The 144179-nt window shown below is 36.5% G+C and overlaps 1 protein-coding gene, 1 long non-coding RNA gene, 1 other non-coding gene and 4 pseudogenes across 11 annotated transcripts; 4 read left to right on the forward strand and 3 right to left on the reverse strand.

Annotated features, from left to right (window-relative positions):
* Nucleotides 1-19975: 19975 nt before the first annotated feature.
* Nucleotides 19976-103388, forward strand: LOC143638457 (uncharacterized). 9 transcript variants are annotated; one of them, XR_013154619.1, is made up of 10 exons: nucleotides 19976-20115; nucleotides 20478-20646; nucleotides 21529-21657; nucleotides 22291-22396; nucleotides 46429-46501; nucleotides 51070-51146; nucleotides 51631-51748; nucleotides 53955-54029; nucleotides 103104-103157; nucleotides 103309-103388. It is a non-coding gene; the product is annotated as an uncharacterized LOC143638457 (long non-coding RNA). The 9 variants fall into 9 exon arrangements; XR_013154618.1 differs by lacking the exons at nucleotides 103104-103157; nucleotides 103309-103388 and adding an exon at nucleotides 61172-63312; XR_013154616.1 differs by lacking the exons at nucleotides 103104-103157; nucleotides 103309-103388 and adding an exon at nucleotides 57401-57986.
* Trnaa-cgc (transfer RNA alanine (anticodon CGC)) lies at nucleotides 43304-43376 on the reverse strand. Its single transcript has one exon. It is a non-coding gene; the product is annotated as a tRNA-Ala (tRNA).
* LOC143639284 (large ribosomal subunit protein eL30 pseudogene) lies at nucleotides 69786-70117 on the reverse strand (annotated as a pseudogene).
* On the forward strand, nucleotides 79676-80476 carry LOC143639238 (serine palmitoyltransferase small subunit A pseudogene; annotated as a pseudogene).
* Nucleotides 103389-105535: 2147 nt separating the features above from the next.
* LOC143638526 (cell division control protein 42 homolog pseudogene) lies at nucleotides 105536-106196 on the reverse strand (annotated as a pseudogene).
* A 31841-nt stretch (nucleotides 106197-138037) lies between these two features.
* Nucleotides 138038-139356, forward strand: LOC143638527 (eukaryotic initiation factor 4A-II pseudogene; annotated as a pseudogene).
* A 3045-nt stretch (nucleotides 139357-142401) lies between these two features.
* On the forward strand, nucleotides 142402-143973 carry Magee2 (MAGE family member E2). The gene has a single exon (XM_077107667.1). The coding sequence runs from the start codon at nucleotides 142402-142404 to the stop codon at nucleotides 143971-143973; it is 1572 nt and encodes a 523-aa protein (XP_076963782.1).
* The last annotated feature ends 206 nt before the right edge of the window (nucleotides 143974-144179 follow it).

Below are 144179 nucleotides of genomic sequence, written 5' to 3' on the forward strand. Positions count from 1 at the left end.
CCCCATATAGACCAGATCAAAGATAACTGCTCCAAGATACATAATCCAAATGTCTAACATGGAATATTAGGATAGAATATTAAAGGGTGGAAGAGGAACATGTCAGATTACATTCAGAGGTAGACAAACCAGATTCGCTTCAGACTTCTCAAATCAAACTCTAAAAACCAGGAGGGCTTGGAATGAGATAATACAAGTTCTGAAAGAAAACAATTGCCAGCTAAGATTGCTATATCCAGGAAAACATTCATTCAGACTAGTGAAGAAGAAAAAAACTTTCCACAATAAGGATAAATTAAAAGAATTCAGGACCACCAAATCTGCAGTACAGAATATAATTAAAGAAATGCAACACAGAGAGATCTCAAATAGATGAAGCTCTCCAGAAGAGCAATTAAGCAAATGAAAATTAAGAATGAATTAGGGCTGGGGATGTGGCTCAAGCGGTGGCACACTCGCCTGGCATGCGTGCGGCCCGGGTTCGATCCTCAGCACCACATACAAACAAAGATGTTGTGTCCGCCGAAAACTAAAAAATAAATATTAAAAAAATTCTCTCTCTCCCCCCCTCTCTCTCACGCTCTTTTTTTTTTAAAAGAATGAATTAAATCCATGCAACAAACCAAATGACAGAAAATAACAAATATCTCTCCACCATAAGTCTGAATGAAAATGGTCTCAACTCTCCAATTAACAGAATAGATTCAAAAACAAAATCCAATAATATTCTGCTTGCAAAAGGATTTTTTTTTTTTTTTTTTTTTTTTTTTTTTTTGGTATATGTGTGGCGCTAAGGATTGAACCCAGTGCCTATGTACATGCAAGGCAAGCAAGCTACCAATTGAGCTATATCCCCAGCAACCCTGCTTATAAGAGACTCATCTTATAGGCAAAGATATCCACAAATTGAAAGAGACAGGTACTTCCTGTAAATGGAGTTGAAAACCAAACAGGAGTAGCTATTCTTATATTTGACAAAGCAGATTTCAAACAAAAATTAATCAGAAGAGATGAGGAAGGGCACTACATCCTGTTAAAGGGACAAAAAACAACAAGAAGATATAATAGATTTATGCCCTGTGAATTGTTGCACCTTATTACATAAAACAAACAGTTCTTAAATTCAAGTCCTAGATAAACCTCAATAACATAATACCTGGTGTTTTCCACAGACCTCACTCAAGACGAGACAGTTCATCCATATATAAAATTAAAAAACACACTTGTAATATAAATTGTATACAAATAAAGAAAATTAACCTAACAGACATCTATAAATATTTCACCCCAAAATAGCTGAACACTCTTTTTTCTTAGTAGCTCATAGAACCTAATACTTATGTATATAATATATTAATAATATAATAATATATATTATATATCATATAATAATTATATATTATATACATATTATATATATATATATATATTATATATAATTTATTTGTTTTGTTACTGGGGTTTTGAACCCCAGGTCTCTTAACCACTGAGCCACATCTCCAGCCTTTGTATTTATCTATTTATTTATTTTATTTAAAGACAGGGTCTTCCTTAGTTGCTTAGGGCCTCTTGATAAGTTGCTGAGGCTGATTTTGAACTCATGATCCTCCTGCCTCAATCTCCTGAGGCACTGGAATTACAAGCATCCACCACTGTGCCCAGCTAGATCATATTTTTTTTGCCACAAACAAGTCTTAGAAAATACAAAAATATACAGGTTATTTCTTATATTTTGTCAGATCCCAATGGAATGGAATTTGAGGTTAATAACAATATAGACATGGGCTGGGGTTGTGGCTCAGCGGTAGAGTGATCGCCTTGCACATGTGAGACCCTGGATTCGATCCTTAGCACCACATACAAAAATAAGTGAAATAAAGGTGTTGGTTCCAACTACAACTAAAAAATATTTTTTTTTTAAAAAAAGAACAATATAAACAAGAAAACCATTTTAAGACTTCTAGATTAAATAATCTTTTCCTTTTTTAACCAGGAATTGATCCCAGAGACACTTAACCATTGAGCCACATCTCCAGCCTTATTTCATTTTATTTTAGGTACTGGAGATTGAACTCTGGGGCACTCACCACTGAGCTACATCCCCAAACCCATTTTGCATTTTATTTAGAGACAGGGTCTCACTGAGTTGCTTAGTGCCTGGCTTTTGCTGAGGCTGGCTTTGAACTCGTGATCCTCCTGCCTCAAACCGTTAGGCTTACAGGCATGCGCCACCACGCCCTGCTATAATTCACTTCTGAATGAGGAATAGATCCTATAATAAGTCTGAGAAGAAACTAAGAAAAATAAAACAACTTTTAGATGCCAGGTGTGGTGGTATAAAAACTTTTTTATGCCTGGGAAACTGAGGCAGGATGATCACAAATTTAAGGCCAGCTTCATCAATTTATCAAGATTCTAAGCAAATTAGTGAGACCCTGGTTCAAAATAAATAAAAATATAAAAATAAAAGGGATGGGGATTTAGCTCAGTGGTAATGCGCCCCTGAATTCAAGCTCCAGTACAAAACAAAATGAAATAAAACAAAAAGCTCTTAGAAACAAATGGAAATGGAGATACACCATATCAAAATCTCCTATACAGTATCAAGGCAATTCTAAGAGTGCCGCAGTCTGGCTGGGCACAAATCACGAGCCACTCCAGCAGGAACAAACTTTATTTCCGAACTCCCGCTAATGCCACGCACGTGGCCTTCTCCGGGGAAACACCACACACCAACAGGAAATCCCTCCTCCGGAAATCCCTCCTCGGGCACTTCCCCAACCAACAGGAACTCCCCAGGAATCCCAGAGAGAACTCCAAAGTAGCAGGCAGAGGCGGTCAGCAGGGGTCTAATATACAATTGAATACACAGCTTAACATAACCATCATCATCTCAATGGCTTGCTAGTGTCACCTCTCAACCACTCCCTTCTGGCAAAAATGCCATGCATCATCCCAACTCAGCTGTGGCCCTCAACATAAGAGGACAGACTATAACCTGGTGTACCTACATTAAAAGGAAAAGAAAAGAAAAACCCCAAATAAACAATCTAATGGTCCATAACAAGTCCCTAGACAATCAGGAACAAACTAATTCCCAAACCAGTAGAAGATAGGAAACAATTACAATCAGAGTCAAAATAAATGAAATAGAGATTAAAAAAATACTAAGGGTCAATGCAACAAAGAGTTGAGTTGGCTTTTTGAAAAGAGAAACATGATTGATAAAACCGCAGCCAAACAAACCGAAAGAATGAGAGAAGACCTACATCATCAAAATTAGAGATGAAAAAGAAGATACCACCACTAACATTTCTGAAATTGAGAGGATCATTAGGAAATATTTTGAAAACCTTTATTCTAATAAATTTAAAAATCTAGATGATATTGACAAATTTCTAGACATATGTCGCTTGCCCAAATTGAAATAAGAGTTACAGAAAACCTAAACAGACCAATAGTGACCAATGAGATTGAGGCAGTAACAAAAAGCCTTCCAACAAAAAGCCCAGGACCAGTTGGATTCTCAGTTGAGTTCTTTGAGTCCTTTAAAGAACTAATACCAAGCCTACCCAAATTGTTCCATGAAATAGAAAACGAGGGAACAATTCCAAATTCATTCTATGAAGCCAGTATCACCCTGATACCAAAACCAGAAGAAGCCAAAGCAAGGAAAGAAAACCACATATAAATATCCCGGTTGCACATAGATTTTAAAGTCCTTAATAAAATATTAGCAAAATACATTAAGAAGAGATTGTATACCATGATGAAGTTGGATTCATCCCAGGCTTGCAAGGGTGGTTTAATATACATAAATCAATGTTTAATTCATCACATAAATAGAATCAAGGATGAAAGTCACAAGGTCATCTCAACAGATACAGAAAAAGCCATTAACAAAATTAAGCATCCATTCATGTTTAAAAACATAGAAAAGAGATATGAAAAATTGTGCTCTATATGTGTAATAAGAATTGTAATGCATTCCGTGGTCATATATAAATAAAAAAATTAATTAAAAAAAAACCACAAAAGAAACAAGGGATAGAAGGGACTTACCGCAACATCATAAAGGCTATGATGAGCCACTGGGATTACAGGCATGCACCACTACACCAGGCAAGACTTTAGAAGATGGAAGGACCTAATGTTATGGACCCGGGGCCTTCCAGGAAACTGAGGCAATGCAAAGAACACCTTCAAACCCCATACCTTGCAATCAAGTCAGAAAGATTTCAGACATGTCACACAGTAACAGGAATGAGTTTATTATAAGGGATAGGAAAAAGGAAAGGAGGCACTCTCAAGGGAGAAAGTGGGTTCTTTCAGGAGAGGACAATGGGTCTACCCACTGAGAACCTGGTGAGGAGGGCTGCCCCTCCACCTGTAGAGCCAGGCACCTGGCTTCAGTTTAGGTTAGTGGTGGAGGCAGTTGATAGGCTGCTTTGCAGTCAGACTTTGAGTTCCTTGGGAAAACTGGGCAGGCAGTGAATCAAATAGCCTTCTTTCTTCCCTTGTGTTCTTGTTTCTTTGTTTGATACCCTGTGTGTGGGGTTTGTTCATAAGCCCAAGTTGAAGTATATTTCAACCAGTACCTCCACCTTCCACTGTGTTTAATTTGCTAACAGTGAATCATAAGTGAGAAGACTTGAGGGAAGTCCAACAGGGAAGAGAAATCCATACATACTTATACGAGTATCTGTATGTGTGTGTGTGTGTGTGTGTGTGTGTGTGTGTGTGTAGGTAGGTACATAAGACATAGATGATATACATACCCCAAGAAATTTTTTTTATCATTTGAGAAGAACTTCCAGTTTATGGAAAGGATCAAATTTCCTAAGGTCAGACATATTTATACTTGAAATAGTCATAGATTTCTTGTGTGTTCTAGAAGTGGCATTGCTTTGTTCCTTTGTTCTAGACAAAGTATTTTATAGGAGCTGTATGTACCCATATGATAGTTTGGACAAAACAGGCCTAGAAGGACTTTGATATTGTTTGTGAGTAAACTCCTGCTTATCCTTCATCAGATATAAGAGAGTAGGGATTGCTGGTTTAGCTTTTCCTCCTCTGAATGCCCTTTTGGGCCTCTCTTGAGGTTTCTTATGCCACATCCAAAGAGGATGGTGTCCATAGCCTAATCTGTTCCTCAGTTACATGGCCCAGGAGGTAAGTGTAAACACAGGTCACTGATTTCCTCTCTCAGACCTGTACATACCACTTTCTCTAGCAAGAGCTAACCTGTATCCTGAGGCTTGAGGTGCAGGAAAAGTGACAGTTTTCTTACTTGTTCATAAAGACCGAATGTTGCCTGATCTTAGAAAAATCAGTCTCTTTAAACTAAAATGTGTTTCCACAAAGTTTTGAGTCTAAATGTTCAAACTACAGATTTCCCTAACATCTCTCTTCCTACTCAGCCTTCTGTTTTTCAACTTATTTTCTCCATTCAAACATCCAACACTGCCTCTTCTCACTTCTGGAGGATAACCTTCTTTTCTATTCATTGAGAAAATTTTGGAGGACTCAACTAAGATTTACAAGCCCCAAACTGAATGCTCCCATCTTCTCCCATAAACCTTTTTCACCTGTAGTTTCCAAGCAGGAAAGGGCATCTCTTATGTCTCCAGTTCTTCCTGCCATAGATTTCAGGATGGCCCTCCACTTTGCTCCTTCCCTCATCCTTTGTTTTCCATTTGTCAGGAAATCCAGCGAGCTCTCTTCTCAGAATGGATCCAGAATCTGAGATCTGACCACTTTTTGCTGCCTCTTCTGGTACCACCCTGTTCCCCGCCACTCTTAAGTTTGCTCATAGGGTATGGGAGTGTTTTGCTGACTCTCTCCTTGCTTCACCCTCCCCTCACCCACTCTGGTGATCAATTCAGCAGCCAGAGTACCTCTATGAATACATACTCAGATCTTAGGAATGCCTCTGCTCAAAACCTACACCCCATGTCAGTCAGGGTAATCAAGTGTCCTTACAGTCCTCTACAAGGCTATATGTGGTGTGGATACCAGTTACTTCTCTCACCCTGTCTTCTTGTACTGTCCTCCTTATTCCTGCTCTGTCTGTGGTCACGTCCTTGTTGCCCCAGAGGTAGAGGCTTTTGCTCTCTTCTTTCTGCATGGGACATTCTTGTCCTAGATGTGTGCCCTACATATGTCATCCTCATTTCATTCATAATTCTGATTAATGTTATTATTCAATGTGACCTCCCATTAAAATGTCTTATTTCAAATGCCACACCCCTCTCTCATCAAACACAGGATTCCCTCTTACTTGGCTTTCTTGGGACTCTTTTTTGGGGGTGCTGGATACTGGGGATTGAACTCAGAGGCACTTGACTACTGAGCCATATCCCCAGCCCTATTTTGTATTTTTTTTAGAGACAGGGTCTCCCTGAGTTGCTCAGCACCTCATCATTGCTGAGGCTTGCTTTGAAGTCATGATCCTTCTGTCTCACCCTCTCGAGCCGCTGGGATTATAGGTGTGTGCCACTGTGCCCAGCAAGAAGCTGGCTTTTCTTGTTGATTTTAGTTTGGGTGTCTGATTGTTCACTAATTTATCCCATTAGAGGCTGACTTGTAGTAGTTGCTCTGTAAATATCTATTGAATGTATAATACATTCATTCAACAAAAATCCAGTATATTCATCTCTACATATGTATTCATTTCTACTGGATTTTTTTTTTTTTGGTCTTTTCTGTTTGTTTGTTTGTTTTGGTACTGGGGATTGTACCCAGGGACGCTTAACCAGTGAGCCACATACCCAGCCCTTTTTAAAATATTTTATTTAGAGACTAGGTCTTTCTAAGTTGCTTTACAGCCTCACTAGATTGCTGAGGCTGGCTTTGAACTTGTGATCCTCCTGCCTCAATCTCCTGAGATACTGAATTACAGGCGTGCACCATTGTACCCAGCCTGGCTGGTTTTTTGATCCAGTGAAGAATGAGAGTGAGTTATGAGTTTTCCTCACAAAATTATGTTCTTTTCAATTTCTCCTTGTTGTTGTAGGATCATTGACAATGTCCCAGAACAAGGAAAATTATTTCTTATGCATATGACTGTCAACAGGTGAATAACCCTTAAAAGACAGCATAGACAGTAACACGTCACATAGCTATTCACAGAAATGAAGAAAACACCTTAATGCATAAATAAATGCATATTGTTGACAGGCTTTAGTACACTTACACTAAAGTTTTTATTAAAAAGACCTCATGCATTTCCTTGTTGCATTTAGGGTCAGGACAGAGTTGAAGAGGAATTTTACTCAGGACAGGGTTCCCTCTCTAGGATGAGTCATGGTAGATGTTTATTTCAGGGAAAAGCACAGTTGTTCTTCCTTAGTTAGTAATTTGGCGGCGGGGGGGGGGGGTGGCGGTGCTTGTGATTGAACCCAGGGCGTTATGCATGCCAAGCAAAAAGTGTACCAACTGAGCAATATCCCCAGCCTTAGTTAGTCATCTTTGGTCTCAGGGGTGCTGAGTTCTGCCAGGGTCACTTTTCCCTCTTTACATCTTGGCAGCTAAGAAACTTAGCTCCACCTCTGTGACCAGCTAGTGGTCAATGTGTAGAACCCTCTGGCCAGCACTCTGTTCAAATCAGTCCTCTGATTAGAAGTCCCTTGAGTTGACTTGCTTTTCTCTCCCAATATCTATTTTAAACTTTGAAATCTTCATCCTTATGTATTTTATGAACTGCTTCAGATCTCGCTGAAGTAAAAGGCCAGCCCTTGGCCAGTAAGGCCCTATAGGGTTTAACACCTAACTTACTCCCTGGCTGCCCTACTCACAACTGGCTTTTTCCCTTTACTGCCCTAGTCAAAATGAAATTGGCTCCTACTTTGAACAAAATCTTTTGTTCCCAGGGTAGTAAAGGTTTGTGGCATTTGACCACAGATACAAAATTTTCATTTTTATCTAGCTTTTTTTTGTACTAGTGAATGAATCCAAGGGTGCTTAACCACTGAGCCACATCCCCAGCCCTTGTTTGTATTTTATTTAAAGATAGGGTCTCACTGAGTTTCTGAGGACCTCACTAAGTTGCTGAGGCTGGCTATGAACTTGTGATTCTCCTTCCTCAGCCTCCCAAGCTCCTGGGTTTACAGTTTAGTGCTACCATGCTCATCCTTTATCTACTTTTGATGGGAAGATAGATATGGTTATGTAAGTTCAGTCATCCCTTGTGCATGCCATCCTTTGTTAAAGCACATCTATGAATAAATCCTAAATATCTATCAGTGGGTGAATTGATAAGGAAATATATGCCACGAATAATTGTTGACCTTAAAATAGGAGGAAATTCTGTCATTTGTGAATACATGGATGAAACTTGTGAATATTATTCTAAGTGAAGTAAGCCAGGCACAGAAAGACAAGAATTGTTTGATTTCCCTTATATGTGGAACTCATAGAAGTCGGGAATAGGGAGATGGTTACCAGAAGCTGGAGTGTCGGGCAAATGGTGAGGAATGAGGAGGTGTTGGTCAAATGATACAGTTTCAGTTTGACAAGAGGACTGAATTTTAGTGACATATTGTGGAGAATGCTGACTATAGTTAGTGGCAATTTGTTGTCTATTTTAGGTTTTCCATGAGTCTTATTTTCACTATTCTTACCACAAAAATTATGAGTCATGATATACATTCGCTTGTTAGCTTCATTTAAGCATTCCACATGTGTATGTATTTGAAAACATTACATCATGCTCCAGAAATATATAACATTATTATTTTTCACAGTTCTAGAACCTCTCCAGACTCTTTGTATCCCTCCTAAAAACTGAAGCTCAGCTCTGAGTACCACATTCCTTTTCTATGACAAGGTACAAGCAGAATAGGGCTATTGCCATCTTCCTGGAATCCTATCCTTGCAGGCCCATCACAAGGCTGACTCACACCTGCTCTGTTAATTAGTAACCACACTGGGAATTATGTGCTTAATTAGAAGAAAATTTTTGTGTCCCTTAAGAAGGTCACACTTACCTATTCCATTAATTTCTCTTCTTAAACCACTATCACTCTGAGTTGGACAATTCTCAGAACTTTTATTTCTTTTTTATTATTATTTATTTAGGTACTTGGGATGAACCTTGCAAAGTTGCTGAGGCTGCCCTTGAACTTGCAATCCTCCTGTTTCAACCTTTCAGGTCACTGAGATTAAAGGCATTTGCCACCATGCTTGGCTCTCAGTAATTTTAAACTTTCACAAATCATAGGGTATTTTACTTGGAAGTGAATATTGGAAAGTGAGTGGCTCAGGCAGGTGAAGTTTTTTGCTTAATATCATGAATATATTTAGTGGCTGAGCATGGATTAGGGGCAAATTTCCTAAAGCCCAGGCCAGACTCCTTAAGTCCTCAAAAGGGTCAACTGCAGTGGACTATTCTCTAGCCCTTGTCTCTCAGGCCAGATCTTTCTAGAAGAAACACATATCCTCAAAGCCAAAGCTGCCAAATATTTCCTTCCTAACCCCACAGCATCCCGATATTTTTCACATGACTGCTTGGCTTCCTGACAAATCAAATGTGGAAGAATTTCAGAGTGCATTAGTAAAGGCCTAATGTCTCATAGGAAATATAAGTCTGTGGTATGAACCCTGCCACCAGACAATTAAAAACTGTGAAACATATGGTACTTGATTGGCTTCATATCTGTAGGTTGACACTAGGTCCAAGGTCTAAAGTAAGTATTTCTTGAGGAAGTTCAACTGGACACTAGCGTATGATATAAGTACATTTGAGCCCTAGAACCTTGATGGTAAACATAACTTTACCAGACTACAATTTCCTTGAAACAGCCTCTGGCAGTCCTGGATGTTTCTCCCCAACTCTTACACTGACAGTTAGCTGGAACCCAAAAGAACTTAGATTGTAATCCGCAAAAGTTGCAACCCCTTGCATTTTCCCATTGTGTTAAGTTCCTTTGGGACTTATAATTTGAATATTCCACAGGGTAAAGGAAGAGAGTTAGTGCCATTAACAGAATAAGTACAAATGATTGATGCAGAGCAATGACATATGGTGGTGCAGCTGATGCTAATGTCTAGTCCTGTTCATACTGGACTGTCCCCCTGAATTAAAAATTCTACTCCCATTGACCTCAGATTCTCAGAAGTCATAGAAGGAAACAATTTGCAAAGTGGAACAGTGAAGCAGGGAAAGGACCAGTGACATACAAAACCATAAAGTAAACTAGTACCAGTGTAACACAAGTCTCCTGACTTCCAGCCAAAGATCATTTTACAAAACATCCCAGCTCCACCTATTTTTAGCGGATCTGGACAAGTAATTTAACCATTCAATCTTCAGTTTCCTCATCTATAATGAGAGGATAACAGTTCCTGCACCATCATACTGTTGCAGTGAACTATTGCCTGGGAAACATTTAGCAAATTCTCTGAATATTGTAAAAGCTTAATGAATATTAACCATCAGTATTATATTGGATCAGTTTTTTCCTTATACCAGAATAAATTGGCCACTAGATGCATCCCTGTTTTTACTTCTTCATCCTGTTTTCCATGGAAAACATATCCTTTGAGTTTCCATTTTCCAGTTTCCATTGATATAGAAAGGAAGTTACTGTAGGTGGGAAGGAATAGAAGAAGAGACAGCATTTTGTACTACCTCAGAAATCAGTACTCTTGAAAACAGAGTAAAGGAATGGGATTAAGAGGGAGGAAGCTAGACAGGGAAAAGAAAAAGAAAGGTAGAAGGGTAGTGATCTTATGAAAATCAAAGGGATATCGATCAGTAGAGGAAAGGGACTAGGGCATGGGAGGAGGGGAGGGAGGGGGAACTGCTGGGGAGTGATGTTGGCCAAATTATATTGCTATATTGTGTGCATATTCAAATATATAATAGCAAATGTTATCAATATGTACAACTATAATACACCAATAAAAATGTGGAAAGAGAATAAAAGAGTCAGGAGGGGAGAGCATGGGTAAGTACTGGGGAATGGAATCTATCAAATTATGCTACAATGAATCCTGATTGTGCGTGTGTGTGTGTGTGTGTGTGTGTGTGTGTGTGTGTGTGATTATAATGTGCTAATTAATATAATCATAAAAAAATAGAAGGGAGAGCAATAGAATAGAGCAAGCAGATGGAGGAAGTAGGAGGGAGCAAAAGGGAGAATGAGGTTGATCAAATTGTTATATGCATGTATAAATATGGTATAATAAATTCCACTGTTATATATAAAATATGTCAGTGCTCATAAACTTCAAGGGAGTTGGCAAATTTTCTGGCTGTTATGATTCTTCTATTTCTGAGCTGGGAATCAAAGCATGAGACAGGGCTAAATTCTATAGTAGGTATATTGAAGAAAGGAGTTCTAGTTTCGGATCAGGTAGGTGTGTGTTTGCACCTCAGCTGTGCTTCCTTTTTATAGTGTTATGGTTTAGATATGTGCCTCTCCCCTCAAATCTCATGTGTAAGATAATGCAAGAAGTTTTGGAGAGGAAACGCTTGGGTTATGAGAGCCATAACCCAATCAGTGAATTAATCCCCTGTTAGGGATTAACTGAATGGTAACTGTAGGTTACCATTAGATGTAGCTATTAGAGGTGGGTCCCTGGAGGTGTGCCTTTGGAGTAGATATTTTGTCCTTGTTGGGGCTGGGGATGTGGCTCAAGTGGTAGGGCGCTAGCCTAGCATGCATGAGGCACTGGGTTCAATTTTCAGCACCACATAAAAGTAAAATAAAGATGTTGTGTCCACCAAAAAAAAAAAAAAAAAAAAAAAAAAGATATTTTGTCCTTGTTGAGTAGAGCTTTCTCTCTCTCTGCTTCCTAGTGTGATGTCTTGAGCCATGTTCTTCTGGTATGATGTTTATTCTTGCCTCAAGTTCTAAGGAATGGAGCTTGAAACTGAAGAATGGACTGAGACTTTTGAAAACATGAGCCACTAAATAAACTTTTCCTCTTCTAAAATTGTTCCTGTAAGGTCTTTTGGTCACTGAAGCAAAGAAGTGGTCATAGGTAACTAAGTGATTCAACTTTCAGAGCCAAACTCTTCAGTTGTCAAATATGGCTCATAATACCACATACAGAATCACAGGGAAGAGTCCTGAGGGAGAAGGGTATGTGAGTGTGTGTGTGTGTGTGTGTGTGAGAGAGAGAGAGAGAGAGAGAGAGAGAGAGAGAGAGAGAGAGACTGATTTTCCCACATATACAGGGAGTATTCAATAATTGGAAACTTCTCATTTTAGAGTTAGTGGAAATGTTTCACATGTTCTGACTGTTGGTTCCTTGTCAGTCTTACTTTTCAAGGTTGCTGCAACTTTTCAAGGTTGCCCCCTGTGGGTCATCTTAGGTATTTAGTCAGAAGCTGGAAGAGGCAGAATCAAGGACTATTCACCAATGGCCATTATAAACTTTAAACCCTTAAATAAAAATAAAATCTGTAATTTTTAAAAACAATTATAATTAAACCCTCCCCAAAAAGTTTGATAAAATACTGTTAGCAAGACAGTGGGTAACTGTTAGATATTGTTGGTGACAGTATAATTTGACACACCAGTTGAAGGCAATTTAAGAAGTCTATCAAATTTTGAGTGCATATAGCCTCTACCCAGCAATTTATTTTTTTAATATTTATTTTTTAGTTGTAGTTGGACACAATACTTTTATTTTATTATGATGCTGAGGATCGAACCCAGGGCCTTGCACATGCTAGGCGAGCACTCTACCACTGAGCCACAACCCCAGCCAATTTCACCTCTGGAAATTCATCCCACAGACATACCACTATTTATACATGTTTGAGAAAAACACGTTCCAGGTTGTTCACTGAACCATTGCTTGTAATAGTGAAACCCTTGCCCATTGTTAGAGTATTTATTAAGTAAATTATTATACAATGAAACTATAAAAAAAGAATGAGAATTGTTCCATATAATGTCATGGAGAGCCCAATAGGACTAAAACATATTCATAGAAGTGCATATTGTGTACAAAAACAGATGGGAGGTTAGCTCCTTATTCAAATATGCACAAATGTACTTGAAGTTTTCAGAAGAAATGAATAAGAGTGGTTAACTGTGCATGTGTGGGGGTGAGTGGGAACTGCTAGATGGAAGATTAAGTTGAGAAGGATGCTTTTCATTGTATAACTATTCTTATTTTTTGTTTTTGATAATTGTAAATATATTAAGTAAAATCTGATTTTAAAAAATTAAAAAACTTGAAAAATGTTTGCTATGTACATGATATAGGGTGAATATTCTTATTGTGCATCTAATTTTACAAAGTAAAGCACATTCACAAAGAATTATGTGAAAAAATAGTTATTGTACTTTATTAATAATAGTGACATATAAAGAGTCAAATGTATAAGAGAATGAGTAAATAAAGAATAGTTATGTGGATCTCTGGTAAATGGATTATTTGTCAACCACTAGAAATATTGTTCCAGAAGAATTTTATGACATGGAAAAATGCTCATTAATTCAACATTACATAGAAATCTATGGTATGAGCACCATTTTATTATGTTGTGTGAGTTCATGTGTGTGTCATTATCTGACCAACCTGTAAATAGAGAAAAAGATTTTGGAGTAGCACCATAAAAGTCCACCAAAATAATAACAGTGATTGATCAACAACTACTGTTTCTGTAGCTTCTGCATTTGTGAATTGTTCGAATTTTCACAAAGTACGACATACTGTAACAGAGCCCCTTGAGAATTAAAAAACCTCAGCCTCCCCAGTTTCCTGATAAATTCTTTTTCTGCAACTGAGTTTCCTGAGGTTGAGAATGGAAACTGAGGAACTGGCCCCAAAGTCTGTCTAGATGCCAGCAAGGGTTGGAAATCTAATTGTAACATCTCTGGCTAGCACAGCCTGACTAAATCTACATATGTATATTTCCTGACTTTTGTTCCTATAAATTGAAAAGTTCCTGAGGGAGACAGATTAACTACCTTCCCAGTTTGGGCCAAACTGTGATTAAATTCATTTTCCCTTTTTATATTTTTTTCTCTTATTTCTGATGTGGGCGGGTGACTGAGTCTAGTCTGTTGGCATCCTGGTAGGACCTCTGGACTGGGATGCCGATGATAGTACTAATTTGATGATTATATTTAAACCACAGTAGGAAAATAAAGGACACAAATAGAAGTTTCAGTGAAAAACACAGAGACAAACTGGGAGCAAATGTTTAATCTCCAAAGTAATTTTTAAAAAGACTAATTAAATAGTAATAGAATCATACTACAAAGGCAATAGTTTACCCTGGCCAAGACAAAGAATAGGCCCTTCACTTCTAGAATATTTCAGCCATCTGCGGAAAACAGTTTAAAAATTTTTTAAAGGCTAAGAAACTGATTTCTTCTCTCTCCTAACATGAGTCCCTCAACCTTCAGGACATGGGTAAAGGGCAAAGTTAAGATGAATAAGGGGGCAGGGGCTTTAATCCCTGCACATATTCAGGAAGTAATGTTGCCTACCTAGATCTTCCAAAAAAGAGTCCGACATAAAACACAGGAACTTTTCCCAGTTTTATTCCTGAAACCACCTGATAATTTAATTATATCTCCCAAGAGGGTGACGTTCATGGTTGCCTAGGAGATCAGGAGCATGAGGAAAAGTTTTAAAGCTGTAGAATTCATTTCTGCTGGGCTTTCCTAAATCCCCAATTTCCTCTCTGCTTCAGAAACCTATTTTATAGACCATCTGAGTTATCTTTTTTTTTTTTTTCCCGTGGTGCTTGCAAGTTAAACACTCTACCAACTGATTTATATCCCTAGCCCTTGAGCTATTTTTCTTCTTATCTGTATATTTGTTGAACTGGAGCTAGATTCCTTGCTCCAGGAATCTGTGGAGCAAGATTTTCTTTCTCCTGTTAATGCAATATGCATTATAACCCCCATTAAAACAGTCCTCAAAGCAGGAAATAGAAATGAAAGGGCATAGCTGGATGTAGTGGCACACGCCTGTAATCCCAGCAGCTGCAGAGGCTGAAGCAGGAGGATTGCAAGTCCAAAGCCAGCCTCATCAATTTGGGCCCTAAGAAACTTAGTGAGACACTGTCTCAAATAAAAAGGGCTGGGAATGTGACTCAGTTGCTAAGCATTCCTGGGTTCAATCCCCGGTACAAAAAAGAAAAGGTATCAGTTAAATAGGCAATAAGACAGGGCTGGGGATATAGCTCAGTTGCTAGAGTGCTTTCCTGGCATGTAGGAGACCCTGGGTTCAATCCCCATCACAAAAAAAATAAAAAAAATAAAAATAAAAAAAAAATAGACAATCAGACAAAGAGAAGTAACCAAGAAGTACTTTATCCTAGGGATTTCTTCTCCCTAATGATATTTTTTTTCATTACAGACCTACAAGGTATGACAGTAAACTAAAGGAGAAGAGACTTGATACAAAGAGACTGAGTAATAAATTCATTTTAATAGTTTAGATGGATATATTGACAACCAGTATTAACCCTTACTTAATTCTTTGAGCCAAGCACAATTCTAAATATGTTATAGGTATTAAGTCTCAGAACAACCCTGTGAGATGGGTACTGCTATTGACCCATTTTCCACGTAAGGGAGAGGTTAAGTATCTAGCCCAGGGTCATACTCCTATAGTAAGTGAATTATCCCAGTTGCTATGGTTTGGCTCTTAAAGATTCCTCACAGACACATATGTTAATGCTTATTCCCCTCCCTGAGGTGATGGAACTTTTAATTGGTGGAAAGGAAGTTAGGCCCTTGAGGGCATGTACTTGAAGGGGATTTGGGGACCTGGCCCTTTCCTGTATGTTTTCTTCCTGGTTACAATGAGGTGAACAGGCCTTCTCCACCACAAGCTCCAGTCATGAGGAACTGTGCCAGTCCAAGCCCAAAGCAATGGAACAAATCAACCATGGACTGAAACCTCTGAAACCATGAGCCAAAGTAAAATTTTCCTCCTTTTAAGTTGATTCCCTCAGGTGTCTTGTTACAGTGACAAGACCTCAAGATATTACACAGGAGGTCCAACATCAGCAGAATAGCATATCTTATAAAAAATATATTACTAGAGTATGAGGATCATTTTCTAGGAGATTAGGAATATGATCATATGCTGCTAAACCAAGTGTAAACCAGACCTGTCTTATACACAAATATTCCCATTTGGTCTATGAGTCAAGAGATTACAAATATTTTATACTGTTGTTCCTGTCTTTAGGAAATCCCAAATAACCAATGTTACAACCTGGACTGTACCTGCAACTTGCTTTGCTCTCTTGATTCTCCAAATTAAGTGCTCACCTTTGGTTGTTGTTATTCTTATTTAGTTTTGTTCTTCTTCCTCCTCTCCCCCCTCCTCCTATTTCTCTTTCTCCTTCTCTTCCTCCTCCTCCTCCTCCTCCTCCTCCTCCTCCTCCTCCTCCTCCTTTGTACTGGCATACTGGGTATCAAAACCAGGGTCTCACACATGCTAGGCAAATGTTCCTCTGCTGAATCCCCAGCCCATGCTCATTCTTGTGTGTATATGTATGTGTGTATTTTACTGGGGATTGATCCCAGGGTCTAGCATAGGCTAAATAAGCACTGTACCACTGAGCTACATCCCTAGTTCTTTTTACTTTTTATTTTTCATTTTTTAAAATTTTGAGACAACTTATTACTAAGTTGCTAAGGCTGTCCTCAAACATATGATCCTTTTATCTCAGCCTCTCAAGTTACTGGGATTGCAGGCATGTGCCACCATGCCCATCTATGCTAATTTTGCCATCTATAGTTATTACTAATTTCATGTAGTTGAATTGTGACTTGATCCCTTGATTTGGTTGAGTCTCTTCAAACCTTAAGTTATACATAATTTTCATACATTTTGTCTAAGTTGTTTTAATTTAAAAAGTTAAATTTTGAGATAATTGTAGATTCTCATGCAGTTGTATAAGCACATGATTCTTTATCTGATTTTGCCAAATGATAACGTCTTCCAAATGTATATAGTCCAATATTATAAGAAGAAAATTGATATTCATTTATAAATATGATTCATATTTCCCTAGTTACATGTGTACTCATTTGTGTATGTGTGTGTGTGTTTAGTTCTATGTAATTTTATCACATGTGTAGGTTTGCTAGTCCACCAACACCACAGTAGGTGTACAAAACAGTTACATCACCACAAAGTTTACTTGAATGTTGTTCTTTCATTACCATATTCACCTCAACCTTCTTCTACCCCAAGACCCTGTCCATAACACCTGGCAATCACAAATATCTTCCACATCTCCATCATAATTTTGTCATTTCAAAAATGTTATGTAAAACAACAATAAGTATTTGAGAGCCCTCTGTTTTCCCTGATGGGAAGAACCACAGCCTCTGGGACTAGATTCCCCTGTGTTTTTCGTTTGCTAGCAAAGCAATAAGCCTTCTTTTTCCTTTTTCTCAAAACTGTATCCTCATTATTAAATTGGCATGAATTGGCATCGGGGAGAAGGAGCGAGCTTTTGGTATCAAACATAAACCAAACACATTTGTGTCTTTACAAAATGCCAGAATTTATTGAAATTGACAAGCTACACCACTTTCACTGGTACCAAAAAATTCATCGATTACTTCTGGTTCACCTGATAGTCATAAGCCGAGCAATCAAAAGTTCTTTTATTTCATTCCAATCTTACTATAACTCTCAATTCACACATCATACTTCACACAAGTATACACACACATACAAATATGTCACAAAGGGACAAAAAAGGGGTTAAGGAGGCTACAGGTTACAGGATGTTTTGCTAAGGATACAAGCAGAGAGCACATGGGAAAGTGAAAAGTCAAAGAGTTATGGTAGGTGCTCAGATAAAATTTTTTTTTTTTGGTACAGAGATTGAACTCAGGGGCACTGGACCACTGAGCCACATCACCAGCCAATTTTTGTATTTTATTTAGAGACAGGGTCTCACTGAGTTGCCTAGCACCTTGCTAAATTACTGAGGCTGGCTTTGAACTCCTGATTCTCCTGCTTCAGCCTCCCAAGGGGGTGGGATTATAGATGTGCGCCACCATATCCAGTTCAGATAAAGATTTTTTAAAAAATATTTTTAAATTGTAGTTGGACACAATACCTTTACTTTTTTTAAAAATTAATTTTTATGTTGTGCTGAGGATCGAACCCATCCTGGCACTGCTAGGTGAGCGCTCTACTGCTGAGCCACAGCCCCAGCCCCAGCCCCTCAGATAAAGATTTTAAGGAACCAGTTTCACAGAGTTGTGAAGGCAGAGGACGTTGAAAAAGGCAGCTTTGGAGTGTCAGCTTGAGGAATCAATTTGAAGTGGGCTGTGGGTTCTCTTCATGGACAGGAGAAACTGCATTATGCTGAAGCTGGTGGGAGAGAAGTAGAGGTTCTTCACTGTACTAATTTTCCTGGATAAGTCCTCTGAGAGTGACCAGGTCACAGGGTCAGAGTGTTGCCAAGTCCAGTCTTTGAGGAATTCCTCCTATTTATGAGTCTTCGCAAAGGGAGTTGTATCTGATTAGGTTGATGAGCCTCCGTGTCTGGTGTTTCTCAGATCATTTGGGAGGTTCAGGTATCAAAATGTTCCTGATTTAGTTTGATGAATTAGCATGAATAAGTGCCTTATGGTTGTGCCAGGCAAATGGTGGTTGTTTACTTGTACAAACAATAGAGTCATTTTACCTTGGCATTTGGGCTCAGATAAAGATTTGTGTGATTTGTGGTAAAATACTCCTTCACAAAAGGGTATTCAGGGTTAAGCAGAGCCTGAAAACTACTTTTCTATACATCATGGAGTAACTGGCAAGGTATAGATTGCTCTCCTGCAGGGTGATTTTCTCAAAACTTATTACTTTGATTTATGCAAAAGGCAGACCAAGTTGCAGGCCTAATATAGAAGCACTCAGGGAACCTGGAGCAAAGTGTGGTCAAGGAGTCATTGTCAGCAAACCTCATGATATATGCATCTTATTGTATCCTGTCAACGTGGACGTAAACCAGATATTGGCCAATTTTCCCATTTCAAAGCATTTTCTTATAGTTCTCCATTTTAAGAAAGGGGATAATAAAAAGATCCATGAGCATAAGGCTTTGTTTTTCTGTTTCATTATTTCACAACCTATTTTCAACAAGTCTTACTCCCTTGCCAGTACCCCAAACTATTAATAAATTTTTAAGGCAAGCCCCTAAGAGCTGTGACTCTAAGTAGAATGTACCTCAAGAAACACCTGGAGATCTGGGCAAGAATTCCAACTTCGAATGTAAATAATACTCAATGGTTATGCTACCAGTTTGTGAAAGGCAATATCTACACGGAAGTAGGATTGGTACTTTTTGCTGAAGGGTGTTGGGGCGAAATTTCCCTTCTTATTCATATTTTCTGAGTGCTGAATGAACACTTAAACGTTCAGCATCATGAGATTCACTTAATGAATAACAAAACGAATTAAAATAAACTTTAGAGGAGACTTGGCGTTTGGCTTAAAAAAAATTGCACATGCGACAAAGTACAAGCAGGTTTGTAATTAAAGATACTTACATGGAGAATTTTTTTTAATGTCCCCTTTGTGTCCATTGGATTGGCCTAGAGATTGGAGTTAAAAGTGGGAATCAGAAATCTGTGATGGAAAAACTGAGCCTCTTTAAATAAAGAACTTTGTGCAAAGAATCCCTTTTTTTTGAAACACGAAGGGCGGGGTAGGAACGGAGCGGCGCTAGTCATTGGTCTCTTACTGCCACCTAACGGTCAACGTTTAACTGAACGACGACAAAAGTCCGTGATTATGTACCCTTTCCACACGATTTCTGCTCTTTAGAGCCAAAGTAACCCAATGAAGTACTGCGGCAAGATAAATGGTAAGGATCAAGCAATTGCGGTCTGACCAGTTGCCCCTTCACATAGCCAGTAGCGGTTCCCGGAAGTCTATTTGCTATTGAGGGAGCGCTCTCCTAAAGTCCGACCCGGAAGCCATAATAACAGCGGCAGGAAGTTCCGGCTGTTCAAAGGCAGCGGTTCCGGTCTCAGGAGGTCCCAGGCTGCTGGGCAGTGTGGATGTGTTTTGTTAGTGTTGTGCGGTATTCGGCGTGGTCCTTTGAACTCGCCGCCTGAGCTTATTTCGTGAACGGCTTCTTCTGTTCCTCGGGGTACCGGAATTACTGTGAGGAATGAGAGCGAACGGGGCCGGAGGTGGGGGGTGTTGGACCTTAGACCTATGCCCCAAGGGTCATATTGTGGAGTAGTGCAGAGATGGACGCTTTCGTTCTAGTTGAGCATGCGCATTAGCTCTCCAGGGATAATAAAAAGGGGTGACATGACAAAGAAATGTGGTGAATGTATGTCCGTTTAGACTAAGTGGTAAGGTTGGACTTCCAGAAATGATTGTTGAAGACTTTAGGAATGATCCAGCCTGGCTTTGATGAGTGGAAAGGCTTTTTCTGTTTTCCTTTTTGTTTGTTTTGTGTTTTACCAACAGAAACTTACCGCAAAATATAGATATGCTTGTTGCTTTATTCCATCCAGGTGCTCCTAGCTTCACCCAGTTTCCCGATGGTGCTTTGAGCTGAGCAACTTTCCTCCACTGGGCCCTTACCCCCAATATGCTGCCTCACCTGAGGTTCAGAGCAATGGATTTGGCTGTTTATGGACTGCGAGCTCTTAAAACATGATCGCTGTATAAACTTTCCCTGCTGTAAGTTGTTTTTGTTGGGTATTTTGGTCACAATCACACAAAAACTAACTAATACATTTCCCTTCTGGACTCCTTTCCCTATGAGCCCTGGGATTTTCTCCTTCCATATTAAGTTAGTATGGAACTTTGCGTGGCTGTCATGGGAGAAGTAGTGTGTCACATATTCCCCAATGGTATTAGGGGAAAGCCAGTGGAATTTTAATTCTGTATGAGTTTGGAATGGGCCCACCATATAGTACATCTTCACCTATTAGGTAGCAGACAGACATGAGTAATAGGAAAAAGGAGGGGAATACTGTTACCCCCCCCCCCCATATGCTGTCTTTGGGGCGGGGGGGGGGGGGGGGGGAAGCAATTTACCTAACTTAGCTTATTGGCTTTAATCAGTAGGCTATGCTGCATTTCTCACCCAGTAACCTGCAGAGCTATTGTCAGGGCCTCCCTGCCAATAAGAACAACACAAGTTACTGTAAAGCTGGGACTTTACAGCTATACACTGATCAGAGATTCCAGGACTCAGGAAGACAGGATAATTAAAAGCAAAGACCACCAACTGTAAAATAGCAGTAGGGAATTAATCTAATGTGATCGTATTGTCAGTTGCAAATTGAGAGGTGGTTCCTGGGGGTACACTTTAGAAACTTCCCTAAGGCCCCCAATAAAACTAGGAAAGTGGCATGTAATCACTGTCTTCTTTGAGAGAACCCACTTTCACCCTTGAGAGTGTCTGTTTTTTTCCTTTCTAATGATCTTTGGTATACTTTTATTATGTCTTATGTGTTGCCTGAAAGTTTTTTATGCAATAGCACCAGAGCCAAAATTACAACACAGTTTCCTTTACCATTTTGGTGCTGTGACTCAGATTGATATTTACTTTTCTAGATCTTTATTGTAGGCCTTGGATTCGTGGTGACTGGAAGGATATTTTAAGACAACTGAAAGTCTCTGGCTGGAGATACTCTGCTGGGACTGAAACTCTTGATTGAGACTCAGATACTCCAGACCCTAGAGGTAAGAAACTGAGGCTTTCTTTTCAGTCTTTTTGGCAGATAGGTCTTGCCCACTGACAATTGAAAGTCTCCTGGCTAGGGCAATACTGTAATGGAATCTGAAGTTCAATGACTACAGGATTTTTGAACCCCAGAGACTATTAGGGGAAAAAGACCTCTTTCCCTTCCTCATACCCTTTTCATCTTGAGATGGGTGTTTGAGAATAAAGGGAGAAATGCTGAATTTAAAAGGAAGTACCCTTGACCCTGCCTTTGTATCATAAAGGCAGTGGGCAGGTGCAGGTGCAGGGAAAACTGGCATGGAATTATGTAACTCCATCCTAGCTCTACCTCTAGTTCAGTCCCTAGCATCTGTCCCTCTATTAATATTAATTCCCTACACCAATGGGTTGCTGTCTCTCCCATTGGAGATAGCCAGCATTCTCACTTGAATGTGTATTCCTTGCTTTACTCCAAAGGTAGCATTATCTTGAGACTGTCCCCATTCTCCATTGAATATATATCTACTTTCCTAAATAATTCTCTATCTATGCCTTAGACTGGTGTGTGCTGAAATTTTTTTTCTGTCTCATATGCCAAGAACCTTGGTGGTCCTGCGTCAGGTTACCCCTTCTCTCTGGGAACCCTTTTTCAGAGACATCCCTTCTTCTGCGATGACCTCTATCTCTGGACCAACCAAATGTTGTGGGACCTCACTCAAGTCTCAAATCAGTGGGAACTTGAATGAATTCACATTTAAGGTAAGAAGACACTTTTCATGCCTTTATGTCAAAATGCACATTTTAAGCTCTGCCTCTTATATTCAAAAGGCAAGTTTCTTAGTTCTTCTGTTACTTTTTTTTTTTTCCTTCAAATTTGTGTTCTAGTTAGCTTTTTCATTGCTGTGAACAAAAGTCCTGACAAGAACGATTTTAGAGGAGGGAAAAGTTTATTTGGGGTTCAAGGTTTCAGAGGTCTCAGTCCATTCATGGCTGAATTCATTGAATCCATTGTGCTGGCCCCAAGGTGAGACAGAACAACATGGTGGAAAGGTGTGGCAGAGGAAAGCAGCCTAGGCCCTAGCCACCTGTAAACAGCACTTCTCTCACCAGGAACAAAATGTGTACCCTAAAGGCATGCCCTCAGTAACCTACCTCCTCCACTGACACCTTATGTATTTATAGACACCACCCAGTTAATCAATTTAAATGGGTTAATACACTAATTAGGTTAAGGTTCTCCTCACCCAATCATTTCACCTCTAAACTTTCTTGTATTATCTCACACATGAGCTTTTGGGGGACATCTCTTTTTTAAACCATAACAATTTTTTTTTTTTTTAAAAGAGAGAGAGAGAGAATTTTATTTTTTTATTATTTAGTTATCGGCGGACACAACATCTTTGTTGTATGTGGTGCTGAGGATCGAACCCAGGCGAGCGTGCTACCGCTTGAGCCACATCCCCAGCCCCGTAAACCATAACAATTTGAAGCCAGGTCTCACTAAGTTGTAGAGGCTGGCCTTGGAACTTGGATCTTCCTGCCTCAGACTCCTGAGTAGCTGGGATTACAGGTGTATGTCATTATATGCAGGTAATAAATGAAACTTTATAATACGTGAACTTTTGTTTGGCTTCTTTCACTTAGCATAAGGGTTTCAAGATACATCCACATTATAGTTGTTTGAGTCAGCTGTAGAGCTCCTCTAGTGTATTTTTCATTTCGTTTACTGTACTTTAAATTATAGAAAATTTTCTCTATTTAATTACACATGGTTTTCATACTTTCCTTTAGTTCATTAAACATGGTTTCCCTTACTTCTTTTTTTTTTTTTTTTTGAGTATTGGGGATTTAACCCAGAGGGCTTTGCCACTGAGCTACATCCCTAGCTCTTTTTACATTTTATTTTGAGACAAGGTTTACTATGTTGCACAGGACCTCACTAAGTTGCTGAGGCTGACTTTGTACTCGAAATATCCCTGCCTTAGTCTCCCGAGTCTCTAGGATTGCGGGCACGTACCACTGCACCTGGTTTACCTTAGCTCTTTGAACTGATCAAGTTTGATAGTATATCAAATTTTAAATTATCAAATTTTGAATGTATAATTATTCATAAAATAATTCTCTTTGAAAGCCAGGCACGGTGGCACACACCTGTAATCCTAGTGGCTCGGGAGGCTGAGGCAGGAGGATCATGAGTTCAAAGCCAGCCTCAGCAACTGTGAGGTGCTAAGCAACTTAGTGAGATCCTGTCTCTAAATAAAATACAAAATAGGGTGGGATGTGGCTCAGTGGTAGAGTGCCCCTGAGTTCAATTCCTGGTATCGCCTCTGCCCCCCGAAAAAAAGAATATATGTTATAGATGAGAGAGCATGGCTGGTAGCTGTGGTAGCCACTGAGGCAAGGGGAGAAGCACAGGCAGAGAATTTATAAACAATTTTTTTTTTTTTTTTTAACTTCGGGGAACTTGTGGATTAGAGAGAGAGGCTGATTTTTCATACACATAAATATATATATTTTTAGTTGTAGACGGATACAATACCTTAAATATAATAAATTAAATAAATAAAATTATGTGGTGCTGAGGATCCAACCCAGTACCTCACACATGCTAGGCAAGTGCTCTACCACTGAGGTACAACCTCAGCCCGGGAGGCTGATTTTAATGAACACAGAGTCAGTGGGGAAACGAGTTGAATGAAACCGACCCCAAATTGCTCAGATTCCTGGAGCAGGGATTTTGAACTGAGATTCCTGGCAGGTGCAGCCTGGGAACTATCTGTAAACACTGGGGCAGCCAGCAGAGACAAATCAGGATGATTGACATAAAGGAAGTTGCCAGCAGTAGCATTTTACCACCTGCAGAGGGTGCCTGATTCAGAGTGACTGAAATAGCCACAAAACATTATACAAGCTCCAAATACAAAAAGGAGAACACTAAATCTTTGTGGCAGGCACTCCATAAGAGCTATTGGGAATCCACCTTATAGCAGTCACCCAGGAGTGTTTGCATTCCAGGGCATATATGCGGTAATTCACATTCAGAGTGGCCAAGGTAAAACCTGTGGAAAGCTAGTCCCTGTACCGGAAAAGTGGATTTTACCAGAGGCCTCAGTGATCTAGACATCCAGCAGAGTCTGGCATTTCTCTAGTAATAGGGGGTGTGAACCAAATCCCAAATATCTACTAACAGAGTTCCAAAATTCACCCAACATTAAACCCCAAATACTGCAATGTCATATTTAGAACTCTGCTTTACCCCCACTACGGTATTACACAATTCACCAATATTACACAGTCTATCCTATTCTGTACTGGGAGATTGGAAGCTGAGTGCTACTACACTTGGCTAGCAGCTAGGTGAGGAACACAAAGACATGTGATTTAATAACCCCCAGCTCTTGATCCAATGGTTACAAAGCCAAAAATAAACATAGAGAATGAAAATCCACTCCTGCCAATAATTTTGACCACCAAAACAGAAACAGGCCCTTTATTTCTTACCAAGATATTTCTGTTTTTTCTTTTATCTTTCTTTCTTATCTATATTCACATTTTTAAATTTTTAATTCTCTTTTTAAATTTTAACCTAAATTTTTTCAAGCATAATTTCATCAGTGTATTATTTTTTACTTTTTTTGATCATACATGATTTTTTGTATGTGTATATGTGTGTTCTCACTGAAAAATACTGAGAAAATAGGCTTGAAAAAATAAGTATATATTCATATAATTTTTACCTTCACATTAATAGCATTTGTATATAATTTAGTCTTATTTGAATCAATGGGGTATAATTATATGAGAGTTTGAGTTGTTTTGATCTTACATTTGTAGGTTCATACCTTGGTTCCTATCCCTCCTATCTCCCATTTTTTTACTTTTTTCTCTAATAGGCAGATTTTCTTGTTCCTTCTTGCTTTCTTTCCTTCATTCTTTAGTTGTAGTTAATTTTTATCCCTCTTTACAGTTGACATCTGGTATCTCCTGCCTCTCCTATGAACAATTTCTTAAGTATCTCAAACTTTCTTTCATCTTCCTGATTTTCTCTTACTTAAAAAGTAGAAATCACTGGGTGTGGTGGTGCACGCCTGTAATCCCAGCAGCTCAGGAGGCTGAGGCAGCTGAGGCAGCTGAGGCAGCTGAGGCAGCTGAGGCAGCTGAGGCAGCTGAGGCAGCTGAGGCAGCTGAGGCAGCTGAGGCAGCTGAGGCAGCTGAGGCAGCTGAGGCAGCTGAGGCAGCTGAGGCAGCTGAGGCAGCTGAGGCAGCTGAGGCAGCTGAGGCAGGAGGATCACCAGTTCAAAGCCAGTCTTAGCAACTTAGTGAGGCCCTAAGTAGGGCTGGGGATATAGTTCAGTTGGTAGAGTGCTTGCCTTGCATGCATAAGGCCCTGGGTTCAATCCCCAGCACCAAAAAAAAAAAAAAAAAAAAAAGGAGGCCCTAAGCAACTCACTGAGACCCTGCCTCTAAATAAAGGACAAAATAGGGCTGGGGATGTGTCTCAGTGGTTGGGTGCCCCTGAGTTCAACCCCTCATACCAAAAAAGAAAAAAACAGAGCCGAAATCCCACTAAATAACAGAATTATGCAGTTTATGTATTTCCTACTCCATTTATGTTGTGATTATAAATACAGTGGATGACATAGTAGACACCTACTGTTAAATGTCCAATCTAATTCACAGTTATTTATAGTTGGTACTGATGTTAAATGCTAATCCCATCATTCCTATATAGATGGCAATTAGTATTATAGATTTCAAAGTAGACACTGAATATTTATATTAGTGCTGTACATCTGTTGCTGACATTAGGCCTGTCCCTGGCTCCCCCTTTCCCCTAAAAGGGGCTTGAAAGTGATTGGGACACTTTGAGATCACAGAGTTGTGATCCTGATGCCGAGAAATCCTCACAACTCAGCCAAGCAAAAGTGATTCTCACTGCACACATGATCTAGACCCACCTGAGCCCTGACATTACTTCAACTCAAAGAATTGGGGAGATAAAACTCCCAAACTAATAACCAGGCCCCAAGGAGGAACAACCAGAGGGAGACTCGCGTTCCACCCCTTTACATCTACTCATATATCAAAAATTGAAAGAGATCCCAGAAGAGACTGTAACTACACACAAAAGGACATACATATAAAAGAGAAAGGGGAATCCATTTCAATTGATGCACAAGTTCAGGACTTGAGAAAACAGGCAAACAAATTTCACCCCACTCCCAAATTTATAATCCCCTAACAAAGGATCCCAGATATGAAAGGGATAAAATTCCAGAGAGAGGTTATTTAAAAACGGATTTTTTGTTGTTGTTGGTACCAGGGATTGATCCCAGTGATCCCTGGATACAACCCTAGCCCTTTTTTACTTTTCATTTTGAGACATGGTCTTACTAAATTGCTTAGGACTTTGCTAAGTTGCTGAGTCTGGCTTTGAACTTATGTCCATCCTGCCTCAGTTTCCTGAGCCAATTGGATTATAGGCATGCTCTATTGTGCCCAGCAAAAACTGATTATTAAAATGTTCAGTGAAATTGGGCTGGGGCTGGGGCTCAGTGGTAGAGTGCTTGCGCAGCAAGGCGCTGGGTTCGATCCCCCACACCATATAAAAATAAAACATAAAATTAACTTTAAAAAAACTTCAAAAATGTTTAGTGAAATAAAAGAAGAGCTAATGAATTAATTAAGAAAGCAATGCAGGAAATGAAAGACCATTTCAGTAAAGAAATAGAAATATTAAAGAGAAACCAATCAGAATTCCTGGAAATGAAAAACACAATCAAATTAAAAACTCACTTGTAATCATCACCAACAGATTACACTGCATAGAATATAGAACTTCAGGCCTTGAAGTCAGGGTACACGAAGTTGAACACATAGTATGCAATAAAGGGAAAAATTAATAGAAACTGACCAAAATATACAAGAATTCTGTGATAACATCAAGAGACCCAACTTGAGAATAATTTGGATGTAAGCTAAAATCAATAACAACATCAAGAACATTTTTAATGTTAGAGTAAAAGAAAACTTTTCCAGTATCAGAAATGAGATAGACATCAATGTACTGGAGGTATACAAGATCCTAAATAGACCAAATCAGACGAGAAGCTCTCCAAGACACATCATAATCAAAATGCCAAACATAGAAAGTTAGGAAAAACTATTAAAAGGGACAGGAGGGAAATATCAGGTCACATTTAAAAGCAACCAGTGAATCTCACTTACGACTTCCCAATTCAGACGCTAAAATGAAGGAGAGCCTGGGATGAGATATTGCAAGCTCTAAAAGAAAGTAATTGCCAACTAAGATTGCTGTACTCACCAAAGCTTTCTTTCAAATTTCAGGGGGAAATAAAAACTTCCCATGACAACAATAAGCTGAAATTTCAAATTTATGACCACCAAGCTAGCAGTATAAAGAATATTTAAATATAAACAGCTCACAGGACTGGGGATATAGCTCAGTTGGTAGAGCACTTGCCTTGCATGTACAAGGCCGTGAGTTCAATCCCCAGCACCACAAAAGAGAGAAAAAAAAAACTGCTCCCAGAGGAACCCAAAAACAAATCTTAAAGTTCCCAAAGAAGATTAGTAGAAGAGTAATCATCTCAATGAGAATCAAGACAATTAAATATAGCAAAGAATCAGAATGGCAGAAAACCACTAACATCCAGACTAACACTGAATGTAAATGGTCTCAACTCCCCAATTAAAAGACATAGATTAGCAGAATGGATCAAAAACAAGATACAACTATATGCTGTTTGCAAGAGACTCGTTTCTTTCTTTTCTTTAAATATATGTGTGTGTGTGTGTGTGTGTGTGTGTGTGTGTATTTGTTGTTGTTGTTGTTGATGGACTTTTATTTATATGTGATGCTGAGAATCAAACCCAGTGCTTCACACATTCTAGGCAAGTGCTCTACTATTGAGCTACAACCTCAGCCAAGAGACTCATTTCATAGGCAAAGACACAGCTGAAGGTAAACGAATGGAAAAAAATATTCTATACAAAAAGAGTCTGCAAACATGCAGGCATCTGAAAACCAGATATTCTCATATCTGACAAAGCAGATATCAAGCAAAAATTATTTGGAAGGTACAAAGAAGGCCACTACATCCTGGTAAATGGAAAATTCCAACAAGAAGATATAATGAGAGCTGGGGTTGTGGCTCAGCAGTAGAGTGCTTGCCCAGCACGTTCGAGGCACTGATTTCAATCCTCAGCACCACATACAAATAAATAAAATAAAGGTATAAAAATTAGTTTCTAGGGCTGGGGTTGTAGCTCAGTGTTAGAGTGCCTGCCTAGCATGTGCAAGGCACTGGGTTCGATTCTCAGCACCACATATAAATAAATGAACAAAATAAAGATCCATCAACATTAAAAAAAATAGTTTTTAAAAAAAGAAGATATAATGATAGTAAATATATATGCCCTAAATGTCAGCACTCCCAATATATATAAAAAATACTCCTTGTCATTAAATCTGAAATAGACCAATAGACAGGTTATCAAAACAAAATCAATAAAGATATTTCCAACCTAAGTAATACTATAAATCAAATGGACCTTGTTTTCGCTTTTTCACTGCTGTGAGTAAATGACCTGACCAGAACAATCATAGAGTGGGAGGAATTTATTTGAGGGCTCACAGTTTCAGAGATCTTGGTCCATAGATGGCCAGCTCCATTCCTCTCAGGGCTCGAGGTGAGGCTGAACTTTATGGTGGGAGAGTGTGGCAGAGGGAAGCAGCTCACATCACGATGATCTGGAAGCAGAGAGAGAGCACTCTCCAAATACAAATCTATATTCCAGAGCCACGCCCTAATTCCCACCTCCTCCAGCCATACCTTACCACTTCAATTACCACTCAGTTAATCCCTATCAAGAGGGATTCACTCTCAACTCAATCATTTTTCCTCTGAACTGTTTTTCATTGTCTCATAATGAGCTTTTGGGGGACACCACACATACAAATTATAACAGACCTAATACACATCTATAGAATATTTAACCCTCAAACAGCTAAATTTACCTTCTCAGCAGCTCACGGAAACTTTTCCAAAAAAGACTATATTCTAGGTAGAAATGTAAGTTATAGCAAATACAAAAGAGTCTATATAATCCTGTTCATCTTACTGAATTTTAATGGAATAAACTAGGAATGAATAGCAAGAAAAATGCAGCACTCATTTATGTTAAATATACCACCAAAGTCACCAATACAAGGAACTTACTTCAACATTGTAAAGGCTATATGTACAAACTCAAAGCCAACATTATACTGAACAGAGAAAAAGTGAATGCATTTCCTCTAAAAACAGGAACAAGAAAAGCACTCCTTGGCATTAAATCTGAAATAGACCCCAATACAATACTGGGTGATTTCAACACACCCTTATCACCAATAGACAGGCCATCAAAACAAAATCAATTAAGATATTTTATGTAGATCCCTTAAAAAAACAAACAAACAAACAAAACTAGGAATGGAAACCAGTGTATAATCCACCTGTCCCACTCCATGTTCTTTTTCCAAAAGAACTAATAAAAGCACACTAAAGTGGTACAGCCACCTCAATGTTTATAGCAGCACAGTTCATAATTGCCAAAGTATGGAATCATCCCAGATGCCCCTCAGTAGATGAATGGATTAAGAAATTGTGGCATGTATGTATAATGGAGTTTTACTTAGCCAATTAAAATAATGAAATTACGACGTTTTCTGGTAAATGAATGAAAATGGAAAACATCCTACTAAGTGGAATAAGTGAATCTCAGAAAATCAAAGGTCAAATATTTTGTCTTATATGTGGAAGCTAGAGCAAAATAAAGGAAAGTTGGAGGGCAGGATCAGGTATCAATGATATAGGGAAGATCAGTAAAGTATAAGAAGGAGATGGAGAGGGAAAGGAGGGGATGGGAAACTGGAGAAAACACAAAATGGATTTTAAAAAATCATGCTATGTGCACATACCACAGGTAATTTCACCTTTATGTATAAGTGGAGAGAACCAATAAAAAAGAAATAAATAGATGATCTAAAGGAAGATCAGTAGAGAAAGGTGAATGGAGGGAGGAAGGATGAGAAGAAAAGAGGGGACATGAACTGAAATTTAATTCCAAGAATGTATGAATTTGTCAAGATGAACCCAACTACTGTGTGTAACTATAATGCTCTAATAAAAAATAAAATAATTCTTTTTATAATGATTGAAGATTCCATAAGGATATCCTCTGTATTATATCTGATAAGGTAATTTGTATCTATTTTGTCAAGTCTTCCTACAAGTTTATAAATTTTAATTATCTTTTCTAAGAGGTATCTTTATATATTATTTTTTATTTGCAAAATAAAAAATGTTAACAATAAAATAAATCTGTTGCTGTGTGCCACATGATAAATGAGAGAATGAATGATCGCAAGAAAAACATTCCAACAATCTTCTCCCTGAGCCTGACAGCAGGACTTATTCAACCTATTTTACAAAATATTACATCATCAAACCTATGTGTAAAACATGTGTAAAAGGCAAACAATATATCACACTTTAAATATCAGTACACTAATAGGTTAAAAGCAAAAGAAGAGGAAAATAAGCATAAGAAGTCAGAAGTAGAACTATTAATATAAAATAAATTTCAAGAAAAAGTATCTTCAGGGGCTGGCATTGTGGCTGAGTGGTAGAGTGCTTGCCTAGCACGTGTGAGACACTGGGTTCGATCCTCAGCACCATGTAAAATAAATAAAATAAAAATATTGTGCCCAACTACAACTAAAAAAAGTATTAAAAAAAGAAAAAGTATATTCAGAGATAAGGAGGAACATTTCATAACCATAATAGGATAACTTCTTCAAGAAAGTATAACAATCCTAAGTGTGTATGTACATAATAACAAAATTTCAAAATACATGAAGTAAAAATTAATAAAACTAGAAAGACAAATCCATAATCATATTTGGAGATTTTAAGCCCTCTTACTTTGCTGGAAGAAGTAGTGATAGAGAAAGCTTAACAACACTATCAGCCCCCTTGAACTACTTGTTATTTATAGAGAACTATACACAAAAATGACAAGTAGAAAATTAATAAGGATAGAATATATTCTGTCATAAAATAAGATTTGAGAAATTTTAGAATTTTGAAATCATGCAGACTGTTGTTTCCTGCATGATTTATTACATTAGAAATCAATCACTTTAAGATATATAGAACCCCACCCCCATGTCTCAACTACTTTAAAATTAAATGGTACACTTATAAAAATCTCACAGATCAAATAAGGAAGCACAAGAAAAGCAAATAAAAAGTGCTTTGAACTAAGTGATAATTAAAGCTTAAAATATCAGAATCTCTGGAATAAAATAGTACTCAGATGAACACTTATAACAAAGTATTTGTAGATTAACAAATTATTTTCAAATTAGGTCGTAGGAAGGAAAAAATAAAGAGTAGGAGCAGAAATATGTGAAACAGAAAAGAAATAATACAACTAAAAGTTGGTAAAAATCTAACAAGTCAAATCAAGAAAAAATATTAGTGGAAAGGGAGCTATCCAAACAACCCTTCAGATGCTAAAAATGTATTAAGGCAACATTACAATTGTATAAGTACAATTGAAAAGCTTATATAAATTGTTCTATTTTAGAGGATAGAAACCCCTGAGATCCATGTAAGTGGTATGTTTTTTCCCATCCTTTCATTTTCAGTCTGTGGATGTCTTTGCCTATGAGGTGAGTCTTTTGGAGACACCATGTTGTTGGGTCTTGTTTTTTAAATCAGTCTGCCAATCTGTCTTTTGATTGATGGATTTAGGCCTTTAATATTCAAGGCTATTATTGAGATATGATTTGTATTCATGGTTATTTGGGTTTATTTCTAGTTTTTAATATTATTTAGTTTCTCCTCTGATTGACTATTCCTTTAGTGTAGTTCCTCCCTTCACTGGTTTTCACTTTTTAAAAATTTCATCTTCATGGAATATCTTGTTGGGAATATTCTGAAGAGCAGTCTTTCTGGTTGTGGATTCTTTTGTGTTTATCATGGAAGTTTTTCAAGGGCTGGGGTTGTAGCTCAGTGGCAGAGCACTTGCCTAGCATGTGTGAGACACTGTATTCGATCCTTAGCACCACATAAAAATGAAACAAAATAAAACAAGTTGTCCATCTACAACTACAAAAACAAAATTAAAAAAAAATAGTTCAGTACAGCATCAGAGATGCTGTGACCCACTGGAGCCGCACAGCTTCTCAGAGATGGGTATGGCTTGCTAAAATGCCAATCAACCTGTTTGCCACAACAAGAAGCAAGACTCCTCACTGAAACCTTATCCCTGCCTTTGATGTACTCCCCCTTAAATAAAAAACTGGAGCCATTTTTAAAAATTTTAGTTGTAGGTGTACACAATAACCTTTATTTTATTTTTATGTGGTGCTGAGGATCGAACACAGAGCCTCATGTGTACTAGGCGAGCACTTTACCACTGAGCCACAATCCCAGCCCCAAATTGGAGCCATTTTAAAAAAGAATCAAAGGAAACAAAAAAATATATATAAAACAAAAATATAAAAAACATACAAACAAAAAATGTATATAATGCAAAAGTTTAAATAAAAAATTAAAAGAATATAAAACAAAACTAAAATACACTAATCAAACATCCTAGTTCACAAAAAACTTCTAAGAACTATCTTTTAAAGTATGGCTTTCTCTATTGTTTTCTTGTTTTCAATTTTACTGTCTTCTGCGCTTTATTTGTTCCCTTCTGTTTTCTTTGTGTTTCTTTTGCTTTTGTTTTTCTGGTTTTTAGAAGTAGAAACTTAGCTTATGGATTTGAGATCCTTCTTCTTTTCTAATATAAACAATTAATGCTAAAATTTCCCTTTTCATATTCCTTTGCACCAGCCCAAACATTTTTGATTTGCTGCAATTATATTTTAATTCAGTCCCAATTATTTTAAATTTTCTTTTACTTTTTCAGTTGATCCATTGATTATTTGTAAGTTTGTATGTTTTGTAAGAATAGATTTTCTTGTCTCTCTGTTCTTTTCTAGCTCAACTCCATTATGGTCAGATAATGTACTCTATATGACTTCAATTCTTTAAAATTGTTGAAGTTTGTTTTATGGCCCGAGGATGATATATATATATATATATATATATATATATATATATATATATATATATATACATTTGCAATGTAAGGCTAGGAAATTGCTCCTCATCATCTTCATTTTACTTCTGTAGCTACAGAGAGCCAAGGTCTCAAAAAGAATATCAAGTTTCCTTGGCTCTGTTCTACAGTGGTTTTCAAGTCACAGATTAATTTCTTAGTTGCATTTCATGTAGTTGTCTTTAGGTGGCAGCAAAACATGACAAAAGGAGAACTAGCCCCTTCTTCCTCCACCCACTATGTTTAAAAAAAAAAAAATGAAAGTAAAAGAAATGGGTTTATTTCTGCTGCCTTGAAAGCTGGGATACTCCCTTGAACAATGTCTTTTTAATATATCTTCCAATTTGAGAGATGAAAAAAGATTATTATTTTTTTAAGTGGCCTTTAAAAATTGTTAGGTTGAATTTACATTTGTGTGTTTTTATTGGATGCTTTCCCCCTTTAATTTATCTTTTCATTTTAATCGTTCATTTTCCTGTTGAGAGTTTTAAAGGACAACTTAAGGCTTTTTCCTTTTTATCATTACAAAAATAATTCAACTCATTAAAGAAAGTAAGAAATGTCATAAAGGAGAAAAATGAAAGTTACATGTTACCACTAATAGCATTTTGATACACTTTGTCTGTTCCTATGTTGGTGTTTTGGTGGTGTGCTGTGGATTTAAAATTATATTCTTGTCCAGTTTTGCTTCCTAATTTTTTAAAAAATATTGTATTTAGTTGTTGATAGGCCTTTATTTTATTTATTTATATATGGTGTTGAGAATTGAACTCAGTGCCTCACACATGCCTGGGAAGTGTGCTAGCACAGAGCCACAGCCCCAACCCCACTTACTAATTTTTAAGTAAAATTAATATTGTGATCCTTTTTATCTCACTAAACTTTTTTGAATATTCTTTAAAATAATTTCATTAAAATTTAAAAGATAATATACAACTAATCTTTTTGTACATTATTGTTAATTTTTATATTTATTGCTCCTGATTAAATTTGAACATATGTCAACTCCTTCCCCAAGTAGAATTTTTGAAATTCGGGTTGATTGAAATCTATATAATAATTTGGGAATAAGAGATGAAGCAACAATTAAAGACAGACAGTCAGTGTAGATAGATAATAGGGTAGGATTTTGAAAATGAAGGCAGGTTTAGGTGTGGGAAGTTAAAGAGAACCACCTCTGGGAGATTGTTAATACCTCTAGAGCCCTCCCTCCACTCTTACCAAGATAGTCTGCTCCTGCTCCAACCTGTTGCTAAGGTAACTCATCCCAGGAATTGTTCCTCCAAAAGGTGTAAATTAATGCCTCCTGGGCTGTTGCTCTCTTCCTGCCCATCTGCTTTTCACCTTTTGGCAATCCCAAGGGCATCTCCTTGGCCTAGTGTGGTATAGGGATGGGGAAAGGAAGTAGCCAGATGAGGAGGGAAGAGGGCAGGAAAACAAAGAAAACCTAAACTGTATAAAAAGGGCAGGAGGCTCCCACTTCTTGGGATACTAGGAAACTAGCTATGGCCCCCTTCTCTCTCTGGGAGAAATCTACTTTACCATTTTTTAAATAAAACCTGCTTTCTATGCTCGCCTTGGGGTTCAAACTTAAGCATTTGAGGAAGCAGAACTTCTCACTGTTAACTGATAGCAGTATCAGTATCATCTTTAAGGTAAATAATTTTCCCATCCAGGTATATAGCTTATCCCTTTATTGACTTACCTCATTTATCTTCTGTAAAAATTTGTCACTTTCTCCATATAAGTGTAGAATATTTCTTCTTAAATACATTTCTAATATTTTCTATTTTTCCTTACAGTGACTAGAAAGTGATTTGACAATGAATGGGGAAAATGAAGGCCCACTAACTTCCTTAAATAATAAATGGAATGATTAACATTTCTTTGTATTGTAATTGTTTGTTTTGTGGTACTGGGGTTGAATCCTGGGTTTCCCACATTCTATGCAAATGTTCTATCTTTGAGCTACATCCTCAACCCTTTTCATTTTAAGACAGTGGCCTAGAACAATGATTCTCCTGCCTCAGCCTCCCAAGTAGCTGGGTTATTGCCCTGTGCCATTGCACCTGGCTTATTGAAACATCTTAAAGTAAGATGTGCTTATTGTTGAAACATTGGGCAATGTAGAAAGCAAAAAAAGAGGAAGGGAGAACAAAAATCATCTATTCATCTGTCTTCTCAAAAATCATTAGTACCAACTTGGTATATTTCCTTCTGTTTCTTTTTGGATTTCTTTATTGTGTTCATAAGTGCACAATTCTACATGGAAATGTGCTTCTAAAGTTTTTAAACAGTACAGAAACTATATATAAAGATATGAAATAAAAAGTAAAAGTGTTGACAAAAGCTTGGTCCTTGTCCCAATTCAATAATGAGGACACAGTTTTGAGAAAAAGGAAAAAGAAGGTTTAGTGCTTGGAGTTGTTTCCTGACCCTGAATGGGCTCTTTTTAGATATTTATTACCCTAGTTTTCTCTGTCAAACTGGTTGGCCTAAGAGTTAGTTTGTTACTCTCCTGAAGAAACAAGCCTCTTTGCAATTGCTAACCACTCAAATCTATATTATTTTCAAGAATACCCTTGGGCTTGAATTTCCCTCACACTCTGAAATAGTCAGGTTTTTTTTTGTTTGTTTTTGTTTTGTTTTGTTTTGTGTGTGTGGAGATCTTCAGAGTTTTCTGGTTTTATGGACTCCTTCCACTTGGAAAAATTTATGAGCCACTGCTTGGGGGCCCTGGACAAAGGAGAAGCATTCTCTATTTTCCTTTCCTTGCCTTTTACTTTGGAACCTCTGCCTTGTGAACACACTGATGTAACAGCAACTGATGCCCCAGTATTTTGTACTTCAAACCCTGGAGTAGAGTGCCTACCTTATGAGTTGGAGGCTTAGTGGAGGAAAGAAGTCTCTTGGCCACATTAATGAGGACTAACATTAGTAATTCTGAGTTAGGGGAGATGAAAAATACTGGCAGTTTGCCCCTTCCCAGTAATGTACTTTATTTATTGGGAGCCATACCTACCTGGTGCAGAGTTTTTCCCAGAGTTACCTGGGGAAAGGAGGGAACTGATCATGGCTCAGTAGCAATTAAAGTGCCACAGAATTTCATTGTTCTTGCCAACTTTTCGTAAATTTTATTGTATAAATATTTCTTCATTTGCTGTATTCTTTGGCATAGTTTTCAGACTCTAAACTGTCATTTAAAAGTAATTTCCGGTGCTGGGCATGGTGGCACATGCCTGCAATCCCAGTTACTAGGGAGTTTGAGGTAGGAGGATCATCACTTGAGGCCAGCCTAAGCAATTATAGAGACCCTGTCTCAAAAAAACAATAAAACAAACTACTAAAAAGCCAGGATGGGGGGCAGTTGGGGATTTAGCTCAGTGGTGGAGTGCTCACCTAGCATGTGTGAGGCCCTGGGTTCAATCACACAAAGGAAATTCCACCACTTATAATTGTTTTTCCGGGAAGAATGTTCAAGGTTTTTAATGACTTCATCCTTCAAGTGGAATCCTCAATCCAGTAAAATATTTTTTGCACTTAAATATCCTCATATATATATATATATATATTTTTTTTTTTTTTTTTTGTGGTGCTGGGGATTGAACCCAGGGTCTTGTGCATCGAGGTAAGCACTCTACCAACTGAGCTATATCCCCAGCCCCATAATTTCAATAATAGTGACATAATAGAATAAAACTAAATGTTTAACAGCAAGAAAATGATGAAATAAAAGATAAAATCATTCAAATAATAGTTTGGATGTAGTTATGCAAGAATACATAAAGAAGTCCATACATAAAGCCATATACAGTCATGTGCTACATAATGACAATAATGACATTTCAGTTTTAAAAATGGACCACATATATAATAGTGGTACCATAAGATTATAATGGCGCTAGTATTGCAAGAATTAACTCAGGTGTTTGTGGGATGTTGTTGTAAACACACCAAATGCTTTGACAGTCATATGAAAGTATAGCACGTGAAAGCTGGGGTTGTAGCTCAGTGGTAGAGTGCTTGACTAGCTTGTGTGAGGCACTGGGTTTGATTCTCAGCATCACATATAAATAAAGGTCCATTGGCAACTTACAAAATTAAAAAGAAAGTATAGCACATGCAATTATGTATAGTATATCACACTTGATAATAATAAATGACGTATTGGTTTATATGTTTAAAGTATACTACTATATTGTACTTTTTATTGCTATTTTGGAGTATATTCATTTTACTTATGAAAAAACCTCCAGCTTACTATAAAATAGTATGCCATGTTATGCCAGCAGCAGATTCATACATCTTAGGTTTGTTGAGTATCTTGATTTCATGAACAGGCCACATTGACTGGTTGACTTATGCTATCCAAGTTTGTGTTAAGTACATTCTACGATGTTCACCCTGGCAAAAGCACCTAATAGCACATTTCACAGAACATATCTCTATTGTTAAGCAATGCAGGACCGTATATAGTCCTAATTCTGTTAAATATATATATTTGTAAGAATATAGAATATTTGTATAGATAATATTTAGGGAAAATATATTAAATAGTTAACAATAGTTATATGTATGTTGAAAAATTATTATTTTCTTATTGCGTATATAGTGTAGATTTGCTAAGTTTTCAATAATGCTTATGCATTACTTTACAAATCACCAAAAAAAATCATCAAGGTTATCTAAGAAAAATATTTATGACAAATCATTACTCTTATTTGCCATGATCACAATTCTATGAAAATATTTGAGTACAAGTAAAAAAAGAAATACTATAAAATACAAACTATTGCGTATCAAACAAAATATTTATTGACTATCTAGGATTAGGGATGCAATATTAAGTAAAATATTTATCGAATACATAGGATTAGGGATATAATGGAAAGTAGTAGGAATGCTATCATAGGTTACAAGGTTGATTTAAAAATTTTTCCTTTTTCCAATTAAAAAAATCAACATATAGTAGTATTATAATAATCAAAATAATAATATAAGTGGGCAAATGAAATTCAGAGAAGAAACACTAGTATCTTTAAAAAGCTATGAAAAAAATTATTTGCCTTAGTAGCACTTAAGGTATGCACATTTTAAAAATATGTATCACTTTTCTCCATTTGGCCTTGCAAAGGACTTTTTAAGATTATTGTGGTAAAAAACACACAACATGAGATCTGTCTTAATTTTCTAAGTGCATTGTACAGTATTGTTAATTATAAACATAGTGTTGTATAATATCTCTAGAACTTTTTCATCTTGCATAACTGAAACTTTATACCAAATGCATAGTAACTCTTTCCACCTTTTGCTAACCCTTAGATACCATTATTCTACTTTCTAATTCTATGACTTTGACTGCTGTAGATAATTCATGTAAATGGAATCATGCTGTATTTGTCCTTCGGTGACTGCCTTATATCACTTAGAATAATGCTCTTAAGATTCATCTATGCTATGGCATACAACAGGATTTCATTCTTTTTATGGCTGAATAATATTCCATTTTATGTATATATCATATTTTCTTTAAACATTCATCCACCAATACATATTTAGGTTGTTTCCACCTTTTAGCTACTGTGAAAAATACTGCAATCACCACAGGAGTACAAATATCTCTGTAGGATTCTGATTTCAACTGTTTTGGATAAATGTCCAGAAATGGAAATTACTAAATCATATAGTGGTACTATTTTTAATTTTTTTAGAAAACTCAATACTATTTTTCATACTGGCTTCACCAACCTCACCAATACTAGTTATATTTTGTTTTATAGTGGCCATCCTGACAATTGTTAAGGTGATATCTCATTGTGATTTTGATTTGCATTTCATCCATAATTAGTGATATTGAGCATCTTTTCATATGCATGTTGACCCCTTGCTTGTCTTTGGAGAAATGTCTGTTTAAGACCTTTGCCCATTTTAAAATCTTTTTAATTCATTCTTTCCTCCTTCCTTTTCCTTTTCTTTCTTTTTAAATATTTTTTATATTTGTTTTTATATTTGTTCCTTATATATTCTGGAGAGAAATCACTCATGAGATATACAGTTTGCAAGTGTTTTCTCCTTTTCATAGGTTGCCTTTTTCATTCTTGAATGCTTTCTTTGCTGTGCAGAAGGTTTTTACTTGAATATAAGCCCATTTGTCTATTTTTGCTTCTGTTGCCTGTGCTTTTGAAGTCTTATCTAAGAATCCCTGCCTGGACCAATGTCATGAAATGTTCTTCCTATGTTTTCTTCTAATAGTTTAATACCTTACATTTAAAGTATTAATTCATTTTGAGTTGATTTTTGTTTTGATGTAAGATCAGGATCCAGTTTCATTCTTTTACATTTGGATATCCAATTTCTCCACTATTTGTTGAAGAGGCTATTTTTTTTCCCCTTTCGATTTGGCACTGTTGTCAAAGATCAGTTGACCATATATACATGGGTTTATTTCTAGGCCTTAACTCTGTTCCATAAGTCTATACATATGTCTTTATGCCCATGCTACAGTGTTTGATTACTGTAGCTTTGCAGTATATTTTGGAATCACAAATTATGAGCATCCAAATTTGTTCTTTTTCAAGACTCTCTTGGCAATTTAGGGTTCTTTGTAGCTCCACGTGAATTTAGGATTTTTAAAAAAATTTCTGTAAAAGTTGTTTTTGGGATTTTTGATAGGGATTGACAAAATTGAACATGTTTTTAAGGTTTATTTTTTAGTTATAGGTATATCTTTAGTTTATTTTTATGTGGTGCTGAAGTTCGAACCCAGTGCCTTGCACATGGTAGGCAAGCACTCTACCTCTGAGCTACAACCCCAGCCCAGAATTGAACACTTTTTAATGGTAACAACACTCAACAAACTAGAAATAGAAGGAAATTACCTCACTATCATAAAGGTCATACAGGAAAATATAGTAACCTAATAATGAATGGTAGAAAGCTGAAAGCTTTTCCTGTAAGATTAGAAGCAAGACAAGGATGCACACATCTATTCTACATAGCACTGAAAGTCCTAGCCAGAGCAAATAGCAGGGGAAAGAAACAAAAGTCATGTAAATTTTAAGGAAAGAAGTAAAATACCCCCCATCCACAGATGACACAACCATTTATATGGAAAAATCTAAAGATCACACACACACACACACACACACACACACACACACCACAACATTCCACACAATAAAAATTTGTTTGAACTAATAAATGAATTCAATAAAGTTGCAGAATACAAAACCACATGAAGTCATTTGCATTTCTAACACTAAGAATGAACAATCTGAAAAGGAATTTAAAGAAATAACTCCATTTCAAAGATAATAACATCAAATAATAAAAAAAAAAGAACAAAATACTTAGGAATAACCAAGGAGACAAAAGACTTGCACTGAAAACTACAAAACATTTATGAATGAAATTAAAGAAGATACAAATGAAAAAATACCTTATGTTCATAGACTGAAAGATATAAAATTGTTAAAATTTCCACACTACCCAAAGTGATTTTGCAAAGAATTTAAAAAGGTACATTGAAAGGAAGGTGCCTTTCAATTCCAGAGCAGCTATATAACAGGACTTCTGCTCAATTTGGGCAGTTTGTAGCACTTTAGTGGAACAGTATTGCCTCCAATTGGCAACTTTGACAATAGTTAGATAAAATCTAAAAATATTGTCTTGAAGAGGATTTTGTACCATTGAAATATATGCCAAGGAACGTAAACAAGATGAATAAAAGAGAGGAAAACTGTGGTTCTGGTGTCCATTCTGTTGGATTTCCCTGGCCTCCTAGAACCATAAGAGTAATGTATTTATTCAACTAGCAATAATTGAGCACATATTGTAATTATGTGCCAGGCATTGTTCTCAGTGCAAGACAGACAAGGTGCAATTTTCCCAGTATCTGCATTCTATTGGGGATGTGGGGCATAAAAAAATCACTCCAAATAATAATGAGTGCTTAAGGAGAAGAAAACAGGGCAATATGCTAGGTTTGATGATTCAACACTTTTACATAAGCTTCACTGAAGAGATAATATTTGAAATGAGAACTGAACATGAAGAAGGAGCAAACTATGCAAGTATCTAAGGGCAAAGGTTCAACAGTCATAAAGACCCTATGAAGGGAACAAGTTTGACATAATTCCAGGAAAGAAAAGTCATTGTAGACAAAGCATATTGATGCAAGTACCAAGTAGCAGGAAGTGAAGGGAAAGATATAGATATAGCCAGGATCCAGAATGTGTAAGCCAAACTAGTTGGTTGAGTGTTTATTTTAAAGTATTTGAAGTGTCTTAAGTAAATGAGTGTCATGGTCCAATTTGCTTGTCTTACAATATCACTTTGGCTGCAGTATGGAGAATGGAAAGGGCAGGGGAGCAGCAAAAATGGGAACATGAATCTGGTTGTGGTAATCACCTGTAATCCCAGCACATTGGGAGGCTGAGGCAGGAAGATTGCAAGTTCAAGGCCAGCCTCAGCACCTTAGCAAGACCCTGTCTCAAATTTAAGAAAAAGGGCTGGGGATGTGCTTCACGGATAGGGCACTCCTGGGTTCAATCTCCAGTATCTCCAAAAGAAAAAACATGTGGGAACATAAAGATTAGTTAAGAAGCTCTTTCTGATAGTATATCTGATATTGCTCTGGCAGCATTTGTAGAATGGTAAAAACGAAGAGCTTCAGAATATATTTTGTCAGTAAAGATGAGTAGATAGATTCAGTGCTTTGGATGGGGGAATACAAAAACTTAGGATAATTCTCAGGTGTTTTGGTTGAGTAGCTATGAGCAAGGCCAAGATACGGGGATGACTGGAGGAGTAGTGCAAATAGGATGTAAAGTTAGTTTTGGAATGCCTGACATCCATATTGAAATGTATTGGCGCTCAAGCTAGAGATGAACTCTGGAGTGTTAGTTTGGATGCCACCAGTGTATAAATGGTAGGACTAGATGAAATTACTTAGGGAAAGATTACAGATTAAATAGAGGGCTGAAAGTGGAGCTCTGGGTTACTCCAACATTTAGAGTATTAGCAAAGGAGCATTGGCAATGGAAAGTAAAGTACTAGAAAAATGTGTGGAGTTATGGAAGCCAAAAAAGAAATGAGTTCTATCAAGCACTGAGTAAGTTGAGACTAGGGAATGGACATTGGATATTACTAGAAGATAGGGGGATTGATAGTAATACATGTCTATTTGTTGCATACTTTCTCAGAGCAAGGCATTATGTTAAGAAAATTTTTATACTGGTTATTTCATTTTGTCCTCACTACAACTCCAGGAGGTTGGTACTATTAATATATCCTTTTTACACATGAGGATATTGAGGCATAGAGAGGTCAGGCTATGTGTCCAAGGTGGACATTAAGGTCTGAAATTAGGATTGGACTCAGGGAGTCTGACCTAAGCAGCCATACTGTTGCTTTTCTTTTCTTTTTTTTTTTTTTAATTTTTAGTTGTAAATGGACACAATAACTTTATTGTATTTATTCATTTTTATGCGGTGCTGAGGATTGAACTCAGTGCCTCATGCATGCGAGGCAAGCGCTCTACCACTGAGCCACACCTCCAGCCCCCATACTGTTGCTTTTCTATGATTGTTCCACTTGGGTCTGGAGAGGGCTTTATGAATGGTTTTTAAAAACTGGTAAATTTCACAATAAAATTCACTGTTTAAATCATTTAAAAATGTGTAGTTTAGGAAAATTAAGTACATTCACAATGTTATGCAATCATCATTTCTACCTGTTTCCACTCATGAACAAAGAACACAACCAGAGGTTACAGGAGGCATGCTTTGTAGTATCAAGAGTGTGGGGTGACCCTTGATACCTCTGGGAGAATGTGACTGGCTTCTTTGAAAACTTTTGAGAGTTTGCAGGAAAATGCAACCTGCTACTCAAGGATAAGAAAGAACTACACTTGGTTCTCTTGTTAAAAAGAGGGCTGTTTGCTCAGGTGTGGAGAGTGTTTGAGCCTCCATCATTGGCTGATCCCCTGGCATCGGCAAAAGCCAAGCCTGGGAAATATTCCTTGCCAAAGGTGAGGGTATTATCAGTCTTGACTCTTGGCTCCAATGCTAACAGTTATCAGATGTCCCAGGTCAATGTCTTTCCTGGGTGCAGCAGAATGTTTCTAGTACTGCAATAGCTGCAAAAAATGTCTCTAGCTCTGTAACTTTTTAGTACACAAGAAGCCTCCGACAACTCAGAAGCCTTAAACAATTTACAATGCCCCTATAGTTTAATTTCCTGATTATGAGACACTATATAATAAACTTGTGGAGGTAGTTCTGGGTCACTGTTCCTTTATCAAAGTGTAGTGTCCTACTTGGCCCCAGCTTTATGTGAAAAGGTCCCTGTGTTTTCTTTGTCTCTGTGTTTTTCTCCATCTTTAGTCACCCCTACTTGAGAATCCTTTGTTGATGCTGCGTGGGAACCTCATCCACAGGAGCAGAGAGGGAAACTTGTGATTATGCCATTTGAAGTCCTTCCTATTTCACTGGTTGTCAAAGAAGTATATAATATTAGGCCTCTATTGGGGGCTTTATGCCATCAAAGTTATAAATCAAGCAACAAAGTAGAAAGTGGAAGGAAGAGATAGAGTAACCAGGGAGAACAAAACTATCTGCCAGGGTGTGTCAGTGCCCCCTATAGGAGCTCTAGACCTCAACTCTAATGATGCAGTTCCTGTGATTAGGTTCTCCCTCAGTTTGTCTTTAGATTATAATTCCTAGAACCTTTATTCCCAATTTGTATAGAATTTAGTGTCATACTTGAAACTTAGGCAACCATTCCAAGTTTATGGATAATTTAAACTTTCATATTAGAATAGTTTTACAGAATAGTTGCATAGGTAGTACAGAGTTCCCATATATCTTATATGCAATTTCTCCTATTAACATCTTATATGAATAAGCTATATTTGTTACAGTTTATGAGTCAATACTGTTGGCTCATATTTTCCCCATAATTTTTATGGGTGCATTATAGTTGCACATGATGTTGGAATTTGTTATATATTCATACATGCACACAATATAACAATATAATTTGGACAATATAATTCCCTGGTATTTCCCCCTTTTTCTCTCCTCCTTCCTCTCCCCTGGTCCTCTTCCTCTATAATACTTATATCCCTTCAATTTTCTTTCTTTGTTTCTTTCTTTCCTTCCTCCCCTAGCCCCCCAATAACAGGGATTGAACCCCAGGGGTGCTTAACCACTGAGCCACATCCCTACCTCCTTTTTATATCTTATTTAAAGACAGGGTCTTGCTGAGTTGCTTAGGGCCTTGCTAGGTTGCCCAGACTGGCTTTGAACTTGTAGTCCTCCTGCTTTAGCCTCCTGAGTTGCTGGAATCTTTTTGGTTTTCATGAGACCCCTTCCCACACACCTTTCTTTTCCTTTTCTGAATTATTTTAAATAAAATCCATACTTCATTTTGATTTCCTCAGTTTTCACCTAAGTCTCTTTTCTGTTCTTGGACCCAGATCATCATGTTACATTTCATTGTCCCATCTTCCCTAGGTACCACTTAGCTGTGATACTTTCTTAGATTTGCCTTATTTGCAGGTTTTTTTTTTTTTTTTTTTGTGGTACCAGGAATTGAACCCAGGGGCACTAACCACTGAGCAACATCCCCAACCCTTTCTATCTTAAAATTTTGAGACATGGTCTCAAACTTTCTTAGCCTAGTGCCTCACTAAGTTGCTGAGGCCAGTTTTGAACTTGATATTCTCCTGCCGCAGCCTCCCAAGCTGCTGGGATTACAGGCCAGTAATTACAGCACCACTGCATCTGGCCATTTGCCTTGTTTTTGATGACCTTGACAGACTTGAGAAATACTGGTCAGGAATTTTGCAGAATAATCTCTACTGCCATTCTCATTATTAAACTGAGGTTATAGGTTTTGGAGACCACATGGGGAAACTGCCATATCATCACATCATATCAATATATCATATCATATCATATAACATGTAACAAGGGTACATGTTATCATTATTGTAATAGTACTTTATGCTTTGAATATAGTCCTTGTTGCTGTGCCACTGCAACTTATTTTTTAAATGGACGTGTTTCTTTCCTCTTCCTCTCTCCCTCCTCCTTAATCTCAGGGGAAGCAGGATTTTCTTTCTTTTGCATCCTAGGCAAAGTTATCTGTCCTTAAGCATACACCCACCACAGGAATGAAGTCATTCAGACTTTGGAGATGGCACCAGAAGATCTCAGAAATGACTACCTCCCAAATTAACAAGTGAATTACAATTCAGAGAACACATTGAATGTAGCCTTTGAACCACCTCTTTAAAAGCTCCTTGCTTGGCAGAATCACAATCTCTGGGACAGGAGTCCCCTGTGTTTCTCCTTTGCTAGCAAAGCAATAAACTTTTTCCTTTTTCTCAAAACCTTATCCTCATTATTGGATTCCATTGGGGACAAGGACCAAATTTTTGGTAACAATGTGACTTATCACTGATGATGTTTGGAATTCTTCTGCATAGTAGATTTGTCTTCTTCCCAGTGTATTTATTTGTTCAGTAATTTATAAAAATATGGACACACTGATATTTATTTTGCTTTTCATTATAACCAATAACACTTTAATGTTTTGTTTTTCAGCTTGCTCAAATTTGGCTATTGTGAGCTCTGGAAGTTTGTTCCTGTGTTCCTTTGATATATTTCTATCAACAAGGTGGTTTGCCTTTTTTTTTTTTAAAAGTACTTCCTTGCTTTCTGGTACTGAAAGATGTTCTAGGCTCATATTGTATATTTTACACCAGTCCTAGTCTCATCCCTTTCTCCAAGCAACTCTGGTTCCTTTAGTCAAATAATGTTAAAAGAAACCAAGTCTATGTGCTAGTCAAGCTCATAGCTACTGGAGTGTTTTTAATACCTTTAGCCAGTCTTAGAGATAGTCAGACATATGTTGTTATTTTCTTGTCCCTCCTCCCTCCCAATTTCCTTCCTCTGTTCCACTGTTCTTCCTTCTATTTTCATGGGATCCCCACCCCCAACTTCTTTTTCTTATTTTGGACTAGCTTTTGCATATGAGAGGAAATATTCAACCTTTGGCTTTCTGAGTCTGAAAAGTTCACATATTTTGATCTTAGATTCTTTTCTTGTTCTCATCTCTCTTTTTTTCCTGGAAGGTACTATCTCCAATTCCTCACTATCTGTCTACTTCACAACCTGCTATAATCTGCCTGTATACCTTAGCTTTACATTGAAACACTGTGCTAAAGGGTCTATGTTAGATGAAAGACTTAGGCCCTTTGCATGTTCATGGAAAGTTTTACTTTGCAGGGTAATTTAATTCCATCTCAAGTTTGTAAATTTAGTTAAAATAGGACTTTCCCATCTATTACCTCATTTGATCCTTACAAGTATCCATATCTTTCTCTTTATTTGAAGTAGCTATTCCTCCACTAATTTAGTCCATCATGAATTTTCCTGAAAGCTTGAGAGAGCACTTTACCCAAACTCCATCCAAACCCTAAGAATTGTTCACCAGTTTCACAAAACCCCTAGGAAATTAGCCAAACAATGTGCTATTTCAAACTCCAGATGCCTTACACATCTACTCTATTCCCACCAGACCAGAGTCATAGAAGACACTAATGCTTTGACTCTTATCTTACTACAATTACCTTTGACTCTTTAGCTTATCATGGCACCAAACATTCTTCCAAGGAAAATGTACATATTTCTCATTCTTATAATTATCAACAACTAAATGAAAGGCAAATTACATATAGTTAAAGATATATTATAAATCTTGTAAAACAATAGGAAGGCATTCTAAGAGAAGTACTGCTCTTAACCTTTGGCCCTCCCCAACAAAGTTGAAGGATGAGAATGTGATTCCTCTTCACCAGATACTGGATCCCACTTATTAATTGAATCTAATGATAAGAACAGCAAAATATTCATTAATACCTCATTTGCTGTTTGCATTGTAAAAACACACTTTTGTCCATTATGAGAAATTATGTAAATGAAGAGGCTGAGATTCTAAGTGGATAGAAATGAAGGCAATATAAGCCTTATTAAGAATTGGGATTTCTGGGGCTTGGGTTGTGGCTCAGTGGTAGAGCATGTGTGAGGCAGCACTGGATTTGATCCTCAGTACCACATAAAAATAAATAAAGGCATTCTGTCCATCTACAATTAAAAAAAGTTTAAAAAAATTGGTATTTCTACTACTTTTATGGAGTATCAGAATTTGCTATTAGACTTAATATATTATGATATATTGTATCATGTCATAACTTGGAACACTCTAAATCTTACACTCCAAAGTTCTATTTCCTGATCAATAGCTCCTCATTCCAGCACACACCCACTTCCCCCCAATATCTTTCCTCTTTCCTTTTCTGTTGTAGCAAAGTATATAGAATATTGGGCTGGGGTATAGTTCAGTAGTAGAGCACTTGCATAGCATATGAGATAACTGGGTTAAATCTTTGATACCACATGCACAATAATACAGAATATGAAATTTACTACTTTAATCATTTTAAGTGTATAATTCAGTGGCATTAAATACATTCTCAATGTTACAAAATCATTGCCACTATTCATTTCCAGAACCTGTTTATCACCCAAACAAAAACTCTGCACCCATAAACTTCCCATTTCTCTTGTTCCTGGTTGCTCCATTCTACTTTCTGTCTCAATGGCTTTTCTTATTTTAAATTCTTCATATAAGTAAAATCATATGGCATTTGTCCTTCTTTTGTCTGATTTATTTTACTGAGCATGTTTTCAAGGTTCATTCAAGTTGTAGTATGTAACAGAATTTCATTCCTTTTAAAGGCTGAATATTATTCCACAGTAAGTATACATCATATTTTGTTTATCCATCATCTGTTGGATATTTGGATCGTTTCCAACTTTTAGCTATTGTGAATAATGCCTCTATGAACATTGGTATACAAGAATTTGTTTGTATCCCTGCTTTTCATCCGTTTGAGCATATATTTGGGAGTAGAATGATCATATGGCAATTATATTTTTAACTTTTGAAGAACTGCCAAACCATTTTCCAGAGCAGCTGCACCATTCCACACATGCACCAATGATGTAAAAGTGTTTTGATTTCTCCACATCCTCACCAAGACTGGTTATTTTCCTTTTTTAATAAAAAAATATATTAAGCCAGGTGTGGTGGTACACAGCTATAATCACAGGGAGGCTGAGGCAGAAGGATTTCAAGTTCAAAGCCAGCCTCAGCAACTTAGCAAGGCCCTAAGCAACTTAGTGAGACCCTGTCTCAAAATAAAAAATAAACAGGGCTAGAGATATGGCTCAGTAGTTAAGCATCCTAGGTTCAATCCACAGTATCCTTCTCCCCAAATTGTTTTAAAATATATTTAACAAAATTCATCATTGTGTCAATATGGCTGAACCATGATGCCCAGATAATGGTGAAATGTTATTCTGCATGTTTTTGTGAAGGTGTTCTTGGATGGCATTAACATTTAAATTAGTAGGTTTTCAGTAAAGCAGATTGCTCTCCATAATGTAGGTAGGCCTCATATAATCAGGTGAAGGCCTGAACAGAACAAAAACAAACAAACAAACAAAAAAAAACTGACCTTCTCTGAACAAGAGTATATTCTGGCTGGGCGCTGTGGTGCACGCCTGTAACCCCAGTGGCTTTGGAGGCTGAGACAGGAGGATCATGAGTTCAAAGGCAGCCTCAGCAAAAGTGAGGCACTAAGCAACTCAGTGAAACCGAGTCTCAAAATGTAAAATAGGGCTAGGGATGTGGCTCAGTGGTTGAGTGCCCCTGAGTTCAATCCCTGGTACCTGCCTCCCCCACAAAAAAGTATATTCTGTAGTAGTTTTTCGTCTTGAACTGCAACAGTGGATCTCTGCTGGGACTATAGCCTGATAACCTTTAGCCTTGAAATATAACAGCTTATCCTTGGGTCTCCAGCCTACTAGCTAATACTGGAGATTCTGGAATTGCCAGTCTCCACAATTGTGTCAGCCAATTCTTTAAAACAGATCCTTTAGACTGTTTACTTTTCTCACCTTTAATTATCATTACCTTCAAGTTCACTGAAATGAACTCCAAGTTTTTCTACCTGCTTAAATTTGTTGTTGAATGTGTTTAGTAAATTTTTTATTTTAATAATCTGTATTTTTTCAGCTCCAGAATTAGCCCTTCCTTTTCCTTCTAATAATTTTTATCTCTTCACTGCTATACTCATTTTGTTCTTACATTGTTTACCTGATTTCCTCTCATTCTTTATGCATGTTTTTATTTATTTATTTATTGGTACTGGGGATTAAACTCAGGGACACTTGACCACTGAGCCACATCCCCAGCCCTATTTTGCATTTTATTTAGAGACAGAGTCTCACTGAATTGTTTAGCATCTTGCTTTTGCTGAGGCTGGCTTTGAACTTAAAATCCTCTTGCCTCTGCCTCCTGAGCTGCTGGGATTACAGGCTGTGCCATTGCACCTGGCCATTTTCCTTTATTTTTAAAGCATATTTAAGACTGTTGTTTGAACATCTTTCTCTAGTAAGTTCTATATCTGGGCTTCCTCAGGCTAATTTTTGTCAATTTATTTTGTCCTTTTGAATAGACCATTTTTTTTTTGTTTCTCTGTATAGCATTGTAATTTTCTTATTGAAAATTGAGCATTTAATTACTCAAGTTGTAAATCATATTCTCTATCTTCCCTAGGTTAATTTTTGTTATTATTCAAAGTTATAGTGATATGTGTGTTTTAGAACTTTTTTCAACTTTACAAAGATTATTCCTTGTCATGTATATCCACTGGTGTCTTTGTTCCTTTAGCTCATGTTTAGCTAATGTTTTGACAGAGATGTCCTTGAATGCTCTCCAAATCTTTGCATATTGGCTCTGTGCCTTCTAAGGTTGTTTCTGAGAATACATCCTTCCTCATCATGCTTGTGTCTTTTTTTTAAATTGTAGTTGGACACAATACCTTAATTTTATTTATTTTTATGTGGTGCTGAGGATCGAACTCAGTGCTAGGTGAGTGCTCTACTGCCGAGCCACAACCCCAGCCCCCATGCTTGTGTTTTTTTCAGCTTTTCCCAGAGGACTGAATTTCTCTAAGTTCCTTACAGCTCTACAAGTAGTACCTGCTGCCTTCCCTCTCTTAGATCACATGAGGCAAAGATGAGTGCCTTGCATCATTTAACTATCCCCCATGTAGGATAGAACAGGTGTGCACAATAATTTGCAAATAAGGTGTGTTCTGCTTCTTTTTGTTTAAGGGAAGAACTGAGAACCTGTGTTGCTTCTTCAAGACCAAATCTGCCATCCACTTCAGTGGCAAGGACATGGATCAAGGGCAAGTAAAACACCACAAAACATCCTATTATTATTATTTTTTTTTTTAGCAAAGTCTAATAAGAATTTTTATTTTTTTTATTGGTTGTTCAAAACATTACAAAGCTCTTGACATATCATATTTCATACATTAGATTCAAGTGGATTATGAACTCCCATTTTTACCCCAAATACAGATTGCAGAATCACATCGGTTACACATCCACATTTTTACATAATGCCCTATTAGTAACTATTGTATTCTGCTACCTTTCCTATCCTCTACTATCCTCCCTCCCCTCCCCTCCCCTCCCATCTTCTCTCTCTACCCCATCTACTGTAATTCATTTCCCTCCTTGTTTATTTTCCCCTTCCCCTCACAACCTCTTATATGTAATTTTGTATAACATTGAGACATCCTATTATTTTAAAGGTCACTTTTTTTAAAAAAGAGAGAGAGAAGAGAGAGAGAGAGAGAGAGAATATTTTTAATATTTATTTTTCAGTTTTTGGTGGACACAACATCTTTATTTTATTTTTATGTGGTGCTGAGGATCGAACCCAGCACCCCGCCCATGCCAAGCGAGCGCGTTACCACTTGAGCCACATCCCCAGCCCTTGAAGGTAACTTGTTTTGATTGTGTATTTGCTTGGTTGCTGTTAATCTTTGACTATTTTCCAGACTCTGGCAAAGTTGGTTCAGATAGCTCCTACTTGTTTTTTTTTTTTTTTTTTTTTTTTTGAGGGGGGGTTGTTTTGTTTTGCTTTTTATGTTTTTTTGAGGAAAGAGGGCCTAGAGCTTCCTATCATACAGTTTTGCAGCTGTTATTCAATACCTCTACTATTACAATGCATTGAACAGTTGCACTCTCTGAACTTTTCTTTCATTAGTGAAACTCCCTTTTTGCTTTACTGAGCCACTGTTGATTGTAGGGTCTTTTATATGGGTGGAGTATAAGGAAAAAAGAGTTATTGTTGGCAAATGCAACAGATTGACCCACATTGCATTAAACAAACTCTTCTACATCTTTACCTTTTATACAATAATCTTTCTCCTTCCCTTTCACTTAAAAGTCTAGCTATTTCCCAAGGATTTGTCACCTGAATTACAACTCATTCAGTTACTAGGTTCACAAAGTTTATAAAGGCTTTCATGTATATGGATAAAGTCAACCAAAAACAAAACCAGAAACGAACAAAAACCAACCAACCAACCAAACAAAAAAAAAAACCAAACCAAAAAACTGTATTATTAATCTCATTAATTTCCTGAAGGTGGCAGCCGAGTTCTACAAACTAGAACTGTAGCAGTGTCTAGGCTTCCTTCCCCTCCAGATTTGCAGAATAAATGTTTCCAAGGAGAATAGATATAAAATGCTTTTCTACAACCTTCCAGCATTGATTATGATCCTAAAATAATTGTTTATCAGTGTGATAGTTTAAAACTAGCATCTTGACAACGTTTTAGTTTTCATTTCTTTGATAATTAGGGAGGCTAAACATATTTTTGTGTTTCAAAGCATTTTTCTTCTTTAAATGATTTTCATATTCTTTACCCTGTATTTATATTGGGATTCAATTTTGTAGCCTTCACCTTTTCTCATTATGAAAATAATATGTTCACACTGTCGAAATTCAAATGAACTTAGAAGAAATTTTCAAACATTCACATTCATAATATCAGAGACAACAACTTTAATGTTTAGATACATTTTTACTAGCTCCCCCCCATCTGTTTAGTTAGTTATATTTTTCACATTTAACATAATTTTTCTCTATAACCTGCTTTTAAATATAATTGTATGGTGATATTTCCCTATGCCATTAATAATTCTTGTGTATATTTAAAAATAACTTTAGTTTTTGATTTTAAAAATTATTCATGATCACTGTTGACAATTTGGTAGGTACAGGAAAATTTAATATGGACAACAATGTATATTCCCTCAACCTATGGATAACTATTATGAAGCTTTTTTTAGTGGTATCACTAGCCCTTATGTATATTTTGAAATCACCAGGTAAAAATTAGCCCTACATTTACAGTAATTTCAAAAAATGAAGTAGCATTCATATTCCTTATTATCAAACTTTTGATATATTTTCCCAACCATTTTTCTGTGCAAGTATTGCACATTTTTATTTTATTGGCATTATACAGTAATCTATATTTTACATGTATTATTTAGTTTTATATACATGCCACTCAAACAATTTTCCAAGGGTATCTTTTGTGCTCTATAATAATTTATTGTTTAATCACATATTCCATTTCTATGAATATTGAAATTCCCCCCCCATTTCACTATTAGAAGCTATGCTGTAAAGAATTTTTGAGTATAAACATCTTCTACATTTCTGATTTTTACCTTATTAAGAGTCCCCAGTGTAGAATAACTGAGAAAAATGTTTTGACCATTTTATCAAATACCATAGCAATTTAGATTTATGTAAATGGTTCTTTCTTTGCATCCTAGATAATATTTAATAGTTTCATTCTTAGTATTTATACTTTTTAAGGTTGGAAACTATGCCCTAATATTGTATTAATTTAAAAACCTATTAATTTTTTTCAAGTTTATTAGGAACCTGATGAATTTTTTCATATCCATTTCCTATTTATTATGTTAAATAGTTCTTTAAAATCTTTTGTTTCCTTGTATTACCTTATATATATTAAGATTTAATTAGAGATAAGTTTCCTTTTGGATTGCTTTATGATGGAATGTCTTCTAAATTATGTATTTCATTTTGTTGGGTTATAAATGTAATTACTGATTATTGTTAAGTTATTAAAATATAGAATTTTTAAAAAATATTTATTTTTTAGGTGTAGATGGACACAACACAATGCCTTTATTTTTATGTGGTGCTGAGGATCGAACCCGGGTTCCGCCCATGCTAGGTGAGCGCTCTACCGCTGAGCTACAATCCCAGCCCAAAATATAGAATTTTTAAAAAGAGAAATGAAAACCAACAGACATTTGCAGATTATGCATTGATATTTAGTGTATTGTTTTACATTGTTCAGAGAGAAAGAAACATTGAAATCATGGTCTAATTCTTGGAGGTAGGAATTAAATTTAGTGTGGTCTAACCTGGGATTATAGGTTTTATAATGTGGTAAATTAAGTCCTCCTCCCAGAATCAGATATGCTTCATATAAAGATCCAAAACCATGTGTACTACTCTACTCACAGAGTTTTGCTAACAGTATAGGGGAGGCAGTAAAAACATTAGCTATAACCATCAGAGACCCTCCTAATGCTGGTAGTAAGAACAACAATATTTATTGAATTCTTGGTATATGTCAGGCACTGAAACCACAACTTTACATAAATAACTCATTTAATTCTCACAATAACTCTGTGAAGTATGTACCATTAATAGCTACATTTTATAGATGGGGAGATCAAGGCGTAGCTGGAGTAGCAAAGAGATCCCAGGAACTGAGCTGTCCAGATGCAAATCTGAGAGCAGAGAAACCTTATGTTCATCACATTTTGGAGATAATTACTCTTATCAAGATATTTCTTTTTTTAAAATCTTTATTTTTCATTTTTATGTGGTGCTGAGGATCGAACCCAGTGCCCCATGCATACAAGGCCAGTTGTCTACCACTGAGCCAACCCAAGATAGATATTTCTTTATGTCAGAAGGTACAAAGGTATATAGGGGATAGAAATAGGAAAGACAGTGGAATTAGTCTGACATAAGTTTCCTATGTACATATATAAATATACCACAGTGAATCTCACCACTGTGTACATCCACAAGACTGAAATCCTAATTAAAATAAAATATATCCCATGCTTATATAAATATATCAGAATAGATTGTACTGTCATGTATAACTAAAAAGAACTACTAAAAAATAAATAGATGCATTAATGACATTTTGGTAGGAAAAAAGAGTATTAGGAAGCCTAGGCATCTGGTGGAGAAGGGAAGAATAGAGGTAGTTGAAAGTGGGAGTTGAAAGTGATTAGAGAGGAAAAGTAGGGTATTCAAAGACAAGCTATATTTACTGTTCAAGTCATTGTTTTCTGAATGAAAATAATTATTTGCTAAAATTAAAATAATTATATTAAAAAAATTTAAATAATTTTTAAAATTAAAAAATGTGATGATGACTGAAACTGGGGGAAATGGACACTCATAGTTGATGAAAGAATATAAGTTGGACAAAATCTCTCAAGCTAATATTGGTAAGAGTCAAAAATTTAAAAAGTTTATTAAATATTTGTTGAGTAACTTCATTGTGCCAAGCAATATGCACACTGAATTCATTTAAATATTATATTATATTTAATGAATAAAATTGTCACAGGTCTAAAAGTTGGATTTGAGTGTAGTAGAAAACTTGTCATTTTCTTTCAGAATTCCAAATGTGCACATTCCCTTGGACCAACATTTCCACTAATAGAATAAATATTCTCCAGGTGTATATGCATTTTTCTAAATGACATATGTCTAAGGTTATTCTATTCAGGAATTTTGTTTACAATATAATATATTAGAGAAAAACAATTTAGATGAAGATCTTTATGTTCTACTGTTCATTTAATATTAGTAAAGCAGGGGAGGCTAAACACATGTTGTATATATTTGGATATTCATATAATATAAGTGGGAAAGAACACATAGAAACTAATACAAGTTGAATGAAGTCCATCTCCCTTTTATGTTCTTTTTAAAAAAATTTTTTTTTAGTTGTAGATGGACACAACACCTTTATTTTATTATTTTATTTATTTACATGGTGCTGAGGATCCAACCCAGTGCCTCACATGTGTAAGGAAAACATACTACCACTGAGCCACAATCCCAGCCCCTCCCTTTTATGTTCTAATTGAAGAATGATTTATGGAGCTTATGTGTACTAGATAACTGGAAGAAGACTGTTGTTCTGAGAGAGAGGCTCAGGAGAGTTTTAGCTCCAAATTGAAAAGGCATCTGGGAAGCCAGACAATAACGATCACATATTGTGTTATTACATTTAAAAATATCCAGAAGACTGTAATTCCAGCTGCTTGAGAAGCTGAGGCAGGAGGATGGCAAATTCAAAGCAAGCCTCAGCAATTTAGCAAGGCCCTGAACACCTTAGTGAGAATCTGTCTCTAAATAAATAAATAAATTAAATAAGTAAAAGGGCTGGGGATGTGGCTCAGTAATTAAGTGCCCCTGGGTTCAATCCTGGGTACCAAAACACAAAAACAAAAACCCAAACAAACAAAACAAAAAACATTCCAGAAGAGCAGGCATGGTAGCACATGCTTTAGTACCAGCTGCTTGGGAGTCTGAAGCAGGAGCATTGAGTTGGAGGCCAGCATGGGCCTCCAGGAAATCGAGAAGAGGCCAATCTATAGTCAATAGAAGCATCAAATGATTGCTCAGGGCTGGCAATGAGAATATGCAGTGGATGTAAATGAGCAGTAGGGATCTTTCTGGGATAACGGAAATATTCTAAATTTAGATAGTGTTGATGGTTGCACAAGTTCACAAGTATACTATTGAATCATACAGTTAAAGTGGGAGGATATTATGGTATATAAATTATACCTCAATAAATTTGTTAAAAACAAACAAATAAAAAACAAGCCACCATATCTAATAAAAGAATTTTAAAACAGGACTCTGGACTGTGAAAGAAGAAAGTAGACTAAAGAATCAATTGTGAGAACAGCAGCAACTCCAAGAAACCAATTATCAGTGAAAATAACCTCAGTATTCATAGAGAGGCTTTAGTTCTTGGAAAGACTTGCAAAGGTCCAGGCAGGTGCTTTAATGATCAGCCCCAAACTCCTGTTCCTCCTCGGTAATCTCCCCATCCTCAGAAGTTATACTTTTAATATAATTAGAACAGGGTGCAATATATGATAGTGGTGTCTGGTACAAAGTAAGTGTTAAGTAAATGTCACCTGTTATTATCTTTTCCATCCAGATTATTAAAACAAGCTCTTTATTCAATCTCCTTGTATTAAGTCTCTCTCATTCCTCTAGTTCATCATTTTACCAGCCACTTGATATACCTTACCTCAAAGAACATGTCACTGCAGCAGGCAATGCATGATGGGCTGGATTGCTCCCTGAACAAGCTGCTGGGTACACTGCTAAGGAAGTCTGGAGAAATGCTTGGAGACCCCGAATTACCCAGCAATGAATATCATTCATGTTGAACAAAAGCAGGGACTTACAATGTTTAATTTTACCCAAGTCCTGTGCTCCTGGAAAACAGGGCCAATTAAGAAATACTTTCACTTTTTTGTTTTCTAGGAAATATTGCAAAGAACCACCCTCTCCCTGTTACTTGGATAAGACCTCCTTGTTTACCTACGGACGCAGACCCTCCAAATTCCCATTCTTTGCCTCCCAAGGATTAGATAAACTGTACTCGCTGACAAATCAGGACAATATACCTGCTCCCTTGATTTGACTAAAGTTAGTTAAGTTTTTCTGCTTACCCCAGGCCCTTTAATATTGACCCATCCTTGGTTGAGCCAACACACAATGACTCTTTAATGGCTCATTTCTTAGGGGGAAAAATTCACTGTCCAATCCCCACACTATTTCATTCCAGTTCTCCCCTCCTAGTTCTTTCTGACCTTGTTCATTTCTCCTTATAAAAGAATAGCTAACAATTTAAATTTAATTAAAAAAGGATAGAGAACTGTGTCCTTAAAAGAACAGGAGATTAGGATACACACATGCATGTGCATAGAAGAATGACCATGTTTGAGCACAGTTGAAAACTGGACATCTGCAAGCCATGAAAAGAGGACTCAGAAAAAAACAAACCTACCAACATCTGGATCTCTGTCCTCCAGAACTGTGAGCAAATAAAATTCTGTTGTTTAAGTCACCCAGTCTCTGGTATTTTGTTGTGACAGGTCTAGCAAACTAAGACACTTCTCAAATTTGTTTGTTTTTCTTACATAGGAGCACTGTCTATTGTTTTATTATTTTAGCATATGTGCTGTCAAAGTGAAGAAATATATATGATTTTTTCATTTGAAGCTGTGCCCCTCCATGCCTACAGCTTTTCCTGCTTTATCTTCAGATCCCCTTTTTTTCCTTTTGCTTAGTGAACCTCACAGGACAACTTTGAAATAAATAGATGAGTGTAAGGAAATGTAGTAGAGTCGAGGAAGGAGAACAGGGGAGGGGAGGGAAGACGTTAGGGAAGATGGAAAGGGAAAAGGGGGGATCATGAACTGAAATCAAATTCCATGCGTGTATGAGTTTATGGGGATGAACCTAACTACTGTATATAACTGTAAAGCTCTAATAATAAAAAAACAAATGAATAAGAAAAGAAAGACAGCCTTGAAAACAGAAGACAAAAAAAATTGATGGTCAAATTGATAGAAGTCCTGTACTGTTCTCTTTTCTTCAACCCCTTAAGTGAACAATGCAGCTTGCTTCTTTTCTAACCATACTAAAAAATAATTCCTGAAAGTTGGAGATATTGGATAAGAGGACAGAGAAGGAGTTGGTCATTAAAGTAATAGCTTGGTCTACTACAAAGTCTTTCCAAGACCTAAAGCCATTCCGTGAGTCATGAGGTCATTTTCAAGGACAGTTGATATTCTTGGTGCTGCTGCTACTCTTATAAGTGCTTCCTTCTTTGACTTTTTTTCTCTAATAGACTGAATTTGTAGTTAGACTCCTCCATGCCTCACCTTCAGGGCCCTAGTCTTCCTCCTTTTTACCCAGTACACATGAAAAAATTCAAACAATGTTAAAGGGAGAGAATTTTTAGTTAGAAAAATCAGATAGAGATAAATAACTCAATAGGGCTAAAGCCTCCAATTTTTCCTGAGCTCCACCACTGCTTTTGTTTTTGTGTGTTGGGGATAGAACCCAGGGCCATATTCAGCACAGATTCTATCACTGGGCTACATTCCCAGTCACTCCACACATTTTTTTGTTTTTTAAGACAGGGTCTCACTATGTTGCTCAGGCTGATCTCAAACTCCTGGACTCAATCCATCCTCCTGCCTCAGCTTCCCAAGTAGCTGGAACTACAGGTGTGTACCACCATGACTGGCTTTTAGAATGTCTTAATTAATTAATTAGTATCCTCTAGCCTAACACCAGGAGTACATCTATAGTTGAACATGTTGAGTTTATTACTCATTGCAGCATGGGTGGTGTTATCTCATTCAGCAGATATTCATAACAGGACATGGGCTTGTTCTAGGTGATTGGGGGTGGGTTTAAGGAAGAAGCTGGTCATGGCATTGCACACCTATAATCACAGCAATTTGGGAGGCTGAGGTGGGAGGATCATGAGTTCAAAGCCAGCCTCAGCAAAAAGCGAGGCACTAAGCAACTCAGTGAGACCCTGTGTCTAAATAGAATACAAAATAGGGCTGAGGATGTGGCTCAGTGGTCAAGAGACTCTGAGTTCAATCCTCAGTATCAAAACAAAAAAAGAATTTGATGCTATTTAACTCTGGATTTGATGCTATTAAGAAATGGAGATTAGGGGCTGGGGCTATAGCTCAGTGGCAGGGTGCTTGCCTAGCATGCATGAGGCATTCATTGGGTTCAATCCTCTGCACCACATAAAAATAAACAAATAAAATAAAAGCATTCTGTCCATCTACAAATACAAAAAATTTAAAAAAAAGAAATGGAGATTATTCTGTGATTGGGTATCTCAATAACTTATCTAAAGGGAAGGACAAGTTTGTGAGGCTAATATTGTAGTTGGTTAAGAGTGGGAGTTACTTATTTTAGCTGAGAAGAAGACATTTTCATATTTTGAAGATTGTAAAATGGCATAGTTTTTGTTTGTGCTTAGAAAAATTTAAAGAGTAGTCTTGTTTAATTTTACTTTTTCATAGTCTCAGATTGACCTTGTCTGATGTTGGTATTTTATGAAATTGTTTATGTCCACCAGGAGAATAATAAGACTTTGCTGTGAATAGCAGGCAAGCTTCCAACAGTGTCAAACCAATTCTTGAAAAATCAGTGGAGGCTTTTTTCTTCCTCAAGTTCACACACACACACACACACACACACACACACACACATACACACATACATACAGACACACACGCATATGCATACACATATATATGTATAGGTATGTATATCTCAACCACTTGGTAACTTTAACATTTACTCTATGTTGTTCCCTCATTCTGTCTCTTTGCTTCATCCCTGGAGCTAACTACTGTCATGAATTTTTTGATTATTATTCTTTTTTAAAGTTTAATATCTAAGCTTAAAATTTATATTGTATAATTTTGCATTTTTTAAATTAAGTAATTCGCTTAAAAAGAATATTGTGCTATGTATTTTTCAGGGCTTAGTTTTCTCACATAGTGTTATTTTACTATTATCAATCTATGTTGCTGCATGTAGTTCTATTTCATTCCTTCACATTGTTGTATATTATTCCATTATACAAATTTACCATATTTTGTTATGAATTATTCTGTTTTGGGAATTTGTTATTTTAAAGTTTTGGTTTTTACAAATAGTAATATATATATCTCCTTATTATTGACTCCTTCCCTATATATTAAAAGGTTTCTTTTGTAAGAAGAGGAATTGCTAGTTCATATATATGTGAATGTCAATGTTCAATTCTGGAAACTAATATCAAATTGTTTTCAAAAAACTTTGTATAAACTTACAGTCCTACCAGTAATGTAGAAGAGAACCTAGTGATCCACATCCTCTCCCACATTTGGAATTACCACATTAGTTTTTGTTAAATGTATGCAAAATGGCATATCATTTTAATCATGATTTACTTTTCTCAGATCACTAAGGAGAGTTTAATTCCATATGTTTTATAGTGTTTCTTCTTGTGTGAAATGCTTTTTTTTTCAAGTTTTTCCCATTTTTCTATTGGGTTATTTGTCTTTTTATTAGTGGTTTGTAGAAGTTCTTCACATTTTCTTGATTCTGATACTTTAATATATCAGTCATTCAACTGTTGGTGGAGTATGAGGGAAAGAAAGTTAGTATTAGCAAATGCAACAGATCGACCCACTTTGCATTAAACAGACTCTTGTACTTCTTCCACAGTAACTTCCCACTTTTCTTAGAATAAAAGCAAAATCCTTACAGTGGAGTATAAACCTCTTGTTATTAAAAAAAAAATTCATTTCATGGAAATGAAGATAGCAGAGTGGATCTAGACAGCAACCCTCAAGCCATCCACAGCCCAGAAAGGAAGCAGTGAAAGAACAGATCTCCAGAGAGAGAGGTGGGTGACTCAATACTGGACAGTTTGAGACTTGATAGGACTTGGAGTTTGGTTACTGTAGCAGAAAATAAGGACAGAATTCCTTGACCTCTGTTTGGGGTTAGGGAGAGGGGTAATAAAGAGAGAATGAGGGAGAGGAAAAGCACATAAGCTCACTTCCTTAGCAACAGCTGGAAAGAAAAGCAGACCAAATCGAAATGGGACAGGAGCAGCAAAGATAGTGAAGGAGATCATGCAGTTTAACTCAAACTGTTGACTGAAAGCTGCGCCTGGCAGGGCTGTCATTTTGTAGAGTGCATAGCTAGCCAGTCTACCCAGAGATGTACAGATCCAAATTAAATCAATACAACTTTTACCCACCTACAGATAATAATGAATGAAACCAAAGGGAATGCCTCTGAAACAGGTTGTCTCAGTAATCTGTCTAGAAGGAAATTGTAGAGGGATTGCTGCTAGCTGAAGGTTACCAAAACTAGTTGACCCGAGAGCTAATCACTCCTAGGGAATGTTATCCCCAATCTGGTGCTTCACACAGTCTCAGCAGGAGCTCAGGTGATGGCAGACCAATTGACATCCTGTCTCCATCCCAGTGATGGGTAAAACCACAGTGAGCTGTACCAGCCAAGGTCTACAGATGACCCACAGAGAGTCTACACCCACAGTTCTCACAGTTTCAGCCAGCTACCAAATGCTTACATAGTGCCGCCCGCCTTGAAGAAGACCCAGCAGAGGGGAGCAGGTGCCTGCAATTCACAACCATGGGCAGTAGGAATTCAGACACAGGCAGGGCAACAGATTCTCCATTTCAGTCACAGGGACAGTACTCCAGTGATCTACATCAGACAGGTTGGAAGCTTCTGCAAAACAGAACACCCGCAGAGAGCCTGAAATCACAGGTCCCACGCTTGCAGATGGCCACCAACTCTATGCCACTTTTAAAAAGGCCCTGTGGAGGGGAGCAGGTGCACAGCTTTCCATAGCAGTCAGCATCACAGCCATGAACCCTGCATCCTGTGCCCTCGCACATAATAGAAACAGTTAGCAGATGCATCACAGCACTCTCTAAGCATGCAGGCATGGGCCCTGGGCTGACAAACAAGAAACCACGGTGAGAAATCCATAGCAACTGGGGAAGTAGCTTCTGTGCCGCAGCACCTCTAGGATGATCCACAGCTGCTAGTCTGAGAATTTCCAGTTAATTCAATTCTCATTTAGATGTACAGACCCACAGAAGGCAATTCCTGAGGATAATTCCAAGAAGCCAGTAGAGAATCTGTTGCATATACAATGACACTATATCCCACAAAGGGGCTTACAGAGGAGCAACTCACAAACACTAGCCACCAACTAGTGAGCTTAGATACAAGCCCACTGACCTGTATCCTGCGCACTCCAAGGAGGGCAGCAGCCTTACCCCACCCCCACCACAGACCATCCAATGCCATATTAAACAGACTATAATACCTCTACCTTGGACTACCATACCTTGTATACTCTGAAATATACATGGGGTAGCCCATAATGGATTTGACAGTGCTGAATGCACAAAGCTACACAAGACTACATGCCTTAACAGAGTAACTGGGCTGCTAAGTCATAATTAGAGACCATCTCCTCTGGCCCAACAGAAAGCTAGCAGGTACCTAAGCACACCAAAGATTGGAGGGGACCTAGAATTGTATTAAAGGTGAGCTGGTGTGATCACTACCTCCATACTCAACAAAATTAAAAGGGGAACAAGTAGAGTAGAGGAAGGGCATAAAGGGGGAGGAAGGAGGGACAGGAAACTGGAGGAATGATGGAATCAAATTATGCTATGTACATAGATGAATATGCCACAGTGAATTTCATTTTTATGTTTATGTATAAAGCAATAATTTTTAAAAAAGTAATGATAAATAGAAGTAAGAGTAGTAGAGTATAGATAGAGGAATGGGGGAGGGAGGAGGGGATAGAGGAAGGACTAGGGACTGACATGGAATAAATTATATTCCATGCATGTATGTTTATGTCAAAATGAACCCCAATGAAATAAACCCCAATATTATGTATAATTATAATGCACTAATAAAAACATAAAAATTCATTTCTTGTGACTCTTACTCTTTCTCTCTCCTTTCAAAAGTGGGTCCAGCCAGGCACAATGTGCACGACAATAATCCCAGCAATTCAGAAGGCTGAGGCAGGAGTATTCCAAGTTCAAGACCTGCATCGGCAACTTAGAGAGACCTTGTCTCAAAATTTAAAAAATAATTTTTTTAAAAAAGGCTGGGGATATAGTTCAGTGGCAAAATGCCCTTGGGTTCAATCCACAGTATTGGCACACAAAAAACATGAGTTTCATTCATTCATTCATTCATTGTTTTGGCCATTCAATAGAACTTTTTAGTATGGAAACTAATGCCTTTTATTTCTGGGAAATTTTGAGTTGTTTCTTTGATCATTTTTCTATTTCTTTCTGGAATCCACATTTTTCACATACTGGTTTTCTTGGATTAATTTCATTTTCTCTCTAATTATCTCTTTGCCATTTTGCTCTACTTTCTTGGAAATTTCCTCAATTTAAATATTTCTACTGTTTTTAATTTTTGCTATTACATATTTACCATTTAAAGGCTCTGACACTGTTGTCAGAATTCCTGTCATTCTCTACTATTATTTTTGTTGCATAAATCCATTTCTATCTGAGTATAGTTTTTCAAGTAGTACATACTTATACCTTATCTCTGCTATCATCTTAAATGCTTTTGGGGTGACATACTCGGAATTCTAGTGACTTGGGAAGCTGAGACATGGGGATTGCAAGTTTGAGGTCAGCCTCAGCAACTTAGCAAGACCCTCAGCAACTAGGTGAGACCCTGTCTAAAAATAAAAAAATAAGAAAGATCTGGGAATGTAGCTCAGTGGTAAAGCAACCCTAGGTTCAACACTAAAAAGAAAACACCTGCTCTTCTTTCTGGTGTTTTCTATATGTAGACTGTTTTGCTATAGTAAAAACCAATCCCCAAATTCTAGGAGGTTAAAGATAAAATTGATTATATTTATCATTCATACTTAATGTCCATTGAGGTTTGTGTGGAGGGTCTGCTCTGTGTCTTCTTCACTTCAGAATCCAGACTGATGGGGAAACCTTATTCTGGAGCCTTGACTGTTGTAAGGGAAGAAAGACAAAGAGAATGTGATGAGGTACACACTTACTCTAAGAACTTCTGCCAGTATCTGCCAGTATCAATAGCTCCAGCAGGCTATTACTGCTCAGATTGCTTTGGCCAAAGCAAGTTGCATGACCACACATAATTTCAAGGGATCGGGGTAGAATTCTAGTATACAATCCCACTATGTGCCCAGAACGAGAAAGAGGACCAGAATATTTATGAAAAGTCCTAGTATTTATTGCCATTTAATCTTACTAGGTCCTTGGATTGTTTTTGAAGTTAATTTATTATATTTGACATGTTTTTTCAAAGTGCAGGTTTTGTTTGTTTGGTGGTACTGGGGATGGAACCCAGGGCCTCAAACATGCTGGACAAGCACTTTATCACTGGAACAGACCCCTAGCCCCTAGGGTAGTTTTAAAAACATATGCTATCCTATCATCTTCACAAAGTGCACTTAAGCATTTGTTTAGCATCTGATTTTATTTGTGCTGGGGTAGTAACTAAGTCTTCATTTACTTTTATGCTTTGACATCTGTTTTTTCTCTCAATGCCTGAAAAGTAATAGTGTACTCTTTTAAATTTTTTTTTTAGTTGTAGATGGACAAGAATGCCTCTATTTTATTTCTTTATTTTTTATGTGGTGCTGAGGATCAAACCTAGTGCCTCACTCATGCTAGGCAAGCCCTCTACCACTGAGCTAAATCCCCAGCCCAATAGTGTACTCTTAAAGTCAAGTTTATTTGTGCTTTATTGTTTTATCAATAGTTAACATCTCTCTTTCTCTCTTACAACTTTTTAATGGGGATAAGCTCATTTAATTATATGTCACTTGATTACATTAATAAGACCTTGTATCAGACAATTATTTTCTAGGCTAATAAGTATTGTTGCTGTGGGGATTTCTAATTTCTATCTTTTAAGTATTTAATGGTATTTAGACTTTTGTTATCATTTTGAAGGAATTTTTACCTAATCCTTGCCTTTAGACCTTGACTTTGTTTTAATATATATATAACTTAGAGAAATGGCTTCATCAGAAGATTTACATATTTTCAGATACAGAAATTAGAGCATTCAGTATCTCATGTACAGTGGTCCAGTGGACAATTAAAAAACAATGAGATGCTATGGTCTCCTAACTAAAAAAAGAGAAGATATAATACAAATGGTACATTCACCTGTGGCTAGTGGCAGACCAAACTGGCAAAATCCTGATAAGGGTAATTTATTCACAAATGAAGAATTACAAAGCTATTCATTTCTATTGGCCCAGTAATAATATCCTTTTGAGAATTTAGGATTACTTTTAAAAACTGAAAGTTCTGAATCTCAATATTTTCCTTGAAAACTGAGAAAAAACTTAATGTATGCTATATAATGTTAAAAACTAGCAAATATTTAATTTAGTATTTAGGCACTGATGAATACTGAATGGTTTCCTATGAAATTTTAATAATTGTATTTTAGACAGATTCCAACATTTTGATTCCTGTGGCATCTAGTGCCTGGATGGATGATAGTTGGAAAAATAGATGTTTTATTTCCATTCATGTGATTGTTCATGGGTGGGTCTCTACTGAAACCTATTATAGAAGGTTTTTTTGATAAACATGAAGTACTCAGGAAATAAAGAAGCTACTTTAATCTGATTATTCATGATGAGGATTATCAACAAGCAATATGTATAGTTGTCCTTCTCTTAGGCATCTTTATTCTCTCTGGAAAACTTCAGAGCTTACTATTGTATTAGGTGGCACTTGTAGAAGTGATAGATTCACAATTTGTTTTTTCTTGGAATATTCATAGATCCTCATTTGCATGGGATTTTGTTTTTTATTTTTTGTTGTCAATTTACATTAAAAATAAGCAAAAGTCCTGAGTTCAGTGGCACACGCCTGTAATTCCAGAGGCTCAGGAGGCTGAGACAGGAGGATAGCGAGTTCAAAGCCAGCCTCAGCAAAAGTGAGGCACTAAGCAACTCAGTGAGACCTTGTCTCTAATAAGAAAGAAAGAGAGAGAGAGAGAGAGAGAGAGAGAGAGAGAAGCAAAGGTGTATAAACTACTTAAATCATAGGTCCGCAAAATAATGATGATAATTAACACTTTATTTAGCTCTCTCTGTGAGCAAACTACCATTTATGTGCTTATTTATATACATATGGTTATATATAGTAACATTTATAGATTTTTGCATATAGGGGAATTGATATACAAGTATGTACTTCCATGGTTTGGCAACTGAGAGCACCTAGAAGCAATGCTGTCCCAGTTGTAATCAGCACACCTAGCCATTAGATCTTAGTTTCTAAAACTATACTTCACTTAAAGGAACAAGAGCTCCTTGAAGAAATGGCAAATTCAACTACTGAGTTAGGAAATATATCAGATGAATGTGGACCATGCTGTTGTATGAGAAAGTAAGGAAGTACTGGGGGGGAAAAAAAAGAGCCTAACCTAACCCAAACCAAACAAAATCCTACAATGATGAGATATGTTAAAGGGACACAGCAGCCAACTTAAAGGGCTCAAAATTGACAAAGCTCCAATGATTTGAGTAAGAATATAAAGGTTATTTCCCATGAATTCATAATGGTATAAATGAATTGTTGAATGAAAAAATAAATTGATTAGAAGAGAGAAATTTACCATGCAGAAGAATTCTAAATAATTGTAAGGATACTGGGCCCTCTTAAGTAGAAAAGCATAACTCCCCAGTCCTTAAATATGGGCCATACATTGTGACTTCCTTCCAAAGAGTACAGTATAGAAAGAGGGAAGAAATTTACTTTGGAGGGAGAAATTTAAGAAGCACTGTGCTAGCCAGTTTGTTAAGGTCATCATCAAGAGTGATAAATCATATTGATAGTAAGTATCCTTGATGCGATATGAGAGTGGCACTTTCCCTCTGTGGTCCTCCATCCCCAATCTCATAATCCTCATATATTCAAGAGAAAAACAGAAAAATAGCAAATGAGAGACAGTCTGCAAAACATTTGGCCAGGAATCTTCAAAACTGCTAAAATCATCAAAGACAAGGAAAGTCTGCAAACTTTCACAGCCGAAGGAGCTTAAAGGCACATGATGTAATGGGCATCCTAGATGAGATCATGGAACAGAAAAAAGGTTACTTCATGTTATCACAAATGACAGTATTTTCTTCTTTGTTAAGGTTGAATAGTATTCCATTGTGCATATATACCACATTTCCTTTATCCATTCATTCATCAGTGAACACTTATATTGATTCCATAGTTAGTCAAAGGATATAAAATTTCAGTAAGACAGGAATAATTTCAAGAGGTCTATTGTATGTCATGGTGACTATCACTAATAATATATTATATACATAAAAATTGCTGAGAGTAGATTTAAAGTATTCTCACCATAGAAAAAATAATATGTAATGTAATACTTAATGTTAAATAGCTTGATTTAGTCATTACATCATATGTCAAAGCATTTTATCAATTAAAAATGAAATACATCAAATACAAAGAAAATCTCAAAATATGAGCTTTAATTGATAATAATATATCAATATTTCCTCATTTATTGTTAAAAAAGTATACTAATAGAAGATATTTATAACAAAAAAGTGATGTGGGCTATATGGGACCTATTATCTGGGATTTTTTTTCCATAGATCTAAAATTAGTCTACAAATGAAGTTATCAAAAATATGCAAAAGGGCCTCAAAAATACATTGGAAGGTGCTATTGAGGTCTGGATTGACCTTGACTGAAAGTAAGACCCTTATAAACAAGGATCCTGTTTTTATCCTTCTTTGTATCTTTTTCAAAGCCTTTCTCTGAGACCACCATGTATTCTAAGTATGTGAAGCCTTATCTTTACCCTGGAGTTGTCTCCATTGAAAGCCTTTTATCCTGATTAAGACTCTAATTTCATAGAGATAGAGTAGGCAATGTGAGTTTAAAATGGAATTTTAATCACCAAGAGGAATTATTAAAGTATTTTTATTTCAGCCTCACCCCTGTCCCCATGTTGTCCCCTCCCACCTCAGGTTTCCTTTTAATCTTAGTGAACAGAGCTCCTGGCTGCATCACCATAGCAACCAACAGCAAGGGCCAATTAAGTTATAGCTGTGTAATTAGACACCTAAGTTGATTATACAGCCCAGCATACTGAATGGAAGAAAGAGACTGACAGGAAAGAAAATAAGACAGATCTTAGTTGGAGAGTAGTGGGCAGCTGAATATCCAAATTGCAAACCATCCTCCACCTTGATTCCATGGGAGTCATGAGCCTGGGTGTTAATACCATATCATGTGCCCTCAAACATTAGGCCAGAGGGGGCACCAGTGTCTTTTACGAAAGTATATAGGGCATTCCTCTCTCCTACCGTATCCCCTAATACCCAGATGTGAGAATACTTTCTCAATGATTTGTTTCCCAAACTGTATTCACAGTACCTAAAGCCTTGTCAGTCTCTTACTGCTGCCTAGCACTACATGTAGACAGATACTTACATAGCCATCATGGTGTCCTAGGAACCACTCACAGCTCTAACATATTTTGTGGTCTGGGGCTGGTGTCTTCCTCAGTGTAGGACTCTATTTCCCTATTTGTATAGTGACCAAACTAGTCTAAGATTCTAAGATCCTATAAATGAAGATCTTGGCCTCCTATATCCCTTGAACCTTGCCAAAACTTACATGTTGACAAAATGAAGAGCCTTAATTAGGTGAAGAAATTTAGGGCAAATAATTGAGAGGTGATTATACAAAAACCAGGAAACCATGGAAATATGACTTTCTATAGGTAGGGTTTACTGGAATATAAATATAGGATATAGTTTTGATTTCTCTCTTCTGTGTATAGCAAGTCTGAGTTCTTTCACAGGATGGTGAGGAGAGATACAATTCATATATCATACCATCCACCCACTTGAAATGTACAACTAAATGATTTTGAGTATATTCATGGAGTTGTGCAATCATATAGCTATCAATTATAGAATTTTTATCACCCCAACAGGAAACCACATTTCTTTTAGCAGTGACTCTCTATTTTATTCACTCCACCCAGCTGTAGGCAAACCCTAATCTACATTCTCTATGAATTTGCTTATTCTAGACATTTTACATAAATTAAATGATAACATTTTTAGCCTTTTGTGACTGGCTTCTTTCACATAGTATGTAATGTTTTAAAAGTCCATCCCTGCTCATTTCTATTTGTTTTAATTATTTTCCTTCATTCTTTTTTTTAAAAAACAAGTTCTGCCAAGTTTTATTAAAGAAAAATTTTTCATGTTTTACTTTTCACCAGTCTGTTCTGGAATGCTTCTAATGATATCAGAATCAACTGGATCAATGTGCTCACTCTGTAGTATTTTCTGCATGCTGTGCCCAATTCAATATTATTGCCACTGTAGTGATGGACACCAGTTTTGGCCAACATGGCATAGAACTCAGATTTCCTCAAATTTGGGCAATTGATGGCAAGGATGACCAATTTCGCTTTGCCCTGTCTGATCATCTTCAGAGTCTGCTTGTACCCCAGTACATACTTTCCACTTTTTATAACAAGCTAGAGCCTAGAGTTGATCAACTCCAAAGACTTTTTCATCTTTTTTGAGGCCACCATCTTCCTGCCTTAGATGCAGGATGGCCCCCAACTAAGAGCAGCTGTCAAAATGGCTGGAGAGCTAGTATTTTCCTTCATTCTTGAAGGAAATCAATAGAATAAATAGAATTACATGGTATGGACATGACTCATTTAGGCATTCATCAAATGGATATTTGGGTTATTTCCAACTTTTTTGGCTATTATGAATAATGCACTTGTAAACATTTGTACAAGCATTTGTGTGGACATAATCTTTTCAAGTCTTTTGGTTAGGGTCAAAGATTGGAATTGCCACCCAAGTCTCTCAGATTACAGTCATGTGTCACCATGCCAGGCTGAATTTTTTAATCCAGTTATTAATTTTTTAGTACCAGAATTTCTGTGTGGTTCCTTTTAAAAAATGATTTCTCTTTGTTGATAATCTTGTTTTGTTCATTGTATCATTACTGATTTCCTTTAGGTGTTTGTTCTTTTTTAGTTCATTGAGCATATTTAAGATAGTGATTTTAAAGTCTTTGCTTTGTACTACATTGAAAGGCTATATCTTCCTCAGGGATGGTTTCTGCCACTTGATTTTTTTCCTGTTTTTTGTTTTGTTTTGTTCTGTGGTTTTGGGGATTGAACCCAGGGCCTGTGCATGCTAGGCAAGCACTCTACTAACTGAGCTATATCCCCAGCCCCCTTGATTTTCATTTGAATTGGGCACGTTTCCTGTTTCTATGTCTTGTATTATTGAAAATTGTATATTTGAAAAGAATGGTCACCACTTTCAGTTTTTGCAGACTGTCTCTGTGCCTGGGAAGACCCTCCCATGCCAATTAGCAGTATGTTTTCCAAGACTTGGGATCAGCCCAAGATGAAGGCTTAAAGTCTTCTAAATTATTTTCTTAGTATGCATCTTACGTGGTACTATGCACGTGTATTTTTCAATTCCCCCATATGAAAAACTGCTTTAAAATATCTTAATTTCCAAGACTCTCACCTCAGTTTCTCATGAGGGCCATAGATGTTCTATTGTACTACTCTTCCCGTAATCTCTTGCCCTGGGCATATGTGTGTCTTTAGTCCCCCGCAGCTTTCACAAGTAGTGTCCAACACATTTCATGGCTTTTTTCAGCCTGAGATTGGAATTATGCTGAGTTTCTTCATCTGAGTTCTTAGGTGAAACAGAGAGCAGTCCTCCAAGTAGTCTCCACACAGATTAGAATATTATAAATAAGGTCTGCTCTTTCCCTCTGGTTTTAAGAAGGGAATTAGGAGATGGGCCAATGTTTCCTCCAGAGTGTACCATGTCATATCAAGGAGGGGATGGGGCAATGGTGAGTAAAATGCCATAAAATTTTCTACTGCTTTTAATGTAGTTTTAAATTGATTTTTTTGGGGGGGCATTATATTGGTTATGTAGACCTTTAACTGTTTTCCAGATATACTATAAAGTTATTTTATCAAGTCTTCAGTTGTTGATTTTTAATATTTCTGTAGAGAATTGAGGCCCTTACCTTCCTAGTCTGTCATTTTGCTGTCATCACTCCTATATTATCAGTTTTTTTCTGTCATTTTGGTATCAATATTATGGTCCCTTAATAAAATGAATTGAGAGGATTTCCATCTTTTCTATGTTTGGAGGAAGTAATTGTAATCTTAGAATTAGCTGTTCCTTAGCTGTTAAAAATATACTATACTGTTAAGAATATTCACCTGTAAAATAATCTGTCCATTGAGCATTTTTTGCCAGAGCTAATCTTTGGGTAATGTTTATATTTTATTTATTTTGAATGATTCCAGCTTTCTGTTTTTTGATAATAAATTTTGATTTCATATGATATGTAGGAGATATTAATCTAAGAAGCCCATGAGGGTATAGAAGTTTATACCTCTTCCCCAACCAGAAATTCCATTTCTTTCTACCCCTTCATCCTGTTTATTTACTTCTGTATTGAAATAACATGTATGTGTGTATATGTGTATGTATATGTTAAAAGTCGAGGAGTATAAAGCATGTATCACCTATAAATTCAGAGCTACAAGTTCTAAATGAATGGAAATAATTGAAATTTATCAGTATACTAAAAATGTGGTTTAATCCAGGATAACTGGAATAGTTACATATCAGGAAATCTATAAATTCACTTGATTTATTTGAAGTCTTCCTGATAAATTTATAACTAAGAAAAGGATGGAATTATTAAAAGACTTTTATATGTTAAAAAAATCCGCACAACAATATTTCTATTATTACACAGATAAATAAGCATGCAGAGCAGAGATACACTAAACAACTTTCCTTAATCTATGCAATAAGACACAATTTTAAAAAATCATTTAGGGGCTATGGATATATATCTCAGTTGGTAGAGTGCTTGCCTCACATGCACAAGGCCCTGGGTTCAATCCTCAGCATCACAAAAAAAAAAAAAAAAATCATTTAGAGGTAAAAATTTCAGCAAGAAAAATCCATTATTTGAAGACTCCAAAACCAGTTAAATGTAAGGTGCCACTATAAAACGCAGTATGTTTAATAGAAAAAGCTCTCACCATAGTGTGAAAAGTATAATATGCCTCAGAATAAACTTAAGAAAAAATATAAAGCTGAGGTTATGGCTTAGTGGTAGAGCACTCACTGAGTACATTTGAGGCACTGGGTTCTGTCTTCAGCACCACATAAAAATAAATAAAGTTATATTAAAAAAATGTTAAAATTTTACAAAATGGCATGATATATGGGGAATAAACCATGTTCATTTTGGGAAAGTCCAATATGCTATTTTAGTCTAATAATTCAAACAACTACAATTAAGGCTTTTTGTAGATTTTGACATGTGTAATTATAAAATTTACATGGAAGTTTGTATATGTAGGAAAAACTAATAATAAAAATAAAATTATTGGAAATAAAGTGACATCAGAGCAGGAAAAGGTAATCACTGCAAGAGGACAGAGTCCATGGAAAGATTTCTATACCATATTGGTGAAATTTAAAGGGGGAAAATTGTACAATGTAACATGAAATATAAATTTTGTGTTAAAAGAAACCCTTCAATATAATAACCTATATTTTATGACTAAATATGTATATGTAAGTTCATTGAAAAAAGCCAAGAAGTAGAAACCCTCCATACAGTGATGGCAGGTTAAACACTAAGAGAATGTTGATTTGTGGGTTGGATTGTTAGCAGAAGAATTTGGCATCATTTGCAATCCTTTGGAGGAGTTTTTAAACATACATAATATATTTATGTATTTTATATAGTTAGAATTAATTTTATAACAAAGAAAAGAGACAATCTGGGAGAATATGCAGTCCCCTTCCCTGGACTCACATTTAATGAGTGCTTTTAATATGCTATGCATGATTCTGAGCAATTTACATGTACTCATGCATTTAATTTTCACAACTCTATGAAGTAAATAGTTTTATTCCCTAAATTTTGTTGATGAGAAAACTGAAGCAAAGAGACATTGAGTAACTCTCCCAATGTCACACAACTATCAAAGGGTAGAACCAAGATTAGAATCCAGGCAGTGTGTTTTCCACTTTATACATGAAAACAGATTTAGAACATTTTTATTTTTGAAAAATATCTTTATTTTATTTATTTATATGTGGTGCTGAGGATTGAACCCAGGGATTCATACATGGTAGGCGAGTGCTCTACATCTGAGCCACAACCCCAGCCCAGATTTATAACATTTTAATAAGTTTAATATCCTTAACAAAATAATGATTGATATCAGTATGGAAGATAGAAAAACACAATATAAATATGTCTAAAAGTTATAAATAGAAAATTCAGAGAAAAAAACTGAAAATGGCTGCTACTGACATGTAATCAGAGTGTATCCACAAAGGTTGAATTTTAAAAAGATCTTACTATACCCTAAAATAATCTAAAATAGTTAAATGTCATTATAAAAGATCAGCAAGCAATGTAATTTCTTTGTTGGAAACTGACAAGATTATTGCCAATTCAACTGTGGAGAAAATGTGAAATATTAAAACATGTTTTTTTAAAAAAACAGTAACATATCAAAACATTGTAAGAGACTGGTAACTAAAGCAATATGATACTGACACAGAAATAAAAGAAAAATCAAAGGAACAGAATATTTTTAGAAATCTATGTGATATAAATACTTCTATATATGCACAAAGATATAGATTTAATTATGTCAGTATTTGTAATTGTAAAATAAAATGTAAATGACTCAAATATTTATCAAAAGGGACTGGTTAAATTACAGTAAAGTAAAATGATGGCATATTATGATATATATAGAATCTCTTTATAATTACATGATGAAAGCTCCATGACATACCATTAGTCACAAAAAGTAAATTATATATATATATAAAATAAGGTCCCATTTATGTGAAATTATCACCATTTATACACACACACACACACACACACACACACCATAATCACAATATGGTTAAGAGTGCTGGTGCCAGAGTAGATTTCCTGGGTTCAAGTCAAGTTTCTTACCTTTCTAAACATCTTTCTTATAAAATAAATATATCAGTGGGAACTACTCCATTGTCTTATTATTCATTCTTTTTTTTCAATGGAGGATGGTTTTATTGAGATAAGATAATCATTTAGAATTGCTACCAATAGCACTTTGTGATAATTCTTTGTGGAAAACCTGCAGTATGAAATAAGTTTTTTAAAATTGATTTTATTTTTTAACTACATGACAGCTGAATGCATTACAGTTCTTATTATACATATAGAGCACAATTTTTCATATCTCTGTTTGTATATAAATTATGTTCACACCAATTGATGTCTTCATACATGTACTTTGGATAATGATGTCCATCACATTCCACCATCATTGCTAACCCCTGTCCCCTCTCTTCCCCTCCCACCCCTCTGCCCTATCTAGAGTTCATCTATTCCTCCTGTGTTCCCCCTCCCCCACTAAAAGGCACAATCATACATTGCTGGTGACACTGCAAATTGGTGCAGCCAATATGGAAAGCAGTATGGAGATTCCTTGGAAAATTGGGAATGGAACCACCATTTGACCCAGCTATCCCTCTCCTCGGACCATACCCAAAGGACTTAAAAACAGCATGCTACAGGGACACAGCCACATTGATGTTTATAGCAACACAATTCACAATAGCTAAACTGTGGAACCAATATAGATGCCCTTCAGTAGATGAATGGATAAAAAAAGTTGCATAAACATACAATGGAATATTACTCAGCAATAAAACAGAATAAAATCATGGCATTTGCAGGTAAATGGATGGAGTTAGAGAAGATAATGCTAAGTGAAGTTAGCTAATCCCCCCAAAACAAATGCCAAATGTTTTCTCTGATATAAGGTGACTGACTTATTGTTCACTATTAGTGAGGAAACATGAAACATACTTAGCATAGTGTGTTGCACAAAGTAGGTGCTCCATAAAAGCTATTGATATTATAGAAGGAAGGGAGAGAGATAGATAGTGGTCTTTCCTTCTCTTGCTCTCCCCATCCCTTCCCTTCCTTCCCTTCATGTCCTTTCGCCTCCTCTCTTTTCTGTTATTCTAATTATGCATACTTGTACTGGGAATTGAACCCAGGGGAGCTTTGCCACTAAGCTGTATCTCCAGCCTTTTAAAATTGTTTATTTTGAGACGGGATCTTGCTAAGTTGCCCAGGTTGGACTAGGAGTTGTACTCCTGCCTCAGCCTCCTGACAAGCTAGGATTACAGTCATGCACCACTGCTTCTGGCTGAATTAGACATAGTTCTGTCAGTATTTCCATAGAAAAGAAGGATTAAAAAAAAAAACTTCCAGCTCTACCTGGCATTTAAGAACTCTAAGATCCCTTCAAATTGGTACCTGAATTAGTCCTGAGCCCTAAGCATGTGAAAAGTTTACCTTCTTGCTTGTTTCTTGCAAAAATCATGTCTAATTAAAATTCTTTAAGGCCCAGCACTCATATTTAAGCTCTTCAGGTCAGGCTTTTAGTCACCAAGGTTCATTGGTAAAATTAAGAAATTTATATTTAAATCTCTGTGCTACCCATACGCAATGCTCCCATCTCCCTTCTCCCCTCTCAGGTTCCTTCTTATTTTCACTGTGGGAGTTTAATTCCTGTACACATCACTGTAGCAATAAGCACCTGCACAGATTAGAAATGTGAGTCACTCACTGAAACTGATTATCAGTTAAGAGCATTTAGATGGAATCGTGAGGCTTTTGAGAAAAATAAATTAGATCTCACCAGAGAAAAGACGGTAACTAAACATCTCAATACTCAAATACAGTCCTTTATTTTCAATTTCATCTAGGGGACAGGGGAAACTCAAAAGTTGAGCATCATTCTCTTTTTTCCTCTTGCCTCTTGGGTGTTGAGGGCTTAGGTTTGTACACAATAATTAGACCTTTGACCACAAGGCAATGGATAGAAACACTGGATCCCTTTGAGATGGTCCTCTTCACCTTTTACCCACCCCTACCATGTTTGTAAACATACATGTGCAATTTTACTGTCATCAAGACCCCTGAAGAGACAATCTTAAGCTAATAAGCTTAGAATAGATGCCTTTGCTAAGACCTAGTGGTCCTTCTTTAGTCAATTTATTTCTTCATCCCGTATTTATTTATTTTATTAGAGCATCACAGGTATACATAATAGCTGGGTTCATTCCAACAAAATCATACATGCATGGAATCTGACCCATTCCATTTCAGTTCTTATTTCTCCCCCACCCCATTCTACTGATCCTCTCCTTGTTCATCCATTATCCTTGATTGGTGCTTTTCACATACATAGGTGAAATTTCCTGTGGTATATTTATATGTGTACATATGTGATTTTGTAAAATCCATCCTGCTAGTCCTCTCCTTTTTCATTCCTCCTCCCTCCCTCTTGATCTCCTTCTTCTACTTCACTGTTCTTTTCTATATCTTTATGATATCTTATCCTCCCCTTCTTTTCCTTATTTTTGATCTAGTTTCCACATATGAGAGAAAACATTTGACCCTTGATTTTCTCAGTCTGGCTTATTTCACTTAATATAATGGTCTCCATTTGTATCCATTTACTGGCAAATGCCATAATTTCATTCTTCTTTATGACATTCTTCTTAATGAGCTTTATGAGTAAAGCTCCATTATGTATATATGTACCACATTTTCTTAATCCATTCATCTATTGGTGACATCTGAGCTGGTTCCATAACTTGGCTATTGTCTTTCACCCTTTTAAATGACTATTTTTATATATCGTCTTCTGTCCTCAAATCTGGAACATTTTCTCCATCTCCACTCTCAGTTGATAACCTTATTTCCTAATGACCTGAAGAAACAGTTGCATACTTCTTCCATCACATCTACAAATCTATGAGGTCTATACCTATATATTTTCCCTCCCTACATGTTACCACAGATTAACTCTCTGTGCTTCAAGCAAAAGTCAAAAACCCACTTGTGCACAAGATTCCATTCCAAATCTTGTAATTATCTCCTTTTTCTCTTGTATAATCTCAATAGCATACAAATGGGCTTATTTCTCCTTTTCAAACAAACCTTCCTCTAAATCTCTCCATCATGATATTTCTGTTTTCTTCATAACAAGGCCCTTAAAATAACTGTATAATTTCATTTTGTTGGATATGGATTTCCAGTTTGGAGGAAGATTCCTGCAGGGACAAGTAGGGATTTGATTTTTTTAAAATGATGATTCCTTTGCCCCTTCCACTATGTGAAACCTATCCCTACATGATTCAGGGCACAATGCCTTCCCTTGACTTCATTCCTGCTGCAGATGAAACCAACTCTGCTGGGTGGGTCTTCAGGCCAATTTCTCGCATGCTTTCTCTGGGAGCAGAGTCAGGGAATAAAGGTTCCTCAGGTGTGATTTCTGGCTCATTGCTCTTGTATTCATTTTCCTTTTTCTCCCATAGTATTTTTCAGGGGTTCTAGGAAGAGATGATGATGATAATGATGGTGGCGGTGGTAGTGGCTGTCATTTACTAAGCAGTTGTGTGCCAAGCACACAGTTTTGAACATCATGAAAATTATTACATTTAAGGCTCATAACAAAATTATGAGGTGTGTAGTAACATTTTCTTCTTTAATAGACAAAGATTTTAAGGCACAAAAAGGTAGTGCCATAACAAGGTCACCCACATTGGAAGCCGTGGAGACAGATTTCTAACCCAAGTAGTTCAGTTCCAGAAACGACTGCACTATACAGTAAAATAGAGAAATAATGTGTTTTAATTCTCTGGACTTAGTGGAATTAGAGCTTAATAGTTCTATCCATATCAGCAAATGGTTAAATAATCAGGAATTTTGTGAGTAGGTTGTGAGTAGGAGAGTTCCATAGACTGTTTGAGAGTGTGAAGTCCTAAATCTCATTTCCTCAGTTTTGCTTTTATTGCCCTGGAAGAGATGCAATACTGGCTTGTTTTGGGAGGGAAGTGATGACTGATATTTGTATACTAAAACAGTGTCTGGCAGTTACATAGCAACTCCCATCCTTTGCACACTTTGTTGTCAGATATTTTACTTCTACAATTCTATAATCCCCACAGTGTAGTGATTTCATCTTTGATTGTAAATGTCTGTGGTATTTAAAATATTTTAAAATAGATATAGTTTACAGATTTATATCTGAAATGATGAATCTTAAAAATGCCTTATGTATTTACTCATATATTTATCATTTCTGGTGCTTCTTTTTCTTCCTGAACGTATAGATTTCTGTCTGGGAATATTTTCCTTTATCCATCCTAACGAATTTCTTTCAATATTTAATTTAGATAGTCTTACTGGAGGAAAAAATCATATTTTATATCTGAAATATTTTTATTTTGCATATATTTGAAGAACTCTTTGTTGTATATGGAATTCTAAGTTGGCAAAGATTTGTTTTTATCAGTTTAAAGATACCACAGTATTGTGTTCCAATCCATGATTTTTGGGGGTGGGTAGGTACCAGGGTTTGAACTCGGGAGCACTCAACCACTGAACCATATCCCCAGCCTTATTTTTGTATTTTGTTTAGAGACAGGGTCTCACTGAGTTGCTTAGGATCTCACTAAGTTGCTGAGACTAGATTTGAAGTCTTGATTCTCCTGCTTTAGCCTCCCAAGACGCTGGGATTGCAGGTGTGTGCTACGTGCCCAGCTCCAATTCCATGATTTTTGATATGAAATTGGTGGACTTATTATTGTCTCCATATATATAAGATTGTACATTTAAAGTGATGAAACAGAAACATCATCCAAGAATCTTATGCCCAGCCAAACTCTACTTCAACAGTGAAGTAGAGTTCACTGAAGGAGAAGATATACTTTCCCAGACAAATAAAAGATGAGGGAGTTCATCACCAGTAGCAAGCCTCACAAGAAATTCTGATGGTAGTTTTTCTAGTTGAAGCAAAAGAATAGTAAATAGCAACGGATAGCATAAGAATGTCAAATTGGAAACTGACTTTCATAACTATAGAATATTTTATGTAAGCTCCATAGTAACCACAAAAAATACCTAAGAAGTCTCCCTCTCACACACACAAAGGAAAATTAATCAAAGAATTTTAATACAAAAGATAAAACATAAAGGAGACAACAAGAGAGGAAAAGACAGACAAAATAATAAGAAGACTAACAGAAAACAACTAATAGAATGGCAATATTAAATCCTTCCTATCGATAATTACTTTAAATGTAAATTAAACTCTCTAATCAAAAACCAAGAGTAGAAGGATGGTTTTGAAAAAGGCACAAATATATTAAATCTATGGGAAACTTAATTTATATTTAAGGACACACATATATTCCATGCAAATTTTTACCAAAAGAGAGTAAAAGTGGTTATATTTATATCAGACAAAATACACTTTAGGTCAAAAGCTGTCATATGAGAAAGACATTTTACCAATGATAAAAGGATCAATTCACCAAGAAGGTATAAAATTATAAATATATACCCATTATTGGAGGACCTAAATATATAAAGGAATCACTGACAGAAAACTTGGGATCCTAGAAAGATCCTAGAAAGACTGATGTGTGGCTACATCACAGGAGGTGCATGGCAGGATGGCCTGGCACAGGCCTGGAAACAAATGTCTGGTTCTACTACCAGTACCTGCTGGTCACTGTGTTTTACATGCTGAAGCCCTGGGAGTGGACTGTATTCAATTCTATGCTTGTTTCAAGTGTGGGGATGGCACTATGTATACCAGATATGTCTTCATGCCTCAGCACATCATGACGATATTGCACTACTTTGAAATTTTACAATGACAAAGATGTAACCAAAATGTACAGGTTTCTTGGGAGAAGATCCATTTTATAAAGTTGGAATGAGACTTCATCAGGTGTCATAAGAAACTCTACTAGATGTCAACATAACTGACCTTATAAATACAAAGACTAAAATTCATAATTAGAACAGGAAAATCATCGTGATTCATATGTTGTGTTCTTTATTTTTAATTTTAAAAGATGTTCTTGTATAGAAATTTTTGTCTATTTTAACATTGTAGTTGTTTCTGCTTTGATATTAGTATTTTCTTAACCTTTGTGACTGTTTTATTATTAACCTATGAAAGTTTTTCTTAAAGTAACTTTGAGTATATTTTAATTGCCTTCTATTTTTAAAACCCAGAGTTATTAGTTGGGCCCTCCTGTTCTTGCTATTGTATGGCATATACATCTGGCTGGATGTATTTCCACTCTTGAACAAAGTTTTGTAAGAAACAATGCAAGATTTGGGGTAGGGGGTATATTTTATTGAAAACCTCTTACAAAATACTTATCTGTAAGCTTGAACTCAGAAATACAGTTTTAGCTATCTAGATTCATAACAGCTTTTGCTTTATAACTATTAAAATATTTCTTAGCAATGAAAAAGGAAAGATCCATAGCAGGTGCAGTGGTGCATGCCTGTAATCCCACCAATTTAGGAGGCTAAGGCAGGAGGATCCCAAGTTCAAAGCCAGCATTCATAATTTAGTGAGGCCCTAAGCATCTTAGCAAGGCCCTGTATCAAAATAAAAATTAAAAAGGGCTGAGGATGTGGCTCAGTGGTAAAAAAACAAAACAAAACAAACAAACAAACAAAAAACCCTGGGTTCAATCCCTGGTACAAAAGAAAAAAAAGATAAAGAAAAGATCTTGCTAAAATTAAGGAACATTTTTATAATTTTTATTGTTTAAATATTTATTTCTTATGTGGACCTATTTCTAGAATACTTTGGTGATGATTCTTGTGGCAACAAGTAGTTAAATAACACTATTAAGTAATTTGTATTTTCTTTAATAGAAGGTAAATCACTTTCTTCCAAAGGCCACTATTAACAGTATATGTACTTCCTTAAATTTAGTTCTCCTGAATGTACTATGCATTGCAAATGCATTTGCACATTGCAATAAGATGTGATGAAATTAATTGTTAAAAACCATAGCAGCAAAAATTGGTGCAGCTAATCTGGAAAGCAGTATGGAGATTCCTTGGAAAACTGGGAATGGAACCACCATTTGACCCAGCTATCCCTCTCCTCAGTCTATCCCCAAAGGACTTAAAAACAGCATACTACAGGGGCACAGCCACATCAATATTTATAGCAGCACAATCACAATAGCTAAACTGTGGAGCCAACCTAGATGCCCTTCAGTGGATGAATGGACAAAGAAACAATGGACTATTACTCAACAATAAAAGAGAATAAAATCATGACATTTGCAGGTAAATGGATGGCATTGGAGAAGATAATGCTAAGCGAAGTTAGCGCATCCCCCCAAAAACAAATGCCAATGTTTTCTCTGATATAAGGAGGCTGACTCATAGTGGGGTAAGGAGGGGGAGCATGGGAGGAATAGATGAATTCTAGATAGGGAAGAGGGGTGGGAGGGAAAGGGAGGGAGCAGGGGATTAGCAAGGATGGAGGAATGTGATGGACATCATTATACAAAGTACATGTATGAAGACTCGAATTGGGTATCAACATATATACAAACAGAGATATGAGAAATTGTGGTATTTATGTGTAATAAGAATTGTAATGCAAAAAAATCACAAAGTATATGTATAAAGACATGAATTGGTGTGAACATACTTTATATACAAAGATATGAAAAATTGTGCTCTATATGTGTAATAAGAATTGCAATGTATTCTGCTGTCATGTATTTAAAAAAATTAAAATCAATTAAAAACATAGCAGCAAAAAGAAGTATAAACTTGGTTAAAATCATTTTGTTATGGGTCTGAGGCATTCCAGGAAACTGAGGCAGTACAAAGGCCACCCCCCCAATCAAACCCTGATTCTTGGGATCAAATCAGAAAGATTTCAGACATGTTGCTTAGAGTAACTAGCATGAGTTTATTGAAGGGATGGGAAAGGGGATACTCTCTAGGGAGGGAGTGAGTTCATTCAGAAAGGAAAGGGACAGTGTGCCTCTCCAGTTTTATTGGGGATCCCAGAGAAGTTTCCAGAGAGTCCTGCCCAGGGCCACCTCATGACTGTTGACTGATGGCAGGGTGACATCAGACTTTCAAATCCCTACTATCATGACAGCTCTAGCTCACTTTGGACCATGCTGATAGGTTCCAATTGGATTCTTAACCATATATTCTTATAGATTTTATAGTTAGGAGGAATTATCCTTATCTCCTTGAGTTCCAGGATCTGGTTTGTTAAAAGCATCACAAAAATCTTATCCTTCACGGTAACTTGAATTCCTCTTATTGAAATTATTTTGGACCTGCATTTCTCTTGTAGATAACAGGTAGTTTGCTGAGGAATGTGATATAACCTGTCCACTTAAGGCAGTCAGGGCTGCAGATAAATTGCTTCTTAGAAAAGAAAGTGTGGGGAATCAGCACACTGGGCCGATTTTATAGAATTATTCTATAAAATATTCTATTATTCTTAACTTTATGTTTCTACCACTCATGTCTCTTTGTCCCCTGTCACTTTCACTCTTTGTATTGTTTTTTAAAGGTTTTATTCCTTAAATGTAAAATGACTAGCTAATTTTTTGATGCCAACTCATTAAATCCAAAGATAAAAATATATAAATAATACAAAAGAAAAGAAGGGAGAAATAGCAGTAAAATAGCAGAAGACTTCAGTACCTAATTTCAGTAATAGGCCAAAGAAAAGACTATCTAGACAAAAGAAAATAACCAGACAGAAGAACAATAAAGAAGTGGAGCACTTGAAAAAATATAAAACAGTGGACCTAACAGCCTAACAGATAAATACAGAACATTCCACCCAACAGAAACAGAAAACACATTCTTCTCAAATACAGATGGATGTTTGTCCAGGATAGGTCAAATGTTGGGTCACACAACAAGTCTTAACAAATATAAGAAGATTGAAATTATACCAAATATCTTTTCTGATCACAAGGGAGCAAAACTAGAAACCAGCAGCTAAAGGGAAAATGGAAAATTTATAAATACATAGAAATTAAACAACATGGTCATAAACAGCCATCCAATCAAGGGAGAAATAAAAATAATATCTTACATATGTGTGCACATGGGCACGTGCATACACACACACACACACACACACACACACACACACACACACACACTGAGAGAAAATATGGTGTACCAAAATTTCTGGGCTTTATTAAAAGGAAAGTTCATAGCAATAAATGCTTTTATGAAACAAGTAGAAAGATCTCAAATAAGCAAACTAACCTTACACATCAAGGAACTAGAAGAAAAACAAATTAAGTCCAAAATTGGGAGTAGGGAGGAAATAATAAAGATTAGAAGAGAAACAAAGAAAATAGAAAAAACCATAGGAAAAAAATCAACAAAAACAAGAGTTAGTTTTTCAGAAAGATAAAGCTAAACCTTTGGCTAAACTAGGAAAAGAGAAAATGATACAAAAATACAAAGAACGGCAGCAAGAAAGGAAATGACACACAATAGAACTAGAAGACTAAGTAAATAAAATCAGAAAAAAAGACATTATGACTCATGCCACAGAAATAAAAAGGATTTTAACAGATTACAATGTAATAGGGCAATAAACTTGATAACATAGGAGAAATGGATAAACATCTAGAAGCATACTGTTTACCAAAAAGGAATTATTAAGAAATAGAAAGTCTGACCTGAACTAAAGCTAGTATGGAGATTGAAGTAACAAACATCTCCCCAAAAGACAAGCCCATTAAGAGGATGACTTTACTGATGAATTGTACTGAGCATTGATTGCCAATATTTCTTTAAATTCTTCCAAAAAATTGGAAAATAGGGAGTACTTCCACACTAATTTTATGAGGCCAGCATTACCCTGATAGAAAAGCTGGACTAGAAAATTATAAGAAGGGCTGAGGATGTGGCTCAAGGGGTAGTATGCTCGCCTGGCATGCATGGGGCACTGGGTTCGATCCTCAGCACCACATAAAAATAAAATGAAGATGTTGTGTCCACCAAAAGCTAAAAAATAAATATTAAAAAATTCTCTCTCTCTCAAAAAAAGAAAATTAAAAGGAAAGAATATTATAGGCTAATTTTATAATGAACATAGATGCAAAAATCCTCAACAAAATTTTAGCAAACCAAATCCAACAACACCTTATATGAATCAGACACCATGACCAAGTAGAATTTATTCCTGGGATATAAGGATGGTTCAACATATAAAAACAAATTAATTTCATATACCACATTAACAGAATAAAGAATAAAAAATTACATGAATTTTTAAACAGATACCTAAAAAGCATTTGAAATAATTTAAAACTCATTCATGATAAAAACATAACAAACTAGCTAGAGAATATAATAAAGTTTGTATAGGAAGGCCCACAGGTAACATCATTCTCAATGGTGCAAAATGAGTTTCTCTTCTAACATTAGGAACAAGGCAAGGATGCCTACTTTCACTTCTATACAATACAATAGTGGAAGTCCTAGCTAGAGCAATCAGGCAAGAAAAGGTATTTAAATCAGAATGGGGAAAAATAAAATTGTTCCTCTCTGCAGATAACATGATCTTGTATATAGTTAAAATGCTGAAGTATCCATTAAAAATCTGTTAGAACTAATAAATCGAATAAAGTTGAAGATAATAAAATCACACACAAAATTAGGTTGCATTACTTTCTTTCTTTTTCTTTTTTGGTACTGGGGATTGAACCCAGGGATGTTTTACCCCAGAACTTTTGATCTTTCTGCTTCTCTAATCATTGGGATTATAGTCATACACTCACCAAGATGGGCTGTGTAAGTTGCATTTCTACAGAATAACAATGAACTCCATGTAAAGAAAATTAGTAAAACAGTCCCATTTACAATAGCACCAGAAAGAATAAAACATTTTAGAATAAACTTAACCAAAAAGGTAAAAACCTGTACATAGAAAACTACAAAATATTGATCAAAGAGATTAAACAAGACACAAGCAAATGGGAGACATCCTGTGTTTATGAATCAGATGAACTAATATTGTTTAAATGTATATACTACATAAAGCAATCTATAAATTCAGTGCAAACTTTATCAAAATCCAAATAGCATTTGTTATGCAAAACAAATTTGTTATGCAAAATACAGGAAAAAATCTAAAGTTCATATGGAACCACAAAAGACCACAAATAAGCTGCATCATACCTTAGAAGAACAAAGCCAGAGACATTATACTTCTTGAAATGTATGATGGGGAAAAGATAGTCTCTTCAACAAGTTGTGTTGGAAAAACAGGATATCCATATGCAAAAGAATGAAATCAGATAATTATTTTATACTGTTCGCAAAACCCAACTAAAATGGTATTGAATACTTAAAAGTAAGACCCCAAAGTATAAAATTCCTAAAAGTAAACACAGGGGAAAAGCTTCATGTCATTGATCATGGCAAAGATTTTATTGATATGACACTGACGGCACAGGCAAGAAAAATAAAATAACTAGGACTATTTCAAACTAAAAATTTTCTGCACATCAAAGGAAATTATCTACAAAGTGAAAAGGCAATTTATGTAATAAGAGAAAATATTTGCAAACCATATATCTGATATCCAAAAAATAATATGAAGAAATTCTAAAACTCAATAGGGAAAAAAAATGAACAACTTGGTTAAAATTGGGATAAGGACTTGAATTGATATTTCTCTAAAAATATATACAGGTCACTTACAGGTATATGAAAAAAAAAGTATCAGGAGAATCCAAGTCAAAGCCACAATGAAGACTCATCTCAGACCTGTCCAGATGGATATTACCAAAAATACAAAAGACAATAAGTGTTGACAAGGATGTGGAGAAATTGGGACCCTTGTAGACAATTAGTGGGAACAGAAAATGGCTCAGTTGCTATGAAATATGGTTTGGAGGTTCCTTAAAAATTAAAAATAGAATGACCATATGATTCAGTATTCTTACTCTGGTATTTACTCAAAAGAATTGAAATCAGCAGTGTATCGTTGAAGTGAAAAGACTGAGCATTTTGCATGTTTTAATTTACTAACATTAGACCTTAGTGTGTATATTGAAGCATATGTATGCATATATCCAGGCTTAAGGATATCAGCATTTGTCAGAACTGTGCCTTATTTAGGTATAGTTCTACAGATACCAAGAAGGAAAAGATAAGGGCTGCAGCCCCAAGGGCTTTTTGGTGTATCCATTAGATTATTATTATGAAATGTATGTGAGCAATGTAATTTAGATATATCTTCTCTTAAAGAAATAATGTTTTATAAGAATGACAAAATCATTTACTTTTTAAAAGTACAGGGAATATTTTGACAATGTCAATGACTCTATTTTTCCACTAACATTTGACTTGTATACATTTGTAGAAAATAAATTTTGTGTTATCCCCCGACACAAAAGAAGAATTGAAATCAGGATTTCAAAGAGATACCAACACTTGTATAGTCAGTGCAGCATGATTTGCAGTAGCCAAGATGTGGCAATGACCTAAATGCCTATCAAAAGGTGAATTGTGTAAACCAAATGTGGAATACCATTCAACTTTTTCAAAAAAGTAAATTCTGCAATGGGGACAAACATGCAAGAACTATTAGGATGTCAAGCTAAATGAAATAAGTCAGTCAGAGAAAAATGAATACTTCAAGATTGCTCTTAAATAGTGAAGTTCCTGGTATTAAGAAATACAATGGTGGTTTCCTGGGGCTGCAGGGAGGGGAAAAGGGGTTACAAATCAATGGTCAAGGAGGATGAATGAGCACTGGAGATCTGTTGAACATTGTACCTATAGTCAACTATAATATACTTCACACTTTAAAGATTGTTTAGAAGGTGAATTTCATGGTCTTGTTCTTATCATAATAGTATATTTTCATAAATAACACAAACAAAATCAATAAGTGGATTTTTTTTTTACAAGATATCAATATTGGCAATGCTCTGGCAAGAGTGAGGAAGAAAAAGAGAAGAAAGAATTCATTAATATAAATTATAAAATGTATATCCTGGACATTAAAAAGTGATATCAGATGTTAACAGCTTGTTCTTTTGTAGATATAATTTATGAACTTGAAGGAGCTTTCCTTTATTCCTGATTATTATTATTTTTTAAAAATATATTTATTTTTTAGGTGTAGATAGACACAACACAATGCCTTTATTTTTTTTTTTATGTGGTGCTGAGGATCAAACCCGGGTCCTGCCCGTGCAAGGTGAGCACTCTACCGCTGAGCCACAATCCCAGCCCTATTCCTGATTATTTTTTGAAAATGTTTTTTAGTTGGTAGATGGACACAATCCCTTTATTTATTTATTTACTTTTATATGATGCTGAGAATCAAACCCAGGGCCTCACATATGCTAGGCAAGTGCTCTGCCACTGAGCCACAACCCCAGCCCTATTCCTAATTATTGTAAAGAGTTTTTATCATGAATGAAAGTTGGGTGCTGGATTTTGTCAAACGCTTTTTCTGCCTTGATTGATATGATCATATTGTTTTCCTCTTTAGCCTATTAATGTGCTGAATAACATTAATTGATTTTCTTAATATTTGTTTTTTAGTTATAGTTTGACACAATACCTTTATTTTATTTATTTTTATGTGGTGCTGAGGCTCAAACCCAGGGCCTTACACGTGCTAGGTGAGCGCTCTACTGCTGAGCCACAACCCCAGCCCCATTAACTGATTTTTTAAGGATGTTCTGTTTACAACAGGTCATAGCATAAAGTTCTTTGGCCATGGTGTATAATTCTTTTTATATTGTTGTGTTTGGCTTGTTAGTATTTTATTGAGCATGTTTATATCTATAATCATGGGAAAAGTTGCTCTAGATATTCATTTATTTGTAATATCCTTATATGGCTTTAATATTAGGGTATCCTGGTCTCATAGAATGAATTAGGAAGTATTCCATATCTGTCCACTTTCTGGAAATTACTGGAAAATGGATATCATTTATTCCCTAAGGGATTAATCAAATTTACCAGAGAAATAATCCAGGCTCAGAGCTTTCCTTTTTGAAAGACTTTTATTTATTAGGATTAGATATTGATAATGATTATTATTAAGAAATATGTCAGGTCCACCTCCTCCCCAAGCCTCAAGCAGTCCGGGAATGGAGCCAGATCTCTGAAGCTCCAAGGCTTGTAGGTCCTCTTGATGCACAAACAGTGCATGAACTGGAATAAGGTCCCTTTGTGCTACCAGTCTTTCTCCCAGCTGTGCTGTGCTGGGCTGTGACAGTAAGAGGCCTTGAAAAACAGGGCCAGTCCTTCCAGGTATCTCAGGGACAGCATAAACACTCCTACCTCAGGGTTCCCAGCTCTGTATAAAGTTGCATAGCTTCTTCTTGAGGTGGAGAACGGGGAAAGTCCTTCTGTAGCCAAGTTATAAATCTCCCTGCCCTGTGCCTCTGGATATCTATCTTGATGAGGATTGATTCCTCATTTAGACACACTGATTTAGCACAAGGCCACTTAGGTCCCATTGTTTCTGTCCAGTCCCAGGTCTAGGGACACATTTCCTCCAGCCCATAATCTCATAGAGACACATAAAATATTTGAAATCCCATTAATAAAATACAAAATACACAGATACAGAATATTGGTACAAGCAGAGAGGAAAAACAACTATTTCACCTCATGACCACAGATAATTAAGATATTTCCCCTTCTCCACATCATGAAACATTCCTTGAAAATATAATTGTTACTTCCACATCGTTGCCTCACTGTTTATTACTTTTACATTCCTTAATTTCTGAGATAGAACAAATTGTATTTGGCCAATTGTGTGGAAACATGCTTATCGACTCACTTAAAGCTTTCAATCTTCATGATGTATGTCGCAGAGAGGGTTTTCATTCACAGTAATGTTGTGTGGACTCCTGCTGTGGTTTTGAATGCATTTATACTTTTTAAGGTGTTAAGGTTCTGGGCTATAATTTTGTTATTTTCTTTGAATGCAGAATGTGACCTGTGCCCACTTTTGCATGTTTGGTATTACAAACATGTCGATGCCCTCAGTTAAGGTTATTGGACATTTTTAAAGAATGTGTTTCCTGTTGTGGGAAAGAGTGATCCAGTAGCATCTGTTTTGAGTAGTATGGCAGTTGTCAAACTCAGGGCAAACAAATGCTCATGCATTCAAACCCGAATTAAAAGAAAGATGAAAGGGGCTTGGGTTGTGGCTCAGCAGTAGAGCACTTGCCTTGCACGTGCAAGACCCTGGGTTCAAGTCTCAGCACCACATAAAAAGAAATAAGTGAAATAACGGTATTGTGTCCAACTACAACTAAAAAATAAACGTTTTTTTTTTTTTAAAAAAGAAAGATAAAAAGATTGAATCACCTTAGGGCCATGTTGACCATCGTTTCTCTGAATGTTCAGAAAGCAGCATGCATGGTAATCTTCTTTGAAGCAATCTCTGTCCCTGAACCATCTGAAATTACTTTTCTTTGATTACTCTATCACATACTAACATTGCCCTCTATCTCAGGATGCTGCAAGAGTTTTCCCTGACAAACTGATCACTGTATCCTATACAGACAAACCAGGGTCATGATCTCCTCACACACTCAGCTTCTCTGTAATAATGCCCACTGGTACCCTGTGAACCCACAGAAGATGTTGGCTTTCAACTGCAATTTCCCAGCAAAGGCATAGATGTAAAATAGATTTGCAGAGTTTCCTCCAGTGAGAAGGGAGGGGCTTATTTTCCTTTAAGATGATCTCCCAGCTCCTGCCTTTGTGTGGTCACCCCCCAACACCCTGCAGAATGGAAGAACTTCTGTGGGTCTCACTCTTGCAAGAGGTGGAGCAGATCCCCTGATGTGTGCAGGACAGGTTGCTCCCCAGCTCCCTCCAACCAGCCAGGAGAGAAAGGTCCAGCCTGAGGCAGGGGTCTGTTCTTCACACAGGGAGTCAAAACACTGGGGATGCCTCTAGGGGGAGCCAAAGTTCCCCCAAGCCCTGCTTAACAGAAAACTGAAGGCCCTAGGACAAGGGCAGACTGTCACACATGACAACATGGGAACAGAGAGACCTATGTCAGATGGTGGGTCAGGATTTTAAAGGGAGAGTGGCACCTTCATTCATGCGTCCACATTTAGGAACATATTATCAGTGTCCTGCACTGACCATGCGGATCTCTGCCTCACTTGTGAAATAGAGGGAAAGTATATCCTTTCCTTCAACATGGCTTTTCACAGACCATGACCCCCCAAGAGGAAGGACCCAAGTGGGAGATTCTTTCCTGCTTGTGAAGGGTGAGGTTGTTGAGCTGCACTGAGTGCAAAGAGAGGGAAGGCAGCTCCAGTACTGTTCCAGGGGACTTCCCTGACCACCCACGCCCACACACAGGGCCACTCCCTTCCTGTAGGCTCCTTGTGGATCTATAATCCTGGTTGGGCAGCCTGATCATGGGGTCTCCAGAATAGTTGCACTGTGAGCTCAAGGGGAACAGTGCTGCCCACCAGTAGGGGGAGAGCCTGGATCCTGAAAGGACTTCCAGAAGGAGGCTTTATCCTGAGCAAAAGGAGGGGGACAAGAAGGGAAGGATGGGGACTTTCCTCAAGGAGAAGCAATAGGCAGATTGTCAGTCACTTGTCCCTAAACATGTATTTTTAAAACCCACCTTGGGATAACCTGGAATAGATAAATATCTCTGTGTCCAAGTTCTTGGTCCACATGCCCTTTGCCTGGTCTATAGGAAAAGCCAGAAGAACCACTGTGTCATCCCAGAGGGGACTGTGTGTCCCTGGGCAGGCTGCTTGTCCTCCTGGCTTCATGTCTTCGTGAAATGGGGAGCTCCATCCTGGTCTCAAAGGGAGGCAGATTAAGCCAGAGAGGAAGGTCAGACAAGGTCATCAGGAGCCCTGGACTGCACAGCTCTTACCCAGCATGTGATTTAATTCCAGGCCCTCCCACTTGTCAGCCTCAGTGACTTGTCAGGATTGAAAATTGAGGAGTGTTAGACTCCTGGGAGGCTGACCTCAGTTCCCCCATCTTTGTGTCCTCAAAACCTCATAATGAGATCCTGAAGAGCAGAACTTTCTCTCTCCCCCTGGATTACTTCTTGGGAAGGTGTCTAGTACAAACCTTTCCTTTGTATAGGATGTTTTATTTTCCCAGGTAAGCTCCACCTCCCACTGCCTTGGCCCTGGGGCCAGTGTTTATGGGCTTCTAATCAGCAAAGACTATCAATTAGCTTAGTTAGAGTCTTCTCCCCTTCAATCTTGGACCTCTCCATTTGCTGTCCCCCTCCCAACTCAGCTTCCCTCATTTCAACTTAGAGAGCAGAGCTGCTGGCTTCATCGCCATAGCAACCAGCAGCTAGGGCCAATTAAGCCATGACTGAATCATTAGACACCTAAGCTGATTATAGAGTCCAAAATATTGGCTGAAAGGAGGAAAACAAGGCAGGACCGAGCTGCAGAGAAGTGGGCAGCAGAGCTGCTGAGTGCCCCAAACCAATGCCGACCTGGACTCCCCAGGAGCCACAGGCTGAGTGTCAACAGCATGGTGCCTGCCCTCAGGCCAGCAAGGGGCACTGCACCCCTTTGCACTCAGGGAGGGAATTCAGGATTTCTCCCTGCCAACGTGCTCCAGACACAAATTGAGGTCTGGATTTTTAATTAAAATTCCACATAGTAGGCAGAATGCATTCCTAAATTCCCTTGAGTCCTAATCTGGTGGCACCTTTCCTTATCTTGCAAAGTACTCTGTGGCCTTTTCTCTAATGAAGAAAGCATTTCCTACTTGTTTGAAGCCCCCTAATGTCCTGGCCTATGTTTGTGGGCTTTTAATCACAAAAGTCTCTCAATTAGTGTAATTAGCATAATCAAATTCCAGGCCCCCCTCCCCAACATGGCCAACACTCCAGGTTTCCTGCTGCCTTTTATTTCACTTAGTGATGAAAGGTCTTGGCAGGATTGCCATAGCAACCAGCCACCAGGCAGATTAGGCCAATGTGGGTCTGGACCCTGAGATGCAGAGCTGATTATGGGTCTGGAAACTGGGGTGGCCGAACAAGACTACTGGAATTAAGACAAAGAGTTTCTTAACTGGAGAGAGGGGGTGACTGAGCTTCTCAGGACTTCAGCCAACTTCCCCTAGTTTCATCTTTGTCCCCCACCCCACTGTGGGCTTCAGCAGAAGTGGAAAAAGAGAGAGCAGGAGTGAGGGGGCGTGTCCACTATTGGGGTGATCATCCTGTTTGGCCATGACCTCAAACCCATAGGGTGAGCACGGTCTTCCCCCCTGGGCATCTCCAGGTCATATGAATTTGCCTGGCACACTGTAAGTGCTCTTGAAGCTTCATGCCCAGCAGTCCTACCAGAGAGCAGTACTCCTGAAAAACACTTGCTAATGCAGTGCATCCTTCTGGGAAATGACTCTAAGGAAGACCCTCTGCTATGTGCTCTGAGGCTCCTTTCAGTCCTACCAGCCTGCTCTGGTAATGATGGTGTGATTACTTGGAGGCAGGGCCCAGGAGGTGTTAATCACTAACAGGCTCAAGTGCATAAGGCTCTTTTCACCAGCAAGAAATTGCCCCTCCCACTCAACTCCCCCCTCTATATTCACAGGCTCCCACTCATTTACACTGAGATAGCAGAGCTTCTGGCCCCTGCCCGCATCACCATAGCAACCAGAAGCCAGACAGAGTAGGAGAGTGTGGCAATCACTGGACACCCAAGCTCAGCTTACTGAGGTGTATGCTGCAGCAGATGGACTGGCTATGGGCATGAAAATACGTTATTCCCCCTGGGGAGAAGAAGCGCTTAGTGCTCCCAAAGACCCACCCTCAACCTTCATCAGGCAGGTAGTTGGAGTAGGTTTTGTCTCCTTTGGGGTGTAAGCCCTGTATTTGGACCATGATATGTGTCCTTGGGCTCCATGCTGTCAAGGCTCACCAGGCAGCAGACACCTCCACAGCAGACCTTGTTACCAAGCAAATACACAGAAGCGAACATAAGCTTGGAATGTGCGTTCCCAAGACTGTATCTCCTGCACCAAGCCATGTCAGAGAAAAGGCAGGGGGCTTTGCTGCAACCTTGTGGATTCACTGAGGTCACTCTCTCCACTGTGGATGCTGCAGTTCACACTTTATCCTCTGTTGTGATTGAGAGAGGAGGTGTGCCACAAAGGCTCATGTGTGGGATAAAGCAAGAATGTTCAGAGGTGAAAGCATGATTTGTGAAAGCTTTAACCTAATTAGTGGAAGAAAACACTAGCATGGATTAACTGGGTGGTAACTGTAGGCAGGCCGTGTGTGGCTGGAGATGTGGGTCACTGGGGTCATGCATTTGGTATGCAACTTTTGTCCCTGGTCTGCAGAGCTCTCTCTCTTCTTCCTGGATGCCATATTCTGAGCTGCTTCCCTCACAATGCCTTTCACCATGAAGTAGGTGTCACCTAGGCCCAGGTCTATGGGGTTGGCCCATTGTGTGCAGAATCACGAAACCATGAGCCAAAATATACTTTTCTTCTTCTAAGAGGTGGCTGTTTGTTCTTTTAGTCAGTGAGACCAAAAAGAAAGCTGACTCCAGCATCCTGTCTAAGCAAAACTCCCATCTAGTACTCAAAGCCCCAGTCTGAGATAATGACACATTTCAAGACAAGAAAGTTCCCAAATGTTTACAAAACTTCCCACCTACCTACAGCTGTGTGTAGATAATCTGCCTACCATCTCAATGCTGTGGATGAACTCTCAACATTCCTCTCAATACCCACCCTCAGTTTATGATGCTCCCAGTTTTCTCTCCCACATCACATCACAAAATCACCTCTACTAGGTGACTCTGGTCTGTACTGAAACATTCTGCAAATTGTCTCACCTTAGGAAAAAAGAAAGGAAATAATGAAAACCCTACCTTTCTTTCAGGTCCCCCTCCATCTAGCATATCATCCTCAAAGATCACTGTGTCTACTGGGTTTCCCCAACTTTTATTCGTATTTTTCTTTAATCCTCCCCAATTAAACTTTTCCCCCACAACTCCACTGAAATGGGGTCTGCACATAACCTGTGTGTAACTAAAGCTAGTTGTCGTTTCTGGTCAATAGGGGGCAATACTGGTCTGACTTGACTGAGGAGTGGAAATGGCCACTGGTGATCACTTCCTCCTCCTTTCAACACTTTGCTCCTGTGGTTGATAGCACATTTCTGTGTCGAGGCTCTCCCTCTGCCTCAGTGTCTGCACCTTTGCAGGGTCATGGCTCATTCCTTCTTATCTCATTGGCGTGCTCTTGTGGTTGACTCTCTGATATCTTCTCTGTACCTATGCTCACTTCTTGCTATGGTTTGGATCTTCACTGTCTCCAAAAGTCTATAAGATTAAGTACTGGTCCCCAGCTCAGTGCTATTGGGAGGAGGCAAATACTATGAGGTGTGTACTAGCAACCGGTGTTCAGAGCACTGGAGCATTCCATCAGAGACATCTGGGAGCCCAATGCTATTCTCCTTCTCTCTTTTGCTTCTGGGCCATGAGGTAAGTGGTTCTGGTCCATCACACACTCCTGATGTGTGTGTTGTGCTGCCTCAACAGAGGCCCAAACTGTGGGGCCAACTGATCATGGATAGAACTTTCCAGATTTGTAGGCAAAACAAACCCTTTCTTTTTTTCTATTCATTATGTCAGGTGTTCTTTAAAGTGATGGAGAGCTAACACTCTGCCTTAGACTATACAGAGATTTATGCCTTTGACCTTCTCTATATCAGAGAGGAATCACACATTAGTATTTCAAGCCCAATCTTTCCTTCGAGTGCAGGCTCACATGTTCAGGTGCCTACTCAGTCTAACCACTTGCACCTCCAATATTCAGGCCCAATTCAAATATATCCTTCAAAACCTGAGGCCCTGAACCCCTGTCCATCACACCTATTCCCATCACTTCACCCATCCAGGATGTCAGCTCTCATCCATTTCCTTGCTCAAGCCAAAACCTTGAGGGCATCTTTGGATCCCTCTCACCTTCACCGTTCATTCATGAGTGCTTTCAGTTATGCCTTCCTTAGAAACTCCAATACCCACAGTGCTCAATCCCATCCACAGGAATCTCTCTGGTGCGCTGTATCATCATCTGTCACTCTCTGACAGCAGTGGCCTCCTCACTGAATCCTCTGTTCTTGTGTTGCCTCCTGAGTGTCTCTTACTGAAACCACATGCTGGGCCCTTCATACAGATTCTGTCACTTCTCTGCTCAGAAACCCCCTTTTATTTCCTGCCGCACACACCCCAGGACCATCCAATACTATAAAATCCCATTCACTTCTTGATCTCATCTCCTGTTAGCCTACCATTTCTGCATAAACTCCAGCCACACTGGCGCTCTTCAAATGCCAGGAAATAAAATGTATGGTAAAGAGGGAAGACACATTGGTCTCTAAAGACCTGTGATTCTCTACAACCCATGAGCAGCCCAGGGCTTCTTGCATGCAGAGTCCATTGGAGGCTGATGTGGTGAGAAAAGGTCCCTCCAGCCAAAGGGACAGCTAATTGGGTCCCTCCACCCAAAGGACTGGATTCTAGAGACTGTACAGCCATGTACAGGAAGGTGCTTATTTTAGTCAGCTATGTCATTGGTACCATAATATCTGACAAGAACAACACAGATGAGGGAAAGTTATTTTGGTTCTGGGCCGAAGATGAGGCAGCACATCATGGCAGAAGGGCACGGTGGAGGAAAGGTGCTCAAGCCACGGCAGCCGGTAAGCAGAGAGAGGGGAGGGAAAGGGTCCTCAGGGAAGATGAACCCTTCCAGGGCACAGCCTGTCTCCCACTTCCTCCAGTTATGTCCCCTCTGCCTACAGTGATCACCTAGTCAGGCACTATAGCTGGATGGACTGATTAGGCTAGATTTCCCACATTCCAATCATTTCACTGCTGAATATTCCTGTGATAACACAGGAGCTTTTGGAGGACACCTTGCATATGAATCATAACAACCCCACCCAGAAAAGTTACTTGTATGAACAATTTTAGTTGAGTCACACATTCTCACCTATTGTGCAACCCCATCAGTGAGTTCCACACTTATATACATGTAAAGACATGGTTCTTCCTCTACTCTTCATATAGGTGATTATATGGTTTCATGTGCATGGGAGAATATTTTTCCCCAGGACCATCCCTACACTTTTGGAAGCATATTTGGTTACAGTGACCTTGCATTTGGATGAAAGGGACTAGTATGTTGTTAGGTGGCAGGGTTTATGCAGACACATGAAGACCTTCGGGTACAGATATAGAAGCACAAGCACATGCACAGCACAGCACACAGTCTTCCAATCCACACCCTGCATTGCCCTGATGTAAGATATTAGGGAGTGGTGAGGACTGCCTGCCTGTGTTCACCAACAAAGGCATTCATTTTCAAAGAATTTATGTAATGGATGAAAGTTCTCTTCAAGAGAAGTCACCCCCAATATTGTGAGTTTTCCACCATGAATGAAATCAAAGAAGACTCTGATCATACCAGAGTTGAAGCTGCACAAAAGTATTTTTACAGAAATGCCTCTGTAGCCAGTCTGCACAAATGATGCTGATCATTCTTAGCTCCATTTTCCCTATTGTTTCGAGACATGGGACCTGGTCACTTTTCCTATTCTCCATATAATGTTGGAACATCTACCAAGAGATGTAGACTGTTAGAGTCATAAGCTGTAGCATGGAAATAGCAATTGGATAGGGATAGGAGTCTTGATTTGGAGTGTTAAACCACCATAACCTTTGACCTCTGGCAGTTCCTGAAGCTTTGGTTCCCTGACTTGCAAAATGAGAGGCTCAGGTGGTGGGGAGACAGGAGCAAGCGATATGAGGTTCCAAGTATCATGCAGGTCGAACATTCTCAGAGCCAGTAAAACACTGGTTGATGGGAAACACCTTGGCAGGCCTGGAGGCATGGGAATTGCACCTCGGCTAGAATGGATCAGTCAACATTGCATTTCTGTGTAGCCAGCTGAGGGTGAGTAAGGCAGCATTGTAGCTTCCAGAGCAGAAACCATCTGGGACTTCTCATAGGTAGCTGACAAAATCTACCCAAGCAAGAGAGAGCTTCAGAATTTGGGAAATAGCTGTGTTGAGGAAGACTCCAAGTGCCAGCTCTGGTCAGGGAGGTCATTTCATGACTCACCTGCAGCAGTGCGGAGGTTAAAAGTAACAGGCTGCAATTGCTGCTGGCCACCCCATCACTGTGCACACCCCTCCCTTCTCTCTGGAGGAGCTCTATGTGTAGCGGAGGGTCATGTCAGAGATGGAGACCAGTTTGCAGTGGCTGAAAAGCTGAAGGGATCAGTTTGGGGTTGTGGGCAGGAGGGAATATGATATCTTTTTTGATAAATCCCTCAAATTCCTTCCAAGCAATTTATCTGCTAAGAATTTTTCACCCTCATGCATTGAATTTGTCGATTTGCATTTTTCCTACATAATCACTTCTTGAACAAAGCTTTTGCACAGCACTGCCTTTATTCTCTTCCTTTCTTTTTCATTGTTGTATTAAAAACAGGCAAACATCAAATCCTGGTTGTGCCTCTTTGAAAAATAATCAGTGAGGGAGGAAAAGCATCATTTTGGCAAATTAGAAATTAGCAATTTGAATTGAAACCCCAGTGGTAGGAACTCATGGACTTAACTCTCTGACCCTAATAACCTTTGGATCCTGAAGTCAGGTTGCAAAGTCACCATTATTACAAATGTGTAAAGGACCTCAGGTGTCTGGTCGTGTTCTTTCCCAAAGCCTGACCAGAAAACTGCTTTGATATGCAAGAAACAGGCAGGGATGCTTCCCTCCCACTGGCCAGAGTCACAATCCAAAATCATAAAGCCCACTACTATTTCCAGAGTCCTAGACCTCTGGTGCATTCTCACTGCCTCTTCAAGCACCTTGGAATTTCAAGGATGGACATCGGGGTCTCATTAAAATCCCAGATGAGCCCCTCTCCAATATAATTCAGGAAATGCTGTCCACTCTTGAGTCCCAGAGAGTCCAGATCCTCCATGATCTTGAAGCACCTTGTGAACTTGAACCAGTGGCCCATCTTGTCCTTAAATCCTGATAAACTGTTTCTTGCATCCAACTCCAGGACAGGGTGTCTACCATCTAACACCACAAGGGTCCTTCTCATTCATTCATTCCTTTGTGTATTCAACACACAGTTCATGAAGCATTTTGGACATGGCAGTTATTGCACAAGATACTGGGGATGAATGAGGGCCTGAACCTCCCTGTGGCTTGTCCTTCCAGTAGTCTCACCAGGTATAATACTGGTAGTCACGCTGAGCTCTGAGAGTAACATAGAAGCAACAGCATACCCAGGAGGGACCAAAAGTATTCCATCTTCATCCCTTCCTCCACCCTCCACAATCATTTGTGGGTCCTGAAGACTGAATGGTGGCTCTGGAAACCCCATATCTACATAAAGATATTCCCTGTGGCTTTGCATTTCAGCTAATTGAGTTTGGATATCTATAGCACAATAGAATGAACTCCAGAGCCCTACTGCTTACGTCTCCCACTAAACAACTGTCAAGCTTGGATCACAGAATGTGTTTGCTTTTCACCAATTCTTTAGGGAATTTTGAATTTCATCTTGAGTCTCTGTGGAATCTGATCAGGGGCTCTGGGAATAGCCACCATTCTTCTAAAAGAAGAAGATCACCTCAGGATGTTGGTTCTCTTTTTCTCTCCACCAAAGATTGCCACCCCTTCCCCATGATTTTCTGTCAGTAGCTTCCTGTATCTATGTGTGCTTATCAAAAAGAGATGGATGTGTGGGCACATGACACCACCAGGGCTAAACACAGTCCCATTAATTGAAGACATTTTGACACTCAATTTCTGGCTTCAAATTTCAGACCTCAAACTACTTTGTGATGCAATGATGATTCCGTTTACCTCCAATTTCTGTTGTGACGTTCTGAAGCCTTGAGTTGAGTCCCTCTACAACCACGGACCTGTGAGTGCTTTAAAAGCACCCAGACATACCCCTTTACATCTTTACTCTTGAATCAGTCACATTCTTTGGGTTTTCCATCCTAGGATACTGGCTGCCTCCATTTCCTTACAAGTACAATGTTCTGGAATTTAAAACCCAGTGCCAACTTCTAGATTCTATCCCTACTGGTGACTCTGAAGCCAGAGAACACTGTGGGCCTCTTTTTGATCGGTACAGTGCTGTGAGGATTCCAGAAATCATGGAGAGTATAGGTCCAGAGATCCTGTTTTATAATCTGCATTGCAATTCAAAGTCCCTTCTCTACTCTGTTTGGAGTTTACCCACTCTGCCTGCAGTCCACCTCAGCCTTTTTTCAGACAACTCTCCTGAAGTATTGGCTTAGAGCCCAGTCCATTCCTGTTGCAAGGGCAACATTTTATTTTGTTGGTGGTGTATTTTCCCCTGTGCTGTGAAATAGATTTTCTATTTGATCACTATTGTCATTTCTAGGTATGTCCATTTTACTTTTCATCTTTTATTAAACAACTAAATTATACATTCTCCCTGCTGTCAGATCCATCTCTTTGTAGTATCTTCTCAAATACTCTTGTCAGTAGCTTTTGCAGTATTATCTTTATAGATTGTTATAGTCTGTGTGTGAAAACTTATTGATGAATCCTCCTAGTTACTGCATTGACATTTGCCTCAACAGGAACCCTGTGCTCCTTTACCAAAGTCTGTTTTTTTTTCTCTTTTTCTTTTTTTGGTGGTGCTGAGGATTGAACCCAGGGCCTTATGCATGTGAGGCAGGCACTCTACCAACTGAGCTATATCCCCAGCTTATACTAATCTGGTTTCTAAGCAGAACTTTGTGTGGTCCTCTTTACCCAAATCCCCCAAAACACTAACAATTATATTTAAAAATTATAAATGCTGGTAGGAGATGTTGTCATTGTTCATCATCCTCTCATAATGACTTTAATTTCCTTATATTTTGTACCAATATATTTATTAATAAGCATATATTTTAAATAAGATTTTAAAAAGTGTTTTTGGGAACTAGGGATTGAACCCAGGGGTGCTTCACTACTGAGCCATATCCCAAGCACTTCTTATTTTTTATTTTGAGACAGGTTGCTACATTCCTTAGGGCCTCACTAAGTTAATGGGGCTGACTTTGAACTCATGCTCTTCCTGTTTCAGTCTTCTGAGTCTCTGGGATACAGGCATGCCCCATTACTATTAGCAAAATTTAAATTTTTGGTTTTGGACTGGGGATTGAACTCAGGGGCACTTAACTACTGAGCCACATCCACAGCCCATTTTTGTATTTTGTTTAGAGACAGGGTCTTGCTGAGTTGCTTAGCGCCTTGCAGTTGCTGAGCCTGGCTTTGAACTTGTGATCCTCTTGCCTCAGCCTTCAGAGCCACTGGAATTACAGGCATAAAGTATAGCATCTGGGAAAATTTAAATTTTTAGTAATAAAATTTAAAATAATATTGTTTTGTTCCAAGAAGCAATACCCATGAAAATGAATTTATTTATTGTACTACTTTGCATCGTATTGCAAACTCGCCCTCTCAAATTGTGTTTGTACAAGTAAAAACTAGTATGCATTACTCTGGAGTTGCTCTGTGAAATAGACACTATTAACCTACAACTTTTTTTTTTCTGACCCTGAAGGTATTCCCTCCTGGAATTGTTACTAAGTCAATGATCTTTCATAAGAACAAAGTTTTCACTGCTATAAAGTTTAGCACAGTCTAGACTTGTGAAATCATTTGAATAGTCCAATAGGCCAGAATTATAGCACATAGAATTTCTTCCATTGAATAGATAGCAATACCATATAAAACGATCAAACTATCTTGAGTGCTAATTAAGTAGGGTAAAAATTTATACTCAGTATGATCCCATTTTTCCTGACATTTTAATATGAAACTTATTTTGAAACCTATACTCACACACTCAGCAAGTTTAACTTGGTTGTATAGTAGAGCATTGATACAACCACCATCTAGAGACTGCACATTATCAGGTTCCTATTCTTTCTTTTTTTTATTTGTTCTTTTTAGTCATACATTACAGTAGAATGTATTTTGACATATCATACATACATGGAATATATGTATGTATGATATATATTTTTGTGGTTGTACATCATGTGGAGTTACACTGGTCATATATTCATATATTAATATGGGAAAGTTATGTCCAATTCATTCCCTGTACTTTATCACATATATATGTATCTAAGTCCATCCATTATATATTCCAAAATTCACATTAGTTTTTTGTTGCTTTTTAATGTTAGCTATAGGAAACAGTATTTTCTGACTCAGATAATTCAATATGTAAATGATTTACTAGAATTTCCTCATAGTTGCTTTTTCCTTTTGAAGTAAAATTTGCATAGAGAAAATGCCCAGATCCTAACTGTATTATCTGCTGATATTTGACAATTGTATATACATGTGTAACTGAAATCTGTTAGGAGTATGGAGAACTTTACCTTCTTGGGAAAACATTTCCTCATGTGTATTCCCAATACATTTCTTCCCCCCTTCATTTGCAGGCAAATTTTGGTTTGATTTTTGGTTTTATAAATTAGTTTTGCTATTTATAGAATTTCCTATAAATGGTGTCTTATAGCATTTCTTCTTTATGTTTGTGTTTTATATATATTGGTTTTAGATGGACACAATACCTTTATTTTATATATTTATTTCTTTGTGATGCTGAGGATCGAACCCAGTGCCTCACACAAGCTAGGCAAGCCCTCTACAACTTCAGCCTCTCTGTTTGTCTTTTCACTAAGCAAAAGATTTTTGAGATTCATAAATGCTATTGTGGGTATGCATATATTTTTCCTTTTATTACTGGGTTGTTTTACATCGTGTAGATATACCTGAGTTGAGATCTCATTGTATAACTGTAGAACAAAACAAAATTAAATGTCAAAGCAACACATTATATCTCCTAAATATGTACAAATATTATTACTTCAATTAAAAAATGAAATTAATTAATAAAAATGAAGCAGTACAAAAACAAACTTGTGGGTTTTTTAAAATATATTTTTTAGTTGTGTATGGACTCAATCCCTTTATTTGTTTTTATGTGGTGCCAGCTAGGATTGAGCTCAGTGCCTCACACTTGTGAAGTAAATGATCTACCACTGAGCCACAACTCCAGCCCAGAAACCTGTGTTTTTGAAAAGAGAAAAATATACTGTAATATGCTACACCCAAGTATTGACAACAGTAATTTGTAAATGATGCCTTTTTTGTGTCATTGATTAAACTGATCTTGAAAGGTACCTACTCCTTTAGATAGATGAACTTAACTTACTATTTGTAATAGTTTCATGTATATATGATTTTTTTGGTTAAATTCTACCAAATGATGTCATTGCTTACTTTGCATATTAAATGTATCCCAAAAGCCCATGTGTTAAAGACTTGGTTCCCACTCTATGAAGCTATTGGGTGGTGATGGAACCTGTAGAAGTTGGGGCTCGGTGAGAGGAACTTAAGTCATTGAGGGTGTGCCCTTGAAGGAAATACTGGGACCTTAGCCCCTTCTTCTTCCTCTTGTTCACTTCTCAGCTGCCTTGAGGTGAACATCATCATGATGTATTTCCTTGCCATAGGTCCAGAAGCAATGGAACTAAGTAACCATGGAACGAAACCTCCAAAACTATGAGGTAAAAGAATTCTTTCCTTTTTTGTTTTTTGCTGAAAATATTTGTTTTTATTGATGCATTATAATTATATATAATAGTGGAATTCATTGGGGCATATTTGAACACAACGAAGTTTTATTAAGTGCTTCCTTTTTAAATTTTATTATCTTAGGTATTTTGCTACAGCAACAGAAAGCTGAATAATAGTAACTGAATTGAAGTTGAAGTTAATAAAGTTAATGAGATGTGAACCAAATATTGTAATATCATTCCTTTAAACATTCTGTGCCAAGGTATGTGTCAAAAAAATCCTGTGTATAACACTCAGAGTGATAGCTTAGGTGTTTTAGTCGGGTTAGATAAAATTTATTAAAGGACACATTTGTTGAAATTAATCTGTCACAAAACTTATAACACCATTCATCAACAGTGCACTACTGATGTACTAGATGACCTACATATTAAGAAAATAGAATTGAGTGTAAAAAAGAAGCTCATATATTTATAGTCAAGTGATCTAAATTTTTTAATTGTGGTAAAATATATATAAAATTTATCATTGTAACCATTTGTATGTGTACAGTTATGTGGTATTTGGTGCATTCATATTTTTGTGTACCTATCACCATAACTCTATTAATCTTGCAAAATGGTATCTCCACATCTATGACAAAATAACTCCATATTACTCCCTCTGCCCACCCATTAAAATCCTCCATTCTATTTTCTTTCTCTATGAAGTTAACTACTCTTGGCATCTGACATCATTAGAATCATATTCCATTTGTCTTTTTATGACAGGCTTATTTCATTTAGCATAATGTCCTCAAGATTCATCCATGTTGTAACATGTGCCAGATTTTCTTCCTTATTAAGGCAACAAAACATTTTATTGTATGTATACACATATAATATGAATATCCATTCATCCATTGATTACCTCTTTATGCTATTGTGAATAATATACCTATGAACATGAGTATTCAGGTATCTATTTGAGTTCTTGCTTTCAATTTTTGGGTATAAATCCAAAAGGTGTATTACTGAATCATATGGTGATTCTACTTTTAATTTTGATGAACCACTATACTCTTTTCTTGTGACTGTACATTTTCACATTTCCTTCAGCAGTGAACATTGTTTTAGTTTTTCCACATCCTTGCCAACAGTTGTTATTTACTGTTCCTCCTCCCCAGGTGCTGAGAGTTGAACCCAGGCCCTCATGCATGCTAGGTAAGCACCCTATTGCTGAGCCACAGTCTCAACCCTATTTCCTTTTTTTTTTTTTAATAGTGGTCATCTTAATGAGTGTGTGGTGGTATCTCATTGTGGTTCGATTTGTATTTCTTTAATGATTACTGAAGTTCAGCATCTTTTCAGATACTTGTTAGTGATTTGTCTATATTAGCAGAAAAATCTATTAAAGCCATTAGTCCATTAAAAAACAGATATTTGTTCTTGAGCTGTAGACATTATTTATGTATTCTGGATATCAATCCCTGATCAGATATGTGAAAGGCAACTATTTTCTCATATTCTGTGTGTTGCCTTTTCATTCTATTCTTTGTGTCCTTTAATTCACAGATGCTTTTAATTTTTTGAAAGGTTTTTGTTTAATACATCTGAAAAGGATACATATAAAAATGAAACATGAGAAAGCACTTGTTCAATACTAATAAAACTTCAAGAAATAGGATTTGGAGAAGGTAGAAAAGATTGCATAAACGTTTTTTAAAATTGGAAACCATGACCAAAATAAACTGATAAAATCCTTAATAACACTTATTGAGTTTTCCTAAGGCTTTTCCCATGATTTTTATTAAACTTAAGAGCCGCAACTGGCTGCATTATGTCCATAATACACAAAACAGGAATAAGAGCATTTCCTCGACTAGTCATCTTGTTAAAGAACCTATCCCACTCCTAGCTCTTCAGTGATGTAGGCCTCCATCCCTCATGTTTCTTCTATATACCAGGTCTTCACCTGGGTTCTGAGAATACCATATCATACACTATTGAGTTGCAAATCTATGCTAAGCATATAAAACAATGACTGGGAAAGATTTTTAAATTACTAAGTTGATCCATTAAGTACACCTCAAAAAGTGCAATGTTCTTTTTCACTTGTAAGTGAAATAAATTAGAAATTAAGTTTTAGTCATTTTTACATCAGTGTAACCAAAAGACCCAACAAGAACAACTTAAAGGTGGAAAAGTTTATTTTGGCTCCTGGTTTCAGAGGTTCAATCCATGGTCAGCTGACTTCATAGCTCTGGGTCTAAAATGAGGCAGAGGAGGGGTAAGACAGTGGATCCTTCTGATCCACTTTCGTTTGTTTCATTCAAATCCTGTTCAGGGCATTTGTCATTATCTCAAAATAGAATTTTAATTTTTAATCTTTAGTTTGATTTAAACATTGCTTTTTGTATGATGCCAATGTCAGCTCTGCAGAAAGGGCTCTGGAGGGGCATGCAGAGCAATACATACCTATGACTCTTCTTTGGTTCTTGAGGCTCTAGAACAGCTAATATTTGTTTATCCAACACATTCTTTAGGCCTTTCTGTGTGAGTGAAGAACATTTCACATACTTGCAAGCCTTCAGATCACAGGCCAGCTTTTCATCAGTCTCTGAAGTGATAGGCTTTTGTTGGTTTTTTTTTTTTTTTTGCAAGCTTCTCAATAGTAGAGGGGTCATCTCTGAGATCAATTTTAGTCTCAACAAGCAAAAGAGAAGTCTTTAGACAATAGTGAGTTACCTTACACACCCACTTTTCTTTCACATTTTCAAAGAAGGATAGAGAGACCAAGGTAAAACAAACTAGAAACATCTGTTTGTGGATAACCCAGTGGTCATAATCTGTCATAATCATCTTTCCCTGAAGCATCAAAAAGTCCAAGAGTATATGGCTCTGCACTAATTATAACAATGACTGCATAGTTGTCAAAAACTTTTAATACATATTCTGATGGAAATTTGTATGTTGTGACAAATTCCCCTTCCTCTAACATGTCTTACCAATGGCATAATCACCCACAACAATGTACTTAATTGTTTGCATTGCTGAAACAGTTTTGTGTATACTTTATTTAAAATTTGATGTTGACCTCAGCTTCTCCACAGGGGCATTGGCAGTACTCAGATGTTTTTAATTTTGATGTAGTAATTGATTTTATTTATAATTTCTTTTTTTGTATATGGTTTCCAATAAAACATTATTGCCAAATTAAATGTCAGGAATCTTTCTACCTATTTTTGAATTATAGACTTCCTTTCAGCTCAGTATTAAAAGACAACCCAATTAAAATCTGGACAACACTTTAAATAAACATTTTCCCCAAAAGATATTCAAATTGCAAATAAGCAAATGAAGAGATGTTCATCTTAGGGTTATAAATTAGGAAATTGCCAATCCAAACCAAAGTGAGATATTCCTTCAAGCATAATAGAACAGTGATAATAAAAATGTTGGTGAAAAATGCTCTATGTCACTAATCATCAGGGAGATGCAAAACAAAACAATGACATATCATTTCACCACAGTTAGTACAGTTATAATCCAAAATATGAAAAATGATAAATCTGATAAGAATATGGAGAAATACCTTTACTTTATTCTCACTAACACTGTGTAAGAAATACTCTTACACAGTGTTAGTGAGAATATAAATTAGTAGAGTCACTGTAGAAAACAGTATGGAGTTTCCTCAAGAAATTAAAATCAAAAAGGATATATGATCATTCCTACTTCTGGATTTTTATACCTTTATTTTATTTATTTGTTTTTATGTGATGCTGAGGATCTAACCCAGTGCATCACACTCTATCAACTGAGCTACCATCCCAGCCCCTGTTACTACTGGATATTTATCCAAAGGAAATAAAATCATTATGACAAGAAATATCTTCACTACCATGTTCATTGCAACACTATTTACTATAGTCAAGATTTGGAAACAACCTTAAGTGTCCACTGATGGATGAGTGGATGAAGAAAATGTGGTATATACATACAAATGGAATATGAGTCAGGCATAAGAAAGAACAAAATTCTCTAATTCACTTGTAACATGGATTGAACTGGAGATCACAATGTTAAGTGCAATAAACCAGACCCCTGAAGACAAATACTACATGATTTCAAATTCATATGTGGAATCTAAAAAGCATAACTCAGAACCAGTGAACAGAATAGTGATTACCAGTGATTGGGAATGTAAGGGCAGATAGGAGAATGTGGAGAGATTATTCAATGAGTACAAAGTCATAGCCACCTAGGAGGAAAAAATGTTGGTGTTCTAGGTGATTATAGTTAACATTATTGTATCATATAATCCAAGTAGCTAGAAGAGAGGAATATGTTCTATCACAAAGAAATGATAAATGTTTTAGATTATGGATAACCTGAAGTATCTTGATACTTTAAGATAGTTTAAGAAACCTAAAGTATCTTGATTTAAGATACTTTAAGATTAAGATTGTATATTGACTCAATGCATAAGTGTACCAAACATTACACTGTACCACACAACATGTACAATTATTATCTGTCAATAAAAAATTCAATAAATGGGAACACACATACACAACAGCAGCTAAATTTTTCTAAAATCAGAAATATCAAGTGCTAACAAGAGTGCTGAAAACTTCCATATACAAGCATACTTCAGAGATATTACAAGTTTGGTTATATACTATCACAATATAATATTGCAAAAAAGTGAATTAGTTGAATATTTTGGTTTCTTAGTTCATGTAAAAGTCATGTTTGTTTTGTAGTTTACTCAGTGTGCAATAGCATTGTGTCCAAAAATCAATGTACACATTAGTTAAAAAAATACTTTTTTGCTAAAAATGCTAACAATCATGTGAGTTGTTGGAAAAATAACACCAACAGACTTGTTTGATGAGCAGTAGCCACAAATAATAAATAAATAAATAAATAATTGGGATATTTATGAATTGGGATCCTCACACATAGGAGATAGGAATGCAAAGTAGCATAGCCCTTTTGGAATCAGTTTGCCAATTCCTCAATAGATTAAATATAGAGTTTACATATGACACAGAGTTCCACTCTTATTTATATGCCCAAAACAGATTAAATTGTATGCTTACAGAAAACACTTGTACATGTATGGTCATAGTAGTACTATTCATAATATCTAAAACCTGGAAGCAACCCAATGTCTGCCAGTTGATGAATGGCTAACTGCAATTTTAGTATTTTAATAGATAGAGTTATTAAGGTTATCTGTTTCTTTTGAGTGATTTTTGCAAGTTTTCATCATTATAGGAATTGGTCTATGATTGGAGTATGCCCTTCCCAAAACTCAGATATTGCCAGTGTGTTAGTATTTAAGAGGAGATTATATCCATAAGGGCTACTCTCCTGTGAATGAGATTAGGTGTCCTTATAAAAGAATAAGATAAAGGTGTTCATGTCTTTTTGCCCTTCTGTCTTCCACCATGTGAGAACAGAACATTCCTTCCTTCTGTAGAACCCAGCATTCAAAGCACCCATCTTTGGAGCAGGGGCCAGACATTAACTTAGACAACAAATCATCAGGAATCTTGACCTTGGACTGCCCAGTCTCTAGAACTGTGCAAAAATAGTTGTTTATTTTTTATGAATTATCTAGTTTGTGGTATTTTGTTATAGTAAGACAAAACAGACCAAGATATATTCTATTTCGTGCATTTTATATGTATAAAATTGTTCATACTATCTCCTTATCCTTTTAAGATCAGTAGTGAGGTATCCTCTGATATGGATTTTCTCTCTCATCAACTTTATTAATCTATTCAACAAACCATGTTTAAAAAATTACCTGTTGTTTTCTTATATTAATTTATTATTTATTCTTGAATTTTTATCATTTTCTTTCTTATGCTTATACTTAGATTTTACTTTCTCTTCTTAACGTGGAAGTCTAGGGTATTGGTTTTTAGATCTTTCTTCTTTTCATATAATACATCATTTCTACTACTGGGATATTCATGAATTGGGATATATATATTTCTTTCCAAGCACTGGTTTAACTGCATATCACAAATTTTATACATTCTATTTTATTTTTCATTTAGTTGAAAATATTCTTTAATTTCCCTGAAGACTTCCTTTTTCACACGTGTTCTGTTTAACTTCCAAATGTAAGGGGTTTCCAGATGTCTCTCTGTTATTGATTCTAGTTTGATTTTATATATTTGCCTGAGACTATGCTTCATATTATTTTTGTTATTTTCTATTTATCAAAATTTCTTTTATGGTCTAGAATATGGCCTATTTTGGTGAATATTTTACATGAATTTGAGAAGAATGTGGATTTTGCTGTTGTTGGGAGGGCATTCTATAAAGGTCAGCTAGGTCACATTGGTTGATTTTTTAAAAATAACTTTATTTTGTTTGTATTTTTTGTGTGGTACCAAGGATCAAACCCAGAGTCTCATGTGCTGGGCAAGCAGTCTACCACTGAGCTACAAGTCCAGCCCCTCATTGGTTGACTTTTTTTTTTTTTGTACCAGGGATTGATCCAGAGGCACTCAACCACTGAGCCACATCACCAGCCCTATTTTGTATTTTATTTATTTGGCTATTTTTGACACAATACCTTTATTTTATATATCTGGTGCTGAGGATCAAACCCAGTGCCTCATACATGCTAGGTGAGTGCTCTACCACTGAGCCACAACCCCAACCCTCATTGGTTGACTTTTGAAAGATGTTTTCATTGGCCATAGAATGTTTCAAACCTTAAGAGATATAGTCACTTTCATGGTTTCTAAAGATAAGGCTGCTATGATTCTTATTATTCTTCCTCTGTAGGAAAGGTATTCTCACCCCTGACTAACTGCAAGATTTTCTCTTTGCCTTTGGTTTTTGGCAATGTGAATATGATATCTCTATGTTTGTGTGTGTATAATACTCTTCAACTTATAATGGGGTATGTCCCAATAAACTCATTATAAGTTGAAAATATCATAAATGGAAAATGCATTTAATACAACTAGCCTACCAAAGATCATTGCTTAGTTTAGCCAATCTTAAAGATGCTCAGAACACTTATATTAGCCTGCAGTGGGGCAAAATCGTCTCATTTTAAGCCCATTTTATAATAAAGTGATGAATATCTTGTGTAATTTGTAAAATACTGTGCCAAAAATGAAAAACAGAATGGCTATATTGGTACACTTTTGCAGCATTGTAAAGTAAAAAAAAAAATCATAAGCGGAACCACCATATATTAGGGATAATTTTTTATGTTTTTTTTTTGTTTTGTTTTGTATTGCATTTCCTGCTTAACATTCTCTAAAACTCTATTTTGATACTGGAGATTGGACCCAGGGTGCTCCATCACTGAACTACACTCCAGGATTTTTTAATTTTTATTTTGAGACAGGGTCTTATTAAGTTGCCCCGGCTGGCCTCAAAATTCTCCTGCCCCAGCCTCCAAAGTCATGTGAAAAGCTTGTCTGTAGTGTTTGGTAGTAATTTTGGAAACTTCTCAGTCATTATTTCTTCATATTCCCTCTGTTCTATTCTCTCTCTTCTACTTCTATAATTCTAATAATAGGCATGATTAGATTATTTGTTATTGTTCCATAGCACTTGCATATCCTGTCCTATTTTCCTACTTTTTTTCTCTTAATATTTCAGTTTGGGTAATTTTATTGACTCAACCTCAAGGTCAGTAATTCTTTCCCCACCTGTGGTGAGTCTACTTTTGAGCCCAATAGAGATAAAATGATTTTTGTGTGCTTTTAATTTATGACATTTCCACTTTATTCTTTTTTATTGTGTATATTTAAGTCGAACAACATGATTTTTTATATACATAGATGGCATGAAATGATTACTATAGTCATCGTAACTATTTTATTCTTACAGTTTCTGTTTTCCTGTTGAAAGTATTGATGCAATCATGCATGGCTTCTAATTTTGCCATTAGAACTTTTAACACAGCAGTTCCAGTCTTGGAAAATTGACATTTTCAGATGGCTATTTCTGTTGTAATATGCTATCCTGTACATTGTAGGATATTTAGCACCATCTCTGGCCTCTATCCACTAGATGCCAGTAGCACCTCTCCCATTAAGACACTAATAAATGCCTCCAGATGTTGCCAAATGTTCCCTGTGGACAAAATTGTCTGCTTTTGAGAACCAGTGCTTAAACATGTTAATCATAGTTGTTTTAAATTCCCTTTATGATAGTTCCAACAGCCACGTGATATACGAGACTGCTTTAGATGATTTCTTTGTCTCTTCAATCTGTGTTTTTTCATGCTTTTTGGTAAGCCATATGATTTTTTGTTGTTGAAAGATGACCATGAATACAATTATACATACTGAGATCAATTTTTTTTTACTTTGATATAAGCATGCTTATCCTTCTGCTGATCCTTTGGTGTGGGGGTTTGTGTTGATCTAGTCAGGAGTTGGACTAGGTTTGAAATTTGCTTAGTTGCTATAGTTGCTATGGTTACCAGAGTTGGAATTTGTTGCTATGGTTATCAGAGTTGGATTTTGTTGTTGCCATGGTCACCAGAGATTTCAAAATCCTCTAGTGATACCTTGTTTTTGTTTCTCCACTTGGCTCCGAATCTTGCTTTTGTTTTTCTTCCCCATAGAGTCAGTCTCTTGATATTCTCCCAGATATTCTATCTTATATTTGTTCAAGGTTTGTTAGCCTGGTTGGGGGCGGGGACAAATGTGGGCATTCTCTAATGTTCTTTTTAAGTTTCAATCTTAGGCAAGTATTTTAAACCTGGGTTTTGGGGCATGTTCTTCATGAGTATTACTACTCTTCCCCCAAATATAGATGCTTCTAGAAAAATGAGTGTGGATGCAGTTTCCATCATGATTTCCATTCACCTCACACAACTGTGATGGGATTCCATCAGTGCATTCCCTTGCACATAAAGTCTTGTTGTATAGTGAAGATGTTGTATAGTCTAACATATATGTTAGACTAGGTGGATTTTGGCAGTGGCTGTTGCTCTTTTCCTCCAACCAGAAATATGGGAGAACATTCTTACAATCTTCCTTGGTATTCTCTGTAGGATTTCTGGAGGAAAGGACTATAAAGAGGTAGAAAACCATTTGAGCTGGATTTCAAATCGGAAGCCTGGCCCATCCTCTGTCACTGAGCTACAGCCCCAGTTCTAGCTCCAATATTTCAATTTTAATCTTCCTAAAGCTTATATGGTGTTTAGTGGCATGTGTTTGGGGGTATACAATGGTTCAGTCCTATTATTCTCTGTAGGCACCTCCCTCCAGATTCATGTTAGTTGTCTGCCCTTTGACTTCAGTTCTCTGATAAGTTCAAGGAAAATTGTTAATTTATATTTCATCAACAATTTTTATTTTATATGATGTTCTTTCCACATTTCTATATCTTCCAGTGGAAATCAGAAACTGCTGTTAATAAAAATAAAAAGGATTTATTTTTTCATTTATTTGGCACTGGGGATTGAACCAAGGGGCACTCTACACTGAGCTACAGCCCCAGCCCTTTTTATTTTTATTTTTTAAAATTTTGAGATGTTCTCACTAAGTTGCTTAGGGCCTCACTAAGTTGCTGAGGCTGGTCTTGAATGGCCCTTCATTCCTTTGTGTAAATTTACATTTCTACCTGGTATCATTTTCCTTTAGCGTGAAGGATTTTATTTAACATTTTCTAGTGTACATCTGTGAATGATAAATTCTACATTTGGTGTCTGAAAAAGTCTTCATTTCACCTTCAATTTTTTGAAAGATATTTTTGCCAGGTTATACAATCTACGTTGAGAATTTTTCTGCTAGTCAGAGCTTATACTAGTCAGAGTTTTTCAGAGAAACAGAACAAATTAGATGTGTTTGTGCCTTGATGCACACACACACACCGAAATTGGCTCACATGATTATGGAGGTTGGTGAGGCTAAAATCTTCAGGATACATCAGCAGGTCAGAGCCCCAGGGAAGAGCTGATGTTGCAGTTTAAGTTTGAAGTTTTCCAGGCTGGATACCTGGGGAAAGGTCAGTGTTACAATTCAAGTCCAAACGCCATCTGCTGGCAGACTTCCTTTTCAATAGGAGAAAGTCAGTCTTTGGTCTATGAAGGCCTTCAACTGATTGGATGATGTCCACCCACATTATGGAAGTCAATCTGCTTTACTCAAAGTCTGCCAATTTAAATGTGGATCTCATTCAAAAATTGCCCTCACAGAATCTTCCATAGTGTTTGACCAAATATCTGATCATCATGGTCCAGCCTAGTTATACATAAAATTAACTATCACAGTGCTTTAAGGATAATGAAGCACAATCTTCCTATTTTCATTGTTTTCCAATGAGAAATTTACAGCTATCCCTATGCTGTTCCTTCAAATGAATCATAATTTTTTTCTCTAGGTACTTTTAATATTTTCTTTTTACTTGTTTTGAACAATGTGATTATGATATGCCTTGGCTTATTATTCTTCATGTTTCTTATATTTGGGGCTTATTGAGCTTCTTGCCTTTACTTTCATCAAATTTGGGAAATTTTGGCCATTATTCTTCAAATATTTTTCTTCCTTTCCATTCTCTATTTCATCTTGGCCTCCAATTGCATACATATTTGGCTTCTTGAAGTTATCCTTCAGCTGATTGATGCTTTGTTTTTTTAAATGATTTTTTTCTCTTTATTTCAGATATTTTTCCAGTGGCATGTCATCAACTTCTCTTATATTTTCTTTGGAAATGTCTACTCTTCTCTTAAATCCATACAGTGTGATTTTTATCTTATTAATTGAAGTGTTCTTTGATAGAAATATGAATTAGATTCTTCTTATAATTTCTTTAGCTCTACTTAACTTTTTGAACAAATAGGCTTAATCAAAATAATTGCTTCATCTCTTCTTCTTTTTATCCTTCTCCTCCTCCTTCTTGTTTTTTGCAGGACTGGGATTGAACCCAAGACTAAACAAGTTCTCTACCAGTGGGATCTTGACCCCTATACAAATTCTTAAATCTGTGTCAATTATGATAAGTTTCCACTGACTGTTTTTTCTTTATTATGGGCCATATTCTCCTTCTTATTTGCTGCTTGATAAGTTTTGATTGAATGGTTAGTATTGTACCTTTTAGATGCTGGATGTTTTTTAACATTTTACTGTAGTAAGAACAATTAACATGAGATATACTCTCTTGAAATACTGTCTTTTTTTGTGGTACTGGGGATTGAACCCAGGACCTCCATATGGTAGCAAAGTGCTCTACCACTGAGGTACAACTTTAGCCTTTTAAAAATTGAGATAGGGTCTTACCAAGTTGCCAAGGTTACCTTTGATTGAGTTTAGAAGTGTGATTTCCCCTTTCTACTGTAAGTTTTTGGCAAATTTTTTTTTCAAAATTTTTATAACAGTTTGAAAATGATTGGAATTAATTCTTTCTTAAATGTTTGATAGAATTTGCCAGTGAAGCCATCTGGTCGTGGGATTTTCTTTCTTGGAAGGTTTTTGGTAATTGATTCATTTTCTATACTAGCTATAGTTCTGTCAAGACTTTCTGTCTTCATGATTCAGTCTTTGTAGGTTATATATTTCTAGGAATTCATACATTTTTCCTTGGTTAACCAGTTTGTTGGTATGTAATTTTTAATGGTCATTTTCATTTCTGTGCTATCAGTTGTAATTATCTCCTCTTCCATTCATAATTTATTTGAATCTTGTATCCTTTCTCTTAGTATAGCTAAAGTTTTATCAATTTTATTTACCTTTTCAAAAAGCCAACATTTAGTTTCATTAATCTGAAAATTATTTTTCTATTCTGTTTTACTTCTTTTTTCTTTTTGATACTGTGTTTCATTAATTTAAAAATTATTTTTCTATTCTCCATTTTCTTTGTATCTACTCTAGTCTTTTATTCTCATCCTTCTGCTCACTTTAGGCTTACCTTGTTCTTTTTCTAATTTTCTAATTCATTGATGAATTGTTAGCTTGCTTATTTGAGATCTTTGTCCTTTTTAATGTAGATGTTCATCACTGTAAAATTTCCTCTTGGTATACTTTTGGTACATCCTGTAAATTTAAATATGTTTTATTTTTGTTTTCTTTTATCTTAAAATGTTTTTTTAAGTTTTCTTTTGAGTTTTTCTTTGACCCAGTGGTTTTCTTATGAGCGTGGTGTTTATTTTTCATATATATTTGAATTTTGCAGTTTTCTTTTTGCTACTGATTTCATTTCTTTGAGTTTGAAGAAGATATTTGGTATGATTTTAATCTTAGGTTTGTTAAGATTTGTTTTATAATCTAACATACCATCTACCCTAAAGAGTGTTCCATGTGCACTTGAGAAGGATGTATATTCTGCTGTCATTTGAATGAACATTCTGTATGTCTTTGTTGGGTCCATTTGGCTTGTAATATTGTTCAAGTTAACCATTTCTGTGCTACTTTCTGTCTGGTTGTTCCATTAATTATTGACTATGAGATTTTAAAGTTTTCTACTTATTTAATTGTTATTTCTCTCTTCATTTTGTCAATGTTTTATATATTTAGGTGCTCTAAAGTTAGAATCATATATATTTATAATTGTTATATCTTCCTGGTGGATTGACCCTTTTATCATTATATAATGTACTTCTTTGTCTCTTCTGACAATTTTTGAGTTAATGTTCATTTTGTCTGCAATAAGTATAGCCATACCTCCTCTCTTCTGTTTAACATTTGTTTGGAATATCTTTTTCTGTCTCTTCACTTTCAGACTATGTATGTCCTTAAATCTAATGTCCCTTTTACAGAATGTATATTTTGATATTGATTTTTTGTCATTCTATATATCTATTTATGTATTGGTACTGGGGATCAAACCCAGAGCTTCATATATACTACTCAAGTGCTCTACCACTGTGTCACATCTCTAGTCCATCATTCCATGTATTTTAATCTGGGAGTTTAATTCATCTACATTTATAGTAATTATTGATAGGAAAGGATTTACTATGGTCATTTTGTTGTTTTCTGCCTATTTGGTAGTTCTTTTGTTCCTCTTTCTCTATTTTACTATATTCCTTTGTGGCTTTTTAAGATTTGTATGATGCTTTGTTTTCTTTCTGTCTTTTATGAACTCTCCCCTGCTCCCAGGCAGGGGTTTAGGGTGGCAGATTAAACCCAGGGCCTCATATATGCTAGGCTCTTCCACTGAGCTACATCTCTCTTTTATATAACTTATATTGATTTTTTTTTTGGTTACCATGAACTTACTTAAAATTTCTTGTACTTATAACAGTCAATTGAAACTCTTAACAACTTAACTTGAACATGTACAAAAACTCTACACTTGTTCTTCTCTAACACTTTGCCATTAATGCCACAATTTATAACTTTTTATATTATATAACATTAATATATTTTAGTTATATTTTAATGCTTCTGTTTAACTTTTATAGAATTAAAAGTTATTGGGGTTGAGGCTGTAGTTCAGTGGTAGAGCATTTGCCTAACATGTGCAAGGGCCTGGGTTTGATCCTCAGCACCACATAAAAATAAATAAATAAATAAAGGTATTTTAAAAAGTTATTGAGGCTAAAAGTTGTTGAGGTTGGGCTTGTAGCTCAGTGGCACTTGTCTAGCACATGTAAGGCACTGGGTTCGATCCCAGCACTACATAAAAATATAAAAAAATGGCATTGTGTCCATCTCCAACTAAAAATATTTTTTTAAAAGTTATTGATGCATCATCTTTATAGTAATACAGTTTTCTGTATTTGCCACTCAATTTACTTTACCAGTGGGTTTTATAATTCTTATGTTATTGTTTTGCTGTTCAGCATTCTTTCTTTTTAAGTTGAAGAACTCCCTTTAGCATTTCCTGTAAGACAGGTCTAGCAATGATAAACTCCCTCAGCTTTTGTTTGTCTGTGAAAGTCTTTATTTTCCCTTCACTTTTGAAGGACAGTTTTTTTCAGGCATCATATTATTGTTTGGTAGCTTTTGTTTCTTTCAATACTTTGAACAAACATCTCATTCCCTTCTATTCTGAAAAGTTTCTACTGAAAAATTCATTTAAAATCTTATTGAGGTTCCCTTATACATGACAAGTCCCTTTTCTCTTGATGGTTTACAAAATTCCCGTTGTCTCTAACTTCTAACAAATTAATTATAATACATTGTGGTGTGAATTTCATTAATGCATCTTATTTTTTTTGTTTTGCTGATTCTCTCTTTTGCATGCTCTAGTCTGCTGCTAAACCCCTGTACTAAATTTTTTTAATTATTGTAAACTTCAGCTCTAAGATTTCCATTTGGTTCTTTGTAAAAATTTATATATCTTTGTTGATATTCTCCTTTTTTCATGAACTGTTCTCCTGAGCTCATTGAAAATTTTTATGAAGAGAATATTTAATTTTGTCAAATATCGCTGTTCCATTGGTGTTGGTATCTGAGTTTTATCTTTTTTGTTGTTGTTGTTGTTTAAGTTGTATTTCCCTGATTCTTATTTTTTCCTTGCCCCTTGGTATCGATATCTATGCATTTAAAAAATCCATCTTCCTGGATTAGCTTTATGCAGAAGACTTTCACCAATCAATCTAGTCAAAACTTCTGTGGGTCTCTCAAGTCTTTGTGCTAGTCCATACCACCATCTTTGTTGTTAGTGGTCCCCAGACATCTATAGCATGCCAGTCCTGTCAGCATTCTGAGTTGTGTGGGCCAGAAGTCAATCCCTTCATTAGCTCCTGGAGAAGTTGGAACACTGAGTGTACAATCCAATTGTTTCTCTTCTCAGGGAGAAGTTGGGAAAAGAAGGTTCCCTTCTGGTCATATGGTGCTATGCCAGGGATGGGGATTTTGACTAGAAGCTGTTTCTGTTTTTTCTACCAGTTTTAACATTGCTGGTGTTGCACTTGCCTGAGGTGTAGGTGCTTCTTAGCTAATTTGTGAATTTCTTACAAGGGGGAACTGGTCCACGTGCTTCTATTGAAACTGTGTCCAAAGGGTGAAAAAGTGCTTAGGCTTATCCTATTCTGCCATTCAGGTGATGTCAAAGGTACTAAAAATTTGTGCATTTCTACAAATATCCTTGAGCTTTGCTCTGTGGTGTGATTAAATCTGTTGAAAGTAGTTTGATCCTTTCTGGTTCCTTTTTCATTATTTGTTAAGTGGAACCAGAGCAACATTTAGTCTAGAGATAATTACTCCCCACTTAGACCAGAACCTTCTGAATACTTTACCATTATACCACGAATTATGTGGTTTTCTATTCCAAATGGTTGGTAGAAGCTCTATTTATAAGTGTAAGCTAAGTACGCTTCCCTCATCTTCTTTCATGTGTTTTTTTCCTGCTTCTCATACTTATCTCAAATTCAAGTATCTCTGTCCCTCCAGTTTGTTTTTGTTTCTCTCCCTCCAGCTTGTTCTCTCCTCTATTTTACACTGTCTTGTGGACTCTAGCTACCGTGATCTCCTTAAACTCTCTGGTTTATTTCTTTACCTTTGGGAATCCTTATGGCTTTGCTTACATTTCTCTTACCTACATGGAGTCTTCTCCTCACTGTACACTGTCTACAAGAAACTCATTTCCAATATAATGATATAGGCAAATTGAAAGTAGTGAGATGTAAAAAGATATACCATGGAAACACTGATAAAAAGAATGCAGAGTAACAATATCAACAGATAAAGTAGCTAGCCATCACAGCAAAGAAACTTACCAAGGGCAAAGAGGGACATTACATAATAAAATCAGTCCATCAACTAAGAAGACATAGGAATCCTAAATATCTGTACACCAAACAACTGCACAATATGTGAAGCAAAAAACCTGTCAGACTGAAAAAAGAAAAATCCATAATTATAGATTTTAACACTGTTCTCAGCAATTGATGGAACAACAGCAAGGACCAACAATATCATCAACTCAACAATATCAACAACCAGCAGGATATAATTGACTTTTATGGAATAATTCGGCCAATAGCAGCAGAACACATTTTGTCTTCAAGAATTCCATGAATTCTTGATAAGAATAATACCTTGATAAACCATAACTTGGGCCATTAAAAAACTTTAGCAATTTTAAGAGAATCAAAATGATGCAGTTTTTCAAAACATAATGTTATTTAACAAAAGCAAATAATGATTTAAAAATGGAAAATATCAAACATTTGAAAATTAAAACACTCTCTGAAATAATCCATGAGTCAAACAGGAAGTCTCAACAGAAATTTAAAAAATATAGAGAGCTGAATGAAAATGAAAGTACATTATTCAAAATTTGTGAGGCATAAATAAGGCAAAGCTTAGAGGGAAATTTATGGTACAAAAATAGTTATATCACAAGAGGAAAGATACAATAATCTAAATTCCTACCTCAAGAAATTATAAAAAGAAGAGAAAAATGAATTTAAAGCAAATAGAGGTTAGCAAATAATAAAAAATAAGAACAGAAATTTATGAAATTGAAAACAATAGAGAAATCTCAATGAAATAAAAACCTGGTTCTTTAAAATACATATATCAAGACCGACAAATATAAAAAGACCATCAATATCAGAAATGAAGCTAAGGATACCATTACAGATCTTGTAACTATTAAAAAATTATAAATGGAAGCTATGAACAAGTTTACACTCCTAAATTTGACAATTCAGAAGATATATACCAATTCCTCAAAAATCACAATATATCAAAATTCAACTAAGGTAAAATAGGAAACTGGATTAATCTTATAATCATTACAGTAAATGAATTTGTTATTAAAATGTTGCCCACAAAGAGAACTCCAGACCTAGATAGCTTCACCATAGAATTTTACTCAACAGTCAAAGAAGAATTACCACAAATATTATTCAATATTCCAGAAAACTGGATATGAAGGAACAATTCCTACCAAATTTTCTGAGGTCCTAATACTGAAACCAGACAAAGAGTAAGAGAAATCTGTAGACAAATATGTCTCAGAAACTAAAATTGAAAAATAGTCAAGAAAATACTAGCAAATTAAATCCACCAAGGTATAAAAATAATTATACATCATGACCAAGTGGGAATTATGTAGTTATTTCAGACTAATTCAACATTTGAATAAAAACATAACCTACCATATCACCAGACTAAAGAAGAAAAATCATATTATCACATCAAATGATATAATAAAAACATTTGATAAAATCCATAAACTCTCATGAAAACAATTTGGAAGAGAAATTTCCTAAATCAAAATATCTACAAGCTGGGGCTGGGATTGGGGCTCAGAGGGAGAGCTTTTGCCTCGCATTTGTGAGGCACTGGGTTGGATCCTTAGCACCACATAAAAAAATAAAATAAAGATATTTAAAAAATAGACCTACAAGCTAACATTATACATAATGATTAAACATTGAGTATTTTCCCCTAAAGCTTGGAACAAGGAAAGAATATTCACTATCACCAGTCTTATTCAATACAATAGTAAAAATGTTACAAGAACAATAAAACTAGTAAAAGAAATAAGAGGAAGTACATGTATGAAGACATGAATGGTGTGACTATTTTGAGCACAACCAGAGATATGAAAAATTGTGCTCCATATAAATTGAAATGCATTCTGGTGTCATGTATAACAAATTAGAATAAATAAATAAATTTTAAAAAAGAAATAAGAGGAAACAGTGGAAATGAAGAAAGAATTTCTTTTTGCAAATAACATGACTGTTTACATAGAAAATCTCCATAAAAGAATCTACAAAAATAATCTCCTAGACCTAATTATTGAGTTTAGCAATATGCACAATATACAAGATAAATGTATAAAATCTATTGCATTTCTATACATTAACAATACATATGGACATTGAAATTAAAAATATAATAGTATTTATAATTACTCAAAATAACCATGAAATACTCCAGCATGAATCTAACCATACACATACAGGAGTTTGTTGCTTTGTTACTTAGAAGACATATGGTGACACACTCTTTCAATATATTGGAAGACTCATAGTAAAGATGTTAATTCTTCTCAAATTATCTATAGGTTAATAAAATTCCTATTAGAATCTCAGAAAGCTTTTTAAGGCATTGACAAGCTTATTCTAAGTTTAACATAGAGAAGCATAATCCCTAGAAAAGCAAAAACTAATTGGTTGGGAAAATGATAAGCAACAACTAAAAAACTGAAAATATAAATGCTTCTTGACCTATGAATTCTATACTTGGAAATTTACCAAATAAAAAGGAACAAGAAAATATGAACAAAATGTTTATTGTTTTTCTATTTATAGTGACAAAATTCAGAATCAATTTATCAAATAGTTAAATTGCACAATCCACCCTATAGACTTTTATGCAAATGTTAAAATAATTTTTAGGAGAGAGAAGGAAGGAATTCTGTTCACAGCATATGTGTCAAGGTCAACTTTTAATAGGAACAGGACAATGGCATCCATTATAACAGTAAGGAAGTCAGAGAATATGTGAACTGGTATCAGCAAGTTGCTAGCTTTGTTTAATGGAAGACAATAGATTTCCATCTGAATGTAAATATTTTCTGACGGATAAATAAGGCACCATCATGAGCTAGTTGTGAAGGAGTTGAAGAAAGATGCAATAAAAGTATGAGGGAAGAGAATAATTATAGCAAGTAGGAAAGTAGACACAGTTGAGCAGCATAGTGAACTTAATAGGCAGTTCTATCTTTCCATTTTTGAATTCTTAAAGATGAATGAGACCAATCAATAGGACTACATTTCTTAAGCCACAGTAAAAATAATGCTTGATAAATTAGTCATACAAGGAACATACCTCAAAATAATAAAGGCTATTTTTAATAGGGCAACAGCTAACATTATAGTGCATGGGGAAAAGCTGTAAGCTTTCTCTCTAAGATCTCAATAAAACATGGACACCCACTTTTATTGACTGTAATGCTGGAAATCCTAGCTAGAGCCATCAGGCAAAAGAAACAAAGGGCAGCCAAATTGAAAAAAGAATTCAAATTGTCACTATTTGGACATGATATTATATATGGAAAACCACAAAATCTACACTTAAAAAAACTATTAGAACTAATAAATGAGTTCAGCAAAGTAATAGGATACAAATTCAACATACAGAAACTAGTAATATTACTATGTGCCATTAGTGAATTATCTGAAGAAAAGTCAAGGAAGCAATCCCACTTACAATAGCTATAGGAAAATACCTATAAATAAATTTAACGAAAAGGTGAAATAGCTCTACAATGAAAATTATAAAATGTTGGGAAGAAACCGGAGGACACAAAAAACTGTGTTCATGGATTGGAAGAATTAGTATTGTTAAAAAAAAAGCCCATACTACCCAAAACAATTTACAGATTCAACAAAATTCCTATCAAACATCATAGCATTCTATATCAAATTAGAGAAAACAATTCTAAAATTTATACAAAAATACATGTATACACACACACAAACCTGAATAGCCAAAGACATTTTAGAAAAGATGAACTAAGCAAGAAGGCAATCTATTACCTGACTGCAAATTGTGGAACAAAATTGTAGTAATCAAAATGTCATGGTATTGGCATAAAACAGACACATAGATCATTGGAACAAAGTAGAGAGCCTAAAACTAAACCCACACATTTACAGACAACTGATTTTTGACAAAGGTGCTAAGAACATGTGGAGGAAAAAATATCTTCCACACACAGAAGAATGAAGCCAAACCCTTATCCCTCACCTGTTACAAAAATCAGCACCAAATCAATGAAGTCTTAAATGTAAGACCTGAAACTATGAAGAAAATGTAGGGGGAAATAGTCCAGGAAATGTCAAGAAAATGGGCAAGGGTTTTTAGGACATGACCCCAAAAGTATAGGAAACCAAAGCAAACATAGACCAACTGGATTACATCAAATTAAAAAGCTTCTATACAACAAAGGAAGCAATTAGCAGAGTGAGGAAACAACATATAGAATCAGAGAAAACATTTGCAAACTATACATCTGTCAAGAGGTTTGTATTCACTATTTATAAGGAACTCCAAAAACTCTATGGGGGTGGGGAGGGAAGAAACCATTTTAAAAATAGTCAATAGATTGAAATAGCCATTTATTTTTTATTTGTTCTTTTCGGATATATATGATAGTAGAATATATTTTGACATTCAAATTACAAAGAAATTATACCAAAAATTAAAATAAAAGCCAATCTCTTAACAAAAAAATCAAATATTATACATACATGGAGTATATCTTATTCTAATTAGGATCTCATTCTTGTGGTTGTACATGATATGGCATTTCACTGGTGGTGTATTCATATAATGAACATAGGAATGTATGTCCAATTCATTCTATTGTCTTTCCTATTCCCTCTCCCTTCCCTTCATTTCCCTTGGTCTAATCCACTGAACTTCTAATTTTTTAAAAAATATTTACTTATTTATTAGCTATAGGTGGATACAATATCTTTATTTTTTATTTTATGTGGTCCTGAGGATTAAACCCAGTGCCTCATGAATGCCAGGCAAGCACTCTACCTCTGAGTCACAGACTCAGCCCTGAACTTTTATTAAATAGAAATTTATCATAGGAAAAAAATACAAATGGTCAACAGATAAATGAAAAAAATGCTCAAGATCACTAATCATCAGGGGAATTCAAATGAAAACCACTGTGAAATATCAGCTCATCTCAGTAAGAATGGCTATTATCAAAAAAGACTAAAGATGGGGCTGGGGATGTGGCTCAAGCGGTAGTGCGCTCGCCTGGCATGTGTGCGGCCCAGGTTCGATCCTCAGCATCACATACAAACAAAGATGTTGTGCCTGCCGAGAACTAAAAATAAATAAATATTTTTTTTTAAAAAAAGACTAAAGATAATGGGTGCTAGTGAGGAGGTATCAAGGGTACCTTTGCACACTGTTGATGGGAATGTAAATTAGCACAGCCATTATGGAAAACAGTATGGAGGTTCCTCAAAAAATTAAAAATGGAATGTTCTAGCAATCCCCTCCTGGGTATATATCCAAAGGAGATGAAATCAGTATATTGAAGAGACATCTGCACTTCCATGTTCATTGCAGCACTGTACACAATAGTCAAGAAAGGGAAACAATCTAAATGTTCATCAGCTACTGAATTAGTAATGCAAATTAGGTACATATACACAATGGAATACTCCTTAGCCATAAAAAGAAAGGAGTCTTATAATTTGAGGCAAAAGGAATGGAATTAGAGATAATTATACTAAGTGGAATAAACCAGGCACAGAAAGACAAGTGCCAAAGAATCTAATAAAGTTGATCTTACAGAAGTTGAGAGTAGAAGGGTGGTTATCATGGGTTGGGAAGTGTAGGTTGGGGGATATATGAGGAAAGGTTGATCAATGTGCACTAAATTACAGTTAGCAGCAAGAAGATTTGGTGTGTTCTTGCACAATAGGGCAAATATAGGTAATAACAATGTATTGTATATTTCAAAAATCTAGTAGAAAGGATTTTTATGTTTTCACTATAAAGAAATGATAAATATTTGATGAGATACATGTATAATTGATTCAATCATTATATAGCATCCATTACTATATAATTTTTATGTTTTTATGTGTCTATTAAAATAAATTCAAAATACAAAGAAATTATACCAAAAATTACAATAAAAGCCAATCTCTTAACAAAAAATCAAATATGACAAGCACAGAATATTATATTCCAATCACGAAGCCCATTTTTGTGGGTTTAGTCCTATGCAGTTGCTCTAGTCACATGCCCATGAAACCTGCCCTGGTGGCCTACATTTCTCCCTTTATGCAGTTGTTGCCTGTAATGATATGGCAGCAACACAAATTTTGGATTACCAGTGAGATAGTTCTGGCAATTGATATGTGAAAGTGGACACAAAAAGGAAGGTGATCAGACAAAAAGTGGATGAGAATATGGTAGGTATTTCAGCTCAAAGCAATGATCAAGAATCCCAAGAAACTGGATGAGCACTTTTAAGAAAACTTAACTTCCCATTTCATACACTTGCCAGCAATGACTATAATCCTCAACTTGCTACATTTTCTTCTCATTTTTGATGCAGATCAGACCCTGCTGCCTTGAAGCTCTATCCTTTCCCCACCATTGGGCAGACAAAGGGCTTCAAAAAAAAAAAAAACAGACTTGAAAACTCTCTAAATTTAAGAATTTCAAAATCATTTATAAGTCCATTGGCAAAGGGAAAGAGCTACATTGGTTCAAGATTTTAAGCACAACCTCTGGCCCATCACTGATCAACCACTAAGGTATGCTGGCCCAGGGGGATCCGTAGGAACCAAGATTGAAAATAAAGAGAAGAGGAAAAACTGAGAAGAGCATCCAAGGTCATATACCATGGGAGCAACAGGCTCAATGAATTACACTAGGAAAGGCATTGTATCAATTCAAAAATAAATAAACATAAAAAGCCAGCAGTAGTTTATCTAGATGTTCAGTTTTCAGCAAAAAAATTGTGAGACATACAAAGAAAATGTGACATATTTATAAGAAAAACTGAAGGTGATAAAAACTGTCATGATGGGGCATAGATGTTAGATTAAGCAGGCAAAAAATGTCAAAGCACTTATAAATATGTTCAAAGATGAAAAGAAAATGATGTTTAAATAATTAAGGAAACCATGACAACAACTATTTATCAAAGAATGGATACTAGAAAGAGATAAGAATTATGAAAAAAATGAATGAACATCAGAATATGAAAAATACAATTATTAAAATGAAAAATTCACTGAAGAGTTCAGTAGCAGATTTTTCAACAGAAGAGAGAATCAGTGAATTTAAAGATAGATCAAGAGAGAGATCAATCTGATGATAAGGTAAAAAATGAAGAAAAATGAACAGATTCTCAGAGATTTATGGGACACCATTAAGTATATCAACACATGTATAATGAGAGTACTAGAAGGAGAAGAATAAGGGGAAGATGCAGAGAAAAGTATTTAAAGAAAGGCTGAAAACTCCACAAATTTGTTCAAAACCATTATCTATATATCCACAAAGCTCAATGAACTCCAGATAGGTTAAACACAAATAGGTTCATACCTATACACATTTTGCCACAATGTGCATTTTTGAAAAATTTTTTTAGTTATCGATGGACCTCCATTTATTTATTTGTTTATATGTGGTGCTGAGAATTGAACTCAGTGCCTCACACATGCTAAGCAAGCGCTCCATAACTAAGCCACAACCCCAGCCCCGACAGTGTGCATTTTACCTTGCTGCAAACAGTAGTAAACCCAACTTGTTCAAATACAGGGGGTGTTCCCAATGGTCTTTGTCTAGAAGGCACTGACTGAAATAAAGATTTCACCAAGATTTCAGCTGAAATTCTCACTGCTTTGAACCAAAACCCTTAACTCAGTAATACCATGCGCATCAGAGATCTTTTGTGTCCCAATCTGTTCAATCCACCATCTTCCCTTAGCTAGAGGTAAGCTCAAACTGAATTTTGAGCTGTGGTGTTTTATTAAATTCTTTCAGTGTTGGGTTTATTTTGGGTTCCTAGGAATAAGATCCCTTGGGATTATTTGTAGAAATATGATCACATTTAACATCTGCCCCTACAATCTGCTATTGCTCTAATGTATTAACTGTTGTTTTATATAAAAGTGCATATAGACAGATAGACATAGGTTCGATAAATTTAACCTTAAGCCATTCCCAAGAGCTGAAAAGTTCAGATTTCTTCTCAAACTGTTATCCTTTCAATAAAATTTGATCCAGGTCATCATTTCCCCCCAAATTAAAGATTTCTTAAGTCTTTTTTGGTGTGTCCCTTAGAATGCCTTTGCTTGGTTTCATTTGCTTAGAATAGGGAGCTTTTGTCTCAAGCAGTGGTGATTTGCTTTGGAACATACTCTTTTTTTCTACTTTTTTAATGTATATATGACAGTGGAATGCATTACATGCAACATACTCTGAGGCCATTCTCTTGGCATTCTTTTGATCTAAAACTACAAATCTTCCAGGCTAAACACCTGCTTTTCTCATTTTTTCTCACTATCATTCTAACTTGTACTTTCTTCTCTATAACTGGTATAATTTCACTAAGGATAATTTGGGAAATGTGGAAATTTTGGGGAGATTTTCATGAACACAATTGTTAGTTTGAGAGGTACCTTAAAACAAAAAGGGAAGAAACACTCAAGTAGATTACCTTGTTTGTCAAAAGTGAAATAACTTTGTTTAACCTGGGAGGTCTCTCCTTTGTCTCTGTACAGCAGGGGTAAGTCATATAGCTTGATAAGTTTGTCCAAGGCCATATTCCAAAATCAGCTCTATGCCATTTGATTTTGTATACATATATGGCAAAATCCATTTCTCAATATCTAAACTTACTTCTCCTTGCAGAGAATATAATTAGTTCTTGCAGTGATAATTGCATATTTGTCTAAAGCCAGCTCCCTTTTATATCCACTTACTCTCTTTTCCCCTCCCTTGAGAAACTTTCAAGATTTAGTGATCAAAAAATGATTCATCTGTTATGTATACATTCTAAGAATGTCTAGTCCAGATAAACCATTACAGTTGAAAGAAAGAAGTTATTAAACTGTATTTTTGGGGAGGGACACTAAAATATATTTTCATAAGAAGCTTTGTAACTACAGCTATGAAATAATAAGAAAGGCTTTAATTTCAAAATAAAAGAAAAATTTTATCATGATTCAGTCTTTAGAAATTAGTGTACCCTATAAAAATAATGTTTACATAATATTTTGGTTTGTTCAGTACCAGAATTAAATTTTTTGTGTCAAACTTCCCAAATTTCATATATTAGTTTATGATTAAAAAACATTCCAATTTGTCCATACTTTGTAAATAAAAAAATTATATGTACAAAATTGCATTCAACTGCATACAGTGACACAATGGTTTTCTTTAAGGTGGGATAATTTTCTTAAAATTTTTAATCCTGCAAGTCATAAGGATTTAAATATATTAGCTAAATTATCATTTTCAAATCCTTTAGTAACTTTCAGACCACAGATCTAAGTAAAGTATTAAATAATCTTTTTTTTTTTTTGTACTGGGGATTGAACTCAGGGGCATTCAATCACTGAGCCACATCCCCAGCCCTATTTTGTATTTTATGTAGAGACAGAGTCTCACTGAGTTGCTTAGTGCCTCACTTTTGCTGAGGTTGGCTTTAAACTAACAATCTTCCTGCCTCAGCCTCCCGAGATGCTGGGATTATAGGTGTGTGCCACCTTGTTAGGCTTAAATATTTGATTGCCTGAAAAGTACCTTAAAAATTGATGATAGAAAGTACTGCTTATTAAACATAATTTTAATACTTTTATTTCAATAGATTAACAAACTTTGCAAATGCTTTTGGATTATTATGTTTATTTTTGCTTCATCTTAGTTGTTAAAATAATATAGAAGGGTGCTTATAGAAAAGGGAATGGTTTTGATTTGCTGTCCTCTAGTTTTCTTTTGTATCTAGAGAAAGTAAATTTTGGTTACTTTATTAAAATTCATAATTAAGTGGTTAGTCATTCTAGGTAGAATAATTCTAGAGAAATAAAACATATGAAATAATGAATATGATTTCTGCTTATTAAGGGTGTTGTAGTTCAGTCAAATGATAAATTTAATATGATATACAGACATCCTTGGTATTTTTGGGGAATTGTTTCCAGGGTCTCACAGATACAAAAATCTGCAGATGTTCAAGTCCCTTCTATAAAATGCCATAGTATTTGTATATAATCTACACATATCTCTAGTTTACTTATAATACGTAATGTAATGTAAATACTGTTTAAATAGTTTTTATACTGTATTACTTAGAGAATCATAACCTAATACATCTGTATGTGTTCAGTATAGACACAATATTTAAAAAAAACTTTTTGATCTATGTTTTATTAAATCCATGATGAGAAGGACCAACAATTTATTTAATACAACCTTACTTAATAATATTTTAAAGTTCTGGTTAAAAGCTTTATATAATTATTTCTTACTGCCTCTCAACTATTATCTGTGTATTCTTAAATGCATAAGTACAAAGGCAGATTAATAAATATTTTATTCTGAATTATTATATGACTATTGTATCATTAACAGTAATGGTAGAATTTGGATCTTTCAATGTGAGATGACTACATTATTTTGTGCCTAGAGTAGTAGAATTTTTGGTCATCAAATTATTCTCTTAGTGCTTTTTGACCTTTTCTTAAATATGTCTCAATTTTTCCACTCCCCAATTCATCTTCAAACTCAGAATAATAAAATCATTAACATATCTTTCATTTTCTAAAAATGGACTTTAGGTAACATAAACCTGTGTTACTTTTCCTTGCAAAACAAAGAATAATAAAAATAATTATCTGTGCTCAAAAATCTCCAGATTTTAATTAAAATATTTCTGACAGATTTTATTTATAAAATTTAATAAAAATGGCAAAATTAAAGAGAATATAACTTCCTAAGTTATACATAATTAACATGTGCTAATATAATTATCTTTCAAAGACTAAATTTTTATAGTTACATAAAACATATTTCTATTTAAGTACAAAGACTGATACAAAAACTTCCTACCCAAACAATGTTGTTAGAATTCTAGATTTATAAACTTTTCTTTTTTTCTATAATGGGTCTGAATAGGCACTAAGGTCTATTTCATGGAAATCATCAGAAGCATATAAACCTTATTTTAGCCTTTCATTAGATCTAGTCTACCAGACATATTCACTTTGTCTAATAGTTATAAGAAAGAGCAAAATATATTTAAAGTTTAATTAATTTAGGTTGTGCCTTGTAAATTATTTTGGAAACAAACTAAAAGTTCAACAATTTTCAGCTAGGGACCTAACATATTATGGTTGCTTTCTCCTCCACATATCACTGTCTATTGCTGCAACATTTAAAACCCACCCTCATGCATTCTTCTACATGAAAAAGAAATACCCTTTGATTTTTTTGCTTTGTATGAGCCATACCCTACACAGATGTTCTGGAGACTTCCATAAATCACTCTAATTGTTTGTTAATGATTCATAAATAAAAAGTAAAACTAAAATTGTCAAAAAGGTATGTTGTCATAAACTTAAATTAACACTCAAAACATAAGCTTCTCAAAGAAAACTTCATGAGAGTACCCACAATAGCAGAGATAAATTAGCCACCATATTAAACTGCATATATATGGAGAGACAGATAGATAGATAGATGTTAATATATATATTAACTGACTGCCTTGGACTTTACAATTGACAAAACAAATATATTAATTTCAAATATATGCTTTTAGGGTAGTGTGTGGCTGCCACATCAATGATTATAGCGGCACAATTCACAATAGCTAGACTGTGGAACCAACCTAGATGCCCTTCAATAGATGAATGGATAAAAAAAAAATGTGGCATCTATACACAATGGAATATTATGCAGCACTAAAAAATGACAAAATCATAGAATTTGCAGGGAAATGGATGGCATTAGAGCAGATTATGCTAAGCGAAGCTAGCCAATCCTTAAAAAACAAATGCCAAATCTCTTCTTTGATATAAAGAGAGCAACTAAGAACAGAACAGGAAGGATGAGCATGAGGAAAAGACTAACATTAAACAAAGACGAGAGGGGGGAGAGAAAGGGAGAGAGAAGGGAAAGCATATGGAAAAGGTAAGAGACCTTCAATGTTACACAATATTATAAGAGGTTGTGAGGGGAAAGGAGGAGGGAAAAAAGGGAGAGAATTAAACATCAGCAGAGGAGGTAGAGAAGGAAGATGGGAGGGGAGGGGGAGGGGAGGGGGGATAATAGGGGATAGGAATGGTAGCAGAACACAACAGTCACTAATATGCCATTATGTAAAAATGTGAGTGTGTAACCGATGTGATTCTGCAATTTGTATTTGGGGAAAAAATGGGAATTCATAAATCGAGTTAAATGTATGAAAGATGATATATCATGAGCTCTGTAATGTTTTGAACAATCAATAAAAAAATAAATAAAAAAAATAAAAAAAAGAATGCTTTGGAAACAAAAGGATTTCTCAATTTCAATTGGAGTCCCTGTTTTACAAAATGGATGACAAATGAGAGAACTTTTAGATTCCTTGCCTTTGCCCAAGGAAATAGCTGAGTAAAAATAAAAGGTCATTCCAAAGACTCAAAAAGTCAAATCCTTGGAAGGATTCAAACAGAATTCAAAGAAGTTTCTATTAACTGTTTTAAGTCTTTGATTCAAAAAAGGGAAAGAGGTATCAGGATAATATTGTGTTTTTTTTTTTTTTCAGAAAGGCTAACTGGTAGCACATTTAAAATTGAGTTTGGTAAAAAATCTTCACGAGGGGCTGGGGTTGTGGCTTAGTGGTAGAGCACTTGCCTAGCACATGCAAGGCCTTGGGTTCGATCCTCAGCACCACATAAAAATAAATAAAATAAAGGTATTGTGCCCAAATACAACTAAAAAATAAATATTTTTTAAAAATCTTCATGAGAGTATCCACAATAGCAGAGATAAATTAGCCACCATATTAAACTATCAGTGGTAGGTGCATTTTAAAGGTATTACTGAGATGTTTCCAAAACATCTTTTACCTGCTAGCAACTAAATCCTGGTAAAATTGTGCAGATAGGATATGGACAGTATCCAGAAATTTTGTGACTCTATGAATACCTCCAAATTGACTTTACACAAGGTGTCCTGCAATGGGCTATAAATATTCCCTTTTTTGTTGTTTATTATCAAGGTGGATGAAGCATTTCCTTACTAGATCCCTGTCACACACACAAAAAGGAAAGACTTGCTTTCATTTTCCTACTTGGAGAATTCCCATTTTTTATATCTAATGACAAAATATTTTATTGGTATTTTTATTAATGTTAAATTTCTTTTTATGGAGAGCCTTCCATAGTCTTTAGGAAAAGTAGAGAGAACTATTGGAATTCTAAAACTAAAATTGGCAAAGCTCTCAGAAACCCTGAAACTTTGAAGGCCAAAATATTGCTATTAGCCTATGACAATGAAATTGAACCTCTCTAGGACCACAAGGTTATCTCCTACTGAGTTAACAATAGATTGTCTCATGCATTTGAGAATTTCACATCCAATCTGTGATTCTACCCTATTACAGGTTTATGTGATTAAATACTCATACAATATGTTCAGCTTTATCACCGATAGGCACAATGTACATTTACAAAATACTCCCCAAATAGAACCTGCATAATCTATATCCTGGATATTTGCTCTATTCAAGTGGAAATCAGAGAAAAACTGAGTTTGAACCTAGCTGGAAAAGACTTTATCAGGTACTGCTAACAAGTGGGATAACAATAAAACTCAAAGGCATAAACCTTTGCCTAACAATAAAACTCTAAGGCATACATTTTTGTTTGTGTTTCTCAATTTGAAAGATGTATATCACTTCCTCTTGACTACTGAGATCTTAAACTGAGGATTCTTAGGAATTCTTCAGAATCCTGTGACTACAGGAGTGGACTTGTTCTGCTCAAAACAATGGACTAAGCTTCTGCCTTCAGAAATGAACAGTTTCTGCCTAAGTCAATGCAATAGGTTTCATTTTTCAACAGTCTTCTGAATATTTGCTTTACTACTAATCTTACTTTTCCTTATCTCCATCCTTTGTATTTGGCCTCATATAATCTCCTCTGTCACTTAAGAAAAATCAAAATTCTCCAAACCTTTGTTACTCTGAATTTAACTGGTTGTTGGATATGACATATTTCACCTGACCCTGCTGATATATATAGATAGACAGAGATAGAGATATATGCAAATACTTCTAGCTGCTCCTACATACTATAAGACAAATAAGACATGATCACCTGGCTCCTATATAGACCTAGGTAGGTTTATTGTCTAGATTTTATAATATAGGGTTCTGAATTCAATAATTGTTTAATGACCAATAATCAATTTTTTCCTAATGATTTTTTTTTGTTACAATTAATTCACAGATCCTATCCAGACACTTAAATGCTATTGCTCAACTCTAGTCAAACCAGAGGATTCAACTCACCCTGAAACAAATGGAGTAGGAGTAGAACTGAGTAACCTGAGTAGAACTTTAAACTACAGTCTCTAAGCTCTGACCAGCAAACTCTCAGCAATGTTGAAAGGAAATTATCATGGATTAATCTTGACCTTGTCTGCCCTTGGATGAAAGGGGATACAAAAAAAATTAAAAAGGCTGCCCCTGACATTCAGTGACTAGCCTGGTTTACTATCAGGTAGGCCCTGGTGTTTTCCAGTTGAACATGAATAATTTTAGAAATAATCAACTTCAGACAAGACTATTCTGCAGCCCTGGTTGACAAGACAATAACATAACCACTTAAAAATCAGAACTGAACACAGAAAACCACATGAAGCTTGTCTAAGCCATAAAATTACAAGACATCCCCCTATTCTGATCAATATGAGTGACTGTCACTTCTTTACCAATTATATTCTTAGCCAAATTCAAGGCTTTCATCCTTCTAGATAAGATTTATTAAGGAATCCAAACAGAATTGTTATTACTTTCTGACAGTATCAATTTAGAGTTGAATACTTAATTTCCTTTAGATTCTTCCCCAAATCACATATATGCACCCAAATCCTACAATAAGTCCTTCTTACACCCAGTTACTCAGACCATTCTCCATGTGGTATATTATCCTTGCAATAAGTAATAAGCCCACCTTGTTCAATTATAGGCATGTTCTTGGTACTCTATGGTGGGACAGCATTTACATTCAAAAGCATTATTGAGGAAGATTAAAGAAAAAGATGAATGAGTGAGATACATACTAATGGATTGGAAGACTCAATATTTTAAATATAATAATTCTCTTCAAGTTGAAAAGTCACAGTCAAAATTCCAAGGCTTTTGTATGAACATTGGGAATGTAATTGTAAAATTTATATAGAAATGCAATAGTACATGAATAGTCAAGACGATCTTGAAGAAGAACAGGACTGGAAGACTAATATTATCATATATTAACACCTATGATAATATTAAAACAATGAGGATAGAGTGTTATTACTGCAAGAATTACAGCCTGACCAACAGAAGGACAGTGGTATATAGAAATAAACCCACACATTTTTTTTAACCACACGAATGACAAGTGTGACACTGTAGTGCTATGATGAAAGGATGAAAATGTTTTAAAAAATGGTGCTTGATCAGTTGAAGATTGGCATGACATTTTATCATTTACTATATGGTAAAAAAGAAACAAATCAAGAAAGCATAGAAACACCTCATCGTGGCCTTGGTGAAGGAAAAACTCCTTAAACATGGTCCCCAAATCATTAACCATAAAGGGAGCTAATTGATAAATCAGACTATACAATGAATAACAATTTCTGCTCATTGAAGAGAACATTAAGATAGTGAAAAGACAACCTATCTGTAAGAGAAGACATTTGCTATACACACATTTCACAAAAGACTTGTATCCATAAAATATAAAAACTGTATCAGTCAGCAAGAAAAGACAGACTAGTAGAAAAAAATGGGCAACACACTTGAACATATACTTCACAAATGAATATATCCAAATGGATGATAAACACATGAAAAGAAACTCAATTCATTTGTCATCAATGAAAAGTAAGTTAGAACCACAATATTACACCACCCACCAAAACAGTTATAAAGGAAAAGAAAGAAAATACCAAATGTTGTTTAAAATGTATAGGAAACAAAATCCTCTACTTGTGGGAGTATAAATTGGTATAACAGTTTCTGTAAAAACTTTGATAGTAGCTATAAGTATGCAGAATCTACAATCCTATGGTCCAACAATCATATTCCTAGGTGATTACTACTGTTGTACATGGGTGAATGGAAGTGCTTGCAAAAGTTCATGGAAATAAATGTACTAGGATGTTCATAGCAGCACTATTTATTTGAAAAACTAGAAATTACCCAAATGTTCACCAACAATAGAATGGATAAAAAAGACATTCTGGGGCTCAGTGGTAAAGCGCTTGCCTCACATGTGAGGCACTGGGTTCGATCCTCAGCACCACATAAAAATAAAGGCATTGTGCTGTGTCCATCTACAAAAAAAGATTCATTCTCTCTCTCTCTCTCTCTCTCTCTCTCTCTCTCTCTCTCTCTCTCTCTCTCTTTAAAAAAATAAATAAAAATCAAAATAATGTATGTTCATCTACAACTAAAAATATTTTTAAAAGACATTCTGATGATGTGGTCACAAAATATAACAATATAGATCAAGGAAAATGAAGGATGAACAACTATGAGTAACAATGTGAATGAATTTCATACACACAATTGAATGAAAGAAGCAAGACATGAAAAATTATATTGCATCATTATAATATACAGAGCTCAAAAATAGGTAAAATGGATCTATGATGTTGAAACTCCTTTTACTCTTGGAGTACAGGGGGTTCTAATAAGTGGAAGGAGGTGAAAGGGGACTTCTGGTTGCTCATAGTCTTCAGTTTGTTGACCAGCTGTTGTTCATACTGATATGTCCAATTTTTGAAAATCCACTGATCTGTACATTTACAGAATGCATTTATGCATTTTCTTTACAAAAGGTTGGGGAAAGAGTAGAAGGATCTATTTCAAAATGGTAACAGTAAATATATCTGGTCGGTAGGTACATGGATTTTTCTAAAAAGTTTTTTGACATATTCATGTGTATTCCAACTTAATAATAATTAGTTCTTGTTATTTCAGCCTGAATTAAGTATTAGTGCTTAAAAATGAACTAAGTCTAATCAATTATTATTATTTTGTATATAAAGAAATATTATAAAAATTGGATAATTACCAAAAGCAATTTCCATGTAATTATAGTATCCCTTTGAGCACCAAAATGTAATCATACTATTCCTTTGAGTGCCAAAATCCCTTGTAAAAATGTTATGTATTTCCTGAATTTGAAATTATATAACAGACACTTATCTGCTTTCTTAAGTAGAAGTTATCTTTCCTTAATAAGTCTAGGTCATTAATGACTATACTATACAGTGAAGAATTGAAGGGCAAGTAGGATTTCTAGAGCCTTTGTTCTTGCATCAAATTTGCTAATATTACTACAATATTTTAATTCTAATGTTGGCTTTGAATATTGTTTCCATCTCTTTTCCTTTGAAGTGTCTACCAATTATCACTTGTATGTTGGTATGTTCTAACTTTTCATCCTTTTTAATTTTTTATCTTTAATATCCATGGTCCCAGGAAAATGAGTGACCAGTCTTGTTTGAAAGTGATAAAAAACCAAAGGTTAAATATGAGTAAAGAAAAATAAAACCACTAATGTTGTACTACAGCACACCCATTGAAGTGCCTACAATGTAAGCAGAATAGTAATAACTATGGCTAAGAATGTTGAGAAATGGAAACTCTCATACAATACTGGTGGGAGTGTAAATTGGTGTAAGAATTTCACAAAATTCTCTGGCAATATCCACGAAAACTAAAATATATATATTTATGATACAACAATTCCATTCAAAACTTATTTCCAACATAAATGTATGTGTGAACCAAAAGATACATTCAAAAGTTCAAAATAGCATTATGTGTAATAGTCACAGACTGTAAACTAGGTAGATGTCCATCAAAAGTTAATGGAGTGGGCTGGGTTTGTGGCTCCTCAGTAGAGTGCTAGCCTACCATGTGTGAGGCATTGGGGTCGATCCTCAGCACCACATAAAAATAAATGAAATAAAGGTATTGTGTCCAACTACAACTAAAAAAATACATACATTAAAAAATGGTTAAGGCCCTGGGTTCGATCCCCAGCACCAAAAAAAAAAAAAAAAAAAAATGGTTAATGGAGTAAGAGTATATTGTCATATAATGGTGATGTATATAATACTGCTATACACAACATGGAATATATAACACAAAATAGTGAGGGTTTATTGGAAAGAAAGATACAAATAGGTACATGCTGTATAATTCTATTAATAGTATTTAAATTTTGGATACAGGCGAGACTAATCTGTGATGCTAGAAGTCAGTTTCAGGGTTTCCTCTCAAGACAAATAAGAGGGAAGAGGTTGGGAGAAAGTGCCATGGAGATTTCTGAAGTGCTGGTAGTCATCTATTTTTTCACTGGCATTGTAGTCAGATGGTATGTTAAATGTGTCATAACTGATCATGCTTTACTCATGATTTATGTATTTTACTTTGCATATTTTCCAGTAATATACTAAAAATACTTCATTAAAATTATACTGAACATTGAATTGAGCCTAGTCAATTATTATGAAAAATAGTCACATGTTTTAAAACTATAAAAAGGTCAGAAATTATCAAAAGAACTTCAGAATAGAATCTAAAAACATCTTTTTGGGGGGGGTACTGGGGATTGAACCTAGGGGAGCTTTACCACCAAGCTACATCACCAACCCTTTTTATTTTTTTGTGTTGAGACAGGGTCTCACTATGTTGCTTAGGGTCTTGCTAAGTTGATAAGTCTGGCCTTGAACTTGCAATCATCCTGCCTCAGCTACCCAAGTCTCTGGAATTACAGGTGTGTACCACTGCACCTGACTGAAACCATCTTTTTACATTCCTATTTAAACAGTGTGGAAAACATGTATATGTTAGTCACAGTGGAAATGCACAGTAGAAAGGCACAGCTCCTTTGTTGTTCACTTAACAATAACTACAATGGTTTGGAGACCTGTAGAATAGAAATGGCTGAGGCCAGAAGTGTGGCTCATTGTGGTCAGAGAAGTGATTTCGTGGAAGGATGTCCTTAGGGATAAAGATGAAGATAGAGAGGTCTGGGGCTGTAGCTCAGTGGTAGAGTGTAGCCTCACAGGTGTGAGACCCTGGGTTCAATCCTCAGCACTGCATAAAAATAAATAAATAAAAACAAAGATATTGTGTCCATCCATAACTAAAAAAATATTTTAAAAAAGATGAAGGCTTTTTTTTCAGTTGGGCACTGAGTGGTTCTTCGGATCATGTCTGGTGGCTTCACGGATTATAACAGAGAACATGGAGGCCCAGAGGGAATGGGCCCCGATGGTGTCCTCAAGAGCAACTGGAATGAGATTGTTGATAACTTTGATGATATGAATTTAAAGGAATCTCTTCTTCAGGGCATCTATGCTTATGGTTTTGAGAAGCCTTCAGCTATTCAACAGCGAGCTATTATTCCCTGTATTAAAGATCCAAAAGGTTGGGCTGGGGATGTGGCTCAAGCGGTAGCGCGCTCACCTGGCATGCGTGCCGCCCAGGTTCAATCCTCAGCACCACATACAAACAAAGATGTTGTGTCCGCCAAAAACTAAAAAATAAATATTAAAATTCTCTCTCTCTCTCTTTAAAAAAAAAAAAAAAGATCCAAAAGGTGATTCTGGCGCTTGGAGACTATATGGGAGCAACTTGTCATGCCTGCATTGTTCGAAATGAAATGCAAAAACTGCAGGCTGAAGCACCACATTTTGTTTTTGTTACACCAGGGAGAGTGTTTGATATGTTAAACAGAAGATATCTTTCTCCAAAATGGATCAAAATGTTTGTTTTGGATGAAGCAGATGAAATGTTGAGCCGAGGGTTTAAGGATCAAATCTATGAGATTTTCCAAAAATTAAATACAAGTATTCAGGTTGTGTTGCTTTCTGCCACAATGCCAACTGATGTGTTGGAAGTGACCAAAAAATTTATGAGAGATCCAATTCGAATTCTGGTGAAGAAGGAAGAATTGACCCTTGAAGGAATCAAACAGTTTTACATTAATGTTGAAAGAGGAGTGGAAGTTGGACACACTTTGTGACTTGTACGAGACACTGACCATTATGCAGGGTGTGATTTTTCTCAGTACAAGGTGCAAAGTGGACTGGGTCACTGAAAAAAAATGCACGCCGGGGACTTCACAGTTTCTGCTCTACATGGTGACATGGACCAGAAAGAGAGAGATGTTATCATGAGGGAATTCCAATCAGGGTCAAGCCAAGTTCTGATCACTACTGACTTGTTGGCTCGTGGGATTGATGTGCAACAAGTGTCTTTGGTTATAAACTATGATCTACCTATCAATCGTGAAAACTATATTCACAGAATTGGCAGAGGGGGTCAATTTGGGAGGAAAAATGTGGCTATAAACTTTGTTACTGAAGAAGACAAGAGGATTCTTTGTGACATTGCGACTTTCTACAATACTACAGTGGAGGAAATGCCCATGAATGTGGCTGACCTTATTTAATTCCTGGGATGAGATATATTTAAATGCAGTGCTCGCTGTTGCTGAATAGGCGATCACAATGTGCATTGTGCTTCTTTGGGAATATTTGAATCTTGTCTCAGTGCTCCTAATGGATCAGGAATACAGATTTTGATAGCAAAGCAACATTAGTCGTGAGCTCTTGTGAGGAAAGTCATTGGCTTTATCCTCTTTAGAGTTAGACTGTTGGGGTGGGTATAAAAGATGGGGGTCTGTAAAATCTTTCTTTCTTAGAAATTTATTTCCTAGTTCTGTAAAAATGGTTGTATTAGATGTTCTCTATCATTTAATAATATACTTGTGGACTAAAAGATATAAGTGCTGTATAAAATCAGCCAATTATGTTAAACTAGCATATCTGCCTTTATTGTGTTTGTCATTAGCCTGAATAAAAAGGCCTTTAAAATTGATTTTTTTAAAAAAGCATTTGAATGCATTTTGTTTGGTATTATATTTATTCAATAAATTATTTAATTAATGCTAATTGTGAACTGGACCCTGTTGCTAAGCCCCAGCAAGCAATCATATCCTAAGTAGGGTGAAACCCTCAGTAAAATTGCCATATTGCACATGTCTTAATGAAGTTTGAATGTTAAATAAATTGTATATTCTCTTTTTTTAAAAAAATGAAGATAAGAAACAGGGACAAATTTGTTAAGGAGTTGAATGCTATGGAATGATATTAGGATGTCATATCAGGTAAGATGCCTCCATTCAATGTTGTTTTTCTTCTTTATTAGGTGGGGAAGGGAGTAGTAGAAGTCCAACTCTGTGAGCTAGGTTTTTCTGGGGGGGGGGAATATATGTTTTCATTTATAACTGAAGGAAATAAAAATCCTCTCGGGGGCGGGGGGCTGGGATTGTGGCTCAGTGGTAGCGCGCTTGCCTAGCATGTGTGAGGCACTGGGTTCGATACCCAGCACCACATACAAATTAATAAAATAAAGGTCCATCAACAAGTAAAAAAAAATTTTTAAAAATCCTCTCAGAGTTTTCCCTTGTGAAGAATCTGTCTAGGACAAGGAACATGGAGCTCTTCTGCTGATAAAGAAACACGAGAGTAAAAGACTATCAGATCTAACCTCAATCATACCTTTGCAGCAGCTTAAGAAGGTGCTGCTTTTCACAAGGTTGTCTTAAAGAATGATTAGCACACAAACCACACATTTCTATTTTATACAGCATGCATATTTGTTTCTACAAACATATAAGACTTTAGTCCAGTCTGGCAAAATCCATGTTCCTAAACTTCCTCCTTTGCTATTGTGGAATGTAGCTGGTATCTAGAAAGTGTCCAAAAAGCGTGACAGGCCCCCACATATGAAGGCCATGGCCTCTGAAAGAATTCCAAGGGCAGGATCACTGAATGTAACAGCGTTAATTACTGTCAAGAATTTAAGGAAGGATTTCCAGAGTGTCTGCAGATGGCAATCTTGTTTTAATTTTTTTTTCTCTTCATAATGCTCTCCTACACTCCTTGATAGTTGAGTCCTGGATTATGGCCATGTTTTATTCCAACTAATTTGCTAGCACTCCAAGAAAATAAAGCATTTAACCCATCTTCCTGCCTAAAATGTTTGTATCTTCCCAAACACACATGTGCACTTGCACACATACACGTACGTGAACAACTGCCTGAAGTAACAAGTTCTATTCTCGTGCTGCCATTCCCACCCTGTAGGACCCCAACCAGTTCTGATATACTACTTAAATGAAGACTAGGAAATCCAGTCTTTCCTGTCTAGCCACCTTCATCATCATCTCCCACCCATCCTAGCTCTAGCCACCCTGGGTAACTGGCTGTATGCAAACTTACTTTGTACTTTCACACCTCTGGGCCTTTCCTGTTGATAGTTTCTAAGACTGGAATACCTTATAAACCATGAACCCTTTTCATCACTTAGAGCTCAACTCCTCTTTGAGGGTTTCTTTGCAACCACCCCTAATCCAAGACACACCAGACTAAGCTGTAATTCATTGCTTAGTCTGGTGTGTCTCTGTTTTTAGTGTATGTTAGTTGACCCTACATGAAAGCACCTATTTCTATCCCTTTTATATGAGCTATTTATAACAAGTAGGGCTAAACACCCCCTGAAAGTCATATGGTATGAGAAAGTACATATGCTTTAGATTCTGACAGACCTGGTTTCAAATCCTGATGTCTTTCTCTTGCTGCCTTACTTTGAACATGTAAATTTACTATCTTGACCCAATTTCCTCATCTGTAAAGTAAGGATTATTAAGAGTAGGTACATCATAGCTACGATGAAAGGATTTTAATGAGAAAAGTGAAGGTGCCAGGAACAGCACATAGTAAGTTCTGCATAAAAGATTAGTGCTCATTACTATTGCCATTGTTTGAATGTATCCCTGAAAGTAAACTCCGTATGGAAAAGAATAATCATTGTTTGTCCTCTGATGTACCTCTAACACCTAGCACTGGCTTGGCATGTGGCACATGCTTAAGAAATACCTTTTCTGTGGGTAGATGAATTAATGAATCTATAAAATTATTATCATTGTTAACATCCTTCTCCTCCTCTCTGAATGCTCCACTAATTATCATGGTGCTTTATACCCCACAGAAAAATTTCAAGTGCAATGTTACTGAAACATCTCCTATCCCTTGACCCTTTTGCTTTATCTTTTAACCCCTTTCTCCCCCGCCCTCAGTTTTAGGGATGGAACCCAGGGTCTCACATACGCTAGGAAAGCGCTTTTACTGCTGAATTATATCCTCAGCTTTACTCCTCTTTTTAAAATTCTCTTCTCTACGAAGTTCCTGTCCAGCAACAACCGCTTGGACTCGCCTTGCCTGCCCAGCAGGGGTTAGGGGAGGGAGTGGAAGACCGTGAGTGGGGCGTGGCCACCACGGCGCAGAGCCCGACTGCGCCTGCGTAGGCTGCGGCAAAGCTAAAGGCTCTCAGGCTTGCGCTCATTGCTGGCTAGTGCTGGTGTAAAAAGATCGCCCTTCTTTCCAGCGCTCACTTTTGATCCGCCCAGCTCTCGGGTCTCGGCTTTGTGCCGAGGCGCCAACTCACCTACGGTCCTCTCTGCGACGGATCGCTGACCTACCAGCTCCCGCTCCTGTCTCCTGGAACCATGTCTCTGGTAAGCCAGAATGCGCGCCACGGCAGCGCAGAGACCACTGCAGATTACAGCGACGGCCGGGGTGAAATGCAGGCTACTAATGCCTCCGGGCCCCCCACCTCCATGCTGGTCCCTGATACCCTCCAGGGCTCTCAGGTTCCTATGGACCCTCAGGGTGCCAGCGCTTCTCAAGCCACCCAGGACCCGAATGACATCGAGGTCCTCATCGACGAGCAGTCCCGACGTTTGGGGGCGCTCAGGGTCCACGACCCTCTAGAAGACAGGTCGATAGCTTTGGTAAATTTCATGCGAATGAAAAGCCAAACCGAGGGGTCTATCCAGCAGTCAGAGATGCTGGAGTTTCTCAGAGAATACTCAGATCAGTTCCCTGAGATACTCAGACGAGCCTCAGCTCACCTGGATCGGGTCTTTGGGTTGAACCTGAGAGTTCTTGATCCCCAGGCTGATACTTACAACCTAATCAGCAAACCGGGTCCCCAGACCACTGATCGGCTAGCAGAGACTCTGGACGTGCCAAAGGCAGGTCTCCTGGCCCTTGTCCTAGGCCACATCCTCCTGAATGGCAACCGGGCAAGAGAGGCCTCCATTTGGGACCTGTTGCTAAAGGTTGATGTGTTGGATGAGCCTCAGAGGATCAACAATCTCTTAGGGAACACAAGAAATCTCCTTACTACTGACTTTGTGCGCATGCGATTCTTGGAGTACTGGCCGGTGTATGGCACTAATCCCCTCGAATTTGAGTTCTTGTGGGGCTCTAGGGCCCACAGGGAGATCACAAAGATGGAAGCCCTGAAGTTTGTGGCAGAGGCCCATGATGAAGAACCCTGGAGCTGGCCAGAAGAATATAATAAGGCCCTGGAAGCTGACAAAGCCAAAGAAAGAAGCCAGGCTGCTGGCTTAGAGTTCTGGTCAGAGGACACTATGAATGACAAAGCAAATGATTTGGTCCAGTTGGCTATTAATGTCACTGAGGAGTTGCTCCCTATACATCAGGATGAGCTATTGGCTCACACTGGCAAAGAATTTGAGGATGTGTTCCCAAACATCCTCAGTCGAGCTACTCTAATCCTTGATCTGTTCTATGGGTTCTCTCTGATTGAGGTTGATACCAGTGAGCACATCTACCTCCTAGTCCAGCAACCAGAATCAGAAGAAGAGCAGGTAATGTTAGAGAGCTTGGGGAGACCCACTCAAGAGTATGTGATGCCAATCCTGGGCTTGATCTTCCTGATGGGCAACCGTGTCAAAGAGGCCAATGTCTGGAACTTGCTTCGGAGATTTAGCGTGGATGTCGGGAGAAAGCATGCCATCACCTGTAAGCTTATGAGGCAGCGCTACCTAGAATGCAGGCCACTGTCCTACTCTAATCCAGTTGAATATGAGCTTCTCTGGGGTCCTCGAGCTCACCTTGAAACCACCAAAATGAAAGCCTTGGAGTACATGGCCAGGCTCTACAGAAAGCGACCACAGGACTGGCCAGAGCAATATAGGGAGGCCATGGAAGATGAGGAGGCCAGAGCCAGATCCGAGGCCACTGCCATGTTCTTCTTTGGCTCCATGTGAAGTTTTTAAAAGATGTGTCACTACAGTTGAGTGGCATCAGTTAAAGGGGCCTTGAGAAAATGGGCATTGGGGCCCCAAATCAGAAGTTGGGGAGGGTTGGGGTAGGGAGTACACATTGTGCTTACTATCTGTGTTCCAGTTCTAATTGTATTTCCTTCCTTCTAATATACCCTAAAATTAGGTTCATGATCAATGTTTATGAATTG

Source organism: Callospermophilus lateralis, chromosome X, assembly GCF_048772815.1.
Source record: "Callospermophilus lateralis isolate mCalLat2 chromosome X, mCalLat2.hap1, whole genome shotgun sequence".
Taxonomy (NCBI): Eukaryota; Metazoa; Chordata; class Mammalia; order Rodentia; family Sciuridae; genus Callospermophilus; species Callospermophilus lateralis.

Excerpts from the sequence above, each read along its gene's own strand:
- Magee2 (XM_077107667.1), top strand. The coding sequence starts at position 142,402 with ATGTCTCTGGTAAGCCAGAATGCGCGCCACGGCAGCGCAGAGACCACT.